This window comes from Carex rostrata, chromosome 12, assembly GCF_964058835.1.
Source record: "Carex rostrata chromosome 12, lpCarRost1.2, whole genome shotgun sequence".
Taxonomy (NCBI): domain Eukaryota; kingdom Viridiplantae; phylum Streptophyta; class Magnoliopsida; order Poales; family Cyperaceae; genus Carex; species Carex rostrata.
Window position 1 is genome coordinate 7,641,556 of NC_135929.1, and position 144,179 is coordinate 7,785,734.

The 144,179-nt window shown below is 33.3% G+C and overlaps 14 protein-coding genes and 1 long non-coding RNA gene across 24 annotated transcripts; 7 read left to right on the forward strand and 8 right to left on the reverse strand.

Moving 5' to 3' along the window:
* Positions 1–1,527: 1,527 nt before the first annotated feature.
* On the forward strand, positions 1,528–5,345 carry LOC144562940 (uncharacterized). The gene is made up of 5 exons (XM_078312309.1): positions 1,528–1,845; positions 2,419–2,718; positions 3,508–4,229; positions 4,445–4,571; positions 5,298–5,345. The coding sequence occupies exons 1-5, from the start codon at positions 1,564–1,566 to the stop codon at positions 5,343–5,345; spliced, it is 1,479 nt and encodes a 492-aa protein (XP_078168435.1). The 5' UTR covers positions 1,528–1,563.
* Positions 5,346–12,008: 6,663 nt separating this feature from the next.
* Positions 12,009–16,993, reverse strand: LOC144562902 (AMSH-like ubiquitin thioesterase 2). 8 transcript variants are annotated; one of them, XR_013514225.1, is made up of 9 exons: positions 16,711–16,993; positions 15,509–15,718; positions 15,009–15,098; positions 14,538–14,600; positions 14,138–14,212; positions 13,725–13,787; positions 13,509–13,561; positions 12,255–12,550; positions 12,009–12,060 (listed from the first exon to the last, which is right to left on the reverse strand). XR_013514225.1 is itself a non-coding variant. In XM_078312252.1 (8 exons), the coding sequence occupies exons 2-8, from the start codon at positions 15,698–15,700 to the stop codon at positions 12,370–12,372; spliced, it is 717 nt and encodes a 238-aa protein (XP_078168378.1). In that variant the 5' UTR covers positions 15,701–15,718; positions 16,711–16,993; the 3' UTR covers positions 12,009–12,369. The 8 variants fall into 8 exon arrangements, 6 of the variants coding, with proteins under 6 accessions (XP_078168378.1, XP_078168380.1, XP_078168379.1 ...); XR_013514226.1 differs by having other exon boundaries at positions 12,009–12,063; XM_078312252.1 differs by having other exon boundaries at positions 12,009–12,550.
* Positions 16,994–21,336: 4,343 nt separating this feature from the next.
* On the forward strand, positions 21,337–45,890 carry LOC144563053 (beta carbonic anhydrase 4-like). Of its 2 annotated transcripts, none has more exons than XM_078312418.1 (8): positions 21,337–21,470; positions 21,565–21,626; positions 22,445–22,493; positions 24,814–24,930; positions 25,148–25,204; positions 25,495–25,580; positions 25,793–25,947; positions 45,590–45,890. In XM_078312418.1, the coding sequence occupies exons 1-8, from the start codon at positions 21,456–21,458 to the stop codon at positions 45,739–45,741; spliced, it is 693 nt and encodes a 230-aa protein (XP_078168544.1). In that variant the 5' UTR covers positions 21,337–21,455; the 3' UTR covers positions 45,742–45,890. The 2 variants fall into 2 exon arrangements, with proteins under 2 accessions (XP_078168544.1, XP_078168546.1); XM_078312420.1 differs by lacking the exon at positions 45,590–45,890 and adding an exon at positions 26,393–26,691 and having other exon boundaries at positions 21,343–21,470; positions 25,793–25,898.
* LOC144563052 (uncharacterized) lies at positions 26,814–30,600 on the reverse strand. The gene is made up of 9 exons (XM_078312417.1): positions 30,454–30,600; positions 30,281–30,355; positions 29,719–29,805; positions 29,218–29,274; positions 28,856–28,948; positions 28,405–28,477; positions 27,966–28,041; positions 27,550–27,640; positions 26,814–27,096 (listed from the first exon to the last, which is right to left on the reverse strand). Exons 1-9 carry the CDS (start codon positions 30,505–30,507, stop codon positions 26,971–26,973), a joined length of 732 nt encoding a protein of 243 aa, XP_078168543.1. The 5' UTR covers positions 30,508–30,600; the 3' UTR covers positions 26,814–26,970.
* On the reverse strand, positions 38,856–41,914 carry LOC144562941 (uncharacterized). The gene is made up of 3 exons (XM_078312310.1): positions 39,894–41,914; positions 39,046–39,554; positions 38,856–38,931 (listed from the first exon to the last, which is right to left on the reverse strand). The coding sequence occupies exons 1-3, from the start codon at positions 40,815–40,817 to the stop codon at positions 38,856–38,858; spliced, it is 1,509 nt and encodes a 502-aa protein (XP_078168436.1). The 5' UTR covers positions 40,818–41,914.
* Positions 45,891–49,917: 4,027 nt separating the features above from the next.
* Positions 49,918–52,562, reverse strand: LOC144563508 (CASP-like protein 4A3). The gene is made up of 3 exons (XM_078312993.1): positions 51,923–52,562; positions 51,365–51,500; positions 49,918–50,294 (listed from the first exon to the last, which is right to left on the reverse strand). The coding sequence occupies exons 1-3, from the start codon at positions 52,498–52,500 to the stop codon at positions 50,103–50,105; spliced, it is 906 nt and encodes a 301-aa protein (XP_078169119.1). The 5' UTR covers positions 52,501–52,562; the 3' UTR covers positions 49,918–50,102.
* Positions 52,563–63,655: 11,093 nt separating this feature from the next.
* On the reverse strand, positions 63,656–67,926 carry LOC144563278 (uncharacterized). Its single transcript, XR_013514294.1, has 3 exons — positions 67,812–67,926; positions 64,205–64,286; positions 63,656–64,115 (listed from the first exon to the last, which is right to left on the reverse strand). It is a non-coding gene; the product is annotated as an uncharacterized LOC144563278 (long non-coding RNA).
* A 5,827-nt stretch (positions 67,927–73,753) lies between these two features.
* Positions 73,754–75,557, reverse strand: LOC144563510 (Phosphoglycerate mutase family protein). The gene is made up of 4 exons (XM_078312994.1): positions 75,025–75,557; positions 74,781–74,862; positions 74,283–74,497; positions 73,754–74,018 (listed from the first exon to the last, which is right to left on the reverse strand). The coding sequence occupies exons 1-4, from the start codon at positions 75,435–75,437 to the stop codon at positions 73,898–73,900; spliced, it is 831 nt and encodes a 276-aa protein (XP_078169120.1). The 5' UTR covers positions 75,438–75,557; the 3' UTR covers positions 73,754–73,897.
* A 1,312-nt stretch (positions 75,558–76,869) lies between these two features.
* Positions 76,870–82,323, reverse strand: ERA1 (Prenyltransferase family protein). The gene is made up of 14 exons (XM_078312181.1): positions 81,978–82,323; positions 81,664–81,750; positions 81,462–81,567; positions 81,125–81,160; positions 80,617–80,699; positions 80,485–80,538; positions 80,045–80,096; positions 79,876–79,940; positions 79,322–79,378; positions 79,150–79,222; positions 78,676–78,762; positions 78,511–78,592; positions 78,125–78,228; positions 76,870–77,318 (listed from the first exon to the last, which is right to left on the reverse strand). Exons 1-14 carry the CDS (start codon positions 82,160–82,162, stop codon positions 77,076–77,078), a joined length of 1,314 nt encoding a protein of 437 aa, XP_078168307.1. The 5' UTR covers positions 82,163–82,323; the 3' UTR covers positions 76,870–77,075.
* Positions 82,324–93,123: 10,800 nt separating this feature from the next.
* Positions 93,124–96,116, forward strand: LOC144563178 (pentatricopeptide repeat-containing protein At2g25580-like). The gene is made up of 3 exons (XM_078312588.1): positions 93,124–93,356; positions 94,008–95,288; positions 95,732–96,116. Exons 1-3 carry the CDS (start codon positions 93,274–93,276, stop codon positions 96,009–96,011), a joined length of 1,644 nt encoding a protein of 547 aa, XP_078168714.1. The 5' UTR covers positions 93,124–93,273; the 3' UTR covers positions 96,012–96,116.
* A 1,220-nt stretch (positions 96,117–97,336) lies between these two features.
* On the forward strand, positions 97,337–103,979 carry LOC144563192 (Nucleotidyltransferase family protein). Of its 2 annotated transcripts, XM_078312609.1 has the most exons (13): positions 97,339–97,844; positions 98,203–98,315; positions 99,010–99,066; positions 99,415–99,510; positions 99,590–99,660; positions 99,776–99,818; positions 100,105–100,185; positions 100,834–100,893; positions 101,152–101,220; positions 101,860–101,957; positions 102,339–102,387; positions 102,524–102,568; positions 103,145–103,979. In XM_078312609.1, the coding sequence occupies exons 1-13, from the start codon at positions 97,460–97,462 to the stop codon at positions 103,616–103,618; spliced, it is 1,641 nt and encodes a 546-aa protein (XP_078168735.1). In that variant the 5' UTR covers positions 97,339–97,459; the 3' UTR covers positions 103,619–103,979. The 2 variants fall into 2 exon arrangements, with proteins under 2 accessions (XP_078168736.1, XP_078168735.1); XM_078312610.1 differs by lacking the exon at positions 102,339–102,387 and having other exon boundaries at positions 97,337–97,844.
* An 11,026-nt stretch (positions 103,980–115,005) lies between these two features.
* Positions 115,006–116,100, forward strand: LOC144563179 (protein LURP-one-related 8-like). The gene is made up of 2 exons (XM_078312589.1): positions 115,006–115,363; positions 115,443–116,100. The coding sequence occupies exons 1-2, from the start codon at positions 115,106–115,108 to the stop codon at positions 115,824–115,826; spliced, it is 642 nt and encodes a 213-aa protein (XP_078168715.1). The 5' UTR covers positions 115,006–115,105; the 3' UTR covers positions 115,827–116,100.
* A 7,886-nt stretch (positions 116,101–123,986) lies between these two features.
* LOC144563247 (protein LURP-one-related 8-like) lies at positions 123,987–124,959 on the reverse strand. The gene is made up of 2 exons (XM_078312691.1): positions 124,547–124,959; positions 123,987–124,461 (listed from the first exon to the last, which is right to left on the reverse strand). Exons 1-2 carry the CDS (start codon positions 124,799–124,801, stop codon positions 124,081–124,083), a joined length of 636 nt encoding a protein of 211 aa, XP_078168817.1. The 5' UTR covers positions 124,802–124,959; the 3' UTR covers positions 123,987–124,080.
* Positions 124,960–134,703: 9,744 nt separating this feature from the next.
* On the forward strand, positions 134,704–135,300 carry LOC144563575 (putative F-box/FBD/LRR-repeat protein At4g13965). The gene has a single exon (XM_078313067.1). It carries the CDS (start codon positions 134,704–134,706, stop codon positions 135,298–135,300), a length of 597 nt encoding a protein of 198 aa, XP_078169193.1.
* Positions 135,301–140,552: 5,252 nt separating this feature from the next.
* Positions 140,553–141,990, forward strand: LOC144563576 (F-box/FBD/LRR-repeat protein At5g53840-like). The gene is made up of 3 exons (XM_078313068.1): positions 140,553–141,482; positions 141,729–141,899; positions 141,982–141,990. Exons 1-3 carry the CDS (start codon positions 140,553–140,555, stop codon positions 141,988–141,990), a joined length of 1,110 nt encoding a protein of 369 aa, XP_078169194.1.
* Positions 141,991–144,179: the final 2,189 nt, after the last annotated feature.

The following is a 144,179-nucleotide window of genomic DNA, read 5'->3' on the forward strand; positions in this document are numbered from 1 at the left end:
TAATTAAATTAAATGTTTTAGGCACAATTCCGAAATAGAATTTTTTTTTTCTGGTTTTCCAATCTGGATGTCCTGGAAGTTTTTTTTTTTAAATCATTGCAGAAGCTAGATGTTCTGAAAGTACCACAATTACTCTTGATAAAAGTAATTATTAGCAAATTATATTTTTTTTCTGACTTATAAATTAATAATTTCGACAAGATTAAATATAAACATCTCACTTTTGAATGAACTTCGTAGGCTTGATATTTCTTTTATTCTTTTTAGATAATTGGCCTGAATGGAGCTTGCATTTCTTTGGGGGTTGGTTGTGGCCTTCTGGGAGTTAGAAAATTATGATAAAAGATAGATTAAATAATTTAACCTAATTGCCTTCACATGCAATCACATGGTGTACAAGTACTCTAACGCGGCTACTGTTATCAGGTTCCTACAAAAATAATTACATCTCATATAAAAGAATAAAAAAATTAAATGTAGTTCATTTTAATTTACAACCTTAATTTTTATCAGGAGGATGATCAGGTAGCCTCACATATGCCATAATAGTGAACACAGTCATAATTACTTTGCAAACAAACATTAAAAAAAAATAACAAATGTACAAACATTTTCCATGGATGACTTTGTGTGGCAGATAATGAGGTGAGTCAAAACATTCATTCGTACAGGTTCAAATAAGCTGTTTTACTCTTTAAAGAGAAAACGAACCACACAAAATCTAACAAAAACTGGTGGGTGGGTGCCTTATCACCTTTGGTAATCTCTCATTAAGATATGCGTTGTCATTTTTTTTTTAAAATATGCATTCTCTTTTACTGCAACACATGGGTTCACGGCTCAACACACATGTTCTCTGGGAAAGGAGGATTGGAATCTTACAATATTTCATTCGGTGGATAAAATTTTTTTTTTCGTTAATTTATTGAGTATGAGTATGGATAAGAATTTTTTTCATTAGATAAACGGATATGTGTACGGATAAAGGTTATTTTGCACCCGTTGAGTAACGGATAATTATATAAAATAAATTATATCATGAGAAGAATATTATGCTAAATATTTTACTTTTTTATTTGAATGTTAATTTATTATTTAGTTAAGGAATTGAATTTGTTAGAAAAGATATTTGTGAATTTATTTATTTTTTGCTTAATAAAAAACTATTATTCAGAATTAATTGCATATTCATATTTTAATTTTATATTAGTAATTGTGATTGCATATGTAAGGCATGATAAGTTTTGATGGTTTATATGTAAAAGTAAAAAAAAACTATTATATTTGTATTATTTGTTATTCATCTACTACCATTTCGTTACCTGCTAATTTTAACGGATATGAGTAGAAAATGGTAAGGAAAATTCTTAATGGGTATAGATAGGATATGAATAAGATTAATTATTAGTGAGTATGGGTATGAAAATGGTTCCACCCTACCCGTATCATACCATTAACACCCCTAGACCTGCTATAAATCTCTCAACTAATTATCCAAAGCTAGTCCCATATAGTTGAAACAGAAAACACACAATAATAGAGCAAAACCATAGGGAGGATCAAATGGATACTGGATTTAAACGTCTATACGAAGCAGCACATGCCGGAGATATCAATGCACTAAGACAGCTACTTCTGGAGGACGAGTTGATCCTGGAACGGGCGGTGAGCCCAACTGTGCCGAGCGACAACCCTCTCCATATAGCAGCTATTCGTGGTTATGCTGGTTTTGCAAAGGAGATCGTTCAGCGGAATATAAACCTCGCTCGTGAGGTCAACGGGCAGGGACTGACTCCACTCCATTTGGCTGCAGTACATGGTCACATCGAGGTGGCAGAGGAGCTGGTCCAGGTTTTTCTCATTTCTCTTTTTTTTTTGTTAGTTAAAAGGGTATGATACCATGATTTGGTGACATGCAGTGTCTTTAGCACATTTGGCTTAATTTATTGTATGCTTTGTACGTTTAAAATCTAATTAATGTAATTCTAGAATTCATCAATTATTATGGTATATATATAACTGACAAAATTCAGATGTATTTTTAATTATTTTGATTGTGTGTATCAATCAATCCAAATTTAATACGCGTCAATGTAAATAATTAATAATACATTTACTATTTTATTATTTTTAATTTGAATAATGTTTTTAAATATAAGTACAACAAAAGTTGAATCTGTTATATGTAAAAAATAGATGTACGTTACAATTATCTAATTTTACTTATTAAAAGTTCTGTTACACTTCAGCAAGATGAGAACTCGTGTCACTGTCCTACAGTGCTAGAATGATCTAAATCTAAATATTTCCAAAGTGCGTTTTTTCATTCCCGAAATCCTTTTTAAATATTTGTGTTACAAATTTGCTTTCCCTATGGTTATGACTTACAACATATTGTTTACACGTAAATCTTATTAGGCCGACCGGTTAGGGTACTTGTGCCGTCTAAAACAGAACAAAGACGGGTATCTGCCGGTTCACATGGCAGTGATTAAACGAAGACACGAGATCACTACTCTGCTAATTGAGAAATGGGTGGACTCTAAGACCGAGCGTACTCGTAGTTCCGAGACTCTTCTTCATCTAGGAGTAAAAGCAAATTGCCTAGAAACCGTTGAACATTTGACCAAACTAGGTGTCACGCAACTTTTACTCAATACTACAGATGAAAATGGAAATACCTGCTTGCATCTCGCTTTTGCAGGAAGGCAACAGAAGGTAATTAAGCTAGCACCATATTAATTGCTCGTTCCAATTGTTAGTTTTGAGTTCTGAAATTCAGAATTGGAATTAGATTAGGCATGCATGCACGTTGTCCATACAATCAAAAATGGTAGAAATTAATTTGCAAAATGCAAATTTGGTTATGTTAGACATTTTTTTTTTTTTGGGAAGCACATCTCATAAGACACTGTTTTCTTTGGGAAGAGTCCCAAATAAAAAATTTAGTTTGCACACTGATGACGATTTGAAGACAAATTATGCATAAAATTCTATGCTGAAAATTTTCTATGCTGAAAAATTGTATATTTCAAAGATTTAAGAAATAAATATTACATAATGATTGAGATTGCCCATCATACATATTTATTGAAAACTAAATCATTAAGAGAAATAATAAACTAAAATTGTTGCTATAATTGTCGAAATTTCAGGAAATATGATTAGATCAAATTTATTAACTAAGAAATATGCCAATGTAGAAATTGGTTTTATAAACTAATTAAATACAAAATTAGATACAACAATAGGTACAAAATTGGTTCGCCTCTTGCCGAATCGGCTGAGTCAACTAGGGCATGACTTAGTTTGGAAACTATTTCTATCATCCTGATTCTATTTTTATTTTGCTTGGATTGATGACCCTTCTAACTATAAACGATCTCCCTCTTCTTCTTCTTTTTTCTTTATTTCCTTTTTAATTTTATTTTTGAGAGAGCTATCTTGATATCCTACAAAATAAAATGTAATACACTCTAATTAATATGCTAGCTTCACAATCTACAGGTGATTGAGCATCTACTAGACCAAGCCGGCATTGATGTCAACCCAGTAAACTCGGCTGGTTTCACTCCACTTGATGTACTTCTGGTCACAAATCACGAGATGGGAGATCTTTACCTTGGAGAAAAGTTAAGAGATGCTGGTGGAAAGACCGCAAAAGAACTACAAGCATATGAAACTGATCCTACCAACTCTACTTCAGACAACCCTGGGACTTCACAGCCAAGAATTTCGTCGACTCCAAGAAATCAAGTAACAAGAAGCACCAGTAGTTTAACAAGAAGAACCAGTAGTTTAACCAATGCCAATGATCAGAAGATCGGTGAAATTGAAAATTTGATAGTCGTTGCCACACTGGTCGCAACTGTCACTTTTGCAGCAGCATTAAACCCTCCTGGTGGCTCCATACAAATGCCATTTAGTGATGATGATCGTGGGAATCATACCTGGATCAAAAACTGGAAAGCAGATGCGCCATCCATATATCCTGCAGGAAGTCCTGTTTATATGTGGAAGCTGCAACCCTTTTTCATGTTCGACTCACTCGCATTATTATTATCAATTAGTGTCATTCTACTTTGCCTCTGCGGCATAGTTCAGAATAAGTTCCAGAGGATGTCTATGGTAGTCGTACTGTGGTTATCGATCACATGTACGGCATTAGCATTCTTCTCTGCCTTGGCTGAAATGTTTGACATTAAGAAGAACTATCATAAATTCTCCTGGTTTTATATGATGGTTTATATTTGGGGGGCTTTTTTATTAGTAACAAGTTTATGGTTATTTGTGCGAGTTGCGCTTCACGATGGACCACCAGACTGGCTGCCAAGTTGGATGACGGAATCCAGTTCTAAAGTATATCAGATTATAAAATGGTTTGATCGTAAAATTCCGTCTATATCCATCTGGATTATCTATTATTTGATTTGCATTGGGATAGGCTTGGCGATAGGCTGGGTAATATTTTGGCTGCTTTGACAAACCTGCCAATAGTCCGGAGTGGTGTTAATGTATTGTATATGGCTATATGCTTCTCTTATATAATAAAGAATGTAGGATTTCCAGCTGTAAGTTGGAAAATTCCTACATGCTTTAATATAAGATAAAGAATAATGTAGGATTTCCTTGTGCATTTTATGTTTTATGAAACGTTGGAAGTTGAGGTTGATCCATTTAATTATAATTTTAGAACTAGTTTAACCTCGAAATAATATGAAATGACTCAGCCAGATATCAACATGAAATAATTTAATATGTAATAGTGTTATTTAATTTAAATTGATCCTTAATAAATGTAACAAAAATTGGTCATCCGTTCAGATAAAAATATAATATCTTTATTAAAATTTTATTGTAAGACCTACAAAATATTGTGGCTACTGGATTGGAAGGGGTAAGTAGGACATTGAAATGAAAAGCGCTAGAAAGTAAGAACTAGTGGTTGGGCTTTAATTATGGGCTTATTTTAATAAAGAAAATCAAGGTCCATTCAAGAGATGATGATTACTTTCAATGTGAACGAAGTTTACAGTTTTTGCATGAGACCAATGGCTTGTATTGTTTCCTTGACACCCTATTTGGATGGAGAGTTGTTACAAGTACAAGGAGTTAGTTATATGTAATAGGCTGTTATAAGAAGTTAGTTATCGTTCTGTTATTTCTGGTTGACTGATGTAAGCTGTTGTTGACCAAGCCATTCTGTGTATCTATATAAACACAGTTTAGGCTCTGTAAAAAGATGATGCAATACAAATCATTTCTATCTCTTTCTATGAATTCTATCATGGTATCAGATGTCCTACCTCTCTCTCTCTCCTTTTCTCTCTAATCAAGATTGCTAATCAAGACTCATGGCGTCTGATAGCACCACCTCTCAAGCTCCCCCTCCCATGAATTCCGTCATTCAAATCACGATTCCTGTCTCCATCAAGCTAGATAGGCAGAATTTTCTTACCTGGAAATCTCAAATCGAGCCGATCATTGATGGTTTTGGTCTTTCTCGGTTTCTCTCTCCTGATGTTTCTCCTCCAGCCAAAGACTTCATTGTTGAAGGTGTCTTGCGCTCCAATCCTGCCTATCTACCGTGGTTTCAACAAGATCGTTTCTTGCTCGGGTGGCTTCGATCGTCTATGTCAAAAATAGAAAAGAATGGAATGAAATGGAATAGAAAGAAAAATTAACATATTTAACTTTTCAGTGTTTGGATGATTAATAAGAGAAAATAAATTTAACTTTCATTTTCGTCTTATTTCTTGTTTGGTTTATTAAAATTTAGAAGGTGAATGAAAATTCGGTGGCTGTTGTAGGTTTGTGATAAAAAAACTTGTATGAGAATTATATTGGTAAGATATAGGGTTGAATATTTGTGTTATTTTTTCTAAAAATATTTGCAACAAAATTTATTTTCATCCGTTACACCTCAAATTGAGAGAGAAACCGATCCTATTGATTATAATGATACAATGTTAAATCTTTCACCTCTGATATAATTTTATAAACCAAACACGATTCAATGAAAATTTTTATTTTCTTTTCATACCCTCCCTTCCTCTACTCTCCATCCAAACAAGATGTGGTAAGGATTTTTCATGCTAACGCCAAAAAAAGATAATCTGTTATAGCATGTTTGATTGCTTTTAAAATATAAAAGGATATATTGAGAGTACAACTAGAATGTTCCAAAATTCACCAAATTTCTTTGTGAAGTCAACTCTAAAACTTATCAGATTGGCTTCAAACGACGAATCCAAACCATTGAAATCATTATAACTTACGAGTGATGCATCTACATGCAAAAAATTTAAATTTAAATTAATTTTGTATAGAGTCAAGTGGTCAAAAGGCGTCCAAAATATGAATGCATTAACAAAATTAATGTATAAACCTTCTAATTTTAACAACTTGATTTTATACTAAATTGATTTAAAACTTTAAAATTTTCACATGTAGACGCATATCACTCGTAAGTTAGAAAATTTTCAACAGTTTAAATTAATCGTTTGAAGCCAATTTGATAGGTTCTAGAATTGAGTTCACCAAAGAGCTTGATAAATGTAGAAACACTCATATATTGATCTTATTGTCAGACAAATATGTTATGCACTCTTCTAATTAATTCGATTCGATCTTCGTACTGAGTTATAGAACTAAAACAAATAGATGGTGAACAAGGCTACTTTGCCGACCAAATTAAAAGCTTCAATTGCTCTAAAATTTCCGAGGTTAGATCTCATGCACTACACGTGGATGGAAAATGTGAACGTTGTTTCAATGTTTGAATTATTTGTGTACTTTTTATTAGGATATTAGGCATCTCTTTTTCAATAAACATCAAGGAATCCATAAGCTGCATGACTCTTTTTCAATAAACATCAATTGTTATAATGGACTACAAATGGCGACAGGATGAAAAGATGAGGGAGACCTGTGGGTTTAAAAAAAAAATTAAGGAGATGAATTATATATCACTGATAAGCAAACAGAACCTGGGATAGTGGGATGTGTGTGTGTGGAATAAGGCTACCATGCTTTGCAAATTAAAGTAGGTGTTTTAATTTGCGCTCATATTTTTAGTTTCAAAATTTAAATAGTCAATTCGAACTTCTCAACATGTTCTTCATATATAAATGTGCTTGGAGATCAAATTTTACATTTTTTGGAAATTTTTTACTATTTTTTTAGAAATTTTCAAAATCATTGTTTTTCATTAAATAAAAAATAATAAAAAATTCAGAAAAACACTGAGTAGGGTGGGTAGGGGGTAAATAAGACAAATGTAAAATCCGTTATATAATACAGAAGGGAGAGTATTTGGCTCCGCAGGAGCGTGTAAATATTTTTTACAAATTTTGTATCTAACTTTTTTTTTATTAATATATCTGTTAGCTTTATTAATATATCTGTTGGCGGCAATTACAAATTCTATACCGCAAATGCATGTTTGGAGTTCGGGAGAAATGATGAAAGGCTAACGGGTTATGTAGATTCATAGTTTATGGAGATCTTGATAAGAGATGGTCTTTGACCGGTTATATTGTTTTACTTTAGGTGGATGTGCAATTAGTTAGAAGGTTAATTCGCAATCTACCATTGCATTATCAACCATAGAAGTTGAGTACATGGCGGTTACTGAAAGCGTTAAGGGCTTGCTTGAATCAGCACATGATGGTCTTACTACCATCTTTTGTGATAGTCAAAGTGTCATTCATTTGGCAAAAAAACCATGTGTATCATAAAAGAAGCAAGTACATTGATGTTAAGTATAATTTTTGTTCAGCAGGTTATCTCAAGGGTATAGTAGAGATAAAGAAGATTGGCACTGCCGACAATCCAATCGATATGCTCATTAAGCCTATTTCGACCATAAAGTTCAACTATGGTTCAAATTTAATTTCTTTTGGTTGTTAGTTTTGTTATTTACTTGTTTTTCTCTTTTAGGTGAGATTTCAATTCAAAATGAAGATTGTTGTAAATGTCTCTTATCTCACCATTTGTTATTTCCTATTTTATAAGGTTATATTTATAAGTTTCCTTTTATACACATTTTGTACTCAAACTTTGTAGAAGGAGAATACACACAAAATTACACCAAATTATTGTCTCTTGTTATCTCTCAAATTAAAGTCAAAATCCTAGATTTATAACAATAATATTGAACATGATTATAATATAAACTTTTAAAGTTTTATTTTTTAATATTTTTAATATTTTTAATATTATTAAAATGATCAAAATAAAAATTATAAAGTGATTGGTCTATTTAATTTCTACTTCCTATTTAAAAACAAGTTCCATTCACATTTCTTCTCCGCTCTGTTCCCTTGAGTCACTTCTTTGCTCCCTCCCTTGTCCCTACAGTGAGTAGCAACAGCGGATCAAAGCAAAATTTCAATGAGCTCCGATGGTGAAAGCACTGATGACGAACAGGTCAGTCTACGAATTCTGTTGCTGGATGGAAGCGAAATTTCCCTAGAAACAGAGCTTGATAGAACAGTTGAGGAGTTGAAGCTGGTGTTGGAAAACCAGACCAGGATACCAGCCGATGTACAACGCTTGATTTACGATGAGAGGCCCCTCAATAATTCTGAAATGATCCGGAACTGTGGTTCTGTTTCTCTTCTTGTTTCATTATGGATTTAGCTTATTGACAAGTTTTCTTGCTGTTTTTCTTTTTTTTTTCTTTTTTTTTTCTTTTTCTTTTTGGCATCTTGTGAAAATCTTGATACCTTGTTTCTTTATGCAAGACAAGTGTTTGCTTTTATGCTCCTTAAAGCTGCAAAGTATTATGAATTGTGTAGAACACATGGCATTGAAGAAAATATCCTTCATATTCTTGTGATTAATTGCACGAGATTTCTCGTCATTCCAAAACTTCATATTTCCAAACGTACTACAATTGGTAGTCTTAATTCTGCTAGTTGCTGAGTTGTGGTAATAGAAGCCTACGGGCGTGAAGATTTGCATATATAAAAAAAAAAATTCTGCTAGTTGCCTTGACAAACTCTAATTGCATTCTGACACGGTTTTAGATCGGCTACTATCAGATACTGATAAAAAGTTTGCATTGGAACTGCACTTTATAGGATCTTTTACAATTATTTGAACTTCCTACAGGCCTGTATCCTTGTTCAACTTAACTACATTGTTCATAATTGTTGAACAAAGCCACGATTCGTTTTCACACGATAGATATGCAGCTCTGCAAATATCTTTCTTTTCTTACTATTCATACAGGCTTGTCTTTTTAAACATGTAATTTTGTACACTCTTTTACTCTTAAATCTTCATTAATCTCCTCTTCAGTACCAGATCCAGATAAGGTTATACGCTTGGCTCGCCGTGGCAGTGCAACACCACCACCCAACACATCCATTGGCTCTATGTCAAGTCCAATTACTCCAAGATCACCAAGGGAGGCTTGTAAACTGGATGTTTCTGTTTCTAAGATACCTTTTGAAAAGCCCCAAACCCGGCTCCTAGATAAATATCCAATTTGGGTTGTAACCATAATAAAGCGAATACCTAGCTTGCGCCAGCCCGAAAACCAAAACTTTCGCATTTCACAGTACCTGTATCATGTTGAGATTCAAAGACGGATTCAAAGACGCATAGCAAGTTTCGAACCTATTATAAGAGGAATTATCACTCGCAAGCTCATGAGCGCTTTGTATAATCGTCACCATGATATCTCACTAGGGACAGAAGAGGATCAGTTGTCACTTCGCTTGTCAGGTTTGAATCTGGTTGCAACCTCAGAAAGTAGACCAGAGAGTTCAAATTCAAACCAGTCAGAGTTGGCACCCAATAGTGACCTATTTAGTGGACCAGAGAGTTCAAATGCAAATCGGTCAGAATCTGCACCCAATAGTGACCCGCTTCCCAACCCTTGGGCTGCTAACTCTGGTAAGTTTATTACCAGAACTGTCTTTTTCTGTTTTTTTTTTTTTAGCAGTGTTATGGACCTAAAAGTACAATATCGATTAACAGAAAGGAAAAAAAGGCAAGAAGAGAAGAAAATAACTCCCATACTTAGAAATTCTTTTTTACCAAATTAACTAAATTTGTTCTATGGTTTCATATTTTACCAGATGGAGCAACTATTCTGCCATTGATTAGTCACAGAGAAAGAATTGATACAATTATGTTGTGCTTGAACTCTGATGCCACTTTTTTGAGAGATTGCATTGAGGTTAGGCATGTATTTTTGAGAATTTTTCTTTCTCACAGTTAGATTTGTATTGTACTGGTATTTGTTTTTCTTTATTTTGTCATGTATCAGTATGTTGCTTGCATTTTCATTTTTTTTTTTTTTTTGTCTTTAACATTCTGTACAGCAAGGGGAATCAATTGATCGTGCTTTTGCTGCAGTATATTATAGTGCGAGTCAGTAAGTCATATGATGCCCTTTTTTAAATTGATTTTTTCACTGAGAACATTGTATATTTGATTCGTCAGGCGTACTCCTGCGAAATATCAATCTATAGATGGCTGTTCTCTGGATATATCATAGATCTATGATTACAACATTACATTGGAATCTGATTAAACAAATTGATGTTACTTCTTACATTGTAATAGTTTATGGGGATAACTTCCGGAATGACAACAAAAATTTATCCAAATGGAATAACTTCCGGAAGTGAGGATAATAAAATTATTTCAACTGGGACTTGCATAAAACACCCATCCAAATTTACAATGGATAGTTCATTTGGGGTGCCTTTCTTTACTGGAAAATGGTGCCTTCTTTATAAACAAAATCCTGAGTTTAGCATGTCTCTATTTCCTTTAAATTGTTTGATGAGCTTGCATGTTGCTTGTATCCAATCTTTTGTTCCCTTCTGACATTCGTCTAATTTTGTATATGGCTTCAGAGATCAGACTTCTTCACTACTCAATAGCTTAGGTAACATTGATTGTATCCGCCATTCCATTTGCTAACACTTTTGTTTTTCTGCTGCTTTGTTAACAGCCTAAAAATGCATATGATAGCATCCCTAACTCCGACATTTTACCATTTACTGGTCCATAAAGAACTACAGTATTCAGCTGTCAAAGGATGCATCTTTATGCGTTTTGAACAAAAAAAAACCTCTGATTTGATTATACTTAAATGTCTTTTTAAGCTACTGAACTTGCTGTTAAAGGTAAAGTTACTGACATTATCTAAAATTTATCCTACTATGTACCTATGCTTTGTAACAGCCACAGCACTTGATGAGTTTTTTGATCTTATCAAAAGAATTTTTCTTGAGCATCATCGAAAAGGTACGGATCATGATTCCTCCCATTCATTTAGTGGTAAATATTCTATCATTTGTTTGTAAAAGTTTGTCCCCTTATTCAGCCATTCGAATCTAACTGGTCGAGCATCACCTGGTACATTTTAGCATGGTGTTCTTATGCCATCATTATTGCTAGGTTGTACTGTTACTCTAGCAGAACTCAATGGGTCCCTTACCAGAATCCCATATGGTAGTAACAGTCAATCAGATTTAATAGGTGCATCATCTCTGAACTGGTATAACTTTTTGTGCTTCACATTTTAGGTAAAGGACGATGATATGATCAAGGTGCAAAAGGCTGTCAAGAGGCTTCTAGAAAACTCAAATCTAGATGAAGGACGATGATATGATCATAAGCTTTGTAGAGTCAAATACCTTGTATTAAAGAAAAATATACTTAAGATTCCAAAAAATTATGAAATATGTCTCATCCTAATTTTTTTCTCAAAATATGTTATATTTCTTTGTTTTTTTTATACAAGAGTACACAAATATACTTAATATTCAAAATAATTATATATATTCGACAAATCATTTGGCTTCCAAGACCAATTATTTCTGACTGATGACATCTTTATACTAATATTTGCTCGACATGAAAGCAACTATTTAAAAACATACTTGCCTCCATCCAATTCAGACAATTCTCCTTGATTTGCAACCAAATACAATGCACGAAATTATGTCTGAAATTTAACACTTGCTAACAGATACAGACTACAGTGTAAAAGATCTTATACACATATTATACATAATCACAGGATACCCCTTTCTTCTCTTTTCTTTTTTTGGAAAAACTAGACAGAGGCTGCCTAGGTGATATATTAATAAAAGTTGATACATCATACATTGATCAATACAGCGCCGTATACACTGGTAAACATCAGATACAGCGTACTTTCCAAGCGGCACCCATTTCTTTCTAAATAAGCCAGCACCCACATAATAACAGGATACTTATTTTACAATATGTCACCTATAATTTTCCATATGTACAATACTGGAAAAATATATTTGAAAGAGAGGGTGAGAAAGAGTTCTCTCTTCATTGTAATATATACACACACTATTTTTATTACGACTAAGAGGAGCGTAGATCAACTATTTCAAATCTCAAATTAGGTTTGAAGTACACATGGCCGCAACTCTCATAAATCGAGCTGCCATCTAAAGTTTCTGAGTGTTGATGGAATCCTCGCTCTTTGCACTCTCTCAAAACAGCCATGCCTCCAGGATCAGTTAATCGGAATATTCCATAGTGCCTAGCAGAAAGAAAATATAAAAATATTTTAGGATTCTCTTTGCAAATTACACCCAGAGGCGGATCTTAAGGTAGTGCAGGGATGCTTGGTCACTCCATGATTTTAAAAAATTTCATCACGTGTATACAAATTTAATTGAAATTTCAGCTTTTTGAAGTTCTCATATAGTTCAGCACCCCTTGTGAAATGTTAAATGTGTGCTTGTAGCCTAGTTAGTGGTTAGAATTCCATTTTGTGGTTGTGGAGATTTGGGTTCAAATCCCAATGACAACATATTATGCTTTTACACATGTTATGCATTTTACGTTTCAGACTCTTCCCCCCAACCACTACCCCCCCAGTCTAAATTTTCTAGTTCCGCCCCTAATCACACCCCATGATTTGCTGTGCATTGCATGTAATATCTGACCTTTCTTACATTTTGCAGTTGATTCTGGACCTTTCTGATTAAATGTGAGCAACAATTAATGAACCTTTAGATAATTTGATAGAAAATTAATTTACAACTTAGGTTCAATATAATAATGAACAGATAAGCAGGGAATCTGGTCATGTCTTATGAAAAGTTCAGTGGCAGTATAGTCATTCTTTATTCCCCAAGCAACTAATAGTTGATAAGCAAATTCACAGAATCCATGGAACTTTAATGCCAGTTAACGAGTATGAGAACTGTGTGTTGGTTTCTTCAAATTTGGTGAAGATGGATAGAGTTTGAAGAAGTCCAACACTAGAGAAAATGCTGTTGATATTGACTTAGGTTGTAAGTTTGTTTATGGTGCATGTCGGGACTTAAAACAAGGATTAACAAAACCATGTACTAGGATGCACCAATACAACCACCAGACAGAAATCCACATCATATGATACCAATAAATGATAAATTTGCAACACTTTTAAAGCAATTTTAACAAATTTCACAAGAAACAAAATACAAAGAAAATCTCTACAGATAACTTGCCTTGTTTGATCAGTTGGAGCAATAACAATTGCCACCGCTTCTGGTAGCATGACCTGAAAAGAAAAATAGAAAACAGAAGTGATACTGCTGTGACAGTATGTACATGGTAACATCTTTTAAAACTTGCCCTTAGCGAAATGGAATTGAAGTACAAATTAACTGTTCTAAATTCTGAACAAAAAGTAGAAGACTTTCATTATAAAATAGCCTTTGTACCTGATAAGAAAAATGAGTGTGCAAATCAATTGACGACAAGAAGCATGTTTGAGAAGGATGGGTCTAGTTATTAAAAAATAGAAGGAAATTAAATTCAAACCACAGTGAATAGCACAATTCTAGAATAGTATAAGTTGCTGCGTAAGTACAAGTAGCCAAACTTTGAAGTAAATTTAATTTAAATAACACACTTCTATTCTACTGTATTTGCAAATACACAGAACTCCTCAAGTTTGCACCCAAGACCTAACAGTGAAAATAATTTGCAATTAATATGCGAACTAACTGTTTGTTCCCCTAAGCCCAAACCACATATGTGAAGGCAAATTGGAATGAGGAAAAAGTTGGGTGTATTTGCAAATTAGGAGTGCCTACTTTGTACAGAACAAGTTTATGCAAATTTAGAAAGGTACATGTATCCATCCAACAGGAATAAGAGACAGCTCTGCTAGAGTTGCGTGTATCTCTTCTTCATTTGATGCTTGACACTGTCAGTACCCAAAGGAAATAAGTTTTAGAAAGCCAATAAAGTAACGAATTTTATGAAGGAGATATGACATGCATGAAATTGACCAAAGTACCCTTCCCCTCACAGTTTATCTGAACAAAATCAGAAACAATGAGGGGCGACGCTGGTATCTTGTACCAATATAGCACGAAGAATCAGTGTAAGGTTTAATTCGCCATGTTTTTAGAAGGGTTTCTTTCATATCATTTAGCATTTAGGGACAATACATAACACTTAATTATTTACTTTTAGAAATGATATTTAAAAGTAAATGAAGCCAAAATTGTTTTTTCTCACGGACATACTGAATGGGCTGTCGTTTCCTGCTTTGGAATTACCAATGTCGTTACATAGTAAATCCCGTCCTTCTGTAAACAAAAAATGAATTAATAATATGTTGTCCACAAAAATTCCAAATATGATCGAGTGACAACTGCAGTAGTGACTAATATTTTGATACAACACTCACTGAAAGTAATGCCCCAAAAACAAGCTCCTAGTTCACTAAACTCCCCATGTTTTTCAAAAAATAAAACACAATCAAGTCTCAATTTTGCAATAAAACCACCATTCAGTTGTGGAATCTCGAACTCAATTAAGGAATTAATCCTCAATTGACCTCAACTGTGATAGGAATGAAAAACATACCGACAGAAAACCCAAACAAGAAAAACATACCGACCAAAAATCCAAACAAGAAAAACAAAATCGACAACCGGGTAGTATGGCAAACAATATTGCGATTTCAAATGGATAGTATACAAAATTGATCTTACAAGAGATGCACCAAGAATTCCGCATGTCTCCAGATTGCTACTTGTGTTCTCCTTAGCAAGTTCCATGAATTCTTCTATTAATCGGACTGACTACATAAAAATGGAAAAAAAAAAATGATAGAGCAACATGTTTATATATATTGAATTAGGTATGACTTTTATTAACTTTAAAGGCTCAAGCAGCTTATTGGTGACTAACAAAAACCTATGGCAATAGTTGCAGTTTTCTTAAAATTTCCATAAACAAAATAATAGTTTTTTATTTGGTCATGTGTGCATCTGCAAGCATTAACTGGACCCTCAAATAGCATTAGTTAGGTTCATTTAAGGCTAGGGTTAAGCCACAATAAAAGAGTAAAAAGAGAAAATAAAAATAAACATGGAGACCAGCTAGCATGTAACAAACCAAAAGGGACCCAAACAGTACCAATATCTTACTGTCATCTCATGTAGAGAAATATAATCAGAGAATGGGAGAATGGGAGAATGGAAGTACTCACAATGTGCATGTCATGCAAATTTCTTGATAAATAGGAATTGCTATGTGAATAGCCATCCTCACTCACTTCAGAGTCGGTAAAATGAGAAATATCAACCATACTGTCCTCATCCTCAATCCATGAAACTATTGATGACGAAAACTGGTGCTTCACTGGGTGCAGTGAAGGCTTCATCTTTAGAAAAGATTTCATGGGTGCTCGGTCTCGTGACTAAAACATTAATGAAGCATCTTTTTTAAATAAAATGAAAGAACTGTAAATTTTCTAATTAAGAGTCATTTGCACATACATCACCCAACTTTATACTTTCAAAAGATGCCCCTGATTTCTCAAATTTTCCAATAATACCCAACCTATATCATATTTACAAGATGTGGGGTTTAAGGACATTCATTACCTATTGGGTGCCATTTTGCACATTACATGTATCGAGCCTAATTTACAACTGGCCTATAATGCAAGGTTAATTTTAGCTATTTCAAAACTACCAGGCAAGGAATGACATCACAGTATAGTACATCCCAGTACTTGCATGGTAGATGAATTTAATGAATACTTTGTTGTCAGCTATACTTCATACATTGAGATTCTAACTAGCCCCATTTAGCACAAAAAAGGCTTCTACCAAGCCAATAAGCAAAGGAAAAACAATAAAGGGAGAGTGATACATCAAATTTGAATTGACGAGCATATCAACCAGTGCACAAAGGGACACAAGACCAAATTAATCTGGTGCCATCATCCTTCACTGAGATTTAACAGATAAGCAATAAAAACTAAATTTGAGGTAACATCAACTTATTGACACCTTCAAATTGTATGTGCACAATGTGCCAAAACAATATTAGGCTATTAGCTCTCCCTTTTTGACTAATTGGGCTGTGAAGGTGTTTGGGAATCACAGTGTTTCCCACTCTGAACCTAAATAATATTTGATCAGAATGAATTTGGTCTCAAAATTACAATCAGAATCAATTTAAGGTTCCCTCCATAATATTACACAAATAAAGTAAGTCCCAATTTATGCTTGTAGCCTTGTACAAGTATAATAAACAAGCAAATGATTTTCATACCATCAATCAATAAATAAATCAAGAAATAAAGCCAGCAATCTCATGTCTATACATCTACCTAAAATCATACATATATATGTGATAAATGCTGAGAAGAACGCGCTCAATAGATTAGAGAACTAAACTTACCTTTCAGATGGTTGATTTGAGATCAGAGATGAAAAGGAAGAGATCAATTATTGCAAGAGGAGATGCATGGCACATGGAATGATAGAGAGAAAGAGAGAGACGTAAAGATAAAGAGTGGTAGCTTTCGGCGGGAGATGGGGAAAGTGTGAAAGCGGATTGAGAAGAGAAGAGAAGAGAAGAGAAGTGTCATGTCGAAGAGCACTCTCCGACGTGGCATTCGAAAACGATGGAGCCGACTGCCGCGCCGCACTTCTCCAGTGTCCATCTTCTTGGTCGGATCTCCTGTGCTTATCTCCTATTACTATTTGTGTAACTCGACTCTTTGAAGCGGGCCAGCCTCCTCTCCTAGTTATTAGTATCTGCCCACAATTGCAACAGTTCCACCTAACCAGCGTAGTGACAAATCAATAGTTCAAATTTGATTACTGTGTGAGTATGCTAACAAGTGCACTTATGACTTATCCTCAGTAGTATGTAGTCATCGCATCTGGCATCAATAAAATTAAAATTTAAGTTATATGCAGCGGTTGTAAAAATAATAAAAATTAATTTTGAGTATCTTTATTTTACAAATTAATTAAAAATTGTCATGTATTAAAAAATTAGAATTGAAGTTTACTATCAAATTAGAAATTGAGAATTCATAAGTAATTTATTTTTAAAAAAGTTGTTAATTATTAAAAAAATTGTACATCTCAATATTTTCTTAAAAACAATTATCATATATTCATATTAGATTACAAATTAAAAGAATCCGACTATAACACAGAGTAGATTATATATGGGCTGACCATGGGCTTTATTCCAAAATCAAGCCTAGTGGCAAGCTACAGACTTATCCAAAAAAAATAAAGCTCTAAACAACACTTTTGTTTTTGGGTCTCATAAACGCCCCCTTAGGCTTCTAAACAACGTATATATAAACTTGTCTTATGTTACTTGTTCTTTTGAAGATAAGTTTTCATTTATATATATATATATATATATAGAGTTAGGCTGGGGTGCTATGGATATATATATAGAGAGAGAGAGAGAGAGAGTGACTAATGTATATTCGAATATATATGGGCCGAAATAAATATGGTTTAAATTCGACTTTTCAAAATCCAAACAGTCGATCCGAATCGTTTATCTTGTTCTTCATATTAATATGTGCTTGGAGATCAAATTTTATATTTTTCTAAATTTTTTTTACTATTTATTAAGTATTTTAAAAAATTGTTAATCCAACGGTGGTTTAACAAAACAGTAAAATCAGTAGCCACCGTTGGATCAACAATTTTGTAAAATACTTAATAAATAGTAAAACAATTCAGAAAAATATAAAATTTGGTCTCCAAGCACATATTAATATGGAGAACAAGCTAAATGGTTCAGATCGACCGTTTGAATTTTGAAAAGTCAAATTTGGACTGTATGTATTTCAACCCATATACATTCGAATACACATTAGTCTCTATATATATATATATATATATATATATATATTATATAAGCGAAGTGGAGCAAGTGTATAACACCACAAATGTCCCTTATTTTAAGTTATTGAAGGGCCATCTATGAGGAATTCCACTATTGAAGTGGAAGCGTGGCGTGTCGGTTGTATACAAAGAAAAAAAAAAGGTAAATTAAATGATGAAATTCTTGATCTACTTTATCTAGTTTTTGTCTATCGTTCATAGTGGACCTAGTTTAATTATTGTCGATATTATTGTAGACATCACTATCATATATGAGACGTGATAGCATAAGAGAACCAATAAGAGATATGCATGAAGACCTTTTCAATATGCTTATCAAGTTTTGACAAACTATATATATAGGACCAAAGAATATCACTTTCAAGGGAAACAAACATGCATGTGACGTACTCTTTTTTATCATATATTATCTCTCTCTCTATCTCTCTCTCTATAGAGAGAGAGAGGTTGGCTAACATCAAAACGTTTATCCCAAAACTGTGGTGCAATTAATTGGTTTTTCAATTTTTAAAGTTCAAACGGTCGATCCAAATCGTTAGATGTGATATCTATATTAAAATGTACTTGGAGACTAAATTTTATATTTTTTTTAAACTTTTTTTTACTATTTATTAAGCCAGTTTTAAAATCACTGATTTTAATAAACAGTGAAAAATTTATGAATCATTGAAAAAAAACGATTTTAAAACTGGCTTAATAAATAGTAAAAAAATTCAAAAAAATATAAAACTTAGTCTCTAAGCACATTTTACTTTAGATTGACTATTGAATAATTTGGATCAACTATTTGAACTTTGAAAATATAAAAATTGAAGTGTTTATTCCACGACCTAAGAACAAATGTTTTAATATTAATCGACCCCTCTCTATGTATATATAGGACAAAAAAATCTCACAAGGAAAACAAACATGCATGTGACATACTCTTTTTTATCATATATTATCTCAAATTAAGCATTATGTGAAATATATTCAAACTGAGGAGAACAAATGGGCATCAAATCAAATTTGGTCGGATGTACAATAGTAGCTAGTTTTGTTTGAACTGCATTAAGATTCACACAAACCAAAGTGAACACGAATCTTAACGCAAATCGTATAGTTCTGATTGAGCATCAGACTGGCCCTCATTATGTAATATCGAGTAACTGATATTTTCCATGGCCAAAATCATATTTAATAAACAGATGATAATATCAGTAAAACTAGGGTGTTCTTAAGATTTCCAAAATGTTTGGTAAGCTTAACTCCAAAATCTATTATATTGGTTTCAAACAACAAACCTAAGCCGTTAAAATTTATCTATTTCACAAGTGTTGAATTTACATACAAAAATTTTTAAGTGTTCAAATTATTTTAGTATAAAGTCAAGCGATCAAAATTAGAAGGTTTATAAATTAATTTTAGTGCATTCATTTTTTTCACACTTTTGACCACTTAACTCTATACAAAATTAATTTGAAATTCTAAAAGCTTTACATGTAAATTCATCACTCATAAAGTAAATTCATTCACTTTTTGACCACTTGACTCTAAACTCTAAATCCTAAAGTAAATCAGTTTCAACGGTTTGGATTTATTATTTGAAGCTAATCTAATAGATTTTGGAGTTAAGCTCACCAAACACATTGGTGAGCTTAAGAACACCCTAGTTCTACTCATATAATATAGCATCCTTTGTGGTTTATGTTTTTGAAAATCTCATTTACAGCTAGCGTTTCCCTCCCCCTCCTTTTCTCTCCTCTCTTTCTTTCTAATAAGGTTGTTCTAGGTGTTTCCCTCTCTTTCTTTTAAAAGGTCTACTGATTCATGGGTTTTATGTCATCTTCTCTCTTTAATCATGTATATCTCGTTGTATCATTTCCTCTCTTTTTTTCATTCTCTCTCTCTCTCTCTACCAGACACTTGTGTGGTGGATCACTTTGTGCCAGATTTTTTGTGGACTCAAGTCTCTGAGTCTGTGTATTATGCGCAGCGAGCCATTCTTTTTTTCTTCAGTTTCGATATTTTTACTTTTTATTTAACTTAATGAAAATTAATAGACAAAAAACGGATTACTCCAAAAATTCGAAATTATTTGTCTTGTTGCAAACAAGTGCTTTTAATCTAGGAATTCCCTTAGAATTTTTTATTAGAGCAGAGGAAGCCCGATCGCATTAAAACAAGTGGGTAATAAAGATAATGTCTTCCTTGTAAATGATTATATATTGTTTCAAAATTCAGATGAATGAATTTCTTATAAATATAAAATAGTTTCGTGCTACAATCTTCACTCAAAAAAATAGTTGGAGCTATAAAATATACTCCAACACAACATAGTAGGGGTGTAAACGGTCAGATACAGATCGGATAGTGGTAAAATCAGATTCTTATCTGTTATAATTTTTCGGATACGGATATAAATACGGATAGTTTCGGATACGGATACAGATCGGATATTAAACGGATACAGATCGAATATCGGACGGATATGAATATAATTCGAATAATTAAAAATAAATTACTAATGTACATTATAGTAAAAAATAACATCCAAATATAATTTTTTTTATTCATAAATTAGATCTAGTATTTCTCATAATAAGTTTGTTGGTTACAAAATATATATTATATTATCAAAAATATTAGTCACTAATTATGTCATAGTATTATATTGTTCAAAATATATGTATATATATTTTAATAAATTATTAGTATGTATATGCAATTTAATAAATAAATATAAAAACATAGACCCATTTGTTGTGGTGAACACAGACGTCGGTCAAATATGGCTGGAGAGAGAGCAAACGCGCTATACTTGACCGCCATTGAAAAACAAAATAAAAAATAGAAAGCGCGTTGACCAAATTCAATTGGACAGCAAACACTCAAACTGGAATGGGAATGCGTATCCTCTGCATTAACTCAAAAAGGAATCTTTTGAGTTAATTAATCTTAACCGTTTGATTTTAAACGGAGCCAATCCGTCTGCTGCTTATGATATGGGGCCCTTTAATATTAGTGCAGATCTAGTCTGCACGAATCTTAAAACAGATCGAATGATCAGGATTTATTAACTCAAAAGATTCCCTTTTGAGTTGATGCAGAGGATACGATGCAAATGGGGAAGCCATAGCAGCATAGGATGACGTCGGCAGGTCTGTTGTGTTATATAAGGATGTATGTTAGTCCCTCCAATGGAAACAGAAGAACCAACCAAAATCTCTAACGCTCTCAACTTCCCATTGCCTTTTTAAACCCTGCCAAGCAGAGAAATTCGGAATGACGAAGGAGAAGGTAAAGCTCAAACCTTTTTGTTTCTCTCTCTCAGCCTTCAAGAAATGTGAGAGAATTTGGAGGATATTCAATTATATTTTGAAAAATAATGCAGGAATTGAGTGCTCTTGAGCAACTGAAATATGGTTTTGATCATTTCAAGAAGGAAGTCTATGAGTAAGTATTATGAGTCTCTGCTTTCTCCTTTCATTATTTTTTTTGTTCTCATTCAGTTACTAGACTTTAGTTACAGCTTGGAGGGTTTTTTTGTTTCCTATTTTTACAATACATTTTTAGAAGAAGGAGGATCCAATTACAATATTTGAAAGTTACAACATCTTATAACAATTCGGTTTTGTGATTTTCAAAGTCTAAACAGTCGATCCAAACGGTTAAAATTTTTCTATATTAAAATGTATTTGGGGATCAAATTTCATATTTTTTTTTTATTCTTTTTTTTAGTATTTATTAATATTTTACAATTTTTCAGTGGTCTAGAATTGTCTAAAAAATTAGTTTTGTAAAATACTTAATAAATAATAAAAAAATTCAAAAAAATGTTGTACCAACTTATTGTACTTTCTTGATTTTTCTCAAGGATCCGGGTCTCTAAAGTAATTTAATTTTTTTAGTTTCAATCTGGACCGTCAGATCAAAATTCAAGTTAATCCATCCCAATTTGGAAATTCAAGGAAGCCCTTCAATATTTGAGCCAAAACTGGTCGGACGGACCGGATCCAAACTCAAAATTTGACTTACTTTAGTGGTTTCAAACTCAAAAGGCGTCCCCAAATATATCAAAATTTGTAGTGTGTTTAATTTGTTTCTCCTGATTTGGAACATTCCCAGGCATTTTCAAAGTTGCTACTTATAGGAAAAATATTACCTTAATTATTTGACTTGATAAATTAATTCAACTTATATATGAAGTACATATTCCTTCTGTTTTCTTAATTCAAATTAGTTAAATATTTTTTCATTTTTCTTTCTTTCAGGAAGGATATCAAGAGATTTGAACAACTTGCTGAGGAGCAAAAACCAAAGGTAATTTTTATTCAAGTATCTGCCTCCTTTCTTTTTTTTCTTTTTTTCTTTCATTGTTATTTAGTCAATGGGGTACTTTTTTCCCTCTCTTTGACTATTTCCATTACTCTTTATAGTAAAGATATTGTACTTTGTTGAAAACAGGGGCGAAACATAGGTGTAGCTGGGGGGTGCTAAGCCACCTCAACTTAAAATTTTTTTATTACCAAGTATATAGGAATTGTATTATATAGTTCATTTTACATGTATAAGCCCCCCCCCCCCTATAAAAATATTTAAAATTAGAGGGCTTCAATGAAAATTTAAAAAAATATAATTAATTCATTTCTATTTGGACTAGTGGGCCTTCCGTCTTTGCGCATTGGAAGATGGCAAAAATAAAATCCTTTTCAAATTAGAAATTACAATAAACAAATGGTATTTTATTATAGCACCGACTAATCAGACAATTCCTAAATTGAAAACAACAATTTCATATTATAAATTATAGCATCGATTCCAAAAAATAATAATGATATTATTTAGCACCCCCTATACTCAAATTCTGGTTCCGCCCCTGGTTGAAAATAATGATGCACAGGAGCACATCAATTCTTCAAGAAAAAATAACAAAAATAAAAGAAATGCACATCAAAACTAATATATAGAATATTAAAGTATTCAAGCTAGCATGTTTATAAGTATCGTTGTATAACTGCAAATAGTTAATTAGTCTTTATATATACAGATACAATTATCAAAAGAGCCTATCTATATTATGAATGTTTTTTTTCTTATCCTGTTTTTTTAGCATAAGATAAGAAAAGGTCTTGAAATCAATTCAAATAATATACACATTGCTGTTATTCTTTTTTTTTAGCTCACAAAACCAACATATATTATAAGGTAGGATAAAATTTTAGAATAGAACATACTTATAAATATTTTGAACTATAAACATATTAAAAAAAATCATAGTACAAGAGATATAATGTTGTTTTAGTTTTTTGGATCACATGAGCAGTCAAGTGTTAGATTTATGACCAGTTATTTGCTCATATTAATTGCATCTAATATTTCCAATTGATTCACTGATCACTTCTATTAATTCTCATATTTTCCAAAAAAAAAATCCTCTTGTTAGTTTTGGTTGGAGTATCAAGAGCACCATCAAAATTTAAAAAACTAGGAGTATTCATGCAAATCATTGGCAACCAACAACATTAGAAGCTTTTGAACAGAGAATTGGCTTTTAATTTGATTTTATGATTAAGACAATGGTCTCTACCTAAAAGATTGTATGTTCAGAATGAAAATTCCTTATAAACATTTAAATTTGAATGGATAAATCTTTACTTTTATTAAAAAAAATATTGAACAAATGCGTTTGAAAATTTAGACTCAGGTGTTCAATTTTTTTAAACTTACTATCTAAACTTATGCATGTAAACAATATTTATGAAACTATATGTTGAAATTTCAGACAGTAATTCTTTTGAAAGCCAAAAGCATGTTTTTTTTTTTTATTAAATCCAAGTTTGACTGAAAATAAATTCACATATCTGTTGTGACAATATTCTTCATGTAAAAGGTAGAAATCCAACTGAAAAAGTTTTTTAATATATTTAATCTAAGTTGAAATTTTTGTTCCATCTGATCTTTATCTAAATTACCAAGTAGGAATTGTTTATTGACTTCTTTCTTTACCTAATCACAAAAGTTAGATTCCTTCCAAAGCAGGATATATCATTACAATATAGAATTAGGGTAAGAGTTGGAGTTGAGATCTAGTGAAGTAATCTAACTTTTGGGTTTTGGATCGGGACCGTCTGATACAAATCCATGATAATTCATCCAAAGTGGAGCACACACATTCCAAGAAACGAATCCGAATTCCGAAATAATTTCGAGCGACGAATTCGAATCAAATGATTATGATCCAAAACTCAAAAGTTGAATTACTTTAGAGGATCTGAACCCAAGAGTTGGTGGGTGCACATGGAATTATTCACGTTGCTTTTTTTTTTTTGTATGAAATTATAGCGCATGGGCTACCTTCTTCCACTTTCCACTAGAAAAAAAAATTAGAAATATTACACATATTCCAAATTCAATTAATTGTTTTCAAACAAAAAAAGGTTACAACGCATTACAACCGGGTCCCACAACGATATTCAAAGACTTAAGTCTCTTTCATGCACCATCATCATTTTTATCTACCAAAAATCTCAGCAACCAATTGGTTAAAATTTATTCATAAATACATAAAATTCTCATAATTATTTTAAAAAAATTGGTTAATTCTGAGGTTGTATTTGTAACACAATAACACATGTTTCAGTTCTTGGTGATTGCATGCGCAGATTCGCGCGTCTGTCCATCAACTATCTTCAGTTTTCAGCCGGGAGAAGCGTTCACTGTTCGCAACATCGCTGCTTTGGTACCGCCTTTCTGTGAGGTACTGCTATTAAATATAATGCACATCATAATTTTTCTTTTGTTGTTGCATTCCTTTTGTGTTTGCATCTAATTTGCTCCTGTAAAATCTTGAAAAATCTGACAATCTGATATTTACCCACAGGGAACTGTCATTTTATTCCAAATGCAGCATAATTCTCTAATTAAAATTTAACATTATGACATTTGCTTAATGTTTAATAAAATTATAATTGCAGAAAAAGAGGAACTCAGGGGTAGGGGCAGCTCTAGAGTATGCTATTGAAATTCTCAAGGTGCTCTTTGTTTTTCTTTAATTGTTTTTAAGAGAATTATTTACTTGTTTGAATTTCTCTGAATCTGACACAAAAGATCCCAAGGAAAATTAAAACATCTGAGAATAGTAAAGATATAACATGCCAAGGAATTAATTTTCCAGGATCCCCAGACAATGATAATTCAGAAAAAAAAGAAGGGGCTAAAATCAATTACATTATCAAGCTTCTATATTTTTTTTCTAATCAAAGTTCTATATTTTTTACTTCATCTTAAAAATATAAATTGATTTAAGATTAAAATTGAGCAGGTAGAGAACATAGTAGTGGTCGGACATAGCCGTTGTGGTGGAGTCAGGGGACTCATGTCAATACCAGAAGACAGTCACAACTGCGAGTATGCATTTATTCTCCTTAATTTGAATGTGTCTAAGAAACATTATTATAGCTATCTCAGGATACCAGAAAAGAGAAGCTAAATAGAAAAGGAAAAGGAATCAGTAAAATGAAGCAAGGAAGCAGCAAGTAATTTGTTATTTGATTTTTAAACATCATTAAAGCATGTGTAGAACTTGAGTAATAAATTATACTTTTGGGATTTGGAAACAGTGATTTCATTGAAGATTGGGTGAAGATCGGTTGGTCGGCAAGGGAACGAGTGAAAGATGAGCACGGCACGTTGCCGCTTTCTGACCAATGCAGCTATTGTGAAAAGGTTTCTTATTCCTTCCACCAATCATTTTCTCACCATTTTCAAATCTCATATTCCCTTCTCCTTGTCCCTATTAATTCTAAAAAAAGTAAAGAATGTTTACTTACTGGTACCTAGATGTATTTGTACCCCTTGAGAATCAGATTGTGTTTTTATAAAGGTGAATAAAATGACTAAAGAAGAAAAAGGCGCTTGCTAGTTGGTATCTCTTTTATAAAGAGTAATAATACATGACAACAACCCACTCCACTGATTCCTCTCCTAAAAAATGGGAGAAAATAGCTGTTCATTCTCCCTTCAAAGAAATACCAACTAAAATAAGAAGAAAAATTCAGTTTGTGGAACCCAAAGAATAAACGAGGCTATATGTTTAAGATAACATTTATTAAGAGAAGAAAGTACTAGAGAGAAGTTGAATAATGGAGAACAGAATAATCAGGTACAACACTGTACTGGTACCAGTATAACTTATTTTAAAATTGATAAACATTTTTCAGGAAGCGGTAAACCTGTCCCTCGACAACTTAAAGACGTATCCATTCGTCAAAGAAGCCTTAGAGAAGAACAGTGTGAAGCTAATTGGCAGCCACTATGATTTTGTTGATTGCGGAATCACTGTATGGGAGGCTTAACAGTGTACCTCAGATTAAGATAAAGATCACAATGTGTTCACTTCTTAGAGTTAACACTGGGTTTTTGTATTGTGTACTTTATGTCATCTATTATTACTGTAATTGTTTAACTGGTGTTCTGGTGTAAGTACAAACTTTGAAGAAATTTGTATGTTAATGAGTTGCATTTTACTAAATAAGTTTAATTTTTATATTTGTTTCCCTCCGTGATTTCAAGATAGATATTTTGCCCATCCAAACAGGTCAGGTGGATCCACACTGTTCCACCATTGTGGTATCCAAAACATGAACAAAATAAATGGTATATTTCAGACTCAGTAAAGAGAAAGCATCAGAAAACAAAACACAAAATTATCAATTTTTTACCTCAAAAAATATTAATTTAAATATTTCTTCTGAATTTCCACGTGCTAACCCTGGTGCTTTATACCTCATACAACCTCTTAATTACCCTGGAGCCTCTCCAGGAGCTTCTCTACCATAGTTCTCTGTTGTGTACCACTCAGAAACTCAGACCTCATTATTGCATTTGACACGAGAATTACATCATCAGGAGAGGAACCATTTACCTGTACAGTGAAAGAACAAATGTCGCTATGAATAAACACCCATGTATTAGTAATTTCTTCCTATGACAGATGGTATAACACTATAAACAGAAGGGAAGTGACAAAAGCTATCTATTATGCTTTGAAACTAGGAGAAACCCAGCAGGTTCAAACTCACAGCTTGACCAGTGCATCGTACCAGCAATAGCAAAAGAGATGGCATTTTTTCATGTTAGGCCTTTTCTTTTTCTTTTTCCAAATGCAAAAGAATAAGCCTCAACTATGCCTAAATTACGCAGTGAAGGCTTCAAAAATTCTAGATGATAAAAGCGAAATCTCGAGTGCAATAATCCAACCAGCATTGGTTCCCAGTATAGCAGTACCAGTACAGAATCTTTACCAGTCTGGTTCAAATATTGTGTATGATCCGTTTTCTTTCTTTGGAGGGGGACGGGGTTGAGAGAGAGGAATTACCCAGACACGGCCATTTAATCCAATGGCAGTCTCAAATGATATCTTCTTCCCTAGTGCTTCTAGAACTGGACATGTTGGAGAGCTCAACAGCCTGAAAATAGTAAACTATAGTTGGTGATTTGGCATAAAAAACCTTAAACAAAGGACTATTGTGATTCGACATGCATGCATGTTGTGATTGATATTTTTTGCCATGGCCACCACTTTTGCAACAATCTACCATAGTCAATAGTTATTTGACAATGACAATAACAACCATTATGTCTACAATTCATAAAGCCAGCCTTGGCATATAGTGTACTGTATACCCAAACATATAAATTGCACAACATACCAGGCAATGATTTTATGTTCCCTTTGTGGAAGTTTTTTAAAAGGCTTCTTCTATAGAATACAATACAAATATGATAACTCACGTTCGTGCAAGGCCAGTTGATGTCTCAAACATGTAACCATTTTTTAATTGCCCGAACTCAGCAGCTTTTCCGCTAGCTATGCAATAAAAAAAAGGAGCTTCTCATACAACAAATAACATATTATATATTTTTTTTAAGGCACATTGAAATATGGCACCACATTTTCATACCACAAGGGTACATTGTGGTGTTTTTATATGACGACTTTGATTCTCTTGGGTTATAAATTGAGCTCTCTATATATAAACATTAAAATTATTCACTCATTAACAAGCAAAAAACCAGCATGAAATCAACCATACCAAAGTACATACACTAACATAAAATTCAATGCCAATTTGGTACTTATTTAGGATTCGGATTAATTGGGGCTTGTATAATAGGATCAAGCGTCATATAATCACATGAAAGAAGAAAATGATTGATTAGGAAACCATACCATCTGTGCATGAAAGCTCAGGATTCATGATGCTATTAGCTTTTACCACACGAGCATAAATCAATGTGCCTGTCTGCACCAAAAATAACATCAGCAGATGGAATTAATTGAACTCAATTCTACACAGATCAGGTACAGTGCAGGTCAAATTGTACCTATTATACCAGTTTACAATCTCTCCTCTTTTTCTCCTTCATCTTTCTGTTTCATGTTCTCTAATTTCGTTTTGTTCTTTAATTATTTAATTATTTAATCTTTTTTCCTTTTATTTTATTAGTTTTGTGATGTGCGTGTATGTGTGCGTGGGTGGGGGTTCAATTTTGTTAGTTCAAACAGGAACAAGGGATTAATATATTGGTATTACCATTAAGCTGGCTCACTTATGGCATCCTTTAGTTGAGTACAATACCTGGCTAACAAAGCATGTGATTAAGAATTGAAAGAATTTTACCTCAAATTTTGGTATATTTCTCCTTGTACCACCTTCAAATGCAAGCACAGGTAGATGTGCCAGATTTGGGGCTTTAATATCCACCAAGAAATTCTGAAAAGGCACATCAAAAGAAAAAACATCTCACTTTCAATGCCAAGAACCAAAAACACAATTCAAATTATTTCTATTTTGCATTTCTTCCAGTTTGAGTATAGAGGTATTTCATGTTTCTTGGCATCAACAAAATCAAGTTCATAATCTCAATAAAGCAAGGAGAACCTTGAATTATCTAATGGAACTATATAAGATAAAATAAAACAGTTTCATAATTCTATATCGACCTTAAATTAAATTTTCTATCCTTGGGATTAAATACTCACATCTGATCTGCTATCGACAACAATACCAAGAACTGCATCCTCCAAACTAGGTATGTACTGCAACAAACGACGATATCATATTATAAAGAGTAAATATGAAGGAAATAAAAAAAATTGAATCGATCATTATTGAGGAATGGTTTTTAGAAAAACTGCATAAATTATTAAGTTGCAAGCACATCTACATAGAATTATCATATTTGTACGAATCTTTCAAATTATTTGCCAGAATGCTCGTTCATAGTTCAATTATCATACTTGAAGCAAGCATAGGCAAATTACTCTGGAAGAAATACCCAGAGTTGGCTTAGTGTCATATTCATCCTGACATGTAAACATAATCATTGCTTTTGTTTCATACTGAAAGAAAACATTGCATAGATTATCCTTTGGAAAAATACCCATGCTATACATGAATATTCAATAGCAAATTTGCATAGACTATTATGCTAAAATAATCTTACCCAAATTAAATACTACAGTAAAAACATTCGCACTTACTCTTTTTTGGGAGCTCTCAACCCAGTACTTATTTGGTTTGGACAGTCTCAACTTCCCAGCTTGCATTACCGATATACTGTCACAATCCTGCATAATCAGATTAAAAATAAATGAATGATTAACTTTTTGCATAAATTTGTTGAGAAAAAAGTACTGTACAAATGCAGAAAGAATACCACTTATAAGGTGTTACATACAATAAAACATACATTTGCACTTAGGTTTTGCGGTCATCTAATATTGTGTAAACCTATGTAGTGGGTCACTGTAGTATGGTCCTTTTGAAATTGCAAGAATACCCAATTACCAGGACCACAAATCAATGCTCCAATAGGAGTAAGAGTCCCTCACACCACAAAAAGGAGAACACTCACACCCTCTTTCCTTCTCCACATTATATCATTACATGTGCAAGACTAACAAAATTAACACCTAATTACTAGTTGTGCTGCTAATAAACCAAGTTATAAATAATAAAAAGACAGTAGAATAAGGTTGGGAATTGAGAATTGTTGCTCGATTTCAAACCTAGACAGTAAAATTGAAAAATAAGATGTTTGACCTGGCGCAATCCAGCACCGAGCCTGATTGTCTGATTTTCCATCTTTGTGAGGTCTAGAACAACATCTCCAGGCACCTGAGAAAAAAGAATTACTACGTATTACAGCAAAGAAGCAGTGATACAGGTGAGCTGAGGAGGAATCAAAGAGACAAGACGAAGAGAATCGCGTTTACCACTATTCTATCGATGAGGCTTGTCGCGGTGGTGCTCGTCGTGTCTACATCCATGGCCGAAACAGATAGAAAGAGAGACGTAACAAGGGTTTAGGAAGTAAAAGAAGAGGGTTTTGAGAAATTGTGCCGAGAAAAAGTCCGAAACCCAAATTGGGCCACGACCCAGCCCGGATCTTCAGTAAACGGATTCGGATTGGATAATTTTCGGATTCGGATCCGGATAATTTGTTAATATGGAATAAAACTCAGGATACGGAAACGGATTGAAAGTACGAAACGTTATCTGGATTGGAATTTCCAAGGAAGAGGCGTCGCGATTAGGTAACGAGAGAGAGGTGAGGGGTGGAAAGGTTGATATAAAACGGCGAAGGCCGTGGCTTTTTTCTAGAACCCTCTAAAATCTATCGAGCTTGAGAATTGGAAATAGAGAGAATGGGTTCAATACTTCAATTTAGTCGCAGCCTCGCATCCTGGTGCGACCAACAAATTAAGCTTTAAGATTCGGAATTACCGATCAGAAGTTGTCCGACGTGTATGGATCGCAAGATCCCAGGTTCCCAACCCAACCAGAGTAGTTTATAAACAAAATATGTGCAGAATGAAAGTAAATAAATAAAGAAGATGTGTTTAAATGCCACATTTTAGTGCCTCCATAATATTTTTTTACTGTGTTTTTATTTTTGAAACTTTAATGACTGAAAATTTGAATTTTATATATAAAAAGTAAAAGTAAAACTGTGAGATAGGATTTATACATGAGGTGGGATTCACTTGCACTGTTTTTTAGTGACATCATATTACATTATATATTTTTAAAATTTAAAGAGCCAATTCAAACCGTTCAACATGATGGATATATAAAAATATGCTTGCAGATCAGATTTTACATATTTTTTTAATTATTTTACTATTTACTAAGATGAGTACAAAAATTTAATGGTCTGAAAACCACGATATTGTAAAATACTTAATAAATAGTAAAAAATTCAAAAAAAATGTAAATTTTAATATACCTATCATGTTGAACTATTTGAATTGAATGTTTGGATTTGAAAACTTTAAAAATATAAGGTGCAATCGGGTGTTACCAAAAAAAACAGTGTTAATAGATACCTCCTCTTTATTTATTTTACATTGTTTTCATTGGCATCAAAAGCATGCCAAACTGCATTGCAGTTAATAATATTCAAATGTTCAATTTTGAAGTTATTGTTCATATATAAACAACATTGAAACATATTTTTTTATATGTGCATATACAGAGAATAACGATTTTATTTTTATTATTGAACTTTTTTTATTTGTGTTTTAAAAAAAATAGTGCTGTGGCTAAAAAATATCGAACTATTGTTATATGTAATAAAATTGAGCATCTGCATAAAGAGATAGATATTGTTCTTACTCCCTTCCTTAGCATATAATGTTTCTTGCTCCTTTTCTTAGCCATAGTGGGACTGCTATGTTTGCATGGACCATAATTGTGGTCCGATTAATTTTGTTCTTATTTTGTTTCTAAAGTTCTAAAGTTTTTATTTTAGAGAAATATTATGGTCCGAGCCATCATATCTGAGCGCATTCCCCAAGTAGTTTAACAGAAAAAATCTTTCAATGTTGTCTAACTTTCATTTTCAGCGTTAATATCTAAACATATAAAACTATGTTTATAACATTTTAAAATGTTACTCGCAAACATTTAAACTTCTATCTGAAAGCATTTCTAGAAAATTTTAACTATCAACTAATTTTGTCTTCAAACAAAAAAAGAAAGATTTTTTTCACCCGCTATTTTTTTATTTTTTCTGTGATTATTCTAATTCATTTTCCCGATGATCCGTGATAAATTTTACGAATCTAAAAATACGAACGTTTTCTATTCAATTTTATCTTTCAAATAAGATCCATGAAGAAATATTTTTGAGTAATTTGAAGTAATTTGTTTGTTTTTAAGTAAAACCCATGGGCACTTAAATTTTGAAGTTTTCAAATCTCAATCTACAACCATTAAAATTTTCAAAGTTTTGTACATGAGGTTTATATACTTTGTACATGAGTTTTTTACATGCAGTGTTATTGTTGAGATTTATACGCTTTAAAGTTTTACTGTTGAGGTTTAAATTATTTGTACATGAGATTTATATGATTTATTCTAGAGATTTGAAGTGTTATTAATGAGGTTTATACGAAACATTTGAAGGCTTGTAAACAGAAGTTTAAATTGTTTTGAAGCAAATGAAAAAAATTAAAAGTCACATAGATTTAAAGTGGTAAAAAAAGACGACAAAAATATAACTCGAAAATTATTCTTTATGGATCTTATTTGAAAGAGAAAATCGAGTAAAAAATGTTCGTATTTTTAGATTCGCAAAATTCATCACAGATCGTCGCAAAAATTGACAAAAATGATCAGTGAAAAAAAAAAGTGGATGAAATGAATTTTTTCTCTTTTTGCTTAAAGACAAAAAAAGTTAGGAGTTAAAACTATCTAAATTTAGAGATTTAAATGATTTCAAATAGAGGTTTAAATGCTTGCGAGTAATATTTTAAAATGTTATAAACATAGTTTTAAATGTTTGAATATTAGCGCTGAAAATGGAAGTTAGACAATATTGGAAAAAAAAATTATGTTAAACTAATTGGGAGACACACTCGGGGATTTTGTTTGAGATACAATTATCAAGCTCCTTTATTTTATTTCATTTTACATTTCCTTACATTATTTTTTTTCTTATTTCTGTTTTTTTTCATATTTTTAATTAGTATTTATATTTTAAAGTTTATATAATTCAATTATCAGACAATTATTCGTTTCGTATTCAAATCCGTATTTGTAGATTATCCGATGAGTATCTGTTTTCGTTTAAAGCAAATTTGATATATATTTACTATTTGTATCCATATTCGTATCCGCTCATTGAAAAGTGGATATGTATATATAGTATTAGCATTGTCTGCTCCGTTTATACCCCTAGAACCAAGACTTAAAAAAAAATTGAATTAGTGTTCGAGTAAATTTAACGGACGGTTAATTGAAAGTTTATATATACATACACACGCATATATTATACAAAGAAGAAAAACTTTCATACATGATAACATATTTTGATGAAATGTCCGATTGATTCTCTATGTAAAAGAATTGGAATATCCAATAAAAAAACATATTATTTTAAATAAATTATCTCAACTAATGATCTAATTTTATATATGCAAATGTTTGTCTCATTGCAAACAACCAATTATTTATTGTAATTAGAAGGTTTACTTAGACGCGAGAGTAGAGGTGCTAATGGACAAAAACTCGTCCAAAACTTAGTACAGCTCATCAATTTTTTTATTAAAATCCGACTCAGTTCAGCTCAACTTTGAAGAGTAAAGTCCAATTTGTCTTGGTTCATTAGATTCTTTAGATTCGGCCCGAACTCGGCTCAAACCCAATTAATTGTAGTATATTTCAAAGGTGTGTATATTTCGAAGGCCCGAACTCAATTTTTGGAGAATTTTGTTGTCAAGTTTGAAATTTTCCTTAACTTTCTACTAATAAAATGTGAGAGCTTCAAAGTAATTATAAAATGGAAAAATAGAAATCTGGAGTATATAAAAGTCTATTATTTCTTGCATAATAGGTGTAGCTGCGTCTTGAAATTCTAATTGTCATAGTTCCACTGTATCACAATAAGCAATTGTGAGAAATCTACTATACGTTACTTAAGTTAATTTCAGATAATTTAGGGAGGTAAAATCTTGAGTATACGAAAAACATAACATAGAAGGATGAGCTTCTTAGTTTAATAAAATGGTACAGAAAAAGAAATTACTTTTTTTGGTCTCTAAGAAGGTTGGGATTCTTGAAATGAAAAACATTCACTTAAGATTTGATTCTAAAAAGACAAAGAAAAAGGTCTTAAGATTATCCAAGAACTTGATGTTCAACCTGCTTAAGACACTAAATAAACCTTAATGAGTCTAAATCCATACTGCCAAACAGATACTAAGTAACTAAAAGGTTTTTTCAGTATATAATGTTTTTATTTAATTAATTTTCTCTAATATCTCGTTGCAAATGTAGCAATGCATCAATATCATCTCAACGCATCATGTATGTTTTCATCAAAATTAAAATTTATTATAGTTATGGATCTCATAATTTTAACATTTTCAATATATTATGATCGGTCTCATTGTAAGAGTTAGCTTGAGGTCATAAAATAAAATTGGCATGAACATGTCATGCTTTTTTGATACATCGATCATGACATTCAGAAGCAAGCAAGCAAATAGAAAAACAAAACTCAAGACAATTTAATTTCCGGATACATTTTGTGTTTTGAAATACAAAAATTAATAAATTAACACTCTAAAATTAAAATTTTCATTAGTTTAAAAAATAGAAAAAAAATCACGACTCTTAAAATTCGACCTTAAGTTTAAAAACTACGAGCATACTTTTAAAATTCAAAATTTAAATTTTATTTGAGAGATCTTATCTTCTAAATTTCATTAATTGAGATACCAGTAGTTTGAGTATGTCATAAGTACAACAAGAATTTGTTAAAAGTAAAATAACAAGAAAGCGAGAAAATAAATGTTGGTACACTTACATTACTGCGTAAGAAATTTCTATTTTTAATTGTTTAGTTAATGTAAGCTAATCGAGAATTGATTAACACGCTGTGACTTTGGTCTCGTGTCGTGTCGTGACCAAGTTAATTTTTCACATGTCGTGCTGTGCCGTGTCGAGACCAAAATATCAAGAGATAATCACAGCACACAAATAGTCATGCTGTGTTCAAACGTGCCTCACGTGACTCGCGTGACCATTTGATCATAATTTAAGTTAGTTTATTCAAGATTCACCATTTGATCAATATCTAATGATCCAAATAACACGTGACTCGCGTGACCATGTGTTGTGCCGTGTCATGACTAGATCTTCATGTGAAGTGTTGCGCCATGTTAAAGTTTCAAAAGATAGTCACGGCACAGGACAAACGAGTCACATCACGTAACTAGCACGCGTGTCGTGCCTTTCCGTGACAGAGCCGGCTCCGTCATGTCATTTTTCCCACTCTAATCACGTTTAACTATTTTATTCATAATTTAAGTTAGTTTATTCAAGATTCACTAAGATCTAACGGTCCTAATTACATGTGACTCGCATAACTATGTGTCGTGTTGTGCCGTAAGCAGATCTTTTGCGTGACATATCTTATCATGCCAAATTTTCAAAAGATAATCATAACAAGTAAATAGTCACAACACAACATGCAAGTCGCATCACGTAACTGACTCACGTATTGTGCTATTTTTCTCACTCTAGGCAAGACCTACATCGAATGTAAATAATAAATATTAATAAAATTCGTTTATCCAACTAATTATTCAATCTGTACTTAGACAATTATGAATATTTTTTTTGTTAACTGATAAGAATTAGACTTATTCGTACATTATTGTATCGCACAAATAAATTTCTAGAAAACATCATCCGAAATGAGCAAGTGAATTCTAGTCGAGCGATTTTAATTCATGTCGCATTCTATGCTGAACAAATATTCCATTTTTTATAGTATTTATGCTGAACAAATAATCCATTTCTTCTAATATCACTGCATAAGAAAATTCGAATTTTCTTTTGCAGTAATGTAACAACATGTTTATTTTCTTTCTTTCTTGTTAGTTTACTTTTAACAAACTCTTGTTACTTATATGACAGACAGGACTGGTATCTCAATTAATAGAAATTTGGAAGATAAGATCTCTCAAATAAAATTTTAAATTTTATTAGTATGATCGTATTTTTTTAAACTAAGGTCGAATTTTAAAAGTACGGATTTTTTTTTTTTTTTTGAAGATATGTAAATTTAAATTTTAGAGTGTTAATTTATTAATTTTGTATTTCCAAACACAAAATGTATTTTTTTTGAAGTTATGTAAATTTTAATTTTAGAGTGTTAATTTATTAATTTTGTATTTCCAAACACAAAATGTATCTGAAAATTAAATTGTCTTGAGTTTTGTTTTTCTCTTTGTTTGTTTGCTTGCTACGGAGTACGGAATGTCATGATCGATGTATCAAAAAAGCATGACATGTTCATACCAATTTTATTTTAGAATCTCAAGCTATCTCTTACAATGAGACCAATCATGATATATTGAAAATGTTAAAATTATGAGATCCATAACTATAATAAATTTTTATTTTTATTAAATAATACGTTGAGATAATATGAATCTGTGATGCATTGTAGCTTTTGTAACGAGATGTTAGAGAAAATCAATTAAATAAAAATGTTATAGGTTGAAAAAACCTGTTAGTTATACCAAAGGTTAGCTGGTATGGACAATAGTAATCGAGAGTGGTGAAGTTGGCCGACTTTTAAAACAGTTGAGAGTCTAACCTTCAAAACAATGAGAAAGCTAGCTGAGTTAGGATTATGAGAGAAAAAAAAAATCAGAAGAATATTTGACTAAAGATCACAAAAAAGATAGATAGAGAGTTTATAATAGTGAGGATAAAGTTGAGTCAACTTAGTGATGTATATTCAATTTAATCATATTTATTTCAAATTTAGTTTACTTTTTTATTTTCTATAATTAATTTGTCTTTTTATATATGTGGATTGAAAAAAAAAACATAATTATTTATTTTCAACATTCGTATTATTTGATTAACATATAAGAGAATATGGTATTTTATTTGTTATCTAATATTATAATAGATATTTTATGATCGTTTACTTCTATTTTAATATTATAATATTTTTTTACTCAATTTATTCTATATACTTAATTCTTTGTATTTATTGAACATGAATTTTTAAGTGAATTAATTTTTTTATTCATAAATGGCCACCGAATATACTTAATTCTTTAGTTGGATTTCTATTTCTCTCAATTATCAATTATCTATTTCGTTAATATATTACAAATTTTGCTCACATTTTCTCTATTTTTTATTTAATTAGTTAGTGTTCTTATATTTGTGGATTAAGAATATATTAAAAATGACAAAATTAATTATCTGCAACACTCGTATTACGTACACAATTATATAAGAGCATATGATCTTTTACTTTTTCTCTAATTTCATAATAGAATTTTTATTCATACTTATACTTAATTATTTATTTCATAATAGTTTTTTTTAGAGAAACCGTAGGTATGATTCATTAACTTAGAAAATTTGATTACATAATCCTAAAAATTGAAAAGTGAAAATGGTTTGATGAAAAATACAGTGCGCGTTAAAATGATATGAAATTGTTAGAGTGAGTCTATGGTAAATACGCAGTCTTAGGTGTAATACGAAATCTGAGCTCTTGCATTTTTCTCAAAATCCGTGCTGTGAACTTTGCTGGATCAAGCACTAACGGAGCGACTCCGTTGAAGTTTGAAATGGTCCGTTTCTTATTGGGGGAACTTCATATATATCCCTCAAAAGTTTCAATATTATGTATTTATCCCTCTAAAATCTATAATTACATATTTATCCTTAAAAATTATAGAAACTCACATATTTGTCCAATCCATTATATTTAACATTAATTTTCTATGTATTCCCATTTTACCCTTCTTTTATGTTCCCTTCTAAGACCAATGTTAGAAAACAATATTAAATCGTACCAGTACCAATACATAGCCGTACCAGTACCTTCTTTGCCTAACTAATTTATTCCTCAACAGGATTTTGTAGCCTGACTAAAGTATCTTTTATGGTTTCAGTTAATTAGTTAAGCTAATATATAATTTGTTCAGTTCAGCTTTTATGGCTCTGTGATTTACATAGCCGTACCAGTTAAAAATTTTGAGCAAAAACATCCAAATCTTCTTTTGCTTTACTTTTTTCTTTTCTTTTTCTTTTCTATCCCAGTGAGCAAGAAGAAATAATATATTTTCTTCCTGCCAATCTTCTATAAATCCCCTTCATGGCACTGATGCCCTGCTATCTCATATTTTTCCAAAAGATTTCTTAGTTCCTCTATCTCATATTTTTAAAGTATTTTTTCAGTATTTCACTGTCTTGTGCTTTCCTCGTACCAGTACTGAACCGTACCGTACCAGTACCAGTCACTACAATATGTTTTCATTTTGTTGTATTAAACACCTTGGTTGCATAAAGAAAAAATAACAGTATATTCCAAAAATATAACATTATGAAACTTTTAGTGGCCATTAATATAATAATTAAATTATGACACCATAATCATAATCAGCATTAGACAAAAACAAAAACTTTGTTCTTTTCCAAAAGAATCATTGCAATATTATATTGCACCAACAAGTTTTTAATAGTCGGTACAGTAGTTCCAAAAAACACACTATTGCAGTATCTAATAAGATTATAAACATAGAAAATGCAAGCAACCATAATCAAAACAAAATATTAGACCACATCACAACTATTAGACAGTCAAATGCATGGCATCACACGGCATCGACTTCTTACTCCTATGTGCTTGTGAATTCTTTCCTCGTACCCTGATTTGAAAAAATATTATTGTCAGCAATTAAAAATCTATAAGGGCATTCATAAATATTGAGATTGAATTTCTAAAAAATTAATCAAATGAGAACATAAATAAGTTTGATAACCTTTTACCAATCATAGGTTGAGATACATTTTGAGAGGTACCAGATTCAGATATTTGAGATGTGGTCATGAGAGGTGCCGGGTTCTTGCAAGTCTTTTGATGATGTCCGTACATGCCACAACGCCGACACTTGTGTTTTCTCGTCGGTTCATCGGATGAAACATATATGTTCTTTTTAGGCTGTCCAGGTGGACGTTTGATGGTAGGTGGATATATCTTCTCCTCTGTTGCTACATGCACCCATTGATCCTTTCCCAGCATTGGAGCAATGTCCATGGCATAGGCGGCTTTGCATTTTTCGATTGTGAAGTATGGATCCACATACTTCTCCCAATTAGCATCCCTTGTGAAAACAATAAAGGCGGCTGCATGTACACATGGAAGACCTTTAATCTGCCAAACCCGACATGAGCATTTTTTCTCATCTAATATAACCTCCCAACGTTTTCCCTTGCACTTGACTTCAGCTCGATTGTCGCTACTTCTACAAACTTCATATTTACCCAAGTTCTACATAAAAAGTACATAAAGTACAAAAAATACATAAAAGATTTTTAATGGAGTTGCTTGCTCCAAGAATATACACCGAGGGAAGAAGTGTAATTATTTATTTTAATTTATATTTAATCTAATTGTGACTATTTTATCCCTACCATGATGTTTCCTTTTCTCTCAAGTAGTTCGGTTCAGCTTTTGTGATTAATGCTTTATTCTTAGTGGGCTGATGTACTAAAAATCTACACTTGGTTGATGTACTAAATTAATCCTTTTCTGGTACCAATTATATTCATAAATAGAAATCTACACTTGGCTGATGTACTAAAAATCTCACAAATAAATAAAATATGCCTTTTCTGGTACCAACACAGTGTTTGTTGTGGAGATTGTTGGCTGGAGTAAAAATCTCACAAATATACATACCTTGGTGATTTTGTTGAGGTAATTTTTAACTTTAGGAACTAATATGCCCTTCCATTTTCTCACATTTCTCCTCTTCTTATCAAATAGTACCATAATCTTTTCTCTAATGGCATCAAGGAGATCAAGCACAGGTTGGTATCGCACATCACCTATCCAAGAGTTAAATGTTTCAGAGATATTGTTCGTAATGTAATCACACTTGGCTGCTGTACCAAACTTGCTTCGACTCCATATCTTTTCATGGTTCTCATCAAGGAATGTAATTGCATCTGCCCGTTTTTTAGCAATTTCACCTAGTAATTTGTCATGCTCATGGGGACAATAGGTTTTTGCTGCACCCCACATCTTTTTCATGAAGAAGTCACCGCGAAATTTTTTCTTGAAATTGCCTAACAAGTGCCTCATGCATTCTCTGTGCTCAATACTAGGATAAACTAACCCGATAGCTGCTTCTAATCCTTTCTGCATGTCGGATGAGATAACAAGACCATCTGGTGTTCCAATTGCTCTTTGTAGTGCCTTAAGAAACCATGTCCATGATTCTGTATTCTCCGACTCGAGCACGCCGTACGCTATTGGATACATGCAATTATTACCATCAATGCCCGTGGCTGCTGCTAGTACACCATTGAACTTTCCTTTGAGATGACATGCATCAAGGCCAAGGTAAGGCCGACAACCCAACAGAAATCCCTTGGAGCAAGCTGCTAGTGAAATAAAAAATCGTTGAAAATGCTTCTTGCCATCTTTTGTCTCAAATTCAATGTCCACAACACTTTCCAGATTTCTTCGTTGCAGTTCTTCTTTGAAATCATCCATCTTTATAAAAGAGTCAACCCATTTACCATACATATCGGTATAAGCTTGTTCTTTTCCTCTAAAAACTTACATATAAGGCACGTCAACATTGTATTTCCTCATTAGCCACTTTTTAAGCACGGCAGCAGAGACGTCTCCATCAGATTTTAACTTACCAACTACAACATCAGCAACCCATCCTTAAGTGGCACACTTATTACTGCATTTGTGTGCTTTGTGTGCACGAATGTTTAGGTATCAATCTTCTAACCTATGCAAATGAAAAAAAAAATCAAGAAATTGGAAAATAATATTAATTACCAAAAAAAATGTCAAAATATATAATTTTTGAACCCTTGATACAAAAAATACTTACTTCAAAAGTAACACCATCTTGTAGGACAGAAACATGAATCCGCCATTCACAATCTCTACTTACACATCTTGCCGTGAATCGTGTCGAGTCACTTTTCTCAATGAAGTACTCAAACTCATTCATCAATGCATGATGATTTAGAGACCTTCTAAAATGAACTGCATTTAGAAACTTCGAGTTTACTTCTATAATTGAACTTTTCTTGCTATATTCATAAGTTTCATCTTCATAAATAGGCAACTCAATTTCACTATCAGTACTGTAACGACTATGATAGCTTTCTTCAGTGGGGCAATAGTCTGAATCATCCTCTCCATGTGGTTCATTAAAAACTTCATCTTCCTCACTGTACCAAAATATGAACTTAAATATTTCAGTGGTAAATACATAATGCATGATTTATATAGTAATTAGTTATCTCAAAATGCATATATACCTTTGTTGTAACACATTTGTATTAATATTTTTCTCAGTCGTCACATAGATGGTTACTTCTTTCTCCTTCTCATACATGTTAAGCATCACCGTAAAGTTGTCATCGGAATCAAGTTCAATGAAATATTGTTGTTTTGCATTCGTGTCAACAAAGAGTATGGAGAAAACTAGATCGCCCCTTAATGGATAATGCTTCACCACCTCTTCAATTAGTTCATTCAAGTTGTACGAGCAACTATCGACATAGATGCTTTTTTGATAGCCAAAACAATATTTTCTCCTACAAGAGTTCTTGATTATTCGGAAGAAACCTCCATATTTCAGTCGTAGTTTGTACTTGGATGAATGCCCGAAAATAACAAAAGACAATGTTGAACTAGCAAAATAAATTATTTGCTGGAAATTTAATTTTTAGATGTTGTCCATTGTTCTAACAACCTGATTTCATAATTTTACTATGACCAATTAACTTGGCCAAATTAGAAGTTCTTTATATGGAAATAAACTAAACAATGCCCTATCAGCTTAAATGTAGAAATTAACCTAATTAAATTATCTCTAAAAAACATGAAAATAAAAACCAGTAAAAAGCCTTCTCCTAGAAACTTGAAATTCTATGCTGCTGTTTGTTGCGCCTGTGTACCAGTTCCTATCAGAAATTTGCCTGGGTCTAGTTGGTACCATTCTTGCCTCCAATTAGTGTTTACCAGAACCACTACTCATGGGCCAATACCACTGGTACGGACTGGTACCATACCAGTAAAATTATAATTAACTGGTAGTATCGGTACCTCTAGTACCGACTCAAAACTGATCAGAACTTACTCATGTACTCTCCAAAGTGCTTAATCAGGAATTCTCAAATAAATTTTTAAATCAAACAAAATTAACACAAAATCTAAGTTTCAGAACTTACTCAATAGTGGGTGACTCAGCCATGTTCTCCCATCTAGGTCTCGAGTAATCTTTGGCAGTCAAGTCTAGAGAGAGGGGCGATTCAACATCCGATGCCATATTGAATAGAGGAGAGATGAAGAGGGAAGAATTAACGCAGGGGTGAGAGAAATCGAGAGGGGAGGCGATAAGAAAAGAGGCGGGAAGAGAAATCAGAGAGAATAGGCAAGAGATTGTTAGCGTGTTTGGAGAGGAGGCGGGAGGTTTTGGCGCTGCCAAACTCAACAGATTAAAGAGAGAGAGGAAGAAGAGTACAATGGTCATTACAATATTAATTAATATTGTAAAATAAATTTTAATGTTTAAAAAATATTATTTAATTATATTTGGACATATTTGATATATAATAGAGTTAGATTGGATAAATTTGTGAGTTTCTATAATTTTTAAGGATAAATATGTAATTATAAATTTTAGAGGGATAAATACGTAATATTGAAATTTTTGAGGGATATACATGAAACCCTTCCTCTACCTTATTCCCTCATAATGAATCGCATCGTCACGCTCTCTCGTGCGCGTTTCGCCGACGCTCTCTCACCGAATCTGTTCTGACAGCCGAGGTCCGCGACGGCTCCCTTTCTTTCCCACTCCCTCTGTCAAAAGGCTGCTCGACACCCGCTACAGCCTTGTCATCTTTCCGATCTGGTAATTGCCATCGATCCCTCTTCACCTTTCTCTCTCTCACTCTATCTCTGGAAACTATTAATTTTGGGGGAAAGTTTGATTTTTCCACAAAAATCTCAAATATGTAGAGATATAGCCCTAGATTCTATTGTTATTTCGTTTCAGTTTTTAACCATCCCTTTCTATAATTTATGTAAATATTTTCTATAATTTCATAACCAGTGGATTTATGAAGATACCTGGAGAATTATGTAATTAAGCATTTTATATCTTTCCACTAATTCTCTTGAAGTTTAGTGTTAATGTAGAATCTGGAATCTGAAATTGAGTAGTCATGGTGGGTACATCTAGGGGTTAGTATAATTTAGAGTATGGTGTCATTTAATTTTTTTAAGGTTTAAGTCTTGAATTGTTGACGATGGTACTAGGAGGTAGTACAAGGCTACATTCAAATTGACGAGACATACAGGATTGAGCCTATATTCAAATTGACAAGGCATACACAGCTATATTCAAACATTGAGGTTGTTTCTGTCACATATGTATGATTGAGCCTAAATTGACAAGAATTAATGTTGGGAACTTGGCCTTTGGCAGCTATTTTGTTTAAAATAAAGAGAACAATAATTTCATGAAAACTTAATATAGTTTGATGGTTAGTTGAGACAGAGTTTAGTCCAGTGTGACTTTACTTGTACAGTTAAGGGAGAATTGAACAAAAATGAGACATACTGGATTACTGGCACAAATGAGTTATAGTAACCATTAATTTGTTTGGTTTTGTGCTTTGATTCTACAAACTACGAATAGCTGGTGCTTTTATCGTTACGAATGGAGTATGACAATGCAAGACATGAGTGCAATGCAGCTGACTGAAGGGCCAAGATACTGGCTTCAGAAGTCATTAGTTTAGAAGAGAAGGTACTGGTTTGAGCTTGGTTAACAGTTTGACTATAGATTCAATGGTTTGGGAATTCATAGTTTTTGTTCATATGAAACCAAAACAAAACAACAATACCGTCAAAGTGAAAGTTGAAACAAACTCGAAATTGCTGCACAGCTATATTACTTATTTACTTTTTTTATAATAAATTCTTGAATTTACTTAGTTTCCTTTTGTATTTTTTTTAAAGCTCTCAGATTAAGATCCAATGAGCTCCGGTTGGGTAAACAAGTTCAATATCTAAACTCAGAAGTTTCTTCTTTCAAGTACGTGTATTCATTTTCTTATCATTTCATATTGTTCTACAAGTAATTTTATGATCTAGATGATACTCCATACTTTCTAGTGTCAATTTCTTTGACTTGCTAGTTAAATGCATTGCTGGCATAAACTGGCCAACAAGTGACACAACTGCAAAACACATGTAACAGTCATGATATAGAAGTAAGCCCCTCAATACATATCTCTGGCCAACAAGTGGCATAAACTGGCCAACAAGAAGAATTATTTGGTATCTCTGGCCGCACCACTTCTCTCGGTGGAGGCAATGTGATTAGCGCCCTGTGACTCACATAAATCCAGTTTGTACGAAATCCAATTAGTAAAGAGTTTTCCTTTTGTTATTTACATTTGAAGGCATGGGTATAATAGTCATTTATATTTTTATCAGTAATTTAAATTTATCAAACTGTCCCCACTCCCTTATTTATACTCTACAGTCGTACCAACAATGAATCAGTCTTTTTCACCAATGGTTTTAAGATGTAGAAAGACCCATAGCACAGCACTGACTGTGCTATGGCTTTTTGCTCATCCCTTTTTATCGGTTCTCAGGTTTTCTGTACATGTCATGATACTTATTTCATGCAGCTATATTCTAAAATATGAATTTTATTATGGTCACACATTGACTGTTTTCTGATATTTTTCAGATCCTAACTATTTTCATTACTCCTATTAATTCGTTTGTCCAAATAATCTATAAAAATTCTAATTCCCTTTCCAATCTTTTGTTCAATTTTGCTGGTAAGCAATTTTATTTAAAAATTAGACAATTCAGTTGTACCGGGCACGATACTAAGTTTTTGTCCTTGCAATGTCAATCGTCAGTAGTAAAATAGTAAATGCAGAATTAATAATCAGTCCAGAAATGACTTCCTTGAAGCGTCAACCGTCAAACTTATCTTGTTTTTTTTTTCTCTGCAGAAATTCACAAGAACTTATTTGACGTCAACCGTTGAATCTATTATAGTATTTTGGTATTTTGGTATTTTGGTATTATGGTATTACTGTATTATGGTATTACTGTATTATGGTACATGCCAGTATTAGTGTCTAATTGAATTATACTATTATTTTAATTAATTGTGCAAAATTTTATATTTTTCAGATATATTCAAAGATCAATCCAGTATTTGAGTTGGTGTACTTGATAATGCATTACTGGGGACATTTTGGTTAATGATTAGTGCACACTTAGATATAGTGTCATTTGGATTTCTTGTATTTTATTTTTTATTTGCAACTTAATGTTTAAAGAATATCATTGTAAAGGCTTCCATCTCAGATTTTTATATGCAGTTCTATGGAGATGCCACGGGAAGGGCGATATCAAGACCAGCAGCTCAAGTTTCATTAGCTAGCAGTTTACATATTGCTAGAGGTGTGATTAGTGTGGAAAAGCAACAGACCTAGCAGTCTTTCTCTTATTAACTTTTTAATTGTTAATTATGTAACATAATTTAAGAAGATTGTTCACATAGCCTTTATTTTTTAATTTTTCTTTGTGTTCTTTTATATGTATGGGGAGAGAGAATTTTCAAAAAGAGAGAGGGAGATGGGGGTTTGTGTTGTTCATCGTGGAGAGAAGTGAGAGATCTCACATCTCACTGAATTGAAATTTCATGGATGTAGAGTCGGTGAAATTAAAATGAATTGAAATTGCAATTCATTGGTTTGCAATTGCAAAGGCTTTCACTAATACAGAATATTAGAGATGCTCTTATGCACTTACAGTGAATCAAACTACATGTGTTGAATCAAAATTATATATCGGACCAAACTATAGGATTCAATGTAAAGTTTGATTCAAAACTATGAGTGAGGCTATGGTAATCAAATTGAGACAAGTGCCATCTGTAATCAAATAAAATTTGATTCCAATTAGATTATTTTTAGCATCTATTAACCAAGTAAAGTGCCATCTGTAATCAATTTAATCAAAAAAGCATGAGTGGGAACAATACTAAATCCAACCTCGTTGAGTGCCTTCATAAATCTAATAATCTAACAAAAAAAAAATTTAATCAAGCACTCAATCATAGACAGAGAGAGAGAGAGAGTGGAGAAAATGGAGTTACGGAGGGGGAACTGGAGGAGGAAGCCGAATCGAAGAGGGTTCGAGTGAGAGAGGCGGAGGGGGTTGAGAGAGAGACGGAAGCGCCTAACTACAATGGAGTGCAGGAAAAGAGAGAAAACCCTAGATGGTGCGATGACTGAAGTCGCGAGGGAGAGACTTTTTCCAGTTTTTGCACTGGTTGAGAGGGAGATGGTGTGACGACTGAAGCACGTGATTCATTCTGAGGGAGAAAGGTAGAGGAAGAGTTTTGCGTTGGAGAAACAAATAAGAGCATTTCCAACAGTGATTGTTTATGGATTGTTTATGCTGATGTGTCAATTGTTTTTGTAATTGCTGGGTTGTATGGCTATTGCTTATTTAGCAATTGTTGGAAATAATTGCTTAATAAGAAATCATTTTTTAAAGATGAGTTGGCCAAATGTTTAATTCTTATTGGTCAAATGTTTAATTCTCAATTGTTTGGTTGATTGAACCAATATAAGAGTGGATTGCTTAATTTTTAAAATTTTCATAATTGCTAATTTAGCAATTAATTTCAATAGTTGGATTGGAGATGCTCTAAACGGATCATTTCAAACTTCAACGGAGTCGCTCCGTTAATGCTTGATACAGCGAAGTTCATAGCACGAATTTTGACAAAAATCCAAGAGCTCAGATTTTGTATTACATCTAAGAAAATAACTGTTATTTTAATACAAGAGCTCAGCATTTTGCAATAAGATGTTAAGAAAATCAATTCAATAAAAATTAAAAACATAATATATCGAGATAATCTCCAGTTAACCTCGGCCTAGTGAATAAAATTCGGACATGTCTTAGATGTGCAAAATCAGTTTTAATTCGGAGATAAAAGATAGTTTAGGATATCCAAAATCAGTTTTAAAAACATAAGAGTAAGTTTTGGATATCCAAAATCAGTTTTTTTGGGACATGTCTTAGATGTGCAAGAGATCTTTAAAATTCGTACCAGATTAAAATAAACGGTCCATATTGCATTCTACTGGGGTCAGGTACCTGAGTACTGGATCATAATTCATCAGAAAACTCAAAATCCATCGGTTCCAGTATGCACTAGATCATACTGTTTTATATTTCAATCTGAATATAATCCGAACCGATCCGGTTCAAATGGGCCCTTTAAAATTTGTACTGGTATATAACGAATGGACTGAATTCAAACTCAAAAATTAAGATACCTTAGCTCATATAAATTCACACTTATTCTTATGACAGACACGACAGGTATCTCAATTAATGAAATTTGGAAGATTAGATCTCTCAAATAAAATAAATTTTTATAATTTTATAAGTATGACCGTATTTTATTAAACTAAGATTGAATTTTAGAAATCCGGATTGTTTTTACATTTTTTCTGAAGTTATTGAAATTTTAATTTTAGAGTGTTAATTTATTAATTTTGTATTTCCAAACACAAAATGTATCTGAAAATTAAATTGTCTTGAGTTTTGTTTTTTTCTTTGTTTGTTTGCTTGCTACAGAGTCCGGAATGTCATGATCGATTATCAAAAAAGCATGACATGTTCATACCAATTTTATTTTAGGATCTCAAGCTAACTCTTACAATGAGATTGATCATGATATATTGGAAATGTTAAAATTATGAGATCCATAACTATAATTATAAATTTTGATTTTGATTTTGATGAAATAATACATAATACGTTGAGAAAATATTGATTTGTGATGCATTGTAGATTTTGTAACGAGATATTAGAGAAAATCAATTAAATAAAAATATTATATATTACAAAAAAACCTGTTAGTTATATCAAAAGTGAGTGACCACGGACAATGGAAATCCGGAGTGATGAAGTTGACTAACATTTAAATCAGTATAAATACTGACCTCCGAAACAACAAGATTGTTGAGTTAGTGTCATGAGGGGAAAAATCAGGACTTAAGAGTCACATAGAAGAGAGAAAAAAAGACTAAACTGGTGAGTGCGAAATTGAGTCAACCTACTGATGTATATCTATTTCACCATATTTATTTCAAATTTATTTTATTTCTTGATTTTCTTTGATTAATTTGTGTTCTCATATATGGGGATTGAAAAAACATAACTGTTTGTTTTCAATATTCACATTATGTGATTATCATATAAGGGATAATATATTTTTACATGTTCTGTAATATTATAATATATTTTTACAATATTTTATTTATGTTCTAATATTATAATAAAATTGGTATTGATACTTAATTATTTGAATTTATTCAACATTAATTTTTTAAGTGAATTAAATTTTTAATTCATAAAGAGCCGTTGAATATACTAATTCTTTAGTTGGATTTCTATTTCTCTAAATTGTCAATTATCTATTTTATTAATATATTACCAATTCAGCTCTTGGTTTCTCTCTCTCTCTTTTATTTAATTAATTAGTGTTTTTATATTTGTGGATTAAGAATATATTAAAAAGGACAAAATTAATTATCTACAACACTCATATTACGTACACAATTGTATAAGAGAATAAGATATTTTACTTTTTCTCTAATTTCATAATAGATTTTTTATTCATACTTATACTTAATTATTTATTTCACAATATTTTTTTTAGAGAGAAATCCGTAGGTATGATTCATTAACTTAGAAAATTTGATTACATAATCCTAAAAATTGAAAAGTGAAAATGGTTTGATGAAAAATACAGTGCGCGTTAAAATGATATGAAATTGTTATATGCATTGCAGCATTTTGCAATAAGTTGTTAAGAAAATGAAAATCAATTCAATAAAAACATAATATATCGATATAATCTCCAGTCAACCTCGGCCTAAGTTTATATGTCAAATTAAAATATAAAAAATAAAAACAAAAATAAATAGAGGCAATATAGTTGCAAAAATGAGATCTATATAAATGCATAATGAAAAATGCAGGAATATTGGGCTCTTGTGGTTTCGCACTGATCTAAAGCTTCCATATTGCATCACAATTTGCAATATTTGCATTTATATGGCTCATATTTCGTATTTTATTTTCTCTTTGTTAAACAATGCAATACGTGCAGAACCCGGTGGTGATCTCATGTGCCTTGGTGTGATTGTTTTATAGTATTTTTAGCTCAGTTCTGAAACTGTAAAACTCTAATGTTTGGTGATTTTGGATGTAATAGGAGATTAGTAGTAGATTTTTTTTTTTTTTTCATGTAATGAACTATGGTAGGATGATATCAATCGTTTGTGAAACACATGGATATACTATACATTTATCAGGTAAAAAAAAAAGACTATATTGTGAAACTAAATCCAAACTGTAAATGTTTACTGATTACTCTCATGATTTATGATATTAAGAAATAAAAACTGAAATTAAATTAATTTTTTGTGCTTAAGATGAGTAAGAAGTAAGTGATGTTATAAGAAAATCATATCTAAACAAGCTGAAGTAAACCATACAAATGAAAAATTCAAACACTGACGATGATTCATAACAGATTGGAACTAAGAACCATCAAAACTTGTGCACGTGTAAGACCATAGATGTTATATAAACTGTTGTTAGTGACTTCACTTAAACCACCTTTTTACTAAGCATATCCAAAAGATTACAAAAGCTACAAACGAAGTGCCATCAGACAGAGAAACTCTATATACAATGTACAGGGATCATCATCTATGAAACTGAGCTAAATAGATAGTGCGCAGAAAGAACTGAGCTGAAGGCAAGGCAAGAGAATGCCAAAAATGACATTGTAACAGAAGCATTGATAAGCGTAGTGAAGTTATCGCCTCCAAATCTCGACATCCATATGTAATTTTGCGATGTAGCGGCTGAAGCTGCTGATACCAGCATGTATGCCAAAATCTGCAAACAAAATAAAACACCCTTTAATGCAATTGTTATTTATACTGTATATAAGTTTATAAATAAAGGAAGCCAGTGGCTCAACCAACTTACAAAACAGACAACAGAAGTATCACCATTTGCAAAACCTCATCAGATTCTTTAAACTATTTTTTTTTTATTAAAGAACAAAAGAAGACTAGACTAAATAACTACTGTGAGAATATACTGGTAATATCTTTATTTGAAAATAGAATCTTTCACGACAAAAGATTGCTTAATATCTTCATTTCAGAAAACTGCTTTCTATTTTTCCTAAATCTAAAGCAAAATCAAAATTCCAACCAAGTCTTATTATTTGAATTAAAAATTCCAACCAAGTAAAAAACTACATTCTTAGAACAACTATATTTGAATTATCTCAAAAAAAGTTCTACTCTCATAAAGCCTACAACTAAGTACAATTATGTACCTCCAAAAAAACACAGAACAAAGCATCTAATATACCCCGCACAATGAAGAGAAGTAGAGAACAAAACACCCCACAAAAATTTGAAAAAATAAATAAATAACTAGCCTCGCAGATACAGCTTTCTATTCAAAATGTTGGGTAATATCCAAGCTTATGGGTGATACAAGATATCCCTTGTTTGTTGGGTGCATATGATCATAAGCAGTTTTGTATTGGTACAGTAAATCATCTAAAAAAATGATTGCCGAACTGTCTTTTGTAAGCTAAACTAGATAGAAGATGAACAACTATGAACAAGTGCATGCTTAAGATGGATTAAAAATTACATAAAACAAGATATGTTTTGTAATTTTGGAGAAAAAAACAGGAAATACACATCTAAAAGGAGTCAGGTAGCACATAGGGGAATAAAAAATTATTTTTCAGTCTTTATTTTTATACCTCATTTAATAGTACTGAGAAAAATCAAGATATAATATTTTGCAAACACTGCTAGGTGAAACATCAATGGACCTCCAAAATAGCATGTATTCCAAAATTAAACAAATAAAGCTAACAAGGCTGCTAAAATTGGTATTTTACACCAACTAAAACACAATAGAAATTGAGTTTTTCTTGCCTGATCCATTGCCAAGTTGAAACAGTAACCAATAGGTCGGCTGATAAAGTGCTTCCTGGTAAAAAGTTGGTGCAATTCGGCAGTAAATTGAAATGCAGAATACATAAAACCAATCACGTTTATACTCAGCAAGTACCTATTAAAAAAAAAGAAAAAAGACAGAGATAATTCATCTAATTATGGAACAGAACAACTTCGATAAAGTTAATTTAATCTCCAATCTACTTGTCAATTTGATGTAGAGAACACTTGATAAGTTTCAAAACAGCAAACTCAATAGCTAAAGAAATTGTGATTCTTTTCATGTCAGAGAAATGCTAAATACATCCATGAGTACTATCACAATGCTTTGTTAAAGGGTTCAACTTCAGCTGGTACACACCGGTACCCTACCTATTATCAAAACTGTTATACAAGTACCAGTATTGGGTTTTCTTTTGGCATTTCCAAACATGCATTGATATCTGTGCACAATCAAGCTCTCACAATCTTTAACTAGTGTTAACCACAACTACATAAATCAAAATTTTCATTTCAGAAGTTAAAGTTGACACAAACCTGTACTCTTGGTATCTGATGAACGAATCACCAGCCCAGCCAGGTACTGTATCAGCTGCCATGAGAGAGAAAGAAACCAAACAAAGAACCAGAGCGGAAACCCTAAGCCCCAATTCCAACCTCCTCAGCTCATTCATCCTAAACTTCCACGGATTCGGCGCCAACAGCCCTCTCTTCACTGATCCACTACCATTCGCAGCCGACGCCTTGGCAACCGTGAGATCGGCGGTGGCCAAAAGGCTCCCAATCGTCACAGCCGACGATGCATTGTTTGCATACGAATTCGGATTCGGGTCGGGGGTACTGGTAGGTTTATCGGGTGAGCGGAGAACTATGGCGAGACGAGAGGGAGAGAAGGGAGGAGAAGGGAGGGGTAAATGATTGTTGGGAGGAGGTTGGGTGGGGCCATGATCGGACGGAGGAGAAGGAGAAGGTAGGATTGTATTCTCCGGCGGAGGCGGAGGGGAAGGTGAGGTTGGGTTTTCCGGCGATGGTAGAAGTGGGCTTTGTGGTGGAGAAGGTGGCGGAGACAGAGGCAGGGGCAAGGGCTCGGGAGATGATTGGAGAGGGGATGCCATGAGAGAGAGAGTGGAGTGGAGGCGTGGAGCAGAGACAGCAGACTGAAACGGGGATCAGTTTGTAAAAAGGGAGAATTTCACGTGTACCCTCAAAAACATCAAAATTACGTATTTTCCCTCTATATTTAAAATTACGCATTTTCCCTCTAAACTTCAAGAACAAACAAATTTACCCATTTTATTGTCTTTTATGTTAAAACATATTCTAAATTTATAAAATACCTATTCCACCCTTTCATTAAAAGCATAAAATGCCAATTTTACTCAAATTTGAATCTAAAGGGTTCCTCCGACTGAAATGCTTTAAGATCTGTACCTGCTAGAATAGCACGGATTTTAAAGCGAATACACACAGATATTGAAGCAACGTGCACTGATTTTAATGTGATGCATGTGGATCAGGATTGCTTTAAGATTTGTACGTGCTAGATTAGCACGAATCTTGAAGCGAACATGTACATATATTGAAGTGATGTGCGGCGATCGGACGGTAAAACAACCCTTCAGATTCAAATTTGAGTCCGATTAGGTATTTTATGCTTTTAATAAAGAGTAAAATCGGTATTTTACAAATTTAGAATGAGAACTAATATAAAAGACAATAAATTTGATAAATTTGTGAGTTTTTGAAGTTTAGAAGGGAAATAAATAATTTTGAAGTTTTTGAGGGTATACATGAATTCCCCCTTGTAAAAAAGTACTCTGACAAGTCTCTTTGATACCAGTGTTATAAATAACAGTATGTGGTCATCGGACAGACAAAGTACTGCAAAGTGATTAATCAAAAATAATTGTCTGTTTAGTCGGAAAGATCCATGACAGCTGGTCATTGCCAATGACTAATCGACCTAAACGGAGGTTTTCTACAACAATGTTTGATACTTTGGCAAGTTGCATACATAACAAAAAGCCATGATAGTTTTTATATCCCTTTTAAACTTCATAAATTACAAATTACATAGATTGTTTTACTAGGAGGGTCCACTTAATATTGTTTTTGGTGACACTCGATTACACCTTATATTTTAAAAAAAGTCTAAATAGCCAATTCAAATTATTCAACATGATAGATATATTAAAATATGTTTGCAGATTAAATTTTACATTTTTTTTATTTTTTTTTAATATTTATTAAGTATTTTACAAAATCGTTATTTTCAGACCATTAAATTTTTTATATCAATCTTAATAAATAGTGAAAAAAATTCAAAAAATATTAAATTTGATATGCAAGTATATTTTAATGAGTTTGGCTAATATAACATCAGTGTCATTTTAGCTTATGTAACACCAACTCTAAAACCTATCAAATCAACTTCAAACGACTAATCCAAACCGTTTAAACCGATTTACATTATGAGTGATGCGTTTACATACAATTTTTATATATTTTCGAGTTATTTTAGTATCAAATCAAGCGGTAAAAATATTGAAAAATGAATGTATTAAAATTAACTTAAAAACTCACACATTTGACCACTTGACTTAATACTAAATAAATTCAAAAAGTTATAAATTTTGCATGTAAATGCACAACTGATGAAGTAATCAGTTTGAACGGTTTTGATTCACCATTTGAAGTCGATTTGATAGGTTTTAGAGTTGGTGTTATATAGGTTGAAATGACACTGATGTTATACTAGCCAAACTCTATTTTAATATATCAATCATGTTGAAAGTTTTGGATCGATTGTTTGAATTTTAAAAATATAAAGTATAATTCGACGTCATAAAAAAAGATGTAAGCGGATCGCTCCTCTTGTTTTATACCTGTATTATTATTTCGGTATTTTGTAATTATTTTTTAATTTGCCCAAATTATATGAACACCGCACTATTTTTCAATATTATCAATACAATTATATTTATTCACAGAAGTATCAATATTTTGATGTATCATTACATTATAAAAAATGAATGATTTCCGAACGATACTTATATTAGATTTTTTTTTAAAAATAGAATCAATTTTAATTATTTTAATAAAACAACTACTACTGAGTTGATTTTTATCAAGCTTCTAAATAGCGTTTATAGCGGTGTAGCGGGGAGACAAAAAAAAAGCTTTAGCGAATAGCGGAGCTATAGCGAAAGCTATTATAAATAGCGTTTTTTTATTTCAAAAATTATATTTTATATTTCTACTAATAGTAAAAAGAGTGATGCTTCTATGGACATAAGGGCCTATTTGTAAAATGAATATATTTTTATTTTCAAAGTTCAAACAACCGATCCGAACCGTTCATCTTGTTCTCCATATTAATATATCTTTGGAGACCAAATTTTACATTTTTCTGAATTTATTTACTATTTATTAAGATGGGTATAAAAAATATCAAATTCAGACCATTGAATTTTGTACTCATCTTAATAAATAGTAAAAAAAATCAGAAAAATGTAAAATTTGGTCTCCAAGCACATATTAATATGGAGAACAAGATGAACGGTTCGGATCGACTGTTTGAACTTTAAAAATAAAAATATGTTCATTTTACAAATAGGTCCTTATGTCCATAGAAGGCTTTGCCTAGTAAAAATGTCTCATCAAGAAAACAAATATCAAATTAATTAAGAAGTTCTAATATTATTCATATTAAACCAATACAAAGTTCAAATTGTCATTCAAAATATCCCTAATTCAAAAACTATCGATATATTTTATATTCAAAATATACCACTACCGTATATTAATGCATGATACAAAATTTAATTGATATAGCGGTATAGCCCGCACATGTTCCATTGTATTGATATAGCTTAATAAAGTAAAAAAAAAAAAACCAATCTAGATATTAAGGCCCATTAAAATTGCAAAATCATGTTTTCAGAAAAAAAAAAATTGCAAAATCATAACCCATGTAGCATAGCGGACCGCTATTGCCGCTACGCGCTATAGCGAACCGCTATTACCGCTATAGCGGTCGTAGCTTGATTAGCGCAGTTTTAGCCCATAGCTTAGCTTTCTGGGTCCAAAACCGCTATAGCTTGATTTTTATAAAAAACAGCTCCACCGATTCTAAGGATCGATAGAGGGATGAATAAGTAGAAATGACCAACTCAAATTTCTGAAAACAAAATTTAAATTATTTCTCCACCAATTCTAGAATCGGTGGAACTGTTTTTTATAAAAACAAAATCAATAATATTTGTTATATTAAAACAAAAACAAAATCAATAATTCTTGGCGCATCATATTTTTCCCGGAAAATGACACTACTACTGGATTTTTTTTTTTAAATAGAATTCGTAATAATTGTTTCGTTCAAACAAGCCTGGCGCGGGCTGAAGCTAGCAAACTAGCCTCCACCGATCCTAGGGATCGGTGGAGCAAAAAAAATAAGTTCTACACCGGTCCTAGGGACCGATGGAGCAGCTTTTGCACATGCCACAGCTACCACACGGAAGGCCACAAAATTAAACTCTACACCGGTCCCTAGGACCGGTGGAGCTCTTTCTGCACCGTTTCTGTGCATCGGTGTAGAATTTACATTTCTATACAGCACCTTTCTTCTTCTCTCTTCTTTCTTCTTCGCTTCCCAGACGCCATTGTTCTTCTTTTTTTTCATTATTTCGTTTTTTTCAAATTCAATAGAAAAGTGGTCATATGAACAGATCGCCACCACCATTGTACTCAGCATCGTCTTCTGATTATTGTTGTGAGTTTTTTTTTACTCATATGCTTATATTTAGTGTTATAAAATTGAAAAATATTTAGAGTTTGATTTAGTGTTTATTTTGTAGTCATATGTTTATATTTTAGTTTTTTTTACTCATATGTGTATATTTTCAGTTATTTTACTCATATATTTATATTTAGTTTATTTTTTACTCATATGTTTATATTTATTGTTTTTTTGTACTCATATATTATGTAGTATTTTTTTTTACTCATATATTTATTAATTTAGTGTTTGATTTTTGTTCAGCAAAATGTCACTGCTATTGATCAATGTGTATTATGGTGGTAACCTTCAAAGCACTTCAACAGGTGTTGGTTATGACATAGGGGCTGCATTTACCTTTACTGTATCTGATTCTACCAGTTTTGCCATTATAAGACGGCAAATATACGTTGGACTTGAATTGCTTCCAAGTCGAGTCAAATTGACAATCAGGGTACGTATGAACACAACACCGCCCGGATCGTACCATTTCTCACTATTTCGGATAGAAAATGAGGAAACTTGGGATGTCATTAAACAAACTGCAGCTCAAGTGGCTGGATTTAAGGTAATAGAATTGGTAGCTGAGGCGCACCAGGCTAGAAACCAAACCAGTTATGATCCGTGTCCAGATAGTTTGCCCGGAGGTAGTAACACACCGTCGGTTCAGACCGGCTTTGATCCTAATTCGGGCAGTGTACCTGTACCCACCTACACACATCCGGTTCAGGCCGGTGACGACCTTTGTGAGCAATCAGATCAAGACACAGAATCTGATAGAAGTTCTTTTGATGATGATGATTCGGATGAAGCATGGAACGCAGATATGGACGAAGCGGAGGCTGAAATGAACGACCGAGAAATATTGAAGGATTGGCACAACTCGATCCCATTTCTCAATCGAGGACCTAAGCATCCATGTTCCTCATTCCACGATGATTTGCCAATGCCATACGCGGATCGTGCATTTTTTGCGAACCCCCCCAGGTTAGATGAAAAATTTGCTGAAGGTCAAATGTTTGAATCCAAAGCCAAACTAAAATCAGAACTTGCTAAATTTCACCTGAACAAAAACACAGAGTTAGACGTGCTAAACAGCAGCAAAACCAAGTATAGAGTTAAGTGTAAATCTTCAAAATGCCAATGGAAATTGTATGCAATTGTAGTACCAACGGGTGCATGAACAATTTCCACCAACCCGTTTATCCACACATGTTTTGGCAGTGCTGAAAGGTTGGATAGTCATCAAATGACTTCTAGAGTAATTGCTGATATTATTAACCAGCTTTGAAAGATGATCTGGAGTTAAGCATTAAAATGGTCAAGCATCTGGTTAAAGTTAAATTTGGGACAGTAGTGCCCTCGTATAATAAGTTGTGGAGAGGTAGAGAACTTGCAATTGCGAACTTGTTTGGGAGTTGGGAAAAGTCTTACGAGGTGCTGCCATCGTTTTTGGCTGCCATCAAAGCGTCTAATCCAGGTACACAGTACCTACTAGAAAGTGAACCATCAACCAAGTTTAATATCAATATTTTCAACCGGGTTGCATGGGCATTTGGGCCATGCATTGAGGCATGGCCTTATCTTCGACCCGTTATCAGTGTTGATGCCGGGCACTTATCCGGAAGGTATAAGGGTAAACTTTTTATGGCTTGTGCTTACGATGCAGAGCAACAACTCTTGCCACTTGCATTTGCAATTTGTGAAAAAGAGTCTATAGAAAATTGGGGTTGGTTTATGAATTGGTTGCGTACCAATGTTGTCGGACCAGGAAAAATATGTGTCATCTCGGACCAGCATCTTGGTATACGAGGGGTGTTTGAGGCTCCTAATCTGGGATGGTGTGAGGAACAAGGTGAAGCTGTACACCGACTGTGTTCACAGCATATTTGTGAAAATATTTGGAAAAGATACCCTCAAAAGTGGATCAAAAAGGTATTCAAGAAATTTGTTGAGAAGAAAAAAATCTGGAGATTTGAAGAGGGGATGAATTTGATTAAGCAAAGAGATGCAGGTGTACATGACTACATTATGAAATTTGGTAAACGGCTCCGCAACTCTGATGCAAAGCCTTTGGCTCTGCATAAGTGGACACAAGTGCATGATGGATTCCTCAATCGGTGGGGTATAATGACAAGTAATGGCTCTGAAGTACTAAACAGTGTATTTAGGATTGCCAGGCAACTACCTGTGTGTGCAATTGTTGATAAGACATTTTATAAGTGCGTCGACTGGTTTGTAAATAGGCGGGAGGTTGCGATTGGATGGGAGGCAACGGGATTGGATTTTTCAATGAACATTACACAAGTTTTACATCGTCGTAATGAGAAAGCAAGAAAACATGATGTAAGACCGATGTATTATGGCCATAACAACTATGAGGTTATTGATAAAGATGGACTTCTCGAGACAGTAAGTTCTTATATGAAAAATCTAATTATTTACTTTCACGTAATACATTTGATGTAAATAATTTTTTTTAATTGAAGGGTGTTCGGGGCGAAGTGAAGTACAATGTTACCTTCCCTCCGGAAGGAATGCCTATATGTTTGTGTCAGAGACCTCAATTAACAGGAATCCCATGTAACCATGTTCTTGCAGTTTGTTTCGTGAGGAGGCTAAATCCTAACAACTATGTTAGCCCATATTACAGCTTACAAAATTATATAAACACTTGGTCTGGTCGTTTCAATGGATTTGGAAATAAACGGGATTGGCCATTGTATAATGGCCCCGTTATAAGGCCAGATCCGGATAAAGTAAATAAGGGTAGGAGAAAACACTTGCGAATTAAAATGGCTATGGACAAGATGGAGGCCCCTGCGAAGAGGCGTAATGCTTGACAACATAATTTGTAAGAATTGGTTGTGTTTTAAATCATTTGTAACAGTTGTACTCATTAATGTTTCTTATTTAGACATTTTTATTGTATTCTAATAATTGATTGTGTTGACATTGTATTGTATCATTAGGGATGTATCTTATTTAGACATTTTTAAAGATTGATTCCCACCAATTGGCTACACCAAATTTTGTGTTCTTTATATGAAAATTTCGCTTAAGTCATGATCTATATGCATGTAAAACAGTTTTATAAAACTCGGTCCAGAGCTATGTGAAATATGTGTTTTTGTACCGGAGAATCTGCTGGTATTGAGGCAGCAGCATTTTTCTGCACACCTGAACTTTAAAGATTAATTCCCACCAATTGGCTACACCAAATTTTGTGTTCTTTATATGAAAATTTCGCTTAAGTCATGATCTATATGCATGTAAAACAGTTTTATAAAATTCGGTCCAGAGCTATGTGAAATATGTGTTTTTGTACAGGAGAATCTGCTGGCAGCTACAAACAAGCATAATTTGAACAACACATTTAGTCATGCTACAAACATTCAAATAAGCATAATTTAAAGGATTATTAAAGTTAGTCTAATTAAAGTTACAATAGTCAATTAAACATAAATTTAAAGCCAATCTAACATTAACCTTACATTAATGGATCCAATCTAATTACTCTTCAGGTACCTCTGCAAAAAAAATTTAAAATGTATCATGCATTATGCAATAAATTATGGATCCAATCCAAAAATTAAAATGTATCATGTTTAATAGAGATACTTACTCAGTCAAAACATGTTAATTCCTTCTTCGGCGCACACGCGGTGGTCCAAGGGCACCAGTCCCGGGAGTGTACGGGTGAGTAGGCTGCCTTGTACGGTCTCCAATAGGTGGATCCCAGTAGGATGGAACATAATCTGCTGTAAGATTTCCAGGATCTGCAGTGGAAGGAGCATAATTTGAAGTTGATGGAGCATAACATGAAGTGGATGGAGCATAACCTGAAGTGGATGGTCCCATCATACTAAAGCCTCCCGCTAGTTCATCGATCATGAACTGAGAAATCTGTCCATGCTGTGTGCCGCTCATGAAGTTCTCCCACGCCGGAGGAGGCTCTGAAGTTGAAGGGCGATGGTAATGCTGATCAGGGATATCATCATTCAAATTGATCATGTCCAAGTCCGTAGGGATCCCAGCACTGTCGAGTATGCCTTGGAAGATGTGAATCTGATCAATATCCTCCATAATGGCACGGACATTCTCGAGCATCAGCTTGCCATATGCCATTTGTCCCGGTGTCTTCACCATATCTATTGCTTGCATAGTGAATTGTATCTCTCGAGAAATCTGCATAACACATTTCGAACTGTGACATATTGCACATTATTATTGAAAAATCTAATTTGATTGAAAAAATAAATAATGTACGAACCACACGAGAATGCCTATGACCATGAGGAACGTACTCCATTGTTGCAACATCTCCTGTCCGCGGGGGAGGCTGACGTCGTAGAGCTTCCGGATTGTTATCTGATAGATACACTGATCTCATACCACGCGCGTTGAACCAATGCATGTACATATGATGCCTCCCCATGTCATATGGTCTCCGCTCTCTAATTAGTATTGCAGGCTTCTCAATGAACTCACTATGAGTAATCTTCCAACAACCATCCCTTGTTGAGTTGTCATCATGATACCACGCATCTCTTAAATAACTGATCTCATCCCATGGTAAAGGAGGAGGAGGCGGGATCTCTTGGTACTTACCAAACTGGCGCATGACCCTATCCGCATGCTGATACTCTACCATCCAGAAATGGATCACGTAACCGCAGGTCATCCAATACCTCTTTTGTCCTCGAACATGTCCAGGTAACTGATGATAGTAATCAACGTATGGTCGCCAGTTAACTGTCTCATCAGCTAGTCTGTCGAAGCTATCTCTATATGTGGCTGTACCACCTGTCAAAAAAAATATAAATTTTAAAAAACAATTATAAATCTATCGAATTCATCTCGAATTATAAATCTTTATACCTAAGTGAGGGTTGCGTTTCCACAAATGTCGAGTGGTCCACTTAACACCGAAAGCATTTCTCGTATCCTCATCTGCACCACCGAAGGGAGGTGGCTCGTCTCGGGGAATAGGCCGACCAATAGTAAATCGAGTCCATGACCAAATCTGTAACAATAACATCGGACCCGCTATAGTGTCTACTCCTGCAAGGCAAGCACGCGACAACTCTCGATAGAGATGTGCGAGTACGGCACCTCCCCAATTGTATTCTCGTGGAGTCTCTAGATCATTGATGAATTGCAAGTACATTGCAGGGACTCCATCCGTACTAGAATCCGGAAACATAACTGACCCGAATAAATCCATACAAAAACCTCGGGTGTACTGTGCAACTCTCTCAGCACTGTGCCAATCTTGTAAGGGTTCACTAAATTTGGCCCGCACCCATTTCAGTCTAATCGCATAAGCAGAGACGGACAATCGTTCTTGCGATGTGTTAGGATTATAAATCTTATATTTATATGGCATTGTCTCAATGAGGTTATCGTAAAAAAGAGCCGGATCAGCCCCTAGATCATACTCTAAGTATGGGTTCCAATCAATATCGCTGGTGCCAGTAATCAGATCACATGCAAATTAAAAGAATTATACAATCAACAATTCACCTTAAAAAAATAGGGATTTAAATTAACCGATAAACAACTTTAATTAGTTAATTACCCTTAATCGGTAAGCCCCATAGACATGCAACATCTTCCAGCGTCACTGTCATCTCACCGACAGGTAGATGAAATGTATTGGTCTCCGGCCTCCACCTCTCAACCAGGGCACTAATCAAATGCGGATCAATCTTGCAATCATTAAGGCGAGCAATTTGATACAACCCTAATCTCTTCAGAGCATCATCCATCCGACTATTGTAAGGAACACTAGTCTGATGTGAATTTATCTGGTTCAATGAAAAAGAAGGCTACCAAAAAGAAATAAAACATTATAAACCCTTCAAATACTTCATATAATATTTATTTGCAACAAATAATTAATAGATATAATCAAAATTACCATATCACGAACTTTCCATGCTCTGTGGTTCTGTGGTGCTAACTTCAACAGCTCCGGATAATTCACATTATCCATTGACTCTGTTAGAAAATTTGATAAACAATATTTTTGCAACTAATGAGAGTCATCACACATAATTATATAAACAAAAAAAATTTCAAGCATATGGCTACAATAATCAAAATTTATGTAAACAACATATCATCTAATTTTGATTTTAATAATAAACTTCATGAATATACTAATTTTACACATTTATAATTTTATCTAATTTTAAACTTCATGAATATTACTAATTTTACACATTTATAATTTTATCTAATTTTAAACATCATGAGAGTCATCACACATTTATCTAATTTTATACAAATTATAATACATACTACTAAAAATTTACATTATACTACATGAACACTTAATTACACAAATTTATTCTACATAAATACTAAAATTACACTAAATTAACATCAAATGAACTATAAATTAACACTACATTAGCACTAAATTACACTAAATTAAAATCAAATAAACTCTAAATTAATACTACATTACCACTAAATTACTAAATATACTCCAAATTAACACTAAATTACACCAAATACTAATTTCACACTACATTTCACAAAAACAATCTAAAAATACTAAACAAACTAAATTAAATTAGTTATTTATTTTAATTCGGCTAAAATAAATAAATTAAAAAAAGAGGAATTTTTACCTTATCAAAATCGTAGATCTGAAGAGTTTCTAATTCTCTTCGACGATCTGAAAATTTTGAAACAATTGGATGGAAAAATGATTGAGTATATTGAAAGAATTAAAAAAAAAAAAAAAAAAAGGAAGAAGATGAACTCACCGTTTGGAGAAGAAGGGCTCGCACGGGTGGGGAAAAGGAGAAAGGGGGCGAGCTTGCGCGCAGCATTTACAAAACAAAGCTCCACCGATCCGTAGGATCGGTGTAGGCTTCAATCGGATCTTCTGTGGCTGCTGATTACGCTGATTGCGCTGAGAGGAAAATTGAGCTACACCGGTCCCTAGGACCGGTGTAGAAGGGTTTTTTTTTGCTCCACCGATCCTGTGGATCGGTGGAGGCTAGTTTTCGAAAATCACCTAGCGAAGGGCTTATTCGGTTGAATTATTTTAATGTAATTCTATTTAAAAAAAAAAATCCTACTACTGTGTGACAAATAGTGAGGTGAGTAGAATAATGCATTCACACGGGTTGAAGTAAACCGTCTTACTCTAAATCAGTAGACGAAATCATATAAAATCCAACACAAAAATGGGGTCGAACAAAGCCGATTTTTTATTCATAGCGTTAGAAAAATAATAAATTAAAACAGTATCATCAATCACTCATCTATATCCATATCTGAGAATTTATAACGGATAAAACTACAATAAAATTTTTAACTATTCATATCTGACTGTTATACTTCTAAACCACAATAAATATACTCTATATTCTTAAATTGATTTATTAAATTGCATATACATACTAATAATTTATTAAACTGTATATACATATATATTTCGATAAACAATATAATACTATGATATAATTAGTGATTAATATTTTAATAAATTATGATGTATGTTTTGTAACAAACACGGTTGCTATTACATAAAGCCTTGATCAAGATGTTATACATGTAAACATTTGGTTCAATCCCATCTCTCTTCATGTCGCTATACAGTGGGCTTATCATGCTAAATCTGTTCTCTTTAAACAATGCATCAAAAAGGTAATTATATACCCTAACAGTACAGTTACACCCGAGCTCATTTACACGGTAAAAGGTCTTAACGGCTTACATCACATAACCTGTTTGAGAATATGCTTCTATGAGTGTAATCATAAGGAGGCAAGTGATCAGGAGGTATTTTGCTGGAAGTGAGAGAATTGTGTGCTTTGCTGTCTTGAGAAACAGAGTGGGGAATTTTGTCGAACACATGGTGTGCATAAGCTGGTATCAGCCTCCTTTTATGGGTTATCAAATTCTTGCCACACCTATAACATTGCTGCACAACTGCACAATGGAGAAGATTAAAATTCCATGACATCAACCTAAATATATGAGTATAAATGAAACAGATACAAAGTGAACAATGGTACAACCTTATCTGTTTAACAGCCATTTCATTAAACATCATGAAAGCTCCATGCGTGTCACCCTGTTTGTAGCCATACCAATCTCACCCTATTTGCAAAAGCCATTAATAAGAGTGTTGTAAGAAATAACGAATTAGGGTTGCAACTACCCTCTTCTATTGTCATTCAACGACACAACTAGAGTGCTTTAATTAATCAAATTAGAACTTGGGAGTGCATTCCATGAGAGACATTTTAACAAACACTTTTAACTGCAAATCCTAGCTGCCAACACATTTTGCAGTTAAAGGTGTTTGCTAAAATGCCTCTCATGGGACTGAAGACTGAGAGGTGGCTCGAGCAAAGTACCGTACTAGGTTTAGGGTTTTTGAGAGATCCCAGAGCAAGAACAAGAACCAGAGATGGTGATACTTCATTTACTTATTTGTGCAACCAACTGATATTGGGCCCCACAGCCTGTTTAAGCCCAAACAAAACCCAGCTTAGCTGCCGGCTTAGATTTTTTTTATTTCTTCCCTATAGCCCTTTGCAAAAGTAAAAAGAAAAAGGAAAAAAAAAAGCAATTCCATTTTTGCCGAAAAACAGATGTAAATGCCAAAATATCCCTATAAAATATTGCAAAACAATTTTTAAGGAGAAGTCAAATGATTTAAATTAAAAAAAAAAAAAAAAAAAACACAAACAATTCTGGAGCCAGAACGAAAAGAGCACAGAAATACAGTCAAGTCATCATCCTTTTTGAAATTTCAAAAAAGAAGTTCAGATTTCCTTATGTACATTTTATTCTTCATTTGGCATCTCATCTAAACAAACACCTTCACTTCACTATAAAAGGATAATATCTAAACTTTTAATTCTTCAGTAAAAAATTTCAAGATAAACAAATTACTTGATGTCCATAACAACAGTCATCTTTAAAGGAGATCCAGAACAACAGAAACCATAACAAAAAAACACAAAAGGATAAGAAATTAGAAACATAGTGTTATCAGGACCCTCAGTAAATTAATCATGCTTCAACCTGCAGTTCTCTGGAGCCCAAATATAAATGTAAATGGCTTTCACTAGTAAAGATACATTGAGAGAGAGAGAGAGATGTGTTGAGAATGGGGTGGTAGCATAGTCACAAGATTCACAAATTATATCCGAATTATTTGCGAATAATTCACTTTTTTGGTGATGATGAACCGAAGGACGAATTATTCGGTTAACCGAACTTTGACTGAATTATACCCGAATAATTCGCGAATTTTACAAACTTCTCCCAAATTTTTCCCAGAACAATTTTTTTTTCGCTTTCTTGTATGACTGAGTTTTCTGGTCCGGATAATTCCAAATCATTCCCGCATTATACCCGAATAATTCATTTGTCACTATGGGTGGTAGCACAGTTGGCTAGGAAAAAGAGAGAGAGAGATACCCAAAGGTCGAGAGTTTGAGCCCCTCTCACCACTTTCACCGAGTTTAGGGAATTCAGATCATTTGCACTCGGTCAGGTACCTGGGAGGATACAGATTCAAGTTTAGGGGGAATTTCATGTATACCCCTCAAAAACAAATCATATACAATGGTGTAAAGATATTGACAGAGCAGTTTTGGCTTCATACAGCGCATCAATCATATACAATGCCATACTCTTGGAAAGGATATCAAGTCCCGATCACCAAACCTTTTGCATGTGACAAGCCATATGTACATTTTTTACCAGGCTTAACCAGAAGACAGTTTCTCAGATCTCCATTTGTTATACATACATCATCATCGGGCCTTTGCAAAAATAAATTTAAAGTAACTTTTCAAAACAAGAAAAGCATGTACAAGAAAATATTTTTTATAAGAAAAATTTAACAACATTTTATTAAATTGAATTAAAAGGGTAATCAACTAAAAATTTTAAGACAAAAAAAACAGTCATTGACAAATATACCAGCAAAGGCAGAGTGATTTAGAAATAAAAATGAGCATATGAAATATAGAAAACAAAAAACCATTAACCCAACAACAATGCAAAAATGGAAGGTAAAAGTGAGCAATGAAAGCACAATTAAAAATTAAAGGTTAACAACATAGACGAATGACAGCAAAGCAAAATTATATCTTGGAGGTAGTGATAACATAAAATCACCAAAATGCTTTCTAATATGGGTGCATTAAAATGTATCATTGGCATCCTAGAAGTCAATGTAGCAAGCAGTAATTAAGAAAATCTTGTGCTGATACTATAGACCTTAATAAAAAAAGGGATAAAGAAGTCCTTCACAACTGGAAAAAAAAAATTGTTTCAAATAAAAAGCAATATCAAGCAAAAGGAAAGAGAGTCAACAAAACCAAGAAGCATATACTAAAAGTGTTGTGAAGACCCTCAGCAAGCTTCATAATTTTATTTCAACATGTTGTTCTCTGGGGCCCATATAAAAATGTACATGGTTCACTTTACATCTGTGGCAACATCATGTTGTCACTTCTGTGGCAGCTGATGTGGACTCCAACTCAGTAACATTTGGATATATTCTCCTGTAAGTGTCCGAAGTAGAGAAATGACACATTTGCTCTCGAAAACCGACCAATTAGAAGACTGTCAATTTCATGCATGATATTATGAACTTCAGAGGGGAAAATTCGTTATTTCAAAGTTTTTGAGGAGTATACATGAAATTCCCCCAAATTTAAAATTTTCACATGTAGATGCATCACTCACAAGGTAAATGGGTTTCAACGGTTCGGATTCGTCTCCGATAGATTTTAGAGTTGAGTTCACAAAAGGGCTTGGTGAACTTAAGAACAGCCTAGTTCTACTCTATGTGTGCATGCATGCATTTGCACAAAGAGAGAGAGACATTCACCTCCATTACCCAAACTTGAGAGCACACTTTGGGCTCATTCGGTAATAAACAGGAGAGAAATTAATATAAAGAGTGAGGCTATGGTACTTTGCAAAGCGCAGAACAGTCTGTGCTTATGGATAAATATCTCCATTAACAAAGTACAAATATATTGAGCGAGCTTATGGTACTTTTTGAATTGACACAAAAGCCATGGTAAGGTCAGAATTTTAATATATTAAGTAACAAAATTTCGATCGTTTATACCGATCACAACTTCATAATTTAGTGCAAGCATAAGGGTCGACTACCAATCCCTACCAAAATTCTCGTAGTACATTTTATCGGGCTTCAACAAAGAACATTCTTTTTCAGATCATCTCTGTTTCTATATTTATAATTCCATCACTGGGTCTTCACCACAAAACAAATACAATGCATGTTTATTGTTTAAAAAAACAAAAGTAGACCAACATTTCATAAAAGATTTCTATCAAATATTTTTTCTTTTCAGCAAGTTCAAAGATTCAATTCAAGGTCCAATACTTTTTTTTAAACATAAACCAATTAATCAAATAATAATAATTCCTCTAAAATCAAAATCCAACTTTCCAATTAGACCACGCACACAAGAGAAAGTTTTAAAACTTACTAAGCATCCTAAGAAAACAAATTATTATACGAATTTAACAGTTACAAAATTTACAAAAAAAAAACTCAGTAAATGAAAAGAGCGTGCAATAACCAAAATGGAGATGGTGAATTTGAAAATCGAAATGGAGATTCGGTACCTAAAGACCGATGAGAAGCAACCAGAGACCCTAAACCCTAACACACGCCAAAAGCGATGTATTAGGATTTAGGGTTTTGGAGCGGACGTCCCAGAGCAAGAGTCAGTGACTCGGGTGTCGTGATACTTCATTTCTTTTTTCTTCTCATTTTTGTGCAAGCAAGTGATTTTGGGCCTGATGGCCTGTTTAAGCCCAAACAAAACCAACTTATTTAGCAGGCCGACGCACCATGAACAATCATCTATAAATCTTATAGATTAGCATCAAATAATAAATCTAAACCATACTTCACAAGTGATAGATTTACCTATAAAATTTTTAAAATTTTAAAATAATTTTATATAAAGTCAAGTGGACAAAAAATATTTAAACAATAAATGCACTAAAATTAATTTATAAATCTTTTAATTTTGACCGCTTGACTTTATACGAAAATAATTTTAAAACTTAAAATTATTGTATGTAAATTCATCATTATGAAGTAGATAGATTTCAACGGCTTAAATTTGTCGTTAAAACAGATATAATATATTTTAGAGTTAAGTTCACTAAACATCTTGATGAGCTTAAGAACACTAGTTTTACTCATCTATATATCTCTAATAAAAACCCTCATAATTTGTGTAAAATAATATGCATATTCTAATATGATGATTGTTCTAATATGCATATATCTATGGTGACCAAAATTCACTGTATAATTTTTTGTTCATTGTACTTGTATTGTTTCGGATGCAAACTATTGTTTTGCTTTAAAGAAATATCTATTTATGTGGTATGTATTAGCCCCCTTCATTTATTAGGAATATATATATTTTTATGTTTACTCCTCAAAAGAATATTAAATGCATGGAATATATCTTGATCATATATTATTTCTTGTAGTTAGGCATATTTCGTATGAGGATGATTCAAATGTTTATATTTTTTTGTGCCCCACCATGTTTTTATTTTTAAAATATTAATAAATCAAAATTTAAATCATAAATGTCAAAATAAAACCATTAGATGTGATCTATGTTATTTTTTCTTTGTGCTCATTAAAATGGTATCACATTTTGATTTTGTTTTTATGTAAATCAATCATTTGAAAAATCAACGTCTAGAAATTATCTACATTAGTACGTCTCTACATGCTCTTGATGATAGCCCAAACGAAGTTGAAATGTCATAATTTTTTACATGTGCATAGATAAAATAATGCAGATCATATCCAACAGTTTTATTTTGACTTTTAAACTTTAAATTTTGAGTTATTAAAGTTCTTAAAACTGAGGCACAAAATATAAAGACATTTGAACCCTGATCATTTTGTTTCGTGTTTTTAACTATTAGTATAGGCTCTCTATATATATTAAGCGTTGTATTAATTTTTTTTTTGTCAAAAAAGTAATAAAAGCCTAAACAAAACTATATATGTTATTTTGTCCGTTTCAAAATTTCATTCATAGTCCTTGTCTACTATAAAAAAAAAATCAAAATTTTATTTCTTTGCAAGAAGTTATATATAACACACTTAAATTTTTTTTTTTTCTCAAAAGTGGATACCTTAAGATTTTTTCAAAGAGTATTATAATTTTCAAAATTTCTCTTTTCTTAGAAGCATTTTCTTTAACTTGCATGATCACAAATAAAAAAATGTAATATATTTTTTATCCTTTTTTTTTTGTGTGTATACACACATATATGTATGCAGAGTTTTTTATTCGGATAAATAAATTCAGTTCTCATAATTAAGCTATTTAAAATGAATTTATTATAGTCTCAAAAAGATTATAATTAGATGTATCTTATACAATGTGATTTAGTTTGAGCAGTTCAAATGTAATATATATATATATATATATATATATATATGAGAGAGAGAGAGAGAGAGAGAGAGTTTGCTTATCATGCATGTGTTGTTTGAGAGAGATTTTGCATGATCAATCATGCATGTAATGTTTGATTTTTATTTAAATATCTTAAACTTGTGATAGGAGCAAATTTTTATCGTAAAAAAAGTAAAAATAAAGTTAGCCTATATATCTATGTTGATGTCGAAATATGATACAAATATTTGTTTATTAATTTTACATGCACAAGTTTACAAATTTTGAATTAAGATATTAGAGAAAATTAATGAACTATACTTATTCGAAAGATCATTTGAAATTAATGTAATAATATGAAGAAATAACAAGAGATGTTTTCTTAAACCAACCGTGCAAGCTCCAGATGCTTTTCGAAATAAATGAATTCCCATACATATCCTCTTATAATAATAGTTTCTATTCCATAAAATAAAAATTACATAGCTTATATTTCAAAGTACTAAATTTTAGATTTATTAATTAAAACTAATTCAAGTTGAATCTAATTAATTACTTAAATAAAGTGATTGTCGGCATATAAATCAGCAGCCAAGAGACAGCCATATGGATCATTGTCATGCACTACTAATTTGAGTGATTTTTCCTCAATTAGATCTATTAGATCATCCTTAGTCTCCTGTTTACAAGTCATGTCCACCTCCGGAACATCAACACCGGCACCTATACAAATTCATAACTTTAGTTTACAATTTGTCTCAAAACTTAATTAATGTTATAAGCAATATAAAAATATTGCACAGACTGGTAATCAACTGAAACACAATTTTCTAGCATGAATATTATGTTATGAGAACTATAATTTTTTTGTAATAATTTGTCGTAATCGAGAGCCCATGAATATTATGTGGCTAATAACAATATTGTGATTACTATACCTATTTTTTTATGCTATTCTAATTTTGTTTAATGTGGTTGCAATTTTTTTAATTCATTTACTATTATTTTAATTCTAATATGTTTCCAAGAAACTTTCAACAACTTTGTACTATTTAACTTGAAGCTCCTACCATAATGACGACAAGTTAAGTCGAGGCATAAGTATTAAGTTCATATCAAATATGAATAGCTTAAGCCATCTTAGTTTAAAGTAAGAACTTTAATCCTTCTTAACTTTAAAAAAAAAAATCAAAATTATTTACTATTGTTTATTTTCTACTTGCCAAACATGTTGCATGTAGTTTCTGAATAGGTTTTGAACCAGTGTATAATTAACAATGATGAACTAAGTCATCGGTTAAAAAAAAAATTGGATCTAATTACGAGCATTGGAAACAAAATAAAATGAAAATGAGAAAATGCATACTTCAAAGGACTTTGTATTCTTTAGTGAGAATTTCCTCCTTCAATGATCCCCTTATTATTCTATAATTACAAAACAAAAAATAACAATATTTTAAATATAAGTTGTAGACATTAATATTGTTCAGTAAACTAGATGTGGTCCCATGCGCGCGCTCTCTCTCTCTCTCTCTTACTTAATCATACTCCTATTTTACTTCTCATGCCCTTATTTTAGTACTTGTGTTGATTAATTCATTTAAGTGTAATGTAACATGCATAGATTGATAGATACGGGCACAATTGGATGAGGTAGTGGCGAGTGAATGCCCGTTCCATGGGATCTAATGATAAATTCAGATCCTCTTCGATACCGCAATAGAGAATCTTTTACAATTATTGTTGGATCTGGACCATTCTTTTTAACTTGGCATGAATCTCAAAGTCCAATAATACTCTCCCTGCACTAATCTGAATTTCAAAGCGGCTGGAAATTAATCTCAAACCGTAAAGTGAAGAGAATCTTTTACAGTAATGGAGAGGATACTTGTCCATCTAATAATAAGATAGATATATTTGCCTTTCATTCTACCTTATGAGTCCGAGGAGATGTCTTCTTGAACAATAAAACCGCAAATCCCGCTTCTTCCAAAGATCCTTTACCATGACAATTTGATACTATCTATTGATGCCTTCGTTTTTTTCATTTGCTTCTTTTTGTTCTTTTTTTTTTTTCTTTAAACGGGTGTGCATAAATTTAATTCCATGTATCTTTTTGTATATATAAGTTGGTGAGCTTCTCTCTGTTGTTTTTTTTTTCCCTATATGCATATACATTTTTTATCCTTTTATTTTGTATGTGTGTATATATGCATGCATATGATTTTCATGTGAAAGGTCATGGTTCGAAACTCATAAAGTGGTGAAATCTTCTATAATATATATAGAAGTTTGAAAGTGTATTGGAAGGCTTAGATCTCCAATTCATGATTTCAAAAAAATAAATGTATGCAAATTTTTTTATTCGGATAAATAAATTCAATTCTCACGAGCTGTTTAAAGTGAATTTATTATATGGTCTAAAAAATATTAGATGTACTTTATGCAACGTTATTTAGCATGCATGTACACTTGAAATGTAATATTATACACGAGAGAGAAATATAGATTATACATTATTTATCATACATGTGTTGCTTGAGAGAGATTTTGCATGATTAATCATGCATGTGTTACTTGATTTAATTTTATGTAACTTCTAAAACTTGTGATATTGATGAATATATATTTGTTACACTATAAATAAGTAAAAATTAAGTTAGCTTATATGTCTATCTTTATGTCGTGTGAAGAAATATGATATAAATAATTATTTATTAATTATACTTTCAAAAATTTATGAATTTTGAATTAAGAGATCAGAGAAAATTAACGAACTAAGATGATATTGTTTATGTTGCAAGTTCTCTAATTTGATATTCACGCAATTTGTAAATGAGATGAAACTTTTCAACTGTATTATTTGGTGGCCTACTAGGTGATCATTGTTATCATGTAAAATAAAACTCAAAATTCAAAAAATTAGTCCTTCGATTCGCTGTATGTGTTATCTATTCTATTTGATAAATAATTAATTAGTTCCGTGTCTTTTACATTTTTTTCAATTATGAAAATTATTGTTAGTTGATGAATTTGTACGTGACATCATCATTGCACATAAATTTATTTTAGACAACCATAGGAGAATCAGTTCTATTTTATTTTATTTATTTATTGAAAAAATGCTGTCAAGCGAATCATAATTTTGTATTACCGACAATTACTGATTAAAAAGTCTACTAGAGTAGTGGTAAATTAAAAATAATACCCCATTTCTATAAAATTAGGATCAACCATAATGGTAAAAAAATTAAATCGTTTAAAAGAAACATAAAAAACTCCAAAAGGTTTACAGATGGAGACAGTTTTGTTGTTCTATTAAAGCAGATCTATATTTTCATATAGTTTGTTTTTCATTTTTCCAAGACATCCTCACAGGAATTATAATATGAACTAAAATTATTGGCAAGCAATTTCATCATGTGAAAATGCTTGATAGGCATAGAGCAGAGTTATATGCTCTACTAGAAAAGTTTGTTATATATTATCATTTCCCTTCTCTTTTGCAAACAAAATTTGTTATAAATTCCAGTGTTGTAAATAACGGTATGCGGTTATTGGACAGATAGGGTACCGTCAAGTGATTAATCGAGAATAATCAGCCATAGTGGGAAATAATTGGCCGATTAATCGAAAAAATCTGTGACGGTTTGATTACTGCCAACGACTAATCGGGCGATTAATCAGCCTAAACGGACATTTTTACAAATATGATAAATTCTAGGCAAGTATGCAATATGTGAATCAAAAGACTAACAATTCCAAATAAATGCAAATAAAAGACAGTAACAAGTCTGATATCTATAATTATATTTAGGGTGTGCTTAGAGGGGGAGAACTCCTCCATCAAAGAGAAGGAAGGAGAAATTCGTTGATTGTTGCACTACCTACGTCGTTTACCTGCTCCAGAAGAGGAGAAATGGAGAGGAAGCGGAGGGGAGGAGCTTTTGGTGAAATCTGTCACTCCAGATTCGAAGTGTAGAATTTACTGTTAGGAGGAGAACCCTCGTGTCTCTTTCTTCTCGTCCCTTCCCCTTCCTCTATGGCCTCCGGTTCTGGAGCACACCCTTAGAGGCTACTTCAATACAACCTCTTCAAACCTACTAGGCCATTTGCCATTTGAGATATCCATTTCAATGCCACAGCCAAGGCAATTCCTATTATATACAAACCCTTAAAATGTACACTTTATAAACAGGTTGTTTCTGGACCTACTACATTCCCAATAGGTTAAATCAACAAGAAAAAAAAGGGAGAAAGCCATTTACATCAGAATCATTTGCAAGAAGGAGGATTTGCACATTTAAACACAGCCGAAGCAGGCTGCTTGTACTCCGGTATGCTTGCGGGGTCCACAAGCCGGACCTCACCAGGACTAAAGAGCAAGCTGCTATGTCTACATGAGAGATATAGAGAGAGATCAATTCAGCAACTGAAACCCCTTGTAGGAATTAATTCAGATTCCCTAAAGTAACCCAAATTTTGAGTTTGGATTCGCACCGTCCAATTTGCTCTGGCAAGGATATTAAAGGGGCCCCGTGCATTCCACCTTGGAACGGATTGGCTTGGATTCTGATCGGACAGTCCTGATCTAAACTCAAAATTTGGGTTGCTTTAGAGGATCTGAACCCGGTACCGGAATCATTTAATTGCACGGTACCTGCGAAGGTCTAGACCAATTAGTCCAGCTTGAAGAATCGACAGGTTGTCTGAATCTGGCGAAACAATAATAACAGTGTCACCGGAGTACTGAGTCTCCAAAATTGACATGAGCTGTGTAACCCGAACGAAAACATCAGCTACGCTCTCATTCGGTGTGCCATTAGTAATCGGTGGTGGTTTTATATCTGCTGAGATGCTGTCGGATGCATACACCTGAAATTAGACACCAGTATAACCAAAAATATAATTACATAAGAATTACAATCAAGTAAGCATTTCAGTTGTACATTTCAGTATTAATTTATTTCAGATTTCAGTTGTACTTTTCATTTTCCAATCAGTTTCTTTTGCTTTCTGTTGAATTCTGTTGTGTCTAGAGGGTATATTTATTATGCTAGATGCTAAATTGGGGCTTAAATTTTGGATTTATGTCCCAACAAAACAATAAAAAACCAACAAGTAAATTGAATTTGAGGAAAATTTTGGAATATCAAACCTCAGATAATGTCCCCAAGCCCCTTCCTTCAAACGAACCCAAACCCCGAGCATCCAAGAAACTGTATTCTGGCACAATGCGACTATAAAAACAAGATAAATATGAATTAACCGAATAGTCAGAGGATTCAAGGTCCACATAAGTCATAAGAGCATACTCAAATGAAGAACTGAACCCAGTTTATACAAAAGGAAAATGGTACTTACTTAACAACAGAAACAATTTTAAACAATCAGAGATGAACCTGTAATTGACTCCATTGACAGAGGCGATGATCTCGGCAGCCTGATACGCTCTCTGAGTGATCGACGGCCAAATCCAGCAGTCATCCTCGCAAGCCCCAAGCCGCTTCAGCTCAAGCGCAGCCCGAGCTGTCTGCCTGAGCCCATCAGCCGAGAGGCCGCTGTCGACCGAGGTCTTTGACACCGGATTGGTGCGAATAACACCAGCTGTTTCAAAGGTCGACTCGCCGGACCGTACCAGGAAATAACGGTTTGCAAGGCGTGGCGGTGGCATGCGAAAGAGGCCCCGAGAGTGGGAGGGGGAGGTGACTGACAGGTGGGCCCAGGTGATGGAGAGGGTTAAGAGAAGGTTGCGCCGGGAGGAGGAGAGGAGAGCAGGGGATGGGGATGGAGGGGAGACACAGGGGATTAGCATTTTTTGTTTCTTTGGGGTTTTTATGTTTGGTTCTCTCTTCCCCTGTTTGATATTTTGAATTGGTGGGGGATAACTGGAGGTGAAAGGATAACGGGTTTTTTCTTCATTCGTTTGCAGAAAGAAACCCTGAAACTTCCGCATATTTCGGTTTGGTATTATTCTTGTTGACAAAAAATTGTTACATTTTATTTTAATTCATTCTCTTTCTTTTGATTTGAGGCAGAGTGGAGCCACACTTTCTAACTATAAGAGTCAAATACAATCACATATAAAAAAATTCTACAGAGAATAGGAATCAATTTTATCATATCATAACATTTTATTAAAAATTATGTATAAAAAATTATATTAAAAATCATAAGTAAATACAAAAAAATGAGGGTTAGTTGACCCATTCCTTTGATCTAGGTCGACCTTTATTTTGAGGTGTTCAAATTGGAAGCGAGCTGTTTTGACGAGTATTGGACGCAGATCGGTCTAATGTTTGCTCAGAACCGTCCAATTTATTTCATAATTTGTACGATCATGATTCTGAGCGGACATTGCGGTCTCATGCCCATCAAACGCGTCTTCTGTCCAAATTATTCTTGGAGCAAAAATACAATGATTTTTTTGATTAGAAATAACCAACACTTTTATTCAAGAACGGATGTTTTTTGAGAGAAAAATACAAGAATAGATGTTAGTATAATGAAAAAAATCTAGCTCATAAATTAAAAATTTGTAAATTGTATTCAATTAATTTTATAGTTTTTATATGCATTAATACTTTTAATCTCTTTATAAAAGAAAATCACATTACAATTATTTTTTCAACTTGTCAATCTCAATTTTTCAGTTCCACGTATGCTTTTATATCAAATCACATTGTCGTACATTATCGTTCATAAATATCAACTTCTCGAAATTCAAATTTAAGATAAATTATATGTAAAAAAAATTGTAAGAAATATCACACTTTAAATTTAATCCGATAACAAGATGGACATGTTTCCTTCTCGATAAATATCACATTTCAGTTGTTTATATCTGAATTTACCAACGTTCATATCTATTTTGTAAAGTTACATACTTTCTTAATAATAATAATGAACAAGTTAAAGTTAAATATTTTATCGGAAAAATAGAAAAAAAAAAAACCTTTCAAAATTTAAAATCTTAGTAACGTAGGATATTAATATTTATATATTAGAAGTATAAATATTATTTAGAAAATAACATCTGCAGAGATTCTAAAAAAATATACCAATACGTATGCAGTAAAGTAATGGCTGAAGGAATCAAAATAAGCTGTTATTCCGATTCCAACCGTTCAAATTTTTATACGCACGATTCTCATCTCAACGAAAATCAATGGTTTAAAAATTAGTTCAATTATAACTGTTCCATCATAATATGAGACATTTAAAATTAGTTCGAAGAAGAAAGATAAGAACCTATCGAGATTAAACTTAGAGCAAATATTACAAGGGCTTAAGTTAAAGAATTGCAACAAATACAGCCTGCAATTCAAAATATATTGCGGCAAGTTAGATATAGCAACAATCCAGGATACACTATAGTACATACAACACATACAACATGAACAAGAAAATAGCCGTTTTACTTGAATAAATAACAAGTGCTAAAAATACAACATCAAAAAGAGCGCTTTGAGAAGAACTCATTTGCCAGAAAGAACTTGTCAAGCACCACATTGTAAAGGGGATGCACCGGTTCTAGCAAATTGGAGTAAGGACCCAAAATATCACTAGGGGACGGCTTTAAATCGCCATCTCTCATGCAGCTGTATTGGCAAATAGAGAGGCCGCTGAGGCAATAACACGTGTGGTAGTAGTCACGGAATTTACCAGGCTTGTCCCTGAATCCTCCTTCTAGTATCTGACAAATTCAAACCTCAAACTTTTACTTGATTTCATCAACATTTGTAACAATACTTGTGGAAAAAAACTGTGTTGCTATTGCAGAATTGTCCTTTCTTGACTAGATGCATCATTTTATTGCTTTGTCTTGATACTTTGAATTAAATATTTTTCTGACCCACTCCATATATTTTTCTTTATTGGGCATATATAGCTTTGCAAGTGTTTGTAAATTATTTTGTTGCAGTTCTGGCACTGTTTTTATTTACTAGTATAAAATCAAAAGTGAAGGGATGGGAACAAGAAACTTTAAAATAGGCAAGTACGCTGACATTATCTGCAAACTATTTCATTCATTACTTTCTATTTCTCTACATTTAGCTGCCTCTTGGGCTGATTTTTGCTTTCCGATTTACTAAATAAAAAAGATGTTGTTTGGAACCTCTTATGTGATTATTGATCTTGCTTTGCTGGTGTCCAGCTGCAGAACACATATTGGTCCTTTATTATGTATTGCAGATTGTTTTTCATGTTTGGTTGCACCATATAGAGTAAAATGAGGCAAATCTGAGCATTAATAGAGGCACAGATATGCAAAATTAAGAGGTGAGAAATTTGGATCTCATTTAGGCCCATCTGGGTTTATCTTATCCAGCATGCACATAATAGTTAAAAATACCCAAATGTTGTAAATGATTATAAATTTACGATCAGTACAAAACAGTAGTTTGCTGATATGTTTTTTAAAAGGTGTTAGTCATATCCTAGTAACTTGTGAGAATTTCAAAATTCATATTTGTTAAATAAAAGCAATTAACATTTTACCTGTGAACAAAGAATTATGTATTGCTGCAGTGCCAAATGATGGAAAAGAAGTCCTGTCTGATTGCCTCTCCTCATAAATTCTATGCCAATGTCAGAATAGTCTCCTGCTTTGTAATAACCGTACAATCAGTTTCAACTGGGTACATTTACTACTATATTATACAAAAGTGTTCTATTTTTGTTTTCACCTGAACTAAAACAATTCAAGGTTTTGAAAACATGCAATGTTTCCAAAATTCTAACACAATTGCCTGTTTAAGAGTAATTGACAACCTAGCCCTGGCAGCTCCATTTTTCTTTTCAAATCATTTGGAAAGCCGCATGCTTTTGAAAGTATTGTAACAAATTAAGCAGATAAAATGAAATAGCAAGATAAAGAACTTTACTGATTGCATGGATAGAAGATTGCTCTTCTGATACTTTCTCAGCAAGTGGTAATAGCTTTTGTGCCAGAGCAAGAGCTGCTCCCTGTTATAGAAAACCAGCTTTAATATAAACGAAAACCTTGTGAGAAACAAATAGCAAATTTGTAAGATAGGAATGAAGATTACTTGCCAAAAGGAGTAGCACCCATCAACCAATTTATTGGCCCGGCCTTGAAATCCCAATTCTATCCCTTGCCGAGACACCACCCAGCCCTAATAAAAATATTTAAATAATGCAAGCCTTCAGTAATCTTATTTTGACGTCAGTTTAATTTCATACTAATAGAATGGAGTCTCCTCCCCTCATTGTGAACAGCACCTGTTATTCTAACACATTTGTATCAAACAAATTTCTCATACCGACAACCATCCACAAGCACATATTATTTTGGTTATTTGCATTCTACGTCAAGTGTTCAAGATAAGTGTATGTATCTAACATCCTAGTTAATTGCCAAGCCTTTTACATTAACCAATCCCTTCAAAACTAAAGAGCTGTATATATAACCCAATAAAAGAGGAAGGTTTGTCTTGGTCTAAATGACATTAATGTCATTATTAATATAAACAGATCAACCCTACAGAGAAAAAGTCTCTTACAATTAAACTAGCCAAGTCAAGCTTCTCCACCTCATCAATCAATATCATCGAGGCCAAGCCACAGAATGTATACCTTGTGAAAAGTAGAATTGCCACTTTAAGAAACCAGTTCATACTGAACCAAAAATGAAAATGAAAAACTTACTGAAAAGAAAGCATAAAAGAAACATACCCACCATGAGCTTCAGAGTGAGGTTCTCCACCAATACCTCCTTCGTAAGTCTGACAACTGGAGAATAAGTTTATTTTGCATTAGAAATTTAATTAAAAGCATCTTAAAGTCTAAAGGGAATAATTAAGCATCTGAGTCATGAAGTTAAGAGATTGCCATGTAAAACATCTCGAATCTGACACAAGGGGTCATATTACTACCAAACATTTCTGCAGCATTTTAACTTCTTAATATAAGTAAAGAAGGTCTACAATGAGTTCATAAGTTATTTGAAGTGACATTATGACAATATAGTTAGGAGTAATTATGCATTTATCGCAAACAAGCGCCAATTTTTTTTTGTGTTTTCTCCATTGAAATATATTATTTTCGTTCTATGTGCTTTAGGTGTCTCCATACCCAAACAGTAACCTAAACAACTTTGAACCAACAGTTCAGCAAGAAGACATCTACTTCAGGAAAATGGTACTCTTAATACAACTTAAACCGTGCAATTCTAATACAGACTCTTATGTCCAAAAAGATAATTAAAAACATAAAAACGCGCAGCTGACCTTGCTATATAGTCCCCGACACCTCTAACAAGGTCGGCATCTAGAATTTTTAACAAACTTGCAACCTGATTTCATAAATTAGAGAGAAGAATAATTAAATATCCGTTATGCATATGCTATACAACTTGGGAAAGGAAAAGTAAAAGAAATTATATTATCGTTGTCATACCGAGATTGCACAGTAGCATGAACGGGCATCAACTTCTCCCACATGGTGCATTCTGATAGTAAGAAAGAAAATAGTCAACATCTGATTAACAATAACAATGCAGACAATTAGGAGTATAACAACATCCTAAGGTTTCAATACATATTGGATATGTAACAGTGTAGGCCGTTCCATGCCACAGTTTTTTCAAAAAAAAAAAAAATTCTTAAGATATTAAATTGTGTGAGATGCAAGGAATAATATACAATGACAGATTGATATTCTGTCAGGTGAACAAAGGAAAACCAGAAAAATACTACCCCCCCCCCACACACACACACACACAACCCCCAAATAACAAAATCAACGCAGATGTGAAAATAAATGAACAAGCAGATTTGTGGTAGGAACTGGTCACCAAAATAATAAGAATAATAATAATTCAACAATTTCTATCAGACCTGAAGGCACCTGAAGAATCTTTCATCTCCAACAAGAATTTGTGTATGCCCTCCCTGCACAAAAATTGTAAAAGTTTGACTAGGAGCTAAGAAACTGATATGATTAGTGCTAATGTAATAAACTTCAGATACCTATTTATTGATGACAATGCCTTTTGAGTGCCCAAATTCACTAGCGTGTTAACGGCAGCGTAAGTTGTTGCTAGATGAGGCATCTACCAACGGCAGTTAGATAAAAATCAATTAAACAATACTATTTTGTAGATAATACTATGATTTGTTTGGACTGGGTTGTTTCATGTCTTATAGAACGAGTTATGCTACAGCAGTTATAATTGAGGTTTGGCTTCACAAAATATGGGGAATTGAGCTATCATTATACTATGAATCATTCATCATTTGGAATAAATGAAACAAAGTTCTAGGATCAGGGCTTGTGCGAGGCTTAACATGCAAATTACAGTTGATTGAAGCTCTACCAGGCTTACATTAGCCATGCTAAAAGGCGGAGCTCACCCAAATTGTAATATATCAAATTAGGATTTCATCCTACTGGAATTTTTTAATCAATAACCGATGAAAACATATAAATTAGATTCATAAACAAAAAATGAAGCTAAAAAAGTCAAGACAAACCAACCTGCCCTGGCCCCCCAGCATATCCACCTTCTTTATCCTGAAATAACAATTTTGGAAGAAAAAAAAAAGTAACTACAAGAACAAAGCATATCCACTTACAATGATGAAAGAAATCAAGTACATGCAAATGTGTGATTTTATTAGTCGTGTTCATGATTGGAATTGGCATACATCTTACTCCACCACAAAGTCATTACAGTGCTGTGCTGCTATTAGCTGTCATGACTGAACCTAAAACAACTTGCCTCTTTGCAATTACGAATGAAGTCTAGCATTGCAAAATGTGGAATAAAAAATGGAAATAATTCCATTAGAATTATCAGGGTGGTATGTTATACCTGACACCTGGATAAAAAATCAACCACACGACTCTCCAATTCAGAATCAACTTCTTCCCCTAGAACCGCAAAGGAATGGAGTATCCAGTAACACAGCCAAGGCCGGCTAGAACAAAACAATAGAAGCTCTTTACAAGTCAAGTCAATGTATAATACAATTTGTATAAATATCAAAACTTAAGTTAAAGAAGAAGGAACAGACTTTGCATCCAGCACTTGAAAAGTGTGACCGAGTTGGTTTAATCCTTTTGTCAAATATTCTATGTGCTTATCCCGCCACAGCTCCAATCTGAAAAACAAGTTTTATTACTTTACATGGATTGTTTGGAAACAAACAGAGATGTTGAACTCAAAACAAACAGGGAATTGTCAGTTTTACAGTATAGCCCCCGATTGGCACTAAGCTCAGTAAAGAAAACCAAACATGCAACCACAATAAATTGAAGCAAATCATCGAACAGGTAATAGGCTCTAAAGTTATTAAATACTGAAGAAGAAGAGATAATGCTTCCTTACGCAACGGATTGCCTGTGGAGGGGGATACCAACAAGGGAACGATAGATTTCGGCGACCTGCGACTCCACCTTGAGCTGATCCTCCTGAGTCACTGTCAGGCGGGGCCCATGCTCGTGGTCGTCAGAATCAGAATCGGAGGTGGAGTCGAGGTGAGAAGATGGAAAGGGAGGCTGAGATGATTTCATGGATTTGAAGCAACGATATAGAGAGAGAGAGAAAGCAGAAGAAGCTTTGAACTTGTAGCCTCGCTTTTGGCGAGTACGCGTGCCTTACTGCTCTGAGAATCGGAGCCGACCGAGAGAAGTGCCGCCTTGCTTGGATGAATCCATATCACCTAAGCTACCTCGACAAGATGAGATTGAATCCGATTCGTTCATACTACATTACACGAATCATAAAGGTCCCTTACAATCGGATCACATCCTCTCCATTACCTGAAAAGAGAATCTTTTACAATTATTTGATCCGAACTGTTCTTTTTAACTTAGCACAAATCTTAAAGCCCAATAATACTGTCCCTAAGTTAGTCCGAATCTCAAACCGGCTGAGATTTAATCTCAAATCGTAATGTGAGCTAGATCCTCTACGGTATCGGGAGGAGATTGATCTTTCTACGGTACCGTAAAGATGAGGTTTACAATACAGACTTGGACAGTTGGACCGGATAAAAACTCAAATGGTAAGGTAATGCAGGAATTAGTATTCTCTGAGATATCTCAAACTTTGCGTGACTTTTTGGCAAATCCCAACCGTATAAATACATTCTACACGAATCTTAAATCACAAATAACCCTACATCACCCGAATAGTCACCAGACACGTCGGTCACGCAAAAGTTGAGATATCTCAGAGGATACGCACTCGGTAATGCAGAAGATCCGGACTCGTGTTGGGATGGCGACAAATATTATTGCCTACACCTGGCGTAGGAGTGCAATGTATATAATTTTGATTGAAGGGTTTCCAGAATATTTTTTTAATTTGAAAAATAAGTGAACGAATTACTTGTTTTTCAAATTAAAAAAATAATCCCTTTTTATCTATTCCCGATGCATCAAATTCAAGATGAAGGGAAAATCTGCCCATCAAAACTTCACCAAACCTCAAAAGTGCCCATGTAATAAAAAGAAATTATTAATTGGATTCTAGAAAATAGTCATATTCTTGAAATAGCATCATTATTTTTATTTATATACAAGCCAAACGCTTTATGAAAAGTTAAAAAAAAAAAACTAAATTAGTGCTATTCTTATTTAGTGCTTTCATATCACAATTTCAAATAATATTTACGCTATTTTCAAATAGCAGCGTTAGTATTTTTTTTCATAATTATGGAATTATCACTATTTTCACACTATCTTTTTTTTTTTTGAGAGAAAATTTGGAGGTCCAGCCTCCAAGTTCCATTAAACCGACACCAGAAGTGTCTTTTCTTGTACATTAGGATTACAGAAAATTAAACTAACGTAATTAAAATCTGAGCAGCAAGGAAAATTAAGGAGAAAAGAAAGAAATGAAAAGAAATCAAATGAACTGTTTTCCAAAAGCTTGTCAGACATCTCGCCTTCTTGTCATAATCCCTTTGTCATGTATACCACAATCTGTACTCCATCGCAGTTTCCATTGCCAACATGTTAGGTGACTTTTGCTTCTCTGAGAAGATCCTCCTACATCTTTCCCTCCAGACCACAAAGCACAAAGTGGCCTGAGCTTTCCTAATTTGTCTGTGTCTAGAGGCTGTAATGGCCTTTCTATAGTTACCGTTTTGAAAGGCTGCACAATTCGGAATACTCAATGAGGCACTGACAACTGTTCTTAGGTTGGTCATGTATGTGCATCCACTGAACATGTGGTCCACCGTCTCTTTTGCCCTTTTGCATAGACAACACCTGTTGGGCAGGCTCCATCCCCTTCTCACCAAATTGTCTATTGTCAGTATCCTCCTTCTCAACATTAGCCATGTGAAAACCATGACTCTATGTGGTGCTTTCAATTTCCATATACTTGCCCTGCCGTCTTCAATGGTTGGGTACTGTGTTATTGCCCTGTAGAAGGACTTAACCGTATACCCTCCATCTGTATTCCACTTCCATACCGCCAAATCATGCTGTTGCTGACCCATGTTAATAAGGTTAAGTCTCTGTATGAGTTGTTGTGCCTGTTCTAATATGCGATCCCCCACATAGTCCGTTATGCTCAGGTCCCAATGTCCCTGTTGTCTGGCCTGATATACTGTCATGCTCTTTGCAACCGAGTGTTGGTAGAGTTCAGGGTACTCTGACATAAGTGGCAGTCCACACCATGCATCTTTCCATAATTTGACTCCCTGTCCTGTTCCTACGACATATGAAACTAAGAAAGTAACCAGCTGGGAAACTTCCTGAAGAGATTTCCATAGTGATGTTGCATTTGCCAGCTCCCAAGGTTTACTTTCAGTCCGTAGTATGTGCATCCACCATGGTCTTGTGATCTGACACCAATCCCACATGATTTTCCCCATTAATGCCCGGTTCATGATGATCATATTCTTGATCCCCAATCCCCCCTGCTTCTTTGGCATTGTTACTACCTCCCATGCCACCAGGCTGATGAATCGCTTGTCTGGTTGCTGTGCCTTGTGACCATGCCACAGGAATTTTCTTCTTATTTTGTCAATTTTCTTAATCACCCATTTTGGCAGTAAGAATGTTGACATGAAGTACACCGGCATTGCAGTAAGCACTGCATTGATGAGTATGATTCTCCCTCCAATTGAGAGTGTCTCTGCCTTCCATGCAGACAACTTATTTTGAATTTTTGTAACCAGTGTGTTGTATTGCGCCTGTGCTAGCCTTTTGTTGGAGAGAGGCATGCCTAAGTACTTGAATGGGAATGTTGATGCTCTGCATTGCAATGTGGCAGCTCTGTCCTGCACCTGTTGTTGTGTTGCTGCAGTCATGAGGAATTCGGATTTTGCCATGTTTATTTTGAGTCCTGACAAATCCCCAAATATGGATAACACCATTTTGAGAAACCTCAATTGCTGTAGCTGCGGCTGGATGATGAACAAGGTGTCATCCGCATACAGTAGACACTGTTTGCATCCTTGAAATGGCGGTGCGAACATTCCTCTCTGCACCAACTTCTGGAACCATGCAGATAGGAAGTCCATGGCTAGGATGAAAAGGTACAGTGCCAATGGATCCCCTTGTCTGACACCCCTTTTGAGGGTTATGGATTTTCCTGCCACTGAGTTGAGTAGTACTTTTGCTGTGCCCTCCAGTACTGCCCTTTTTATGGTTGAGATCCAAGGTTGAGGGAATCCTTTTGCGGAGAGAACTGCGCATAGGAAGTCCCAAGATAGGGTGTCAAAAGCTTTGTATACATCAGCTTTGAATATCCCCACCTGCTTGTTCTGTCTTTGTGCCAGTGTTACAATTTCCTGTGTGTACAGGAAGCCCTGGTTGATGTGTCTCCCCTTTATAAAACCAGTTTGGCCTTCCATGATGAGGTCTGTCATGTGCACTTGCACCCTGTTTGCCATTATCTTGGAGAAGATCTTTTGCACCGAGTTGATGAGACTAATGGGTCTGTAATCCTGTGGTTGAGTTGCCCCCTCCTTTTTTGCTACCAGCACTATGTGTGAATCATTCAGTGGAAAAAGTGATGTTTGGTTCTGCATGATTCCATTGTATGTGTTATGTAGGTCAGGCAGCAGGAACTCTTGAAAAGCCTTGTAGAATTCTCCTGTGAGGCCATCAGGCCCTGCAGCTTTATTATTTGGCCATTTGTCTATAACAGTCCTTATTTCCTCCATCTGAATCTGCTGTGCCAGGTCAGCCAGGTTGTCCTGATGTGACTGAAACAGTTCTGTCATATCAAATGCCGTAGTTGCATTTTGTTGAGTACCCATTAGTCTTATGTAGTAGTTGTGCAGTGCTGCTGCCTTTTGCCTGTGCTCATACTTTTGGATTCCTTCTTCTTCAATGACATCTATCCAGTTTGCTCTCTTTCTTTTGTTTGCCATTTGGTGGAAGTACCTTGTGTTGTTATCCCCCTCTCTGACCCATGCCCTTTTTGCTCTCTGATGCCATCTTTGCTCTTCCTCTACGCAAATTTCTGAATACCTCTGCGTGAGGCCTTGATTGAGCAGCTGTTCTACCCTGGTTAGTCTTCTGGTTTCAGCTTGCTGTGCTAGCCAGTGGATGCACTTTCTGCATAAGTCAGTTTGGTATTTACTTTTTTCCGTGTACTCCTTTCTCCATTCAATTATCTTCCTTCTTAGTTGGATTATCTTCTGGTTTAGTTGAACTGGTGTGGTTGCAACTGGGGCTCCCGTCCATGTCTGTTGAACCAGTATTCTGAATTTTTCCTTCTTAATCCAACTGTTTTCCAATCTGAATGTATTGGAGCTTGGGAATTTTGTTTGTCCTTCACACAATAGGGGACAGTGGTCTGATGCAGTATTTGCTATTGCTTTCTGTATCGTGTTTGGAAACATGCGCGACCAAGATGCAGATATCATAAATCTATCCAGCCTTGCAAAAATCAGATTTTCCCTCTCATTGGACCAAGTGTATACCCTTCTTTGCAGTCTGAGATCAATCAGTTGCAGTTGATCTATGACTGCTTTAAAACTTGCCGTCTGTCTTTGGTGGTTTTGGTTATTTGGTCTATCTGACGGATGCAGGGTGACATTCATGTCTCCGCAGACCAACCATGGGATTTCATTATGTGGTTTTGCTTGCATCAGTTCTCTGTAGAAGGTTGGTTTGTCTCTCCGGGTTGATGGTCCATAAATCCCTGTTATTCTAACTATTGAATCATCCATGTTTAAAGCTAGATCCACCGAGAGACAGTATGCTCCAATTTGTTGTGCAATTTTAGTGAATTGGTTAGAATCCCACGCTACCAGTACCCCCCCTGCTGTTTCGTTTGCCAGTATCTCTAACCTCTGGTCTAGCCTTCTTCCTACTGTCTGTGAGATGTTGATAGTATTTTGTGTGTCCCATTTGGTTTCTTGCAAGCATACAATTTGTGGTTTTTCTTCCATTATTGTTTTCTTTATCGTTGTTCTTTTATTTTTGTCATTGAGCCCCCTGACGTTCCACGATAGGATCTTTAATTTTTTGAGACTATTCATTAATAAAACCTTGGTACACTTCTTCCTTCTTCCCATACATTACCCTAGACTTCCTACTTCCTCTCCCTGCTACAACAAAAATTGAACAGTTCTTTATAACCACAGAACTGCTCAAACCTTCCTTACTGGCACAATTACTATCCTTGATAAAAACAAAACCTAAGAAACATTCCCCATCATTTCCTCTTCCTATTACCCAAATGAAGGGCCACACTTCCCTCAGATGAAGCAAAATGCAAAAGAAAATAACGCAAGCTGATTTAAATAAAACAAAAGCTAAAACATCCAAGGCACTGCTCCCTTCCTGCCCTGCCCAATGGGCCCCCTTAGCAATGAACTTACTCAACATTAGGAGTGTCCCCCTCCTGGTTGGGGTCTTCCGGAATTCGAATCAGATCCTGTATCGCCGCCTCTTGAAACTCCTTTTCCATGTCGTCTGACAGCCTTGCCCCCGTGTCAGCCAGGATGGAGAGTGCCAGCTGGTGCTGTATGTCTTCTTTCCTTTTACTGAAGTCAATTTTGAGCTTCTCTTTTGGCTTGGCAGCGGCAGACTCCATGCTTTCGTCGTTTTTCCTCCTCCTTGCTCTTTTTTCCTCGATTCTGGCGCTCCTTCTAACCGGTTTTGGCTTCTCTCGAACTTGTGCTCCGTAGATTGGAAACGGAAAGCCCGGTGGGTGATCCAGGCCCTCATTATTTCCATCTTTTTCTTTTTCCTCGCCCTGTAACTTACTGCCTTGCAATCCAAAAAGGTCCTTTTCTTTTTCACCCTCAGTCTCTACTTGGCCCAAATTCGTTTCTCCTTTCCTGCCCGGTAACTTATCTCCTTGTAATCCACTAAGGCCCATTTCTTTATTACCCTTAGTCTCTACTTGGCCCAAATACGTTTGTACTTGTCCCTTTTTCCAGCCCACTTCTTTTTCTCCTACCTGGTCTATATCCATTTGAAAAACATCCCGTGCTTTTTGTACGTCCCTACTCACTGTACTTAAGGTACCTTCATTAAATGCTTCTGCAGGGGTGCATTCAATGTTTGTCCCTTTTTCCATCCCAGTTGTCTCTTCACCCTGAGCAGTGATCATAACATTCTGTCCATTCCCTGGATTGTACTTTTTTTCCCGTTGCACTGTCCCTTGGTTAACGGTTTCCAGGACGAGGTTACAGAGTAGCACTGACCCTACTGATATTTGGTAGATGTTGTCTCTCAGCCTAGTCGCCACGAGACGAGAGCTTTGGTTTAATGTGAATGTTGGTGTGACATTTGGTGTTACCTTTGGTGGGATAGAGTCTCTGACCAGATTTTTTACCTTTCTGTTGATCATCCATGTCGTTTTGACCTTATTCTTGCTGAGGGAGAAGGACATTCGACGTGGCCCCTGGACACTGTTGGATCCCCCACTGCTACTATCCTCATTTGACTGAGGCCCCTGGGATGTCATACCTGAGTTTTGCTCTTGCGGCGGCTGCACTTGTGGTTGCTCGGGTGGTGGCTGAACTTGCTGCCCCTGTTGGTCATTATGTCCTCCCCGTGGCGGTGGGTAAAGCGGAAAAGGACCTTCCTGATACTCTCTCCACCTGAGTAACCTGATGTTTACCTGCTTGGACAGATGCCCTTCATGATACATGGAGTGAACAGGGATTTCAGCCGGATCTTCACAGGCTAGTCTGAGTATAATGTGTCTGAAGTGACCTATATCTCTTCCGTAGGGTAGGATCCCTGTGATGTGGCCTAGCTGTGTGGAGAATTTTCTGATGTCTGGATTGTTCCATGCCTGATGCGGCAAGCCAGTAATTCTGACCCATGCTTCAAAAGGCGGAGGGTTGTAGTTCATGCTGAGCTCTACTCCCCATTCTATTATCCTTATCGCCACTCCTCTTCTGATGCGGTAAATGCCATTGCCCTGACCTCTGTTGACAATGACATCTCTGAGGTTGGGTCCCGGGCAGATGAGCATGTAGGGTGCTTCATCTGCTGGAAAGACACTGTAGTCCTGCCACCTCCAGCCAAAGATTCTTGCCAGCATTGTTGCTATTTCTCTTGGCAAGTCTGGTGTTCTTTCTCCTTCTAGCATAATGATCATTGCTGCTGAGTTGAGGTACTGGTTCTGGGGGCGCAGTGCCTGTCTAGCAGGAGTGTAGACATGTGCTTGCTGGGGTCTCTCATGGAGAAAAGGTTCAGGTTCTTGAAATTGCATTTCTGCGTGTGTGTGTGGTGGTTGTTTGTTTTTTAGGGCTTGGGCGAATGTTTTTACTTCAATTTGATTTTGTGGGATTGTGTTGAGATTGAGTTTAGGGTTTAGGGTTTAGGGTTTAGGGTTTAGTTAATTGTATTTCTTAACTTCATATTACATAAAATATAAGTAATTTATTTATAACAACATAAAATCTCTAAAACGAGAAACTTATAAATAACTCCTTAAAACATTATATACACTAAATACTAAAAAAAACTTCTTTCTTAACTTATCATGCTATTTCTGACACCCTACTAAATCAAACCTAATGTAAATAAATAATGAGATGAGAGACGTATAACAAATACATTAACACCTTGTTTGGATGGAGAGTACGGAAGGGAGGGAATGGAAAGAAAATAAAAGTTTCTCTCGAATTGTGTTTGGTTGACAAAATTATGTCGGAAGTCAAGGGTAGATGAGGTAAAAGGTTTAATCTTGTATAATCATAATTAATAGAATCAATTTCCCTCCCAATTTGGGGTGTAACGGATGAAAAGAAATTTTGTTGCAAATATTTTCAGAAAAAAATGACACAAATACCCAAACCCTATATCTTACCCATATAATTCTCATACAAATTTATTTGTCACAAATCTACAACAACCATTTAATTTCTAATTAATCTTCTAAAGTTTAATTAATCAAATAAAAAATAAGACGAAAAGAAAAGTTAAATTTATGTTCCCTCATTAATCATCCAAAGACGAAAAAAAAATTAAATATATTAATCTTCTTTTTTATTCCATTCAATTCCCTTCCATTCTTTACCTCCATTTATCTTTTCTCTACTCTCCATCCAAACGAGTTGTAACTCGAATAGCACTATTTTTATACTATTATAAGTATAGTTAGTTACTATTCTCACCGATTATAATTGGTCACTGGAATGAGTTGACAGTAAATTAGACAATACTAATAACTAGTGCAACACTAAATAAAAATTGAAAAATATTGTGTTGACAAAAAGTTATTAGACAATCCTAATAACTAGCAATCACTCATTAAAATTGAAATATATATAGAGAGAGGGGGGCTAAGTTCAAAACGTTTTTTTTTTAGTCTTCGGAACAAACAACTCAGTTTTTCAATTTTGAAAGTCCAAATAGTCGATCCAAATTGTTAGATATTCAAAATATATTAAAATGTGCTTGGAGACCAAATTTTATATTTGTTGAATTTTTTTTTACCATTTATTAAGATGGTTTGAATATCAATGTTTTTATTAAGATTATGCACCGTTGAAAAACAACGATTTTCAAACCATCTTAATAAATAGTAAAAAAAACTTTAAAAAATGTAAAATTTGGTCTCCAAACACATTTTAATATAGATCGAACATCTAACGGTTTGGATCGTCATGGGATGTTACATTCTCTACGATTTAAACAAATATTTTGTGTCAAAGTTAATACAATTTGAAGTTATTTTATTCATAATTGGTTGATTGAAAAAGTCAAAGGTCCAATTAATCAGCATTAAATAACTAATTATACCATATTAAAATTACACAAAATTTTAATGCCCGACTTAAACGAGTTGGTTGCTAAAATAAGTTGGTTTTGACTTGTGAATGTGTAGCCTCAATCAAAACATCCAGATTCTTTGTTAATTTCAGACATGGCAAACAGATCATATCCATCAGAAAACCACTGGATAAAAGATAAACGGCTCAGATCTGGACTCAAAACGAAGCCATTACAGTTCCGTATCCTTCCTCATTAATTTCAGACACGGCATTATTCATATCCATCAGAAAACCACTGGATAAAAGATAAATGGCTCAGATCTGGACTCAAAACTAAGCCATTACAGTTCCGTATCCTTCCTCATTAATTTCAGACACGGCATTCATCTGTTTATTCATATCCATCAGAAAACCACTGGATAAAAGATAAACGGCTCAGATCTGAACTCAAAACGAAGCCGTTACAGTTCCGTATCCTTCCTCATTAATTTCAGACACGGCATTCATTTGTTTATTCATATCCATCATGACCATTGGATAGAGGATAAACGGCTCCGATCTGGACCCAAAATGAACCCATTTCCAGTTCTAGAGGTGCTCAAAACGAGTCCGATTCTCGGCCGAATTTTTTACAAATATAAAAAAAAAAGTTAAATTTAAAAAATTGACCAAAGTTGCGCTGGTTTTGAAATCTACCCAAATCGCAAAATTATTTTGCGGAAATTCATTCTAAAACCGCAAACAAAATTTGCGGTTTTGGAATTCCAAACCGCAAAATTTTTTTGCGGTTTTGCCAAAACCAGCAGTTAAAAAAAAGCTGCAAAATTTTTTTGCCGTTCCAACTCTTTTCCATTTTTTCAGATTTTTTTTATTTAAATATAAATATTTATTATTTATTTATTTTTGTATAGAAATATTATAAATATTTAATATATTTCTTTGAAAATAGATGGAATACTATATAATTTGATTTATTAGAAAGACTGCTACAAATAATCCGGATCAATATTTTTTATGCCGGATTTTTTGCGGCTGTAAGAAAAATTAATATATTTATTTATGTATTATTAGAAAAAAATAAAAATGTTTGGATTTTTGATCCCGGTTCAAAAGACACTTCTAAGTAAATATAGAAAATATTGTCATCCTTCTAGTACATTTAATTTCTAAAAAAATGTATCTATTTTTGGAAAAAAAAATTTAAGTTATTTAATGATTGTTATTAAAAAGAATTCTCAAAATAGATACAACTTCTTATAAATTAAATGTACCAGAGGTATCATAATATTTTTTGTATTACCTAGAAGTGACTTTTAAACTGGAATCAAATAACTCAGAATCCAAGCATTTTTATTTTTTTTCCAATAACTCAAAAGAAATATATTAATTTTTATTACAACCGCAAAAAATCCGGCATGAAAAATGTTGATCCGGATTATTTGTGGCAGTCGTTCTAATAAATCAAATTATATAGTATTCCATCTATTTTAAAAGAAATATATTTAATATTTCTAATATTTCAATAAAAAAAATATATTATACACATTTCTATTTAAATAAAAATCTGAAAAAATGGAAAAAAGTTGGAACTGCAAAAAATTTTTGTGATTTTTTTTTAATCGATGGTTTTGGCAAAATCGCAAATTTTTTTTGCGGTTATAAACTAATTTTTCGCCAAATTTTTTTGCAGTTTGGGTAAATTTCAAAATTCAGTTCAACTTTGATTATTTTTTTAGATATTTATAAAAAAATCGGGATTCTCGGCCTCATTCGAGTTTCAATCAGAACCGTCCGATCAGAATTCGACTCAATCCGGGTTTAAGTGTCACGGGATCCATCAGAACTTCGGTCCTCGGAGGATGGTCCGATTGGAGCACATTCTCTTTCTACGGGTTTAATTTCTAATTTCTAATTTATCTTTAAACAATATTACATAAAAAATTTGGTAACGTAACATTATTTAGTTAATAATTAAAAAATAATGAAGTTACGTCTATAGCCATTGTAATCACTATGCGCGAACTAAACATGAGAATGACTCATTCTAGGGAATGTTGAAGCAATAGCCATGTGCGAACCAAACATGATAATGACATTCCCTGGCATTACATTCCCTGGAATCCTTCTATTCCCTGGAATGACCTATAGCGCGAACCAAACGCCCCCTAAGGGTTTAATCGAATCCGAGTCAATCCAGGCCTTCAAGATTCGTGCCATTAGATCTACTGGTTTAATCAGAATCCGAGTCAACCCGGTCCTTCAAGATTCGTGCCATTAGATCATATGAATTCTGGTTAAACCCGTAGAAAGAGAATGTACTCCAATCGAACCGTCAAATCCCAAAACCCCTCGTTACCGCCGCCACTTCGCCGGCGTTCTACGCTTTGATTTGGCCTCGCCGCACTTTAACAACACTGTGGTTGAAGGAAAAGAGGTAGCTAAGGGCGAGGGGAGGAGAAGAGAAGACAGGGGCTCATGTTCTCTGCGCGGAGAGCTCTCGGCACAGCTCTCTCTAAGCTGTCGTCTCAGTCAGAGAAGGCTCCCTTTGCATCCTCTAGGTGCGATAAGTAACTGTGTAGTCAACAGTTTGATTTCTTAATTTCTTTCGTTGTCTCCATTTTGACAGTCAGTCATTGACCCTCAATTCATTTTCATACCATCATTAGCTGTATCGTTCAGTGATGCAGATACTTTCATCTACTTGTGCAATCGTACTTAGGCAGATTCCCATTTTCCGTGCTAATATCAGTTTGTTTGACCTAAATCACTTGTATCTTAGTTTAAAGATCCAGCCTTTTGCTTGTTAGCATAGTGACAAACAAATAAATCGGGTTCAGTTCGGTGGGGTTAAAAGTTCGTGATTCAGGTATAATTCAGATATAATTCATTAATGATTCGGTACAACAAGGAAGCAAAAAAAATAAAATAAAAATAAAAATTCGCGTTTTTTTCGCGTAATTCGTTTTATTCGCGAATAAAATGTATTATATTTTTTTTTGCATTTTATTCGGAGTTCGGTTTGGTAACGTCAAAAACACGAATAATACGCGAATAAAATGCGAATTTCTCGCGAGTCTTGTCACTATGTTTGTTAGTACAACTTAAGGCGCATCAACCTTCTATGACATTCTATTCTGTGATGCTTCATTATTATTATTTTTTGTTCCTGATTTTTTTTTATTTGCTGATCATTGTTTTGTGGCTGTTAGGTTGCCTGAGATATTAATCCAATTACGTACCACCGGTACACATGCATCACAGAGAGCTGATACAGAAGATTATGGGGACTCGCATGGTGACTTTGATCGAAACAGAGACATAAGCCAACAAATCTCCCAGAATGCACAATACTATGACCAGAATAATACATACAGTCAGGGGCAATTTCATCACACAGCCAGCTATAATCAATCCAACCAAGAAACATATAATAACTCACATTACAGTGGTGGGTATAACCAACAGCTTAATGCTCACAACCCGGGCCAATTTTATCAAAGCCACGGTGTATATGATCAGCAGGTCCATCAATATCCAAATGTTTCCACTAATAACAATGCTAATGTCGAGACCCCGAAATATAGAGGAACTATTGAAGAGCTAGAAGGGCTATGCAAAGAAGGGAAACTAAATGAAGCCTTTGAAGTATTGGCCTTGTTAGAAGAAAACAAAACACAGATCGGTCATCAGACTTGGGTTCTTTTAGTAAAAGCATGTGGAGACGAGTCCGATCTCAAGAAAGCACGCCATATCCACGAGCACATCTTGCGAAATAATGGAGCTGTTGAAATTGCTTTGAACAATAAAATACTAGACATGTATATTAAATGTGGCTCTTTGGACGATGCCCAGAAGCTGTTTAATGAAATGCTCCACAGAAACTTAACCTCTTGGGAAACCATGATTCTTGCCCTTGCCAAGGACGGCAAGGGAGAGGAAGCGTTGGAGCTCTTCAACCAGCTCAAAACATCAGGTTTGCCCCTCGATGCCGGCATTTTCTCAAGTATCTTCTTTGTGTGTGGGGTAGTTGGTGCTGTTGATGAGGGCATGTTGCATCTCAAATCAATGGAGGAAGATTACCAAATTGCCCCTGATATGGGAACTTATGGGGCAATAGTAAACATGCTTGGCCAATGTGGGTACCTTGAGGAAGCACTAGATTTCGTTGAACAGATGCCGGTGGAGCCAACAGTGGATATTTGGGAGATGCTAATGAACCTTGCTCGCCTCACTGGACACCTAGAGCTTGGATCTCGATGTGCAGCTATTGTTGAACAGATGGACCCAACCAAACTAGATAAGAATTCTCAATCAGGCCTTGTACCAGTAAACCAGTCTGAGCTGGAGAAGGAGAAGCAGAGGAGTAAAGCATCCCGTCTCGAGGGTCGTGCCCAGTCTCGGCAATATGTATGTGGGGACCGCAGAGATCCTGAGCACAAAAAGATTTACACGCTGCTAAATCGCCTTGCGGCCCAGATGAAGGAAGCTGGGTATGTACCTGGAACCTTTTTTGTTTTTGATAAATTATGGTATGGAAATGACAAAGATCACCTTTCTCATTTATTAAGAAGAAAAAACAACAACAACTAGATTATGTAGGAGCTAACTTGCTCATCAGTGCTTCACATTAAATTATTTTATAAGAATTTAGCTGGAGCTGGATGAAAATAAGAAAATAATTGGTATATGATTAGAGTACATTACGCTCATGCCTCTTAAACAACACACTAAAATTAGCTACACCGGTTAATACATCTCTTGTTTATCATTATCAAGCACCTCCCAAAATGAAAATCAATCATGTTATAGGTTTAGAGCATAGCAGGACCTTTCTTTCTCTTTATTGCAACAGTCTTTCAAGAAATCAAACCCTTTTCTTTTGAAGTATCATCTTTTTCTTATGATTCAAATATTTTGTATGTTCCTTTTGAAGGTATGTACCCGATACTCGGTTTGTGTTGCATGATGTTGACCAAGAGGCGAAGGAGGAGGCGTTGCTGGGGCACAGTGAGAGGCTTGCAGCGGCTTATGCCTTCATGACAAGCCCTGCTAGGACACCAATCAGGATCATAAAAAATTTGCGATGCTGCGGGGATTGCCATAATGCTTTGAAGATTATTTCACGGCTTGTTGGTCGTGAGATAATTGCAAGAGATGCAAAGAGGTTTCACAATTTTAAGGATGGGGTGTGTTCTTGCAAGGATTATTGGTGATCAGAAAGATTTCATTATTTATTTTATTTTGGTTTATATGTATTGTAATATTTTTATCTCTGATTTTGTTAGCCTGGACTCAGTATAAAATATATTTACAATGCATTTGTCGGAGTTTGTTGATGTATTTAAGCAATTTAGGTTCATTTATAATCATAAAATCACTAAAATTGATAGATAAACTGTATTTTATTTCTTTTATATATGTATTAATTTATCATTGCTAAAACACGTCTAAAATTATTCTAAAATGCACTGTTTATCTATGTTAATGTTTTAAATCAACTTTGTCATATTTATGATTGTAAAATCATCAAAATTGATAGATAGATTCTAATTTATGTCTTTTACGTATACATAAATTTATCAGTGCTAAATAAGTGATACAACAAATAATATGCTTAAAATTCTTCTAAATTTCATTTACAGTGTATTGTGTGTCTGTTGATGTTTTTAACCAATTAAGGTTACATTTATGATTATTAAATTACCAAAACTAAATGATGAATTCTCGATTATGTGTGGTGCATAAATTTGTTTGTGTTAAAGGAAGCATATGCGACAAAAATTATGCCTAAAATTCTTCAAAAATGCATTATTTTTAGCAATTTAGGCCCCATTTATAAATGTAAAGTTATCAAAACTGACATATTCAATTCTAATTTTATGTTTTCTTTTACATGAACACAAATTGATCCGTGCTAAAACAAAGAGAACAAATATTAATCCTTAAATTCGTCTAAGATACATTTATAGTGTGTTATGTTCGCCTACATCACAATTATAATCGTAAACTTAACCAAATTAACTGATAAAGTCTAGCTTGTCTTTTAATTGTGCATGAGTTTATATATTCTATTATCTAAAAAAAAGATCATTAATTCTAAATAAAGATACATATTATTTTACCATTTTGGTCACATTTAAGATTTACAAATCATCAAAATAGAAAGTAGTTAACTTTTTCTTCAATGAAATGGGCTTAAGCATTTTTATCAAAAGAAATATATATAGAGAAAGATAGTCTCTAATGATTAAAGTTACTGATAAATCAAGCAGATACAAATCTTTTACGCGTGTATAAATAAATTTGTGATAAATCAAGCAATCAAAATATTATGTTTGAAACTATGCTAGAATGCATTTGCAATATGTGTGCCGGTTCGGTTCATAACTTGACACGATATTATGACTTGAATGATTAAAGTAACTTAATATTTTTCTTTTCTTTTTGTACTACTCACCTTCAAATGGGCCTTACTGGAATCCTACGGCCCAGGACCAGGCCCAATCCGACCCAATGCTGTTTGGTATTTTACCCCAAAAAAAGCGTTTAATTCCGTGGGAGCCGCCTGGCGCCAGTTGAGTAAAACCTTCCCAACTTCCCCTTGCCGCCTAGCGCCACCTTCTCTCTCCCCTTCTCAGAAAACCCTACACCTACTACACCAATGGAGGAACCACAACATCAACCCTCTATTAACTACTCTTACGACACCCTCCTGCCGCTCTCTCTCTCCGTCGACTACGACCGCCCCGGACTCTCTGACTCTCTCCCACCCCTAACCCTAACCCTAACCCCAACCCCAACCGGGTCTCTCTCTACCGACTCGGACCCATCCGTACCCTATGCCGTCTTTCGAAACCAGATAAACGATGTCGCTGGCGAGTCCATGGAGGTCCCCACCACGGAATTCTTCTCGCTGGATGTTGTTGCGGCTCCCTCGGTGCCGGACGTGGCTAATTCTCCTTCTTTGGCTGAGCCTGAGTGCTCTGAGAAGGCCTGGTTCAATGTGGGCCGCCAGTTCAGGAGCCCCATGCTCCAGCTCCATAAAGGTTCTTTTATTGTACTTGTAATTCTCTTCGTGATTTGGGTTATTTAGGTGAAGGTAAAGGGAGGTATGTAGAAGTGAGTTTTATCATATTAAGGATTGCCTGAATTGGGATGTGTAACATAGGAATAGAGGGAAAAGAAGAGGCAAGAGATTTAATTTGACTTGTACTTGTATATCTATGTTCCCTTCACCATCTATGCAAATACCTAGTTGGCGAGTTGACATCAGTTAGTTGTCAGGGGCAGAAGGATGCACCAGCAAAGGGGTGCTAAGCACTCCTATGAGTTGAATTTTTTTCATTTTTGTCCTTTCAAAATTCTATTCTATATGAAAAGTAATACTATTCATTTTTGTTCCAGAGATTCTAGATTTTTGTGATTTTGTCGCACCGACTCCTGAGGAAGAAGAGTCTCGTACTGCTGCTGTGAAAAGAGTTTCAGATGTTATTAAACACATCTGGTCCGACTGCAAGGTTTATACATTGCTTCTTTGTGGATAATAAATGTCATCAATTAGTACTTACAAGCATCACTCTTTGCCAGTATGTTTTGGTGTAGAAATGTACTGATAAACCAAGCTGAAGCTTAATTTAATCCACTTTAGTCTTAATTTATGGTGTGGTTGACCAACTATTCATCAATAAAACCTCAATTTAGTCAATTTTAAAATAACTTGACAACTTCCAGTTATACAGCAGAGACTTATAGAAGCTGTTCAAGTTGGTATATTTGTTGCATTAACTTGTTCAATCTGTTTATACTTGATGCTAACATGGTTTAGAGGTTAGGGTTAGGCAATGAAAGAAGGCACCCACATACACAGAGAGGGAGGGACCAGAGGCATTTGGTTGGGGGAGTGTTGAAATAAAGGGGGAGGGAGGGAGGCAAAAATAGAGGGGGAGCAATTTTTTTGTTTTGTTTTTAAGAGGAACATAAATTTCTATACTGTTAAGTGTTTTTTTTTGAGGAAATCTATACTGTTAAGTGCAATTGAACCGATGTCAAATTGAACCCTGGACCTGCTGCAAATTAAATGACTGTGCTTGGCAAGAATTTGAATAATATAAGCCAACTGTTGCAATTTCAGTATTTCTTACATGATAAATCAGAATAAGTGAGGTTTTCTCAGCATGTAGTTGATCTTATTACTCTGACATTGCTCAACAGGTGGAGATGTTTGGATCATTTAGAACTGGATTGTATCTACCAAACAGCGATGTAGATGTTAGTTATTTTAATTAATTTTCTTTTTGGTACTTTTAGATGTTTTACTATGGTTTTTGTATTTATTTAGGTTAAAATTTAATCCAAGGCCAGCTGTATAACTTTTGATTAGCTTTGAGCATCATTTTGGCTAAGAACTCCAAAGTTACTGAAAGTAAACAAGACTCAACTATTAATATACTTGAAAAAAATGGCATACGAGGGTGTTTTAAATGTGTATTTTGCACATGACAGCACCAGACTCGATCAACTTGCTTTTATACAGTTTCTCGACTAGCCCTCGGCTATGCAGACTCTTTCGTGTGTTAATTCTGTTTCCTTATTTAACTTGTTGATTCCCTGTTTCAGATTGTGATTTTGGAATCAAAAGTTAGGAGCCCACAACTAGGTCTGAAGGCTCTAGCTAAAGCACTGACCCAACAAAAAGTTGCTACAAAGATGCAGGTATATTATTTATGATCACAAACACATCTTTAAGACTTCTCTTGGTTCTTGATTTTTCATCTGTAGTTTTTCATCTAAGGTTATTGCCAAGGCTCGTGTCCCTATTGTGAAATTTGTAGAAAGGACGAGCAAAATAGCTTTTGACATCAGGTTTGTCATTTCCTTGATTTTAAAGTTGAATCTTTATAATAGCTTCGAGAAGTTGGACCTTTAAAGTGTTAACCACTTTTTTTTTATTATGCTAATAGAGTTTCTTTCTGTACAGCTTTGATTTGGACGGTGGACCAAAGGCTGCTGACTTTATCAAGGTAACTATCATTTGGTTTTGACAAGGTACCCCCGGATACTGTAGCAGTGTGCCGTATGTATGGGCAGTTGGTACTGTAATGCTTTGTTATTTTCATATTTTGGCTGGTTTGAACTTTTTGGCTACATTTACGACATGGTGCTATGCTGAAATAATGTTTTGATTCAAACACTGAAATATGTAGTAAAATGTCTTGTCGAAGACAGCATCAGCAGTATCAATATTATTAGTGTAGTTGTAATTTGGCTGTCATTAACTTTTTCGTATTTTTAATTCTGCGAGCAAAGGATGCTGTGAGGAAGCTACCTCCCCTGAGGCCCTTATCTTTAATTCTAAAGGTTTTTCTACAACAAAGAGAGCTTAATGAGGTTAGGCTCTTTGTATACATGCTCATAATCTTTTTACACTCATCTTTTCATTTTTGTTGTTTTCTGTTTTGTTGAGAAATGGAGCAATTGCTTCACACCAGACATGTCAAATATGTTCAACTCAAACCCAATATTTTTCGGTTATTTGCAAGTGTCACATATGGGTTGAAACTAAGGTTATATATAGCCCCCAATTAGTCATAGATTTTTGTTGGACATATTGCTTCCTAACCATTTTATACAAATGCAATAGCAAGCTTTTCATAATGTGGTGGGCATTAATTTATTTTATTTTGACCTAAAAGATAGGAGTGCTAGAGGTATAGGGTAATTTGTGAATTTAATGACACCTATTTTAACTACCGTTGAGTTTAAGTTGAAAATGGGTTTTATGTGGAAATGCAGAAATTAGACAGTTGAATTTGAAAAAGGCCCTATAGGCCTATATTAATGCGTTAGTGGTGGTGTATATTGTTGCTAGCAACTATAATACATACTGGTGTCCATCTGTTTTGGCATGATGTTTTAGTACATCTTTAAATAAGAATCTAATGCACTATGTCAGCCTAGGAGGTTTAGTACTCATCTACATATACAGTTTATAATGTATATTAATCAGTTTTAGTCATTATGCTTGATTTATTTCAGGTTTTCTCAGGTGGAATTGGTTCATATGCTCTTCTTTCTATGCTAATAGCTTATCTTCAGGTAAAGAAACTGAGAATAATAGTAGAGTATCAATATCATACAGCCCAGGTGTGGTTATGGCCTGTGGCAGCTATCATAATATAGTTCCAGTTCAGCAGTCAAGGAATAAAATACTTAGAAAAATAACAAAACAAATTGAATTGCACACATGCTAATGCTGGCTGAAATATCAGCTTGTTGTATGGTTTCCTGGGGGCCCTGGTACTAAACCAATATGCATGTAAGTAAAGTCTTTTATCTTTTGTATTTTTTTTCTAGATCCACTGGAGAACACAGGATTCACAAGCTCATTGGCAACAAAAAGAGCAGAATTTGGGAATTCTTCTGGTATGAAAACTTGTTTGCTGGATCTAGATTTTTTTTTTTTTTTTAAATTTGTATTTATTAAATCTTTTATGTTATCTTATAGCAAATTATCATGTTATATGACAAAACAATATTAGAGACAGTGCTGGATCTAGAAATTCATACAAGGATGGGCACAATCTTGAAAGAAACTATTGTGCTAAATCTATTGGATTGTGATAGATATAACTCTAGGCAAAATCATTTATCAAAAGCGAAAGAACTATAACACATCCTGAAATTTAATCCTGGGCATGGTCCTAGGCTTGCCTATGTCTATGTCTGCCCCTGATTGGAGAACCAATCAAGCCAGGATTGTTTAAATAATAAACAAATGGATTATCAGAGAGGAAAAAATAAATGAGAAAATGAATAAAAACCAGAAATATATATGAACTTGAGATCTTACTGGTACCTAATAATTAGTTGTGCGACTATATACTTGTATATTCATTTTGCTAGAAATTATCAGCTTTACTTTTAAGTTTTAACTAACAAGTCTAGATCTTACTGACATTCAATTATCATGGCAAACGTAGTTGATATCACAAATTAAAGCATGAATTCATTTGCTTATGTGAATTCTTATGTCTTATCTTTTTTTGTACTTTCTTGCTGTAGGTGAGTTTCTTTGACTTCTACGGTCGGAAGTTGAACCATGCAGATGTTGGGGTTTCATGCAACTCAAGTAACAACTTCTACTCAAAGAGTGATAAAGGGTATGCCATTTGTGTTGTACATTTTGTTGCTTCTCTTTCTTTTCTCTTGATTTGTCTTGGGAACGAATTAAGGGAACTTGAGGCTAAAAGTCTGTGATAAAAAAAATGAACCACAAAATAAGAAAGGAGCAATTCTTTGAATAATCCTCTAAAATCGCTGTCAGATTACCTCTGTAAAACAAGGGATACCATTCATGCTTCTTCAAATTGGGGTATACTTCTGTAGCACCTCTCGTAAGGAAGGCCTTGAAACCAAGTTTTCAGCTAAATATGTTGAAGAACCTGTTAGTGGCTTTGCATCTAGTGCTTAGTCATGCTAGTTTTTCATTGTTTGCTAATTTTACGTCTTCTAATTTTATTTTTTTATTTGTGTGTATCTAGATTTGTAAATAATGAGAACCAATACCTGCTCTCAGTTGAGGATCCACAGGTGATCTATATAATTTTGTTATTCTTTTTTTTTTTTTTACTTGTTTTATGGCGTTAGCTTGCATTTTTTCATTGATTAGATTTTGAAGATACATGAAATGAGAATTTTCTAATGATAACGTGTACTAACTTTTCAGGCACCCGATAATGATATTGCTAAGAACTCTTATAATTACTATAAGGTACTTTCTGTTATATGTTTCTGTTCATAATTTCACAACTGCTTTTTTATCTTGGTCTATATCAGGACTGTTATTGGAAATATCTCGGTTCAGCTGAATTTGTAGATGTATTTGCTGGCATGGTATTGATACTTGATACCAGCTAGGTCTCATATCGGTTCATTCTTGACAATATCGTATCCCTTAGTCTTTATAGGTGTCGATACTGTCTTGGTATTGACCAGATCCAATTTTGATCTGCACCATCTTCTGATATGCACCATCTTCTGCTCAGTTTTGGTATATGGAGTACAAGGTGGTGCGTATCAAAATTGAGGTCATCAGTTTTGTTATGAACCATCTGCACTGTGCTTACTCTATAATTATTCACCTGTACTGGTTGTTCATACATCTGGGTATTGCACTTGTATGTGTACCTGAGAAAACTGCTCCACTTTTTCTGCACATCTGCCATTTGTCAGTGCCACGTTTTTCTCACTACGAGCTGGGTTGTATTTTCTCTTGTATAATCTGGTGAGGACGTTCACTTGGAACAAAACCTAACTATTCCTTTCAATTGTATAAAATTTTTTCCAGGTAAAATTGGCATTTTCATTGGCTTTCTCCATACTATCGGATCCTACTACAATAATGAATCTGGGGCCTAATAGGAGTATTTTGGGCACAATAATCCGACCCGATAATGGGCTGCTCAATCGCAAAGGTGGTAAAAGTGGAGATGCTTCTCTAGACTGCTTTCTTGCCGGGGCTGGGGAGCCGCTAGACCCTCCATTTGATAAGCACAGTGATACAGTTTACAATTGGCAGTTAATGGATGAAGAGCCCTTGCCAAGAGATAATATTGTAACATTAGATGATCATTTATTTTCTTCTCAAAAGAAAAAGAAGAAACACCACTCCAAATCGAAGGAGAAGTCCAGTGAGAGGGGTAATAATGGTACTGGTTCTTCCAGTATAGAAAGAGTCAAGAGAAAAGGAATATTATTTAGAGACGAAGAAGAAAAATATCGGAGAAGGAAGAAGTCTCGAGATTTTGATAGGTCTAGTTGAGAAATTGTGTTAGATTAAGTTCATGTTTTTGTATTCAGGTCTTCTCTCATGATTTTTTATTTATCATTTATTGGCTATCCCTTTTATTTATCAATTTTGATGCGTAATGCTTAGCAAGTAGGAATATAATTTTATTCGCTTTGAAAGGGACGATATGTTCAGAGACTTGGCTTGTTGACAATTTAATTTCTAACTTAGATTGTATGTTCTATGGAGACGATATGTTCAGAGACTTGGCTTGTTGACAATTTAATTTCTAACTTAGATTGTATGTTCTATGGACTATAGAGACATTATCAAAACAAGTCTTAAGAATATTTACCTTGTTTCAATATAGAAAATTGTTGAAATTTCTCTTGAACCTTCTCTTATATTATAAAGATCTTTGAGATTTCTAACTATGTTACTTGACGTGTCATATTCAGAAATTTCTCTTGAACCTTCTCGTGGCTTTTTCATTTTTACAATGTTACCACTCGATTCAATTCACATTCTAAATGTTCTATCTTTTGTTTATGACTTCCTCCTGCATTTTTCAGTTCTTTTCTTCGTTTCAGGATTGACGCCCTGTGCAAAATTCTTACAAACATGTTTATTTAAAGTGAGGTATGATTAATGAATGTCAAATAAAATGTTGGTCCTTTTTAAGCAAATAACAAGTTATTATTCAGTAATGTTTTATTAGGATTTTTTTAATATTAAAAGAGAATAACAAATGATAAGCATTCAGACAGCCAAGCCAACATTGCTTTTGCTTTTGTTCCTTTCAACTACATGCAACTTCGTACCATCAATGCTTTTGCTTTTGTTCCTTTCAGCTACATAAACTCCGTGCTATCAACCTTGTATTAATTAGTGATGAATTTAATTTTACATTAAAGTTAAAATTAAAAGACATTTAAGATTATTTTCTTTAGCAATCATGCTAGTTACATCTTATATATACATGCAGATGACCGAAATTTTTATTTATACCCTTTCAACAGAAAAAGATAAACCAAAACACCCCACATTATAGGGAATTCCACATTTATTCGGGCTGCTAAGTCAATTTGCGGCCCATTTATGGAGAAGGCACAGATTGACTTAGAGGTTTCTCAAAACTTGAATATATTTAATATTAATGCACTGAAAACCCAGGAGACCTCTAAGCCAATCTGTGTCTCCCATAAATGAACCACAAATTGGCTTAGCGGCCCAGATAAATATGGAGCTCCCTATATTATGGTGAATGTCCACAAATAATTTTTAATATTATAGACACTAAATTTACAAGTTGCGGCATTTCACATGAATAACAATTAATGTGTTGAAGTTCATTATTTTAATTTGACCTGAATCTTCATATGTCATCAACATTGAATTGAAGTTTGTCTATTTTATAATCACAAGTAAATATTAATTAGCACCAATTTGTAGCTATATCGGTATTAAAAGTACTTATCATAGTTAAAATTTCAAGCACTCCCGCATCAAATCTTCCCTTTTTTTTGGGTTTCTTTCTACTTGCTTTCTTTCAGCTTTTCTGCTTTTTATTTATTGTATCTTTTAATCCGGGTTTCTACTCAGAAACCCAAAAAATTGTAACCGATCATGGTTAATGAAAAACATAAGGATAGACATCTGTTGATTACCTCAAAAAAAAAAAAAAAAAAAAAACCATGACCTGTTATAAAGTTTGGATCTTTCACGTGCATGTGTGTTCGACACCTAATTAAAGTTTGACGTTACTTACAAATTTCCAAAATATATGGACATGCCATTTGAGGCATATATACAAGTTGTTTATTGAAAAAGAGTTCGAAATATTTTTTTTTAATAGTTTATAAGATAATATTACAAGTAAGAATTTAATATACCTATTATCAGAGATAATTAGTAATTATAAAATCACATGTGAATATGTGATAATTATAATATAATTATACAATGTTTATTTTATTTTTACTAAAGCGCCCCTTTTTTAAAATAATTATACAATATTTTGTATTTTTTAACAATTAATTAAAAATAATAATAAGACCAATAAATATATAATTTTCTATTGTAGTCTTATATTGTGTTCATGTTGTGTTTGAAATAGTATATTCATTTATCATATTTATTTAAAAATTATTATATAAATTATCATTTTATTTATAATAATTATTTATCCAATAATTATCTGTTAATCTTATGGAAAAAATCAATGCTTAATGAATAAAAACAGAATAAAAATAATCTAGTTCTGAATGAAATAGAGATAAGATTCTTGCAACCCATATTGTGCACTCCTTAATGCATTTATAAAGTGTTTATATTTGTCAAATAAGTTTTTCATATATGAATTCTAAAGTATTTTATATCTAGTATATAATGCATTTATCATTTTTTTTAATGATTATAAGAAAATTCAAGTGAAAGACTTTGTTGAGTTGAACAGATGAAAATACAACTTCCAAAATTCTTAATCTTAATTAATAACATAAGATATAAGGATTTTTATCGGTATAAACACTAATCGAACGGATATAATCATGTTGTACTAAAGTCTAAAGATACAAATATAAAATATAGTTATCCCTCATTTAATGTATATAGATAGAAAAAAAATCTCTATGGTAACTTGCAGGTTTCAATTAATTGTTCCTCAAATCCATATTTCGAAAATTAAAGAAGAGGAATTAATTAAGAGGAGGGATTTACTTACACCCTTTTTTGGTGACACCAGATTACATCCTATATTTTCAAAGTTCAAACAGTCGATTCAAACCGTTTAACATAATGAATATATTAAAATGTGCTTGTAGATCAAATTTTATATTTTTTTGAATTTTTTTACTATTTATTAAGATGGGTACAAAAATTAACAACGATTTTGTAAAATACTTAATGAATAGTAAAAAAATTCAAAAAAAAAATATAAAATTTGATTTGCAGGCATATTTTAATATATCCATCATGTTGAACGGTTTGATTCGATTGTTTGAACTTTGAAAATGTAGGGTGTAATCCGGTATCACCAAAAAAGAGTGTAAGTGATCCCTTCTCATATTTAACATATAATTGTAATTATTATAAATAGTTTTTACTTGTATTTTTTATCTGTATCACTAATTATAAAAAACATCTTACTTAATAAATTACCAAAAAGAAAAACAATATGAGGAGAGATCCAATTATACTCTTTTTTGGTGACACCGAATTACACTCTCCATTTTCAAAGTTTTTAAATTTCAAACAGTTGATCCAAACCATTCAACATAATGAATATGTTAAAATGTGCTTGCAGATCAAATTTTATATTTTTTTAAATTTGTTTACTATTTATTGAGTATTTAACAAAATTGCTATATTCAGACCATTGAATTTTTGTACCCATCTTAATAAATAGTAAACAAATTTAGAAAAATATAAAATTTAATCTACAAGCACATTTTAACATATCCATTAAGTTGAACGGTTTAAATCGACTGTTTAGACTTTTATAAACATAAAGTATAATCTGGTGTCACTAAAAAAAGAGTGTAATTGAATCCCTCCTCAAACAATATTATTAATGAGTATGGCTACTATATCATTAGTGTCATTTCAGTCTATATAACACCAACTCTAAAACCTATCGAATCGACTTCAAACGATGAATCCAAACCATTCAAACCGATATACATCATTAGTTGTGCATTTACATGTAAAATTTATAACCTTTTGAATTTATTTGGTATCAAGTCAAGTGGTCAAATGGGTGAGTTTTTAAGTTAATTTTAATATATTTATTTTTCAATTTTAAAACCGCTTGATTTAATACTAAAATAACTCGAAAATAGAAAAAGTTTGCATGTAAATGCATCACTCATAAAGTAAATTGGTTTGAACGGTTTGAATTAGTCATTTGAAGTCTATTCAATCAATTTTGAAGTTAATATCATGTAACACCGATGTTATACTAGCCGAACTCATTATTAATTTCATAATTTGTATCCTTGTTCCTTCCTATAGAATACAGATAAGGTTAAAACTAATAAAAGAGCGCCGTTAACGTCCAATGAGCTGACAGCCTTCAACTTTCCACGTGAGCAGTTCCAAAGGTTGGATCTGACTCCAATGCATGTTGGAAAAAGAGGATGGTACGAATTCGGATTCAACTGGATCTCTATCCAATGCATGTTGGGGGTGGTGGGAACATGACTTGACAAATGATGAGATATTTCACACTTTTAAGTTGATACTGGTATGGACTGATACGTCCAATTTTTCTTCTGTTTAGTTTCTGATTTTTTCTAGTTCTTGTTTCTTTCTACTGGTATGTGCTGGTTCTATATTAGTCTTGAGTCTTGACTGATATATACTAAAATGTTTGAATAAAAAAATATTATTGTTACTGTAGTTCAAAAATAAAAATAAATGTACCCAAAAAAAGAGTACTAGTTTGGGAGAAAAAAAAAAAAAAAAAACACACTTGATAGTTGATTTTCGATATTTTCATATATTCAACTTTTTGTTGCTTTGTTTTTTTTTTTTTTAAGTTGTTAATTACAACAGGTACATATACAAGTGATCTATGAAAAGGACCGGCCGTTATAAAAAAACGTGACAAAACTTTTCTGCTTTGAAAAAGATAATGGCCTTGGATTTTAAATTTTAACTTCTATTTTAAATTTCGAACATACAATCTCTCATTTCAACTCTGTTTCTCATGAAATAAGTTATCACATTCTGTGTTTCTCTAAAAATTTCACTTCATTTTTTTTAAATTTGTTTACAGTTTTATTAAATTATTTTCTTATTTAATTAACTTGGGCTATACAATTACATTTTGGTGCAATTAATTGTTGTGAAAAAAAAAATCAAACCATCATATATAATTTTTAAATTATTATTTTAGAAGATTTAGTCTCACTAGATATTATTTTATTTTGAAATCTAGTTCAGCTTTCGATATTTATTATGTAATTGTGTAAGTGTAATTTCTTATATTTTCTTTTGTTATTACTATTTAATTATACAAATATATCTATGAGAGAATAGAAAAAAAAATTGAATGGAGATTTATAACAATACATTAACTTGATAATGATGACAATAGATTTTTTTTTTTTTTTAATTTGAAATCTGACCTTTGGAATGTGAACTACACTGTATTAATTTATATCAGCATTGTAAAATAAACATATTTTAGCTTGGCTAATGGACTGATTAGTCAGTGGCAGTGATCAAATTGTCACAAACAAATTTGTCGAAAGACTATTTGTGGATGGGACTGGATAATCGGCCTATTCATCCGATTAATAACTTGTTTTCCATTTAAATGACCCAATTAATCATCCGTTTATATGGCCAATTAGTCAGTTATTTTTTATTTTTACATTTATTTGTTACATGCACCACACTTTGTGTTATCTTTTCTGGATCTTTTTTCTAAATAGCAATTTCATGCAACTTTATTAATTAACCTGAAAACTAATTTAAAATAAATTTATTTGATAAATTAAATTAAGAGTATACACACAAACTAAAATAAAAACGAAAAATTATATACAAAATTTTGATTAATTGACTGCATAGACTATGCATACTGATTAATCACTTGATTGTTATCCGTTCTTTCAATTAAACACATATCATTATTTATAACACTAATTTATATAATATACGTGAAATATTAGTGAAGATGAACGGATATCATTATTTACAATGCTAATTTATTTGATCAATACATGTCAAGGTAGGGGTGGAAACGGAGCGGATACAGAGTGAATAGTGGTAAAATTATATTCATATTTATTTTTCCATTTTTCGGATACAGATACAGAGTGGATATCAGATGGATACAGATACGGGTCTAGATTATATTAGATATTTATTAAAATAATATAAAAAATATTAAAGGTCGTAATATTTATCTAATTATAATGGTGAATAACATAAATTGTTCATAACATATATTAAAATATGAGGAGGGATCCAATTACACCATTTTATGGTGACACATCTTGACACCATATAATTTTTTATAAATTATTTTTGCGATTTTTATAAATATTTATCTAATTATAGTCGATCCGAACCGTTCAACGTGATGTCCATATTAAAATGTGCTTGGAGACCAAATTTTATATTTTTTTGGAAATTTATTACTATTTATTTAGAATTTTTTAAAATTGTTGTTTTCCAATGGTCCAAAATTGCCCGAAAATAACAATTTTGTATACATCTTAATAAATACTAACACAATTCCAAAAAATATAAAATTTGGTCTCCAAGCACATTTTAATATAGAGATCATATTGAATGGTTCCGATCGTTTGTTTGGATTTTAAAATCACAAAAATAACTTATAAAAATATGGTGTCAAGATGTGTTACCATAAAATGGTGTAATTAGATAATGTATAATATATATCTATTATTTAGTTACGGATAATTGAAACATAAAATCACATCGGTATATATCCTTATCCACACGAATATTTAAATATTGAATATCAGATATTCACATCTAAGTTTTCAATTAAAACACAGGTATCAGATATTATCTATACTGTTTTCACCCTATGTCAAGGTCGTCATTGCACAACAAAGTCAGCTTTCTAATCTCAACAAAACAGGAAGCCTACTAATGGTAGGTTTGGTCGTTTGGATATGAGAATAGGAAAACATTTGTTATCTTGTGATAGGTCCTGATCGGATTGGAGGAACAACGCATAGTGTGTGCATCGATCTCTCATATCTTAATAATTGACAAATATATATATATCAGGGGCTTGTCCTCGTGCATTGTATGTCGGCTAAAAATTTATCGATTAACGAAAATATTTTCGTCATAGTTCTAAATATTATATGGACATATATAACATTATTTTTTTAACTGTTCCGCTATGATGCATGCGATAAACACTATTTAAACCTTTCATTTTCGTGCATCTCTCATATTATCTAACAATACAAATATATAGTGCGGAGCCATATTTTAAAGTTTAGAAGTGAGTTATATAAATTAAAAAAAAATATAGGATTAATTTTACAATATTTACAATATTTTATTTTAAATTAGACATAAAAAATCACGCCTAATTAAGCATGAAATTTTAAAAATGAATGTGACTAAGTTGATCCCATTTTCTCTTGCTGGATCAAATATAGTGGACTTCTCCATACATACAATATATATAATTATTGTGATCATGGACGAGAAGCAAGGAAGTAGTTCAATTATTATTTCCGAGCTATGGTAATGACAGATCAAGTAAGACTCAGTTGTCTAGATTTGATCGATATATATTTGGATATTTTTCTATTTTAAAATTCAATCTTTATCAACTCTATACAACAAAGTATATTTATTCTTCACGCAACGCCGTAGCCAAACTATATTTTTTTGCAATCCAATTAACTCTTTGTTGTTTGTATTTTTTTTTTTTTTATGAAACTTTTTTTGCTACTAAATCCGATACAACAAACCCAATAACCTGAATCGATTTTCTTTCTCTCGAGAAAGAAAATTAAAATAAAATAACCCGAGTCCGATACAACATACCCAATAACCCGAATCGATTTTTTTGCTACTGAATCCTAAGATATATATGCAGCATGAATTATTGCCTAAAATGCAGATTAAATAATGCGAATGTAGATTAAATATCTCCTTTCAGTCTCAACCCAATAATAGTGGGTCCTTTATGAATTTAGAAATATATTAGCAAATTCATTCAAGCACACATCACAACCACAAACAATATTCAAATAACTAAATATGCGTAGTCAAGAGCAGTGTTGAAAAAACAACCGTTTATTAGACCGATTAATTAGTTAATTAATTGTTAGTAGTGATCAAACTGTCATAGATTAATTCTTCCGACTAATCGGCTGATTATTTCTGATTATGGCCGAGTATTTTCAATTATTCTCGATTAATCGCTTGGCGATAACCTGTCCGTCAAACTATCATAGATTTTTTCCGACTATTTGATTGATTATTTCTGATTATGGCCGAGTATTTTTTATTATTCTCGATTAATCGCTTGGCGATAGCCTGTCCGTCAAATTGTCATAAAATTTTCTGACTAATCGGCTAATTATATTTTCGATTATGGCCGAGTATTTTTAATTATTCTCAATTAATCGCTTGACGATAACCTGTCCATCCGACGAGCGCATACCGTTATTTACAACACTTATCAAAGAGTACTAACCACATCTACAATCCCTAGAAAAAAGGTTTAGCCATCCATACAATTAATACAAGCACATCAAACAAGTAAAATCTCCTTTATCTATGCTTCTTGATAAATTCTTGAATTGAAGTTTCTCTTTACGGAAGTCTCGAATCTCGTCTTGTTCCTTGACCTTTTGGCCATGAAAAGTGGAGAAGTTAATTTGAATTGCACGCGATGCTGTGCTTGAGCGCGACTGTAACTTTGTGAGGAGCTTAGTGCGTGAATATGAACCCGGTTCTAAAACTTGGGGCCAATATCTCATGCAATCCAATTTGCTTCCTATTTAGCTTAGCGTGAAAAAAATAAAAATAATCCCCAATCAATGCAATGCGTGCAGTCCAAGAAAGAATCTTAATTTGATAATATGATATGAAGAAAAAAATGCCAAAATCTCCTTTGAGCCTTTGAGGTGCCACACGTGTGAATTAAGCTCTGATCCATAGGAGAGATGCATGCATGCGCCAATCAATCCCGAGAAATTAAATGAAATGCATAAATCGAGCCAGCTAATCAATCAAGCAAATCGGTTTTAGCCTTTCTTTCTTCTTTCTATCTATCAAAAGATCTCTTCAATGCACATGCACTAGCTCTTGCGACTATATTCACAAAATTCGTGTAACAAAAAGAAAATAAATTCGTGAATTAAATCTGAATAATTCATTTTTTGGTAATGTCGAATTATATGGTTGACCGAACTTTGATCGAATTAAATCTGAATAATTTGTGAATTTTACAAATTATTCGCAAAATTTTCTAGTATTTTTCCCAGAGTAATTTTTTTTTGCTCTCTTACAAGAGTAAGATCTCTAATCCGGATAATTCCGAATTATTCCCAAATTATATTGAATTATTTCTAAATTATGAATTTTTGATCTCGCCGAACTGAACTCGAATAATTCATTTCTCACTATGCTTGTGACTTCGAGTTCGATCTAAATCTACAATAAATGAACAAATTATGTAGAATCTCATCTCTTGACCAAACCAAATAAAAGTGAATAAAAATAAATAAATTCCAATGAAATGAAAAATATGACATGTTTTAAAGGGTAACCATGCATCAAATAATATGTAAATTAACGCTTATGAGGCGGCGTGCTAGGCATGCATAGGGCGGGAAAAATAGTACGGCGGAACTGGCTCCGTCATGGAACAGTGCTTGTCGGTTAAATGCTGTGATTCGCGGGTTCTGTGCTGTGATTATTCGCAGGACATGACTATCTTTTTTGAACTTAGACGACATGACACGTCACACGAAAGATCTAGTCACGACACGTGTGGTCACACGAGTCACGTATAATTAGGACTGTTAGATCTTGACTAAATGGTGAATTTTAAATAAACTAATATGAATTATAATCAAATGGTCACGCGAGTCATGTTTGGTCACGATACGTCTAGACACAGCGTAATTCACGTGACGTGACCATTCACGTGCCGTGATCATCCCTTGACATTTTGGTCAAGACACAGCATGATATACGTAAAAAATTAACTTGATCACGGCATGGCATGGCATGACACGAGATCAAAATTACAACGTGCATGTTAATCACAGCACAACACGACAGGACACTTTTTTTTTTTTGCATGGCCATTATTTTTTGTCTATACCTGATCAAATCTTTTATTTCGCCCTGACAGTGGTTGATCAAGATAGATAAAAAACAATACAAAATCACATTCTTGTAACTATGGACAAAATAAAAAGAATCAACTGAAAAAAATGAAGACAAAATACAAAGAAAGAAAGAGACTTGATCTCGATCATCAACCAAAACGTCCTGTGCCCGACAGAAACACATGCAACAAAAAGTACCTGAAATTTTTTCTGAATTCAATTATTCGTAGAGCATCTAACTTTATTTCTGTGATCGAATTTTGGAGTGGCATCTTCAACTAACAAGAGACAGTGAATTGTACCATTGAATTTAATTTGTGTGAAAATTAATTTGTTTATAAACTTTTGTTATATTATCGTCTAATGGTCCTTGACTGAATTTTGTGATTGTTTTAGGTTAGACGGTAATAATTACTGTCTAACGATTTTTTTATTCAAGAAAAAAATTTACTCTACCAGGAGTACCTGGTTTGACTTTCTAAAAAGATAACCAAATATCAAATTTCTAAATAGCGCTAAAAGACTGCTATAGTATTTTTGGACCATAAAAACTATGTCGCTATCAGCGTTATAGCGCACTATAACGTGCTATAGACACGATAAACGCTATTTAAACCTTTGCTAAATACTAAATAAAATCACAAACATGTTGGAGAATATTCTCAAGTATCTACATATATATCCCTGACATGAATCACAAAACTAATTATCTAATTAACTAATCTAACCTTAACTAATCCACATTTGAATTTCAATAGTTGTATCGTTTATGATCGTGCGCACATCTCTGTGTTCAATGGCAAACACTCTTCTATTTCTCTCCCGCCAAAGCGACCAAGTCCCCACTAACATGATTGTTGTATGAACAATTTCAATATTGTATCAAATTTTTAATTAGTGTTGTCAATTTATGAGTGTCATGTTTTTTAGTTTTGTCAATGTTGTATAACTTTGAAAATTTTCTTTGGTTCATGCGACAAGGAGCTAATGTTGTTACTGCTGTTTAGTGTAGTTAATTAGTAATGGCATAAGTCTTTCTACGGAATGACATAATTTAAATTCTACACGTGTAGAAATCAAATGTGTGAGCGGATAAAATTTACGAACTATCATAAAAAAAATACTGATCATAATGTTTTTTTATACGTAAAATGCTGCCAATAACAAGATTTCAAACTGTTTATATAAACGATCGATGTTATTTCAAACTGTTTATATATATAATTAAACATTGACAACATTTGAATCTCAGTTTGAAATGTTGTTATTGACAACATTTTACGTGTAAAACGATATTTGTGCTCTTTGTTGACGGTATCGTCGCACATACTCACGTTAGTAATACTAATACATTTAGAAATAACATGTTTCTGTCAGCGTACCCTCAGTAATAATATTTTTTTACCCTCGCATATACTATTCCATTCTTGTATTACTAGATTCGAACAATCCTAAGAAATGATGCCATTAAATTTAATTGTTTTTATATTTAAATACTGCTACAGACAAAGATATCGGCAAATAGCTAGGTTCATGTATATATATATAATAATTAAGTACATAACCAATACATTGGTCCCCATTCCTAAATAAATAAATTGAACGATCCCAATTTATTTGTCTTCCTCACCCTCTTGCTGCATGTCGCTTTCCCACTAATTAAAGTCTATTAATGATGAATAGGATGCAAGTGCAGCAGCAGCAGCACGCAGAGACGAGCAAGCCCACAAATGTCGACAAAGCTAGGGTTTTTACGGTTTGGCAAAAGTCGAGCATGGGGTTTCAAGGAACCGATGGTTTCTCGGTGTACGATGATACCGGGCAGTTAGTTTTTCGTGTTGATAACTACTCGAGAAGGCAGAAGTATTTAACCAAAGAGATTGTGCTCATGGATGGTGTTGGCAATCCTCTCCTCTGGTTACGTCCTCAGGTATATATACACACCTTTTTTCTTAAAGAAAATTGAAATTTTACAGATCTATGTTCAAAGCTAAACATTGACGTGGCAGATGTTGAGCCTGCATGACAAATGGAATGCTTACGAAGTCGAAGAATGCGGAAGCAAGCAACCGGACTCAAAATTATTCTCCATGAAGCGATACTCAATGCTTCATAACTTTGATAAAGCAGAAGTTTCGCTAACAAACTTGGAAGATATTAATTATAACAAGTCGAAATCCATGCCGAGTTTCAGAATTGATGGTTGCTGCTTCGACAAAAATAGCTGTAAAATTTCCGACAGTAGAGGAGGTGAGGTGGCGGAGATTTCACGAAAAACAACCCTTGAAACATCCGTGTTACTAGGAAATGATGTGTTTAGTCTTGTTATCCAGCCCGGATTTGATTGCAAATTGGTGATGGCGTTTGTCATTGTAATGGATCGAATACGCTAGAAATTAACCTTTATGTCGGTATATGTTAGAAAAAGCACTTTATATCGGTATACCCTCGCGGATAGTCACTTTTTATCCTCGCGGATACTGTCCTATTCTTGTAGATGTGTTTATAGTCTAGTTATTCAGCCCGAATTTGATTGCAAATTAGTGATGGCGTTTGTCATCGTAATAGATCGAATATGCAAGAAATTAACCTTCATTGTGATATGGTTCTGACAAGGGATTCTCATTTTGTATGAATCATGCTAATAATAATGAACACAATTCTTACTTCTTAGTGTTCAATGGTGATTGGTGAACAAATTCAAATTTATATAAAATGTATATCAAATTATCAGAAGAAAAATATTACTTTTCACATTAATTAAATCCAGCTTTGATTGTTTTTAAAATAACTATTGATTAATATTGTATCGACACAAAAAAAGAAAACAACAGGTCATAAATTACATAAATATGAAGTTACAACACAATTATTGAAGCCTTTCTCCGAGGCATCAATGATGTCAATGTTTATAAGAATTAGTTAGAAACATTAACTTATTTAATAATTTTACAATATATATGATTTTACAAATTTTTGTTTCGTTTCCAATAAAATAATGCTTGTATTGCAGGTTTTCATTTCATTTCTCCCGTTTGAAAGTTGCGCAGAAATTGAAAAACACAAAGTTAGGGGTGCCAATGAAAGTATTTTTAACTGTTATGGGACCTGTATTATATTCAATAAAGCGGGCGTGGGTAAGAAATTTTTATGTTACCTTAACGGGTATGATGTGGATAAGAAAATTTATTCACTAGCTTATCATATAAGGGTATAGCTAAGAGCTATTTCGTACCTTTTATAGACTGTTACTCTATTAGTAATTGATAAATATCAAATTATATATGCTATTTTTTACTTATACATATAATTAACTACATATTTTTTGGTTATTAAGATTAAATTAATTTATACAATATTTTATATATTTTTATTAAGTAATTGACAATAAATTTAATTTATTAAACATTTTATATTAATTTTTAATTAGTAATTTATGAAAAAAATTGAATCACAACATTTTATATCGTTATATTTGATTTATAATTTAACTTTTATGATATTATGTACATGATGTGTTTAATATATTAATTTATTTTTTATTATTAATTTGGATTAAATTATATAAACTATTCATTATTTCGATATCCTTTATTTGTTTCGTTATTCGTTATCTTAATATGTAAGGGTATGGTATAAGTAATGTTAAAATTGAACAGATAAATGTAAATTAAGTATGAGTAATTAGATTAATGCTATGTGGATATAAATATGAAAATGTGTTCACCCAACTCGATCATACCATACCCATTGACACCCACTAGTACATATATAATAGGTTGTCAGAAACAAATAAAATTGCCATTAGAAACGGTTCTCCTACCGTTTCTGACATGATGGCCCCATTAGTAGAAGTAGAGCCACCACTAACGATTACGAAATGTTAGTAAATACAACTTTAATTACCATTGATTCTTACTACAGAACCGTTGGTGATTGTCACTTCCACCAATGTTCTTTACTACAAAACCATGATTGAATTTTTCTTTTTCTTTTTTGAACTTTTAAAACCAGTTTGCAGATGTGGCCAGCAATAAATAATGATTTAGTTCTAGGAAAGTGTGCTTTTCCGTACGTAAAGCATGAAAACATAACATTATCACAAATCAAATAATTATAAAGTATTAATTGTACTTGAACATATGAACCCATTACTACCATTTTGCTATTATAAAAAAAAACCCCTACCATGACAAATACGTACAATTATACATTCAACTCCTAGAATCAAATACGGTCAAGGGAAAAAAAAAATCAAAACTAAAAGAAAAAATTGATTACAAACATATAAACTCAAGTTTTGAGACACTGAAAATATAATATTTATGAAGTACACTAGTGGAAACTTTTGTAGATCTCCTTACGAGCTTTTCGAAAAGTTGTCACTTCAAATCAAAGTTTTCTAGGAAAAGTTATCTTTGTTTGAAGTTTCTTCGTCTTCAATCACCATCTCGGTGAAGATTGTATCTCCTTTAGTCATTTACCTCACCTCTTGCCTCAATTAATAAATAACAGAAAATCAATCTAATCAAGGAGAGATAGTGAAGATGCTTGAAGTAGAGAGAGAAAGAGAGAGAAAATGATATATTGTGTGATTTAGGAGTAGAGCAAGACAATGTAGCTAGAGTTAAGGTATTAAAATTGCACATATATGATAACTAGGTAGAGTTAGATTAAAAAAAAAAAAAAATCAAAGAGCGGCTGTATGAGATAGTAAGACTTATATATACTACAAAAATGTGACAGTATCGATATCCGCGACCGATACTATCGGTATACCCTCGTGGATATTACTGTCGCTAATAGAAAAAAAAAACACATTTCTATCGGTATACTCTCGCGAATAGTCATTTTTTACCGTCACAGATACTTTCTCATTCTTGTACTATAAAGTTTGTTAACATAAAACAGTTGGTAAAAATAAGAGTACATTTTGTAATCCTACACAACTTATTAGCAACGGTTTATTAAAAATAAAAAGTGAGTGAAAATTGATCATCATTCACAAACTGTTCTTACAAAAGAATTGGTGAATGTTTATCTTTATGAACAACTGGTGATTGTTGTCGGCAACTGTTCATATAACATAACACTATTGGTGACTTTTCACCTATATATCACCAACGGTGGTTCTTTTGTATGAACAGTTGGTGATTGGTACCCAAATTCACGAGCGGTTTGTATAGAAAAGCCAGGTGCAGATGCACACTCATTGTATATGGTCAATTGATTTTTATTTGTTTTAAAAAAAAATTAAATATATACGTAATTTTCTATATAATTTAGAGTAAAATATTATATATATATATCATAAAATTAAACTCATTAATTCGTAAAGTGAAAATTTTATATTATTTCTCTGTATAATTTGAAAATTTGACTCTGCCTCTGCAAAAAGTTATTAATGAATGTCTTAATTATAACTGTTTCACCAACTATTTTGTTGTATAAACAGTTGATGATCAAGGTTAGTTGTTTCTCTTTCACTAACTATTTGCTAAAAATGATCGGTCATATATTCACTGTACAAACAAGGTAGTAGTACTGACCCCTACGCAAAGTAAAGCTCCGTAGTCCCTACCATTATTAATTTATGGGAATCTTTGCGGTCTCGTCCCTGTTCACTGAACAGGTGACAGAAAAAACCACAATATATTAATGGCAACTTGGCATTGTCTATTCTGAATTCCACGCGTCTCTGTTCTCTGTTCGTGTCTCTTCTTTCCTTCTCTCTTTAATGGCAAACTAATATCTCACCACATCATGTCATCATGATTGATTGATATATATTATTTTTTTACTGCGATGCATGGGATGGAAAATTGGGAGGGGGTGAATAGCTAGTTTTTTACTTCTCTCTTTTAGGAATTTTTTTACTATATTTTGAATTTATTAAAAATTGCTATTTTTTATAATTCAGATTTATCAGAAAAACAATGATTTTTAATAAATTTAAAAAAATAGTAAATTTTTTTCAAAAAATATAAAATTTGATCTCCAAACACATTAATATGGAAAACAAAATGAACGGTTTGGATCGATTATTTGGACTTTAAATATGGTGATTTATAGTCTAACGTACAAAAATGCCTATGCATTGCAATGTATGATAGCCTTACTATATGTATATATATAGAGTAAGGCTGCGCTACTTCGTGAATTAATGGGGTGTTTTAATTCGCACTAGGTTCAAAGTTCAAAATAGCCGATCCAAACCGTTAGATGTTTAATTTATATTAAAATGTGCTTGGAGACCAAATTTTACATTTTTTGGAATTTTTTTTACTATTTATTAAAATGGTTTGAAAATCACTGTTTTTTAATGGTGCAGAATTTTAATAAAAACAGTGATTTTCAAACCATCTTAATAAATAGTAAAAAAATTCCAAAAAATATAAAATTTGGTCTCCAAACACATTTTAATATAGATTAAACATCTAACGGTTTGGATCAGCTATATATATATATATATATATATATATATATGGTCTCATAGAGTGAAAAAAAATGTACCGTGCTATGTTATGAATAAGTTAATTTTTCACGTACCGTGTTGTGCCATAATCAAAATGTGAAGGATTGGTTACGGCATGTGAATTATCACGCCACGTGAGTCGTGCCGTGCTCAAACGTGTCGTGGCCAAACGTACCTCACGTGACTTGCATGATCATTTGATCATAATTTAAGTTAGTTTATTCAAGATTCACTATTTGCACTATCTAATGGTTCTAATTACACGTGACTAGCTCGCGTGACCACGTATCGTGTTGTGTCGTGACTAGATATTTAATGTGATGTGTCGTACCGTGTCAAATTTTCAAAATATAGTTATGACATGCGACTGATCACGGTACGAAACATGTGAGTCACAACACGTAACTGATATATGTATCATGCCGTTTCATACCGTAATCATACCGTTCCGTAACGGAGCCAGTTCCGAGATACCATTTTTCTCACACTATATATGGTCTCCTGTTCTAAAAGTAGCTAGAAAGAGACGACTAATCAAATGCATCCATCATCTAACTAGGCAACTAGAGAACAGCTAGCTTTTATCCGAACTCTGACACCCCTAGGTGAATAGCTAGTTTTTATCCTATATATATATATATATATATATATATATATATATATATTAATATATGGTCTCCAGTTCTACAAGTAGAAAGAGACGACCAATCAAATGCAATGCATCGATCATCCAACTAGGCAACTATACAAGTGTCAAATGTCGGTGCCAAACTGCCAATTAAATGAAATTAACCTGGCACGTATTACGTCTCTGCGCGCGAGTCTGCGTTGCGACAAAACTCTAAATGACAATTAGTGCTTTCCGTACTGTCACACAGTAACGCTTTTAATTACTGAGACATCTAGCGAGAAATATCGATCCCTTGTTTTAATAATAAATGAGAACGTTAACCAACCATCCTCCGAATTTTCTTCAATAACCAAAGTCACTTTTGAAACTATTTTTTTTCCCCAATAAAGTTTGAGAAATAGAAATTTTTTTTTGCCAACTCGAGCATCTGCATCTCTGAAACTCAACTTAATTTTTAAATAACTGTTAATCACTTTTTAAAAATTAAGGCCTCTAAAATTTCTAATTATCACATCTCTGAAATTAATTTAAAGTTTCTATTAAGCTACGTTAGTAACAAATTAAAAATGAGAAATAATTTGAGCTAATCATTTAATTAGCATAGAGTTTATAAACATTTTTTTTAATAAGAAACTTTAATGTATAGTTTCTAAATAAGAAACTCTCTCACATATCTGAAACTGAATTAGAAACTGCCACATCAGATTAGAAACTCTAATAATTTTAGAGACGTAGATGCTATAGCATCTACCTCCCAGCAACTCAACTGAGTTTCAAAATAACTGTTAACTATTTTTTAAAAATTAAGATCTCTAAAGTTTCTAACTCTCACATTTTTAAAATTAATTCAAGAGTTTTAATTAAGTCATGTCCGCAACAAATTAAGAAAAAAAACAAATTATAAATAATTTCTTAATAAGAAACTTTACTGTATAATTTATAAATAAAAAATTCTCTCATATTTCTAAAACTGTATTAAAAATTATCACACTAAATTAAAAACTCTAATAGTTTTAGAAACGTAGATGTTCTAAAATCTCTGCAACGGTAGATAGGAATATAATTTTATTTGCTTGGAAAGGGACGATATGTTTGTTCAGAGGTTACAGCAACATGCATGTGATTAGCTGCAGTTAAGAAATGATGAACCTCATTGGAAGTTGTGCGAGTAATATTTTTTTTTACCATCCCTCTTTTACTATTAACTTTGATTGTATCTTCTCCTGAAGACCTTATCAATATATATTTTTCTTGTTTTAATTAGAAAATTGTTGAGTTTTCTTTTGAAGCTTATTCTATTTTAGAAAGACTTTTGAGATTTCTTTCTATGCTATAACTTGACTCATCATATTCAAAGTGTTAAATCTTTTGTTTTTCAACATAATTATAAACATTACATAATTATGTGAATGATTAAAAAATGATCATATATGATTTTATTACATATCTAATGGATTTTTTTCTAATTCAAATTATTTCCCAATAAACTAACTAAAACCATTGATTATTTTATTGAATGCCCAAAATTTTTATTTATACCATCTTAAAAGAATACTAAACCAAATAACCAGAGAATTTTCATTTTTACCACGTCCACAGTTTAAAACTACGGATAAAAATTAAATATCCTTTAGTTTTGTGTCATAGAACGCCAAATCAAATTATAATTTGATTAAAAAACAGTGGTGATACCTCTCTAAGAAAAGTGTCTTAGATGATGTTCAGTTCATATATCTCTCTAAATTATAATTTGATTAAAAAACAGTGGTGATATTCAGTTCAAATATTTTCTTTATAAAAAAAAACCAAAAAAAGCTGGTCATCAACTTGTCAATTTTTAAAGGAAATCCGTGACATCAGTTAGGCTTAGTGGGCTCTTGGCCCATGTTCCACTAATTGAGGAAAACTAAAACAATTTAAACAAGAGTGAGTCTATGGTAATATGCATATCACGATTTGGCATCGTGCTACGGCTCTATATTTGAGTTTTCAAATTCTAACGGTCGATCCGAACCGTTCATCTTGTTCTCCATATTAATATGTGTTTGGAGACGAAATTTTACATTTTTTGAAATTTTTTTACTATTTTTTTAGATTTATTGAAAATCACTATTTTTGGATGGTCCAGAATTTTCAGATCAAGTGATTTTCTAAATATCTAAAAAAATAGTAAAAAAATTTCAAAAAATGTAAAACTTCGTCTCCAAACACATATTAATATGGAGAACAAGATGAACGGTTCGGATCGACCGTTAAGTTTTGAAAACTCTAATATAGAGCCGTAACACGGTGCCAAATCGTGATATGATAATAAATTACCATAGACTCACTCTTTAAACAAACTCAACTCGACTGTCTCGACCGCTGAAATTAATTGTAGTGCCTAAAACTAACCCAAAGAGCACGGGAAAGCGTAGCGGGAGCGGAAGTAAAACCCAGATTCTCAAATTAGTGTTCAGTTTGTGCTTTTCTTCAAAACCCTCTTCCCCTTCGTTCTTCCAGGCATTCCTTTTCCTGCTAAGGCCGCTGCCATGGCGAACTCCAAAACAAATTCAAACCAAATTGACCGTCTCTCCAATCTCCCCTACGCATTGCTCCTCACAATCCTCTCATTCCTCCCCACTCACATTGCCGCTCGCACTTCCGTTCTCTGCCGCTCCTTCTGCCACCTCTGGAAGGCCTCTCCTTCCCTTGCACTCATTAGCCGAGACCTTCCTTACCCTGAACTTGAGAAAGACAACTTTGTTGCCATGGCCAAACATGCGCTACTACGCCAGACTGCTGTTGTGACTTCATATTTATGTAATTTATGACTAGACTGCTGTTTTCTTTATTGTATCGATACAATATTATAATTAATAGTTATTTTAAAAAACAAATAAAGCTGGATTTAATGGGAAGTAATATTGCTCAATGCATGAATCTAGAGAAGGAAGATGGTTGGAAGGAAGTGATCTTTTATGTTCTCTAGCTTCTTCACAAGCTCCATCCATTCGATCATTGGTCACACACAACCTTGGCCTGGTACTTGGTAACAACCTAACCTGAAACAAAGGCAATATGAAAAGGCAACTTCCCGCTTACCGATCCTTTCCCAAGCTCTTATTGTGGTGCCTCCTTTCCCTTTCTCTTTATGATGTGAAGAGCCTTTGTAGGTTTCCTCATTCGTATAAGAGGGCTACGAGTGGGTGAGATCCTCACTTTTTGTAGGTTTGTTTGGACTGAGGCCCGGGCAATTCCCGACTCATCCTGACCACAGGCATGACGGCATAACTCTTCAAGAAGGGATGGTTGAGCCGGGCAATGCGGCTCGTAAAGCTCTTTTGTCGAGTGCGCAATCATGACAGGACTCGAGGAAGAAGCCCCGGCTAATTCCATTTTTTCTGATAATTTGATATACATTTTATATAAATTTTCGTGAAATAGGAGTACTATAAAATTGAATATGTTCACCAATCACCATTAAACACTAAGAATTGTGTTCATTATTATTAGCATGATCCATACAAAAGATCAGAACCATTACAATAAAGATTAATTTCTAGCGTAATCGATCCATTACAATGATAAACGCCATCACCAATTTGCAATCGAAGCCGGGCTGGATAACAAGACTAAACACATCATTTCCTAGTAACACGGATGTTTCAAGGGTTGTTTTTCTTGAAATCTGCGCCACCTCACCCCCTCTACTGTCGTAAATTTTACAGCTACTTTTGTCGAAGCAGCAACCATCAATTCTGAAACTCGGCATGGATTTCGACTTGTTATTAATATCTTCCAAGTTTGTTAGCGAAACTTCTGCTTTATCAACGTTATGAAGCATTGAGTATCGCTTCATTGAGAATAATTTTGAGTCTGGTTGCTTGTTTCCGCATTCTTCGACTTCGTAAGCATTCCATCTATCATGCAAGCTCAAGATCTGCAACAATGATTAGCTTTGGACATAGATCTGTAAAATTTCAATTTTCTTTAAAAAAAGTGTGTGTGTATATATATATATATACCTGAGGACGTAACCAGAGGAGAGGATTGCCAACGCCATCCATGAGCACAATCTCTTTAGTTAAACACTTTTGCCTTCTCGAGTAGTTATCAACACGAAAAACTAACCGCCCGGTATCATCGTACACCGAGAAACCATCGGTTCCTTGAAACCCCATGCTCGACTTTTGCCAAACCGTAAAAACCCTAGCTTTGTCGACATTTGTGGGCTTGCTCGTCTCTGCGTGCTGCTGCTGCTGCACTTGCATCCTACTCATTATTATAGACTTCAATTAGTGGGAAAGCGACATGCATGAAGAGGGTGTGGAAGACAAATAAATTGGGATCGTTCAATTATTTGTTTAGGAATGGGGACCAATGTATTGGTTATATATGTACTTAATTATTATATATATATACATGATCCTAGCTACTTGCCAATATCTTTGTCTGTAGCAATATTTAAAAATTAAATAATTAAATTTATGGCATCATTTCTTAGAAAATAGTATTTCCGAAAGTAAAAAAAAATACTATTGCTGAGAGCATACTGACAGAAACGTATTATTAATTTCTGAACAAAAAGCATTAATTTGACGTCAACAAAAAGCATTAATTTGACGTCAACAAAAAGCATTAATTAGTTACAAAAGTATCTGCAATGAAACCGTCAACAAAAAGCATTAATTTTTTTTACACATAAAATGTTGTCAATAACAACATTTCCAACTGTTTATATAAACGATGTCATTTGACGTGTAAAAAAGAAATTATCTCTATTTTTTTATGATAGTCCATAGACTTTACCTGTTCACACACTCACACACTTTATTTCTGCACATCTAGAATTCAAATTCTGTCATTACTAACTGCACTAAGCAGCAGTGACAACATTATCGCCATGTTGCATGAATCAAAGAAAATTTCCAAGGTTATACAAAATTGACAAAACTAAAAACATGATACTCATAAATTGACAATCCTAATTTAAAATTGATACAATATTGAAATTGTTCATACAACAATCATGTTAGCAGGGGCTTGCATGGTCACTTTTTGGCGCGAGAGGAAGAGAAGAGTACTATTTGTCAATGAACATATATAGATGTGCGAATGATCATAAACAATACGACTATATAATTAGTTCTGTGATTCATGTCAAGAATATGTAGATACTGTCAGAATATTCCCTTATATGTTTGTGGTTTTATTCTGTATTTAGTTATCTTCTTAATTACAAGGTCAAGTCAGGTACTCCTGGTCAGTATTTTAAAATGCGGCTGCATATGCTTATGTAGTGGTCTTCTGTATACATATATAATCTCATGCAGTCAAGTTCACGTAGTTTTAAATAGCACAAACCACTAGATTAAACAAGTATTTAGATATAAATTGATTTTATTTTATCTATATTTCTGTAACAAAGCATAGTAAAACCGCATATGTACTTCCGTATACAAATCCGTAGTATGCAGTGGCTTTCCGTATGCATGAATAAAACTGCATTTTAAAACACTGCTCCTTGTAGAGTGTAAATATTTTTCTTAAATAAAAAAATCGTTAGACGACAATTGCCGCTAACCCTAAAACAATCACAAAATTCAGTCGTGGACCATTACACGATAATATAACCAAAGTTTATAAACAAATTAATTTTCACACAAAATTCTATGATACAATTCAACGGCTCTTGTTATAGTTAGACATGCCACTCCAAAATTTGATCACAGAATAAATAATTTTCTTTATCAATATATTGCCAGCTTGTTTCTTGCCAGCTGTTCTTCAAAAAAAAAAATTAATCACAGAAATAAAGTTAGATGCTTTACGAATAATTGAATTCAGAAAAAGAAGCAAAAATTTCAGGTACCTTTTGTTGCATGCATGTGTTTCTGTCGGGTATAGATCAAGTCTCTTTCTTTCTTTGTATTTTGTCCATAGTTATAAGAATATGATTGTATATTGTCTTTTATCCTTGAATCTTGATCAACCATTGTCATAAGCGTTAATTTACATATTATTTGATGTATGGCTACCCTTTAAAACATGCCTTAATTTTCATTTCATTGGAATTTATTTATTTTTTATTCACTTTTATTTGATTTGGTCAAGAGATGAGATTCTACAGAATTTGTTCATTTATTGTAGATTTAGATCGAACGCGAAGTCGCAAGAGGCCAAGAGCTAGTTCATGTGCATGTGTGCATTGAAGAGATCTTTTGATAGATATACAAAGAAGAAAGAAAGGCTAAAACCGATCGATTTGCGGGATTGATTGGTGCATGCATCTCTCCTATGAATCAGAGCTTAATTAATTCACACGTACGCACTCAAAGGAGATTTTGGCATTTTTTTCTTCATATCATATTATATAGAAGATTCTTTCTTGGACAGCACGCATTGCATTGATTGAGGATTATTTTTGTTTTTATATATCACGCTATAGCTAAATAGGAAACAAATTGGATTACATGAGATATTGCCCCCAAGTTTCAGAACCGGATTCATACTCACAAAGTTACAGTCGCGCTCAAGCACAGCATCGGGTGCAATTCAAGACGAGATTCAAGACTTCCGTAAAGAGAAAATTCAATTCAAGAATTAATTAATCAAGAAGCATTGATAAAGGAGATTTTACTTATTTAATTAATTCCTGTGCTTGTCTTAATTGTGTGGAAGGCTAGACCTTTTACTTATTTAATTAATTCCTGTGCTTGTTTTTATATATATGTAGTTAGTACTCTTGACTGTGCATATTAAGTTATTTGAATATTATATATTTGTGGGTGTGATATTGATTTATTTATGTATGTTTGAATGAATTTGTTAATATATATTTTTAAATTCATAAAGGACCCCAATAATGTTGGGTTGAGACCAATGGCGTAGTCAGGATTTTAGTCAGAAGTGAAAAAAAGTTTCGAGTTACCTGATTACCTGATCAGTGAGCAAAACTAACTTATATACTTGAATCATTTTAATCAATCTCACCAAATTCTAAATCAAATTTAAACATAAATTAAGAAAAACATTAATAGCACTCAACAATTTTACTCAATTATCAGTCGCAATTTGTAATTTAATTCATTCGCTTAGATTGCAATAATGAATTGTTAAAGGACAGAAGTAGGTAATTTAATTTTCAGAAATAGACCAACATATTTATACTACTCTATATATACCTGATTTTAAAATTTCAGATGCCGGTAGACAAATTGCCTACCCCTATTACATGGTGGCTCCATCATTGATTGAGACTAAAAGAAAATATTCATATTAGAAGTAATTTATGAAATGTTTTATATATAAGAATGACTCTAGGTAATTAATTTAGACCATGGACCGAAATATGAGGTTTATATGCCCCAAATAAATAAATAAAATTAGGTACTTGAAGAATTAATGGATTAAATTAAAATATGTAAGCCACAAAAGTAGGAAACCTAGCCATTTGATTTAAATATAGTATGAAGCCACCTACGGCCGGAAGTTGATAAATATCTACCTAATTAGAATAACATCCAATCAATCAAAACATAAATATTAAAAAAATAACTAGAGAAACACAATTAATTAAGATATTACTATGAATCTATAACCCTAGAAATTCATCTCATAGCAATATTATCGTTACCACTACATTGCATTCGCATTAATATTTAATCTGCATTTTAGGAATTCACACTATACATTTGTATAATTCATCCTGCATTTCTTAGGATTCAGTAGCAAAAAAATCGATTCGGGTTATTGGGTTTGTTGTATCGGACTTGGTAGTGATAAAAAGCTTCATAAAAAAAATTTAAAAAAAAAATGTTGGATTACAAAAAAGAAAGAGTTTGGCTATGGCGCGCGTTGCGTGAAGAATAAATATACTTTGTTGTAGATTGTAGAAAAAATGTTTCTGTCCACTAGATTTTGTCTACCATTTGTCCACAACTTTATCCAAATATATATCTGTCATTGCATCGCTTGGAAATAATAGTTGAACTACTTCCTTGCTTCTCGTCCATGCATGATCACAATATTTATATTGTATGTATGGAAAAGTCCATTCTATGTTTGATACAGCTAGCAAGAGAAAATGGGATCAATTTAGTCACATTTATTTTTAAAATTTCATGCGATTTTTTATGTCTAATTTTAAATAAAATATTACGAATACAGTAAAATTGATCTTACATATTTAAAAAAAAATTTATATAACTAACTTCTAAGCTTAAAAATATGACTCCGCAATACAATTAATTTAAAATAAAATATTATGAATACTGTAAAATTGATCTTATATATATATATATATATATATATATATATATATATATATATATTTAATTTATATAACTGATTTCTAAACTTAGAAATATGGCTCCACACTAATTGTATTGTTAGATAATATGAGAGATGTACAAAAATCTAAGACTTAAATAGCATTTATTACATCATAGGCTTGTAGCGCTAATAGTATTATAACTAAAAATTTGCATTTATTACTCCGCAATACAATTAATCTAAGACTTAAATAGCATTTATTACAACTAAAAAGTAGCATTATGCCCATATCGATAGGCTTGTAGCGCTAATAGTATTATAGCTTTTATGATTCAAAATGCTATAGTGTGCTATTTAGAACTCCAACAAAAATATATTCATTAATCGAAAGTTTGTAGCCGACATACCACGAGAACAAGCCCCCTGATATATTTGTCAATTATTAAGATATGAGAGATGCACAATATATATATATAAGATATATAACAAATGTTTTGCTATTCTGATATCCAAACCTAGCATTAGAGTAGGCTTCCTGTTTTGCTGAGATTAGAAAGCTGACTTTAATTTGTTATCCAAACCTAGCATTAGAGTAGGCTTCCTGTTTTGTTGAGATTAGAAAGCTGACTTTAATTTGTTATCCAAACCTAGCATTAGAGTAGGCTTCCTGTTTTGCTGAGATTAGAAAGCTGACTTTAATTTGTTATGCAATGACCTTGACATAATGTACTGATCAAATAAATAAATTAGCATTGTAAATAAATTAAGATATATATCCTGCATTATACACCCATCAGTAGATCCATTATTTCAATGCGTTGAACACATTATGCGAGATGAACACTTTTATTCTAGGAGTAGAACTAGGGTGTTCTTAAGTTCACCGAGTTTTTTTGGTGAACTCAAGTCTAAAACCTGTCGGTTTCAAATTACAAATTCGAATTGTTGAGACTCGTCTATCTTACGAGTGATGCATCTACATGTAAAAATTTTAAACATTCGAATTAATTTAGTTTAAAGTCAAGCGGTCAAAATTAGATGCTTAATTAATAAATTAATTTTGATGCTTCTACATGTGCTAATTCGGGCCCCATGTTCACGGATATTTGTCCAAGGTAATACGTGATGATTTTTTCTGACTGAAAAGAAATTTCATGATGGTATGACAACAACAATATATATATATCTAGAAACGTAAATTCGTGTCATATTGTGTCGTAATTATATAGTCAGGCGTGTTATATTGTGCTGCAATCAAGTAATTAATTTTTTACATATCATGATTAAAATTATAAAAATTGATGAAGATCGATCGGTTAATATATATATATATTCACAGTATGTTAGTCATGTCGTGATCACTACATATGCAGTAATTAATAAAGTTGATGTCACTGCATATGTTTGATAAGGGATGGGCTACGCTACTCCATGGAGTAAAATGAGTTGGTGCTCCACACAAATTTTATTTTGAAAATTCAAATGACCGATCCGAACCGTTAGATGTGATCTCCATATTGAAATGTGCTTGAGACCAAATTTTACATTTTTTGAAATTATTTTACTATTTATTAAGCATTTTTGAAAATTACTAATCCAATGATCTAGAAAATTTTACTGTTTTTCACTGTTCATAGCAAAATAGAAATTTTGAAAAATGCTTAATGAATAGTAAAAAAATTAAAAAAAATGTAAAATTTGGTCTCCAAGCACATTTCAATATGGAGATCACATCTAATGGTTCAGATCGGTCGTTTGGATTTTCAAAATGGAAATACGGTGTGTAGTACAAACGCGTTTTACTCCATGGAGTAGCGTAGCCCGTCCTGTTTGATAATATTTAATTCTTTATTTTTACCATTTGAGTTATTTATTGAAAAAAATGTCAAAAAATAATATGAAAAAAATATATAAAAAGTTTGTGAAATAAAGAAATAATGTTGCAAAATAATGTGTCATAATTCGTGTGTTTCATATTATGTCGTACTGTGATCATAACGGTTCGCGTGTCGTACTATATTGTGTCATTTTTTTTAAATGGTGATCACAACAGGTAAATAAATCCGACACAACATATACAAGTCAAAAAACACAACTAACACGCATGCCATATTATGATCGATAGAACCATACCGTCGTATCGTGTAATGATGTATCTTAATTATCACATTATGAGTTTTTTCCATGCATTATGGAGTCCAAATTCCCCCAGATACTTGAGGTACAATCCAACAAAATAGACGGTCCAGATTAATCTTAGTAGATTCAAATTAGATTCGGTGCCTATTGAAGCTATAGGGTGTCTGCTTTGAGATTTGTGCCAGGTAAAAAGAACGATCCAGATTTCACACTTTTACCTTAGGTCCCTGGAGTGATACAGATTCTATATTCCTAACCACATAACCACATTTGCTAAAAACCTATATGATATTTATTTTTCTTGACAGTAATTTAGGGCCTGTTTGGCCTTCAATTGGAAATGGGCATGTGTACAGAAATTGAACTGAAAAGTACTATTTCTGTGGAAAAAAAAAATTCTGAATTTTCTTTTATCACGGAAACAGTACACAGCCGAATAGAGCCTTAAACTAAACTAATTTAAAGTGTGAAAAATATCTCATTATTTGTCAAGTCATGTTCCCACCACCCCCAACATGCATTGGATTGAGATCCAGTTGAATCCGGATTCGTACCATACTCTTATTCCAACCATTTGGACTGCTCCCGTGAAAAATTGAGGAAACAAATCTGCTGCGATTCGAATTAGAGCTACAGTATCTTGAAATATCTGCTTTTCTAAATCTAATTGTCAAATTTTTTTGAGATGCGTGCACAAAAAAGTTGAACGGTGGGATTTCAAGATACTGTAGCTCTAATTCGAATTGCAACAGATTTATTTTTCAAAGTTGAAGGATGTCAGCTCGTTGGATGTTAATTAACGGCGCTCTTTATTAATTAGACGATAAGGATATGTGTACGATTCTTTTTGTTACTTATATGAATAATAATACGAGTAAAAACTATTTTCAATCATTATAATTATATATTAGGAAGAATTTCCAGTGTGCCCATTATTTTGTTATCTATATGAATTATATATTTCTAGGGAGAATTTCAAAAATTGACTGTTTTATGCAAAAAAAACCGGTGAACCATTCAAAATTCGGTTCATTTTTATCAAGGTTCTAAATAGCGCACGATAGCTATTTCGAACCATAAAAGCTATGACGCTATCAGCGCTATAGCGGGCTATTTCGCGCTATAACGGTGCTATATGGCTATAGCGTCATTTTTTTTAACCATGCCGCTATGACGCGATAAATGTTATTTAAACTTTTATTTTTTATTTAATGAATTGTCACAGGCTCATGTGTCATGGCTCATTTATTCTTTTGCATTGAGGAGAAAAAGGTGGTGTGAAAAGGTAGTACGTACTTGAGAGTGATATTCTGTGGATAATTATGTATAATTGTTTGTATTTTTGCAATATATATTTTTTAAACAATTACGTTTGAGTATGATAAAAAAAAAGTCCTTCCAACATTTTTTTTTAAACCAAAATTCTATTTTTTTTTTAATATATAGTTGGAATCTTGTTTCATCCCAAAAAAACATGAAGAATTCCTATGGAGTTGATTATTCTGTTTTAAAATAAAATGTAAAACTAAAATCTCTTTAATAAAAAAAAAGCTGTCATACGATGTTTACTTTAATAATTTTAAGAATAAATTATATACAATTTGAGCTTTTAAAAGAACATTTTGTAATTATCTATAAATTTATTTTATAGTACTTATTTAATATGTTTGTGGGAAATTTCACTAATATAAAAATATGATTAATTTTATAATTGTACCCATATCTCATAAATATATATATTTACAAATCAATGGTCAGATCGGTTGATCTATCGGTCCAACTAGTGAACCATTGACTCGGAACTTTATCAGACCGACGACGTCTGGTCTAGTTCTAATAACATTGATCGGAACAATCGTTGGAATATTATCAAATATTGCCGTATTTTTGCAATACGATAATTGTAAATATTTATTGCGTTAAAAATTGACATTTTAATTCAAAATTGCTCTGAGCATAACTGCTAGTTTATTGACTTAATCATGTCAATTTGTTCATGATTAATAAAAAAATATATAATATGCATGCTATTGACCGTAAATACATTTACTAACTATTAATTGTGCAAAAGTTGATGAATTCTTTCCAAATTATTCTAATAATATTTTCAGTAAAGTTTAAATACTATTTATAACATAAATGTCAATTCGATGAACATATGAATTTGCAAAAGAATACCAGTAAGAGTAAAACAAGAGTAGAACTAGGGTGTTCTTAAGTTCACCAACTCTGGGTAAATTCAAGTCTAAAACCCATCGAATTTTCTTTAAATGACGAATCTGAACCGTTGAAACCCGTCTGCCTTACGAGTGATGCATCTACATGTGAAATTTTTAAATATTCGAATTAATTTAGTATAAAGTCAAGCGGTCAAAATTAGAAAGTTAATAAATTAATTTTAATACATTCATTTTTTGAATGTTTTTTATCCCTTTGACTCTATGCAAAATAGTTTTAAAAATTTATATATAGACACATCACTCGTAAGATAGATTGGTTTCAACAGTTCGGATTCGTCATTTAAAACCGATTAGATGAGTTTTAGACTTGAGTTCACCAAAAAATTTGCTGATCTTAAGAAAACCTAGTTCTACTCATAAAACAAACCCAAATATTTTCAGTTGACATATTTTCTTTATAAAAAAAAAAATGGTCATCATCTTGTGAATTTTTAAAAGAAATCCGTGACATCAGTTAGGCTTAGTGGGCTCTTGGCCCATGTTCCACTAATTGAGGAAAACTAAAACAATTTAAACAAACCCAAATAACTCGACTCGACCGCTGAAATCAATTGTCGTGCCTAAAACTAGAGTATTAATTATACCCGTTAAGGGTATACCCTACCCTACCCGTCCGTGCCCGAGCCCGGGTATGGGTCGAGTACTCGGGTACGCGGGTACGGGCAAAAAACGGATCGGGCCGGTTTTTTTGGACAAATACCCGACCATACCCGTATCCGACCTTACCCATACCCGACTTTACCCTACCCGGGTACCCGTCTACCCTTACCCGTACCCGTACCCTTATACCCGACCCAATAATTCAAACCCCAAATTCAAATTTTCCCCCCAAATTCAATTTAATTTCTGTTTTTAAAATTCTGTTTTTTAATTTCTGTTTTTAAAATTCTGTTTTTATTTCTGTTTTTATTTCTATTTTTTAATTTCTATTTTTTAATTTCTGTGTTTTAATTTCTGTTTTTTAATTTCTGTTTTTAAAATTCTGTTTTTAAAATTCTGTTTTTATTTCTGTTTTTAAAATTCTGTTTTTAATTTCTGTTTTGTAATTTCTGTTTTTAAAATTGTGTTTTTTAATTTCTATTTTTTATTTATATTTATATTTATATTTATATTTTATTGTTTTAAAGTAAAAAAAACAAAAACAAAAACAGGAAAAAAAAAAAAAAAAAAAAAAAAGCAGAAAAAAAACAGCAAAAAAAACAAAAATACCCGTACCTGCCCTACCCGTCAAGGGTACACGGGTATGGGTATAGGACGGGTGGGGTATGGTTTTTGAAAAAAATACCCGACATACCCGTACCCGTATACCCTAGTACCCGTCATACTCATACCCGAAACGTACCCGTGCCCGGGTATACCCGGGTTACCCGTACCCGTCCCACCATTAATACACTACCTAAAACTAACCCAAAGAGCGCGCGGGAAAGCGCAGCGGGAGTAAAACCTAGATTCTCAAATTAGTGCTTTTCTTCAAAACCCTCTTCCCCTTCGTTCTTCCAGGTAAACCTTTTCCCGCTAAGGCCGCTGCCATGGCGAACTCCAAAAAAAATTCAAACCAAATCGACCGTCTCTCCAATCTCTCCTACGCATTGCTCCTCACAATTCTCTCATTCCTCCCCACCCACATTGCCGCTCGCACTTCCGTTCTCTGCCGCTCCTTTCGTCACCTTTGGGAGGCCTCTCCTTCCCTTGCACTCATCAGCAAAGACCTTCCTTACCCCCAACCTGAGAAAGACAACTTCGTTTCCATGGCTGAACGTGCGCTACTTTGCCGCAATCCCCACCACCCCCTCCTCAGCTTACACCTCGAAATCTCCCGCTGTGACCGACGAAATGCCTCATTTCTTTGTTCCTTACTTACCAAGGCCCGCTGCCTCCAGTTGCGCCACCTCACCATTGAAGGTTGCTATTATGCAGATTTCTCAACTATCCTCCGCATTATCTTAACCATGACCACTCTGAGGTGCCTCTCGCTTGATCGCGTACCTTCTTTGGAATATGACATATCTTTTCGGTACTGTCCAAAATTTAAGTTTACTTCTGGAATCACTTTAACCTGCCTGAGAAGCCTTTCCCTTGGATTGGTTAGCACTAACCTGGAATATTTCAACCCACTTTTCTCCTAATTGTGTTCCTTGGAAGATTTACATCTTGATATGAAGCTTAGTTTTGGGTTTAGAATTTCCTCCCAGACAATAAAAAAACTCAAACTGATTATTAGCGTTGGTTGTTATGAAAATTATAATATGGTGTTATCTCTTCCTTCATTGGAGTCACTTCATTTGGAAACTCAGCAGCAAAAAGTTAAAATTCTGTCTCGCATCTGTGGAGATGTTCCTTTGTTGAGAAAAGCTGTCATTAACCTAGACTATCTTGATTGGGGAGATGTCAGTGTTGTTCATGGACTGTTGAATTGGATCTCACATGTGGAAGAGTTAACACTGCATGCAAAAGAGAGGAAGGTAATAAACTTTACCTCTCTTAATTATTATTGTTTTTGCATATGTCATTTATGTTTACTCTGTGCACCTTCGGTGTGAGTTGATCTTTAAATTGTTTTGATTCGTGTGTTTGAACCTATCAATTAACAACTTTTTTTTTTTAAAAATGGTTTGTCATGATATGTCAGATATGCATCTGACCCTGGTTTGACAGTTTTATGTTATTACTCGGCAACGAACGGTACAATTGTAGGCTGATGCTTTACTTGGATATTCTTGACATGTGTGTAATTTGTACAGGATGTAGTGGACCCAATTCATATCTTGATGGAACCATATGAAAAGGTGCCGAAATTTTCTAATTTGAAGCACTTGGATGTGACCCTTTGCTTTCACGATCGTAATTATGAAGCTATCATCAGAATGCTTCATAATTGTCCTGTTCTGGAATCACTGAAACTGTTTCATGAGGTGCATAATTTTTTAATTTTTATTTTTCTAACCTATATGTCTAGAATTTTATTATGTACTATCATATGAACGGGTGGAAATTCTTTAATGAGAATAATCTTTTGAAGTTGCTGATGTGGCAAGATTGCACCTGTAAATGAAATGAGATAGGTAATAGAACTCATATACTATCTTCTCTATACCCCTAATACTCAACAACCCAGGTACTTGATTTCATTTTCACCTTTCTTACCTTGGCTCTTAAATCAAAGTATTGATCGATGAGTCTTCTAACATATTTCAGAAAAGTAGGATGAGAGATGCAGGATCGAAGCTACCACGTAATGCTGATGGTAATTACCGATATGCAATTTTCAAAAATCTCCATTCGGAGGTGGATAATAAAGCATTCATGGAGTTGATGGATTATAAGAAAAAGTATCCTTTCAAATATTGGAAAATGGGGCGCACTATACGGTCCAGAATAGCTCGCAACCAGGTCTAACTCAATCTGGTGCCTCTTTAACTTTAGGGGGTCCCCTTTAAGATTCGTGCAAACTTAAAAGAACGGTCCAAATATACTAATTCTAAAAGATTCCTTTGTCCAATACTGGGGAGGATCTGAATTTGGATTATAAAGCATTATGGTGGTAAGCTCGTAACTACGACTTGCATAGTCCTGCTAAATAATGAAGACGTTTTCATTGGTTTGCTTGTATTGATTATTTTTGTTGGAACTAAATATCCTAGTTGTGTTGTTTTCACATGGTGTTAATTATGTCCGAAGCATGTTGTCAAAAGCAATACTACATATGTTTTTGTTTTTGGCTCACTTCTATGTAAAGTTAGACTCAATTTGGGCATACATGCATGTTGATGCGAAATGTTTTTATTTTTGCTTATTGTTATGTTGGTCATTGGTGATATTTATTTATCTCTTAGACAAAATTATAAATCAACTGAGTTATTTGACTCAGTTGAAGATTCACTTTTAATAGTTTAACAAGATATATGAAAACAAAGGAGGAAAAAAAAAGGATGAAATGCTTAACATTTGAGTACTGTTTCAATATTTCAATTTACACTGACAAAGAAATAGTATGATTTCAGCCATTCTGAAGATGCCTATAAACTTTGAGGGAAGATTTAGGCATGCTAATACTGACTGGGAACTTCCCTTTTCTACTGCTTTCTTAATTAACAGCACTAGTGCTGAACTGGTACATTGGTATTAGTTTTTTTTTTGGTTCTTTTCCTTTTCCCTGCATTATACTTTCTATTGTCTTAATTGAGTATAGTTTGTGTTTTGTTGTCTTAAATTGAATTCTGGTTGGGCTTTAATTTATACTGGTAGAGGTGCTTGGAATTGTAATTGTCTAGTACAGCACTATGGTTGTATTAATTGTTTCATTGTTTGTTCTTTTACTCCTTTCAGTTAATTTTATGTTTTTGGTTGTCGAGTTGTAATTTAATTTGTTTTTATTTATTTCAAACATCCATTTACATGACTTTTTAATTCATGATACCTCTTTTGGATTATTTGTTTTTAAGAATTCGGCATGACTGTTGGAGATATACCATCTGGGGACAAATAGCAAAACTGGATGCACTTTTGCAAATTGTACCCTGCAACATTTATACTCATTCCCTGTTCCATTTATTATTAACATAGCAACTAGAGGAACGGCTTTTTAGATGGAAGAGGAAATAGAGTAACGCTAGTAACTTGTTATTTTGTAAAGGAGTTGCAAGGCAGAGGAGGAAAGAACAACACAAAATAGGTTCTGGTACAGTGGTACAAGGATATTAGCTGACAACTGTCACAATTGCCTTGTACAAAGCACAATACTCCGTACAGTGATTAGCTGAGAATGGAGAATTTAAAAGAAGAATGTTTGGAAGGAAAATTGCCTAAAAAGATATGGAGCAGGGACCGGTACCACATGCTGGTAAGAAGGGAATAAGTTGTCAGAGTGTGGAAAGAAAGTTACAAAGGGGTCCTCACAATCTCCGTTAATTGCAAGTAGAAAGGGGAGGGTATTTTAGGGCATCTTGATATCGAGCACAAACTCAACAGCAATTTCTTTATTTAGATAGCAATGCAAGTTGGCAATCTTAGGATTAATACCTGTATCAATCTAAAAGTGAAATCGGACTATAACAAATGGAGTTTGTTTGGTTTCTGGTAATTTTAAGTTTGTTTAGGAAGTTTTTATCAGTTTTTTAACAGTATCATGTTTCCTCATGCTGGTTTTTGTTTTTCCTTTAGATAGGTAGATTTCAGTTTGTTAGAATGCTTTTCCAGTGTGTAATCTTAACTCTATATTGATTAATGCAATGCCTAAGGGTTTTTTCTCCAAAAAAAAAAAAAAAAAAAATACAAGTATGAATAAAGCCTAATTCTCGAAGTAGTACACAGGAAAAGAACAATAACCTTTTTCTTTGAATGTAAGCTCATTGTAGAGCTTATGGTTCCAGCTACTCATAGTAACAGTTGCTAAAAACAATTAAGGAGAATTTGGGATAAAAAGGTTGGAATTTTGAGTCAGTTGGGACATAATAATTTATATAAAGGTTAATATGAGACTCTACTGACATAGTTGGAACTTAAACACTGATTGGGGCTCAGTTGGGAATTGATTGGCAATTAAATTATGCAAGACTAAGCAATCTAATGTCTTGCTTTACCAATTGGAATCCTTAAATATTGTCTCTGACTGATTCGTGAGGAACAAAAGAAGGAGCATAAATGTTGTCCATTGTTTCCCATTAAGACAGTAAGTCAGTAACCATTGCCAGGTAACTTCATATGCACATGGCGCTTCAGATCTACCTTAAATTTAAAATTCTAAACCCTTTTAATCTAATGACGCTTCAGGTATATTGTAGCTTCATGTTATTTCTCATAATTTTCTAAAAAAACATACATTTGTAGAGGGCTTTAGTTTAGTGGGTTTCAAATATCAAGCTTCGACCGAGGGTTCCTTGACAGTACCAATACTTTTGTAAACTTCATGAAATAAAATTTAACTTCTTACATGTGCAAAATAAGTATAACAAGTATCTTTTCACGAGGAATCAATTTAGGCAGGTTTTAGTCCTGAGTATCACTAGTCGGGTACTGGTATATGTTTTTTTTTTAACTACCTTGATGCTGACACCTTATATCCTGGCTGGCATCATGCAGGAGAGAATTGAAAAAAAAAATCCCATGTTATTTGCTTGTGATTTTCTTTCTATTTCTGTCTTTATTTGCCTTAAAAAGTAGTTTAAGTAAACAGGGGTGATGATGCTGAAAACATAGGATGTCTTATTTGGACTACTGTCGTACCCCATTTCCTTAATCATTATAAAAAGAATGGAATTATACTGGTACAATGTAACAGTAAATCTGTCATGTTTTTTTTTTATTTAGAGAATTTAATCTTAAATGTCTTTTAGTTTTAACTACAACTTAAAATTAAGTTCAGATGTCTAAATATTCATATTTTCTATATTAAATTCTCACTAAAAGAGAACCAACATTCTAGTCAATACTCAGCGATTCTACCTCACTTCAAATTGAAATGTTTGTAAGACTTTTGCACAGCGCATCAATGATGATTATTGAAGTTCTCCTCATCTTCATTATTGAAAATTAAACATAAATCTTCATATTTCAGCAACATTGAATTTGGTTTATCATCTTACTGGCTGTCTCTGGAATTCAGATCCTTCCCGGTACCATAATAGGGAATCTTTTACAATTATCGAATCTGGACCGTTCATTTTAAGTTCGCACGAATCTCAAAGCCCAATAATACTGCCTCCTACAATAGCGCGAATCTCAAAGCGGATGAGAATTAATCTCACACCGTAAAGTAAGGGGAATATTTTACAGTACCTGTTAGGATACTTTTCCCTGTCTCTGGCTCATCCAACGACCTCATAGCCTTACACTTTCCTCATGAACGTGTGAATTTGTAAAAGAAATCCGTAAACTCTTGGGCCTTGGCCCATGTTCCACTACATATATCATATATCAATTCTGAGAGCGATTACATAATACTTTTTTATCCGGTCCATAGACTTACCAAAGAAACTAAAACAACCCAAACAATGCCGAATTCGTATCCCCTCAGGTTACCTGACTGAGTAGAATTGAATTGGACGGTCCGAAAATGGATTGGCACGCATCTCAAAGCACAAATGATCCTGCCCCATCTGTCATCCCGAATCCCGATCAGCTGAGAGTAAATCTGAGTAGTACGTTTCAATTGTGTTGAGTCAGGTACCTGGGAGGATACTGATTTGCCTACTGGTTTTTCCTCAAAAAGAAACAACCCAAACACTTGAAATAAATTATCGTGCCTAAAACTAACCAAAGGACGCGGGAAAATGCAGCGGAAGTAGAACCTCGATTCTCCAAATTAGCGCGCAGTTCGTGCTTCCCGCTCAACCCTCTTCCCCTTCCTTCCGGTCATTCCTTTTCCCGCTAGGCTGCTGCCATGGCGAACTCCAAAACAAATTCAAACCAAATCGACCGTCTTTCCAATCTCCCCTACGCATTGCTCCTCACAATCCTCTCATTCCTCCCCACTCACATTGCCGCTCGCACTTCCGTTCTCTGCCGCTCCTTCCGCCACCTTTGGAAGGCCTCTCCTTCCCTTGCGTTCATCAGCGAAGACCTTCCTTACCCCCAACCTGAGAAAGACAACTTCGTTGCCATGGCCGAACGTGCGCTACTCTGCCGCAATCCCTACCACCCTCTCCTCAGCTTACACCTCGAAATCTCCCGCTGTGACCGACGAAATGCCTCATTTCTTTGTTCCTTACTTACCAAGGCCCGCTGCCTCGAGTTGCGCCACCTCACCATTGAAGGTTTCTGGTATGCAGATTTCTCAACTATCCTTCCCATTATCTTAACCATGACCACTCTGAGGTGGCTCTCGCTTGATCGCGTACCTGCTTTGGAATATGGCCTATCTTGTCGGGACTATCCAAAATTTAAGTTTCCTTCTAAAATCAGTTTAACCTGCCTGAGAACCCTTTCCCTTGGATTGGTAAGGACTGACCTGGAACATTTCAACCCACTTTTCTCCCAATTGTGTTGCTTGGAAGATTTACATCTTGATGTAAACCTTAGTCATGGGCTTAGCATTTCCTCCCAGACAATAAAAAAGCTCAAACTGATTATTAGCCTCAGTTTTAGACAACATCATAATGTGGTGTTATCTCTTCCTTCATTGGAGTCACTTCATTTGGAAACTCAGCACAGTGTTCGAAGTCTGTCTAATATCCATGGAGATGTTCCTTTATTGAAAAAAGTTGTCATTAACCTTTATGATCTTGATGAGAGAGATGTTAGTGCTGTTTCTGGGCTGCTAAATTGGATCTCACATGTGGAAGAGCTAAGACTGTATGCAAAAGAGAGCAGAGTAATAAACCTTACCCCTCTTAATTATTATTTTTTTTCACAAGTTTTTTTTCTTGTTTTTTTGTGCATCCCCGATGTGAGTTGATATGTGTTTTTTTTTTTTTTAATTTAAAGCGGTTTTGTCATGACATGTCAGATATGCATCTGATACTGGTATGAGTGGCAGCTTTTTGTTATTAGTTGGTAACCTACAGTACAACTGTAGGTTGGTGCTTGGATATTCTTGACATGTGCGTAATTTTCACAGGATGTAAAGGACCCAATTCCTATCTTGTTGGAATATGGAAAAGATGTGCCGAAATTTTCTAATTTGAAGCACTTGGATGTGACCCTTTGCTTTCATGAGCATAATTTTGAAGCTGTCTTGAGGATGCTTCATAATTGTCCTGTTCTGGAATCACTGAAACTATTTCATGAGGTGCATAAACTTTTTTATTTTTATTTTTGTAACCTAAATGTCTAGAATTTCAATATATGTGCTATCATATGAATGGGTGAAGATTCTTTGATGAGTATAATCTTTTTAAGTTGTTGATGTGGCAAGATTTTCTATCTTCTCTTTATCCCTAATACTCAACAGCCCAGGTACTTAATTTCATTTTCACCTTTCTTACCTTAGCTCTTAAATCAAAGTATTGATCGTTGAGTCTTCTAACTTATTTCAGAAAAGGAGGATGAGAGATGCAGGATCAAAGCTACCACGTAATGCTGATGGTAATTACCGGTATGCAATTTTCAAAAATCTCCATTCGGAGATGGATAATAAAGCATTCATGAAGTTGATGAGTATGGATTATAAAGCATTCAGGTGGTAAGCTCGTAACTTCGACTTGCGTAATCCTACTAAATGAAATCGTTTTCATTGCTTTGCTTGTATTGATTATTTTTGTTGGAGCTAAATATCCTAGTTGTGTTGTTTTCACATGGTTCTAATTATGTCTGAAGCATGTTGTTAAAAGCAATACTACAAATGCTTTTGTTTTTGGCTCACTCCTATGTAAAGTTAGACTCAATTTGGGCATACATGCATGTTGATGTGGAATGCTTTTACTTTTTCTTATTGTTATGTTGGTCCTTGGTGATATTTATTTCTCTTAGACAAAATTATATATCAACTTAGTTGTATTTTTGCTGATTTAACTCAGTTGAAGTTTTAGTTTTAACAGTTTAAAAAGATATACCAAAACGAAGGAGAACAAAAAAAACAAGAAGAAGGGATGAAATGCTTAACATTTGAGTAATGTTTCAATCTTAAAGAAAGAGTACGATTATAGCTATTCTGAAGATGCCTATAAACTTTTAGGGAAGATTTAGGCATGTTAATACTGACCAGGAACTTCCCTCTTCTACAGTTTTCTTAATTAACAATACAAGTACATCACAGACACAACCTTGATTTGAAAACCTTTGTGAGCTTGTTTCCTAACTATTCATTTTGAATCCCAATTTCAACATGGAGACTTTGTTGACAGCTGTTCCTGTTGAGTTTGTTTTGGTATAATGATGACTATGTTCTCTTTAAAAGTGTATTAGTGAGGGTGGTCAGTGAATTTACAGCTACTTTATTAATTTCCAAGTATCGGTATTAGTACTTGTACAGTACTAGTGCTGAACTGGTAACACACTGGTACTAGTTTTTTTTTTCCTTTCTCTCATTGTACTTTCTATTGTCTTAATTGAGTATAGTTTATGTTTTGTTGTCTTAAATTTGAATTCTGGTTGGCTTTAATTTAGACTGGTAGATGTGCTTGGAATTGTAGTTGAAATAATTGAAAGGTTAATATGAGACTCTACTGACATAATTGGATCTAACACTGAATGATTGGGGCTCAATTTGGGATTGATTGGCAGTTTAATTATGCAAGACTAAGCAATCTAATTGCTTGCTTTACCAATTGCAATCCTTAATATTGTGTATGACTGATCCATGAGGAACAAAAGAAGGTGCAAAAAATGTTGTCCATTGTTTCCTATTAAGACAGTAACCTTTGCCTGGTAACTTCATATGCATGTGGCGCTTCAGATCTTCCTGAAATTTAAACTGGTGCTGCCCTTAATTCTGATTTTATTGTAAACCCTTTTAATTTATTGGTCAACATAGAAGTTTCCATTTCTCCTCAATGGATTGTAATTTTATTTTCAATAGCGATGCACATGTAGGTTAAAAAATTTCCCAGGGTTTTGAAATCGAGAGTACCAAAACTGTTTCACTATCCTTGTAGTATTGTATGTCTCAATACGTACACTTCATGAAATAAAATTAAACTTGTTGCATATGCAAAATAAGTATTACAATTATCTTTTCACGAGGATTCAATTTAGGCAGGTTCGGTGCTGAATATCACTGTTTGGGTACTGGTATATGTTTTTATGTAACTACTTTGATGCTTTCACCTTATAGCCTGGCATCATGCAGGAAAGAATTGAAATAATCCCATATTATTTACTTGTGATTTTCTTTCTAATTCTGTCTTTATTTGCCTTAAAAAGGTAGTTTAGGTATACAGGGGTGATGATGCTGAAAACATATGGAGCATATCTTATTCCGACTACTGTTGTATCCCATTTCCTTAATGATTATGAAAAGAATGGGATATATTCTGGTATTTTGGCTCGTCTTATATGTCAGTTAAAACATTTTCAATTGGTAGTAGATCATGTCCGATTATTGTCAACTCTTTAATTGCATGTCTAATGC

Bases quoted from the DNA above. Each gene is read 5' to 3' on its own strand.
- LOC144563178 (XM_078312588.1), top strand. From the start codon at position 93,274: ATGTTCTCTGCGCGGAGAGCTCTCGGCACAGCTCTCTCTAAGCTGTCG. The intron at 93,357-94,007 runs GTGCGATAAGTA...TGTGGCTGTTAG, and splicing joins GCTCCCTTTGCATCCTCTAG to GTTGCCTGAGATATTAATCC. The intron at 95,289-95,731 runs GTATGTACCTGG...TTCCTTTTGAAG, and splicing joins GCCCAGATGAAGGAAGCTGG to GTATGTACCCGATACTCGGT.
- LOC144563575 (XM_078313067.1), top strand. From the start codon at position 134,704: ATGGCGAACTCCAAAAAAAATTCAAACCAAATCGACCGTCTCTCCAAT.
- LOC144563510 (XM_078312994.1), bottom strand. From the start codon at position 75,437: ATGCTAATCCCCTGTGTCTCCCCTCCATCCCCATCCCCTGCTCTCCTC. The intron at 74,863-75,024 runs GTTCATCTCTGA...TTGTTTTTATAG, and splicing joins GTCAATGGAGTCAATTACAG to TCGCATTGTGCCAGAATACA. The intron at 74,019-74,282 runs GTACCGTGCAAT...TCTCTCATGTAG, and splicing joins ATTGGTCTAGACCTTCGCAG to ACATAGCAGCTTGCTCTTTA.
- LOC144563179 (XM_078312589.1), top strand. From the start codon at position 115,106: ATGATGAATAGGATGCAAGTGCAGCAGCAGCAGCACGCAGAGACGAGC. The intron at 115,364-115,442 runs GTATATATACAC...TTGACGTGGCAG, and splicing joins TCCTCTGGTTACGTCCTCAG to ATGTTGAGCCTGCATGACAA.
- LOC144563576 (XM_078313068.1), top strand. From the start codon at position 140,553: ATGGCGAACTCCAAAACAAATTCAAACCAAATCGACCGTCTTTCCAAT. The intron at 141,483-141,728 runs GTAATAAACCTT...TAATTTTCACAG, and splicing joins TGTATGCAAAAGAGAGCAGA to GATGTAAAGGACCCAATTCC.
- LOC144563508 (XM_078312993.1), bottom strand. From the start codon at position 52,500: ATGGCATCCCCTCTCCAATCATCTCCCGAGCCCTTGCCCCTGCCTCTG. The intron at 51,501-51,922 runs GTTTGTGTCAAC...TTTTTTTAATAG, and splicing joins ATCAGATACCAAGAGTACAG to GTACTTGCTGAGTATAAACG. The intron at 50,295-51,364 runs GCAAGAAAAACT...TTTTGTTTGCAG, and splicing joins TCAACTTGGCAATGGATCAG to ATTTTGGCATACATGCTGGT.
- LOC144563192 (XM_078312609.1), top strand. From the start codon at position 97,460: ATGGAGGAACCACAACATCAACCCTCTATTAACTACTCTTACGACACC. The intron at 101,221-101,859 runs GTATGAAAACTT...TTCTTGCTGTAG, and splicing joins AGAATTTGGGAATTCTTCTG to GTGAGTTTCTTTGACTTCTA. The intron at 102,388-102,523 runs GTGATCTATATA...CTAACTTTTCAG, and splicing joins TCTCAGTTGAGGATCCACAG to GCACCCGATAATGATATTGC.
- LOC144563052 (XM_078312417.1), bottom strand. From the start codon at position 30,507: ATGGATGTAGACACGACGAGCACCACCGCGACAAGCCTCATCGATAGA. The intron at 30,356-30,453 runs GTAAACGCGATT...CTTTTTTCTCAG, and splicing joins GCCTCATCGATAGAATAGTG to GTGCCTGGAGATGTTGTTCT. The intron at 28,478-28,855 runs GTAAAATTCTTT...TTTTTGGTGCAG, and splicing joins GAAATATACCAAAATTTGAG to ACAGGCACATTGATTTATGC.
- LOC144562902 (XM_078312252.1), bottom strand. From the start codon at position 15,700: ATGAAATCTTTTCTAAAGATGAAGCCTTCACTGCACCCAGTGAAGCAC. The intron at 15,099-15,508 runs GTGAGTACTTCC...ATTTTTATGTAG, and splicing joins ATTTGCATGACATGCACATT to TCAGTCCGATTAATAGAAGA. The intron at 12,551-13,508 runs GCAAGTTATCTG...TCTTTCTGCTAG, and splicing joins GCTCCAACTGATCAAACAAG to GCACTATGGAATATTCCGAT.
- LOC144563053 (XM_078312418.1), top strand. The intron at 25,581-25,792 runs GTATGCATTTAT...ATTTGGAAACAG, and splicing joins GAAGACAGTCACAACTGCGA to TGATTTCATTGAAGATTGGG. The intron at 25,948-45,589 runs ATTCCCTTCTCC...GATATAGTGTCA, and splicing joins TCACCATTTTCAAATCTCAT to TTTGGATTTCTTGTATTTTA.
- LOC144563247 (XM_078312691.1), bottom strand. From the start codon at position 124,801: ATGAGTAGGATGCAAGTGCAGCAGCAGCAGCACGCAGAGACGAGCAAG. The intron at 124,462-124,546 runs GTATATATATAT...TCATTGTTGCAG, and splicing joins TCCTCTGGTTACGTCCTCAG to ATCTTGAGCTTGCATGATAG.
- LOC144562940 (XM_078312309.1), top strand. From the start codon at position 1,564: ATGGATACTGGATTTAAACGTCTATACGAAGCAGCACATGCCGGAGAT. The intron at 2,719-3,507 runs GTAATTAAGCTA...CACAATCTACAG, and splicing joins TTGCAGGAAGGCAACAGAAG to GTGATTGAGCATCTACTAGA. The intron at 4,230-4,444 runs GTTTTATATGAT...GCATTGGGATAG, and splicing joins AACTATCATAAATTCTCCTG to GCTTGGCGATAGGCTGGGTA.
- LOC144562941 (XM_078312310.1), bottom strand. From the start codon at position 40,817: ATGTATGGTAAATGGGTTGACTCTTTTATAAAGATGGATGATTTCAAA. The intron at 39,555-39,893 runs GCATATTTTATT...CTTTTTATGTAG, and splicing joins CTGTGTTGGTACCAGAAAAG to AACTTGGGTAAATATGAAGT. The intron at 38,932-39,045 runs GTTATCAAACTT...TTTTCAAATCAG, and splicing joins CAACCTATGATTGGTAAAAG to GGTACGAGGAAAGAATTCAC.
- ERA1 (XM_078312181.1), bottom strand. From the start codon at position 82,162: ATGAAATCATCTCAGCCTCCCTTTCCATCTTCTCACCTCGACTCCACC. The intron at 79,379-79,875 runs GTCAGCTGCGCG...CTTATTCTCCAG, and splicing joins GTCGGGGACTATATAGCAAG to TTGTCAGACTTACGAAGGAG. The intron at 78,763-79,149 runs GTAAGAGACTTT...TATTTTTATTAG, and splicing joins TTGACTTGGCTAGTTTAATT to GGCTGGGTGGTGTCTCGGCA.